This window comes from Monodon monoceros, unplaced genomic scaffold (assembly GCF_005190385.1).
Source record: "Monodon monoceros isolate NGI ecotype Baffin Bay Population unplaced genomic scaffold, NGI_Narwhal_1 Super_Scaffold_7, whole genome shotgun sequence".
In the NCBI taxonomy this organism is placed as follows: Eukaryota; Metazoa; Chordata; class Mammalia; order Artiodactyla; family Monodontidae; genus Monodon; species Monodon monoceros.
The window spans coordinates 97,639,541-97,767,397 of NW_021703784.1; the positions used below are offsets into that span (position 1 = coordinate 97,639,541).

General features: G+C 56.0%; 4 protein-coding genes across 12 annotated transcripts in view; 3 read left to right on the top strand and 1 right to left on the bottom strand.

The window, feature by feature from the left end:
• Positions 1 to 9,394, top strand: part of SDHAF2 (succinate dehydrogenase complex assembly factor 2) — a 13,968-nt gene extending 4,574 nt beyond the window's left edge. Inside the window, exons 2-4 of one of the 2 annotated variants that reach the window (XM_029206844.1) lie at positions 181 to 404; positions 485 to 594; positions 8,648 to 9,394. In XM_029206844.1, coding sequence (XP_029062677.1) covers positions 181 to 404; positions 485 to 594; positions 8,648 to 8,778 — 465 coding nt within the window. In that variant the 3' untranslated portion in view covers positions 8,779 to 9,394. Of the gene's footprint in view, positions 405 to 484; positions 595 to 8,647 lie in introns of both variants that reach the window. The other variant, XM_029206843.1, reaches the window with a different exon arrangement.
• Positions 9,395 to 28,216: 18,822 nt separating this feature from the next.
• On the top strand, positions 28,217 to 35,628 carry PPP1R32 (protein phosphatase 1 regulatory subunit 32). The gene is made up of 13 exons (XM_029209022.1): positions 28,217 to 28,571; positions 28,739 to 28,856; positions 29,119 to 29,272; positions 30,288 to 30,416; positions 31,010 to 31,073; positions 31,503 to 31,615; positions 32,020 to 32,079; positions 32,191 to 32,277; positions 32,623 to 32,736; positions 32,821 to 32,915; positions 34,556 to 34,720; positions 35,232 to 35,323; positions 35,531 to 35,628. The coding sequence occupies exons 1-12, from the start codon at positions 28,463 to 28,465 to the stop codon at positions 35,308 to 35,310; spliced, it is 1,287 nt and encodes a 428-aa protein (XP_029064855.1). The 5' UTR covers positions 28,217 to 28,462; the 3' UTR covers positions 35,311 to 35,323; positions 35,531 to 35,628.
• A 15,646-nt stretch (positions 35,629 to 51,274) lies between these two features.
• LRRC10B (leucine rich repeat containing 10B) lies at positions 51,275 to 53,426 on the top strand. The gene has a single exon (XM_029208512.1). It carries the CDS (start codon positions 51,388 to 51,390, stop codon positions 52,264 to 52,266), a length of 879 nt encoding a protein of 292 aa, XP_029064345.1. The 5' UTR covers positions 51,275 to 51,387; the 3' UTR covers positions 52,267 to 53,426.
• A 6,794-nt stretch (positions 53,427 to 60,220) lies between these two features.
• On the bottom strand, positions 60,221 to 119,003 carry SYT7 (synaptotagmin 7). 8 transcript variants are annotated; one of them, XM_029207251.1, is made up of 13 exons: positions 118,722 to 118,893; positions 95,176 to 95,279; positions 90,908 to 90,987; positions 86,763 to 86,894; positions 85,653 to 85,877; positions 81,868 to 82,236; positions 77,551 to 77,673; positions 72,603 to 72,738; positions 68,085 to 68,355; positions 64,477 to 64,646; positions 63,966 to 64,080; positions 63,272 to 63,471; positions 60,221 to 61,071 (listed from the first exon to the last, which is right to left on the bottom strand). In XM_029207251.1, the coding sequence occupies exons 1-13, from the start codon at positions 118,750 to 118,752 to the stop codon at positions 60,967 to 60,969; spliced, it is 2,061 nt and encodes a 686-aa protein (XP_029063084.1). In that variant the 5' UTR covers positions 118,753 to 118,893; the 3' UTR covers positions 60,221 to 60,966. The 8 variants fall into 8 exon arrangements, with proteins under 8 accessions (XP_029063084.1, XP_029063087.1, XP_029063086.1 ...); XM_029207254.1 differs by lacking the exon at positions 86,763 to 86,894; XM_029207253.1 differs by lacking the exon at positions 77,551 to 77,673.
• Between the last annotated feature and the right edge of the window lie 8,854 nt (positions 119,004 to 127,857).

Below are 127,857 nucleotides of genomic sequence, written 5' to 3' on the forward strand. Positions count from 1 at the left end.
AGGATGGTCGTCCTTGTTAAAAAGATGTTCGTGGGGACTTCCCTGGTGGTCCGGTGGTTAAGATTCCGCACTTCCACTGCAGGGGGCGCAGGTTCGATCCCTGGTCGGGGAACTAAGCTCCCGCATGTCGAGGCCAAAAAAAAAAAAAAAACTGTGATATTTGTGGCTTATTTGTTTCAGGTGCTTGCTCTGTCAAGACGCCACCTAGTGTCTCCTTCACTCAGAGTGACATCATTCAGACGCTGCTACAGAGGTGACAGCCCGACAGATTCCCAGAAGGACATGATTGAAATCCCTTTGCCTCCGTGGCAGGAGCGAACTGATGAATCCATAGAAACCAAAAGGGCCCGGCTGCTCTATGAGAGCAGGAAGAGGGGGACGCTGGAAAACTGCATCCTTCTTAGGTAAGGGGATAGGAGTCGGGACGGCACTTCTCTTTGACCGGAGACAGGCTTTTCAACTTCTTTTTCTTTCTTGTTTCTAGCCTCTTCGCCAAGGCACATCTGCACCACATGACAGAGAAACAACTGAACCTCTACGATCGCCTGATTAATGAACCCAGTAATGACTGGGATATTTACTACTGGGCTACAGGTATGGGGCATGATAAGCAACAGAAGGTGAAAGATAGGCTGACTTGGGCTGATTTGAGTCTGGAATGGTATCCCGGGCATTTTTTTCTTTTTTTTCTTTTATCATGTAGTAGACACTCAACCCAAACACTCTTCAGATTTTTCCAAAGCGTGCAACATTTGTTTTATGAGGTAAGGTTCTTTGTTTGCAAGCAAAAGAAACCTATTCTATCTAACTTAAGCAAAAAAGGGAATTTAGTGGAATTGTCTGGGAAGCTCCATATAAAAATTATCAAAGGGAAGGTTGAAGAAAACCAGGCCCGGAATGGAGTGGAATGAGACAGCTCAGGCTGCATAGCACGAGGTCTTCAGGAGCCTCACTCTGGCACCACCTTTGTGAGGAATGAATTCTCATTGTGTATAGTTAGGATTAGCTTTGGCTGTGAGTAAAAATACCCCAAACAATAATGGCTTAAAGAAGACAGAACTGTGTTTGTCTTTCTCATAACAGAAGTTCAGAGGTAGATCTCCAGAATGCACAGAGGGGTTTCAGAGTCACGAAGGCCAGATTCCTCTTGACTTGCTTTTCCTTCACCCTCCGCCTGTGTAGGGCTACCTCATGACCCAACATGGCTGCTGAGGCTCTATCTGTCATGTCCATATTTCAGCCAGGGAAAAAGAGTAGGAGAGTGCACCCCATTTTTTATGGATCCTTCTCAAGAAATTATACACCATAATTCCACTTATTTTCCACCTGCCACACTTTAGTCATATGGCTACACCTCGCCATAAGGAAGAAATAATGTAGCCTATTCCATGTGCCCAGCTAAATTGGGGATCCTATTATCAAGGAAAAATGGGAGAATAGATATTAGGAGACATCTCATCCATTTCTGTCACTCTGCATCTCCTGTTTTTGTGTTTCCACTCACTATTTCTACCTTAAAATAGAAGCTATTCTATAGGTTCCAAGTGTGAAGTGTGACAATACAGGGTCTAGAGCCTTATATAACCATTAGAAAGCCCACAGAGTGTAAAATATTTACTATCTGGCCCTTTATAGAAAATATTTGTCCCTGACTTAGCATAGTGCATTTGACATTCATCCATGCTGTTGTATCAGTAGTTCATTCTTTTTTTTGGCTGCGTTGGGTCTTCATTGCTGCGCTCAGGGTTTCTCTAGTTGTGGCGAGCGGGGGCTCCTCTTTGTTGCAGTGCATGGGCTTCTTACTGCAGTGGCTTCTTCTGTCGTGGAGCACGGGCTCCAGGCACGTGGGCTTTAGTAGTTGTGGCTCGCAGGCTCAGTAATTGCGGCATGTAGACTCTGGAGCGCAGGCTCAGTAGTTGTGGCGCACGGGCTTAGTTGCTCTGTGGCATGTGGGATCTTCCCGGACCAGGGATCGAACTTGTGTTCCCTGCATTGGCAGGCGGATTCTTAACCACTGCACCACCAGGGAAGTCCCAATAGTTCATTCTTTTGTATTGAGTGGAATTGCAATGTGTGGATGTACCACAGTTTATCTGCTGACCAGTTGAAGGACATTAGGATATGTCCGGTTTTAGGCAACTATGAATAAAGCCTAAACTGTAAATCTTTGCATACAGGTTTTTGTGAATGTAGGTTTTAGTTTCTCTTGGGTAAATGCCCAGGAAAAGGGTTTCGGGGTCATATGGTAAATGTATGTTTAACATTATAGCAAACTTATTGATGGACATTAAAATTTGAATTTCGTATAATTTTCATGTGTCATGAAATATTCTTTTGAGTCTTTTCCCTCAACCAGTTAAAAATCATTCTTAGGGCTTCCCTGGTGGCCCAGTGGTTAAGAGTCCGCCTGCCGATGTGGGGGACACGGGTTCGTGCCCCAGTCCAGGAAGATCCCACATGCTGCGGAGCGGCTGGGCCCGTGAGCCGTGGCCGCTGAGCCTGCGCGTCCGGAGCCTGGGCTCCGCAGCGGGAGAGGCCACGACAGTGAGAGGCCCGCGTACCGCAAAAAAAAAAAAAAAAAAAATCATTCTTAGCTCACAGGCCATACAGAAATGGGCAGTATGCCATTGTTTGTCAACTCCTATGCCAAGTTAAAAGAGGCCAGACTCAAAGACTCTACACTGTATGATTTCCATCTATATCGTATTCTGGAGAAGGCAAAACCACATGGCAGAAAACAGACCAGTGATTGCCCAGGACGGAGTGAGAGGGGAGAAGGAGATGTTCCACATCTTTACCAACACTTGGTATTGTCAGGGTTTAATTTGTTTTTGTTTTTAGCCATTCTAAGAGGCGTGTAGTGATGTGTCGCTGTAGTTTTAGTTGGCACAACCCCAATGACTAAGGATATTGGGGGTCTTCTCTTTTCTTTTCTTTTAATATTTATTTGTTTATTCGGCTGTACCAGGTCTTAGTTGCTGCATGCCGGATCTTCGATGCGGCACGCGGAATCTTTTAGTTGTGGCATGTGGGATCTAGTTCCCTGACCAGGGATCAAACCTGGGCCCCTTGCACTGGGAGCGTGGAGTCTTACCCACTGGACCAACAGGGAAGTCCCAAGGGTCTTTTCAAGTCATTTGCCATTCATACCTCTTTGGTGTTGTGTCCCTAAATCTTCCTCCTGCCTTTTTTTTTAATTGGGTTTTTTGTTTTCTGTTTCACTACCAGCATTTGATGCTATAAATTTCCAAGCCCTGCTTTAGCCTTATGATACAAATTTGGGTGTGTTGTGTTTTCATTTTCATTCAACTCAAAATAGTTTCTAATTTCCCTTGTGACTTCCTCTTTGACCTGTGAGTTATTTAAAAGTATGTTTAATTTTCAAATATTTCCAGATTTTCCAGGTATTTTTCTGTTATTGATTCCGTTGTTGCCACAGAATGTATGCTATATAATTTCAGTTCTTTTAAATTTCTTGAAATTTGTTTTATGGCCTGAAATGTGTATATCTTTTTTTTTTTTTTTAATATATTTATTTATCTTTGGCTGTGTTGGGTCCTCGTTGCTACGCACAGGCTTTCTCTAGTTGTGACGAGCGGGGGCTACACTTCAATGCGGTGCGCGGGCTTCTCATTGCCGTGGCTTCTCTTGTTGCGGAGCACAGGGTCTAGGCGCGCAGGCTTCAGTAGTTGTGGCATGTGGGCTCCAGTAGTTGTGTATCGCAGGCTCTAGAACGCAGGCTCAGTAGTTGTGACGCACGGGCTTAGTTGCTCCACAGCATGTGGGATCTTCCCGGACCAGGGCTCGAACCCGTGTCCCCTGCACTGGCAGGTGGATTCTCAGCCACTGCGCCACCTGGGAAGCCTGAAATGTGTATATCTTAATAAATGTTCCATGTGCATTTATTTGAACACAACATGTTGTTCTGCACTTGCTGATGAAGTTTTCTGTAAATGTCAACAAGGTCAAGTTGGCTGATCCCGTTCTTCATGTCTTGTATATTCTGGTTGATTTTGTCTGTACTCTTATCAATTAATAAGGAGTGTTGAAATCCCCAACTATAATTGTGGATTTGTCTATTACTCCTTTCAGTTCTCACAGTTTTTGCTTCATATATTTTATAGCTCTGTGATTATGTGAAGGCATATTTAGGATTGTTCGATTTTCTTGATGAATTGAGTCCTTTATCATTATATGATGTCTGTCTTTATTGCTGGTAGTTCCAAAGTGTTTGATAGTAGACACTCCATCTTTCTCTTGATTAGTGTTTGCATGGTATTATTTTTCCATTTATATTAGTTTTCTATTGTTACCACAAACTTTAGTGACTTTAAGCAACAACCATTTATTAGCGCACAGTCCTGTAGGTCAGAAGCTGTGCCGAGATCTCACAGCCTGAAATCAACGTCATCTCTTCTACATTCCTGCCCGGAAGCTCATTCAGGTTTCAGGGAGCATTCATTCCCTAAGGCGTAGGACTGAGATCCTGGTTGTCTTGCTTGCTATTAATGTCTTTCAACTTCTAGAAGCTGCTCTCAGGTTCCTGCCACATGGCCCCTCTGTCTCAGCATTGGAGATCCTCCCTCACGTGGAATCCCTCTCATGCTTCAAATCTCTCTGACATCCCCTTCTGCCACCAGCTGGGGAAGATTCTGCTTTTAAAGAGCTCACGTGATTAGGTCAGAACGACCTGGATAATATTCCTGTCCTGACTGTGCCATATAACATAACCCAGTCATGGGTGTGAAGACCATCATATTCACAGTCCTGGGGATTATACAGGGCTTGTACACAGGGGAGTGGGAGATACTGAGGGCCAGCCTAGAAGGCTGCTTACCACACCATTCTCTTAATTTATCTTTGTCTTTAAGTTGAGCTTCTTATAGATAGCATATATAATCATTCTTTTTTATCCAATCTTATAGTCTTTATCTTTTCATTGGTGTGTTTTGGCCATTTACACATAATTAATTACCAGTGTGGTTGAACTAAAATCTACCATCTTTTTTTTTTTTGTTTCCTATTTCTGCTGTCTGTTCTTTGTTCTCTTCCCCCTCTGTTACCATGGATTATTTTTTTTTTTTGGTTTTTTAAAATTTTTTTTTTTTTTTTCTTTTTTTTTTTTCTTTTCCTTTTTTTTTTTTTTTTTTTTTTTGGCTGCACTGTGTGGCATGTGGGGGGATCAGACCCGTGCCCCCTGCATTGGGAGCATGGAATCTTAACCACTGGACCGCCAGGGAAGCCCCTCCACTATTGGTTTATCATTTATATCTCTCTATAATTTTTTTTAGTGATTGCCCTAGGATTTACAGTATACATCTTTAATTAATCATAGTCTACCTTCAAGAATAGTATACTAAAAAAAAAACAAATACTGCCTCATGTATAATGTAAGAACTTTCAGTAGTACACTGCAATTTCTCTCTCCCATGTTTTGTGCTTTTGTTGTCACACTTTTTACTTTTACTTACGTTGTACGTCTACACTACATTTCTGTTGTTTTACTTTAGACAGTTATCTTTAGAGCAATTTAAAATAAGGGAGAAAATACATTGTATTTTGTATTTTATAAATATGTAAATTATAACACATTATATATAAATATGTATGTAACATATAACACATATTATGTATAAGGTACATTATATTTACCTTCATTTTAATCATCTCTGGAGATCTTCATTTCTTTATGTAGATCCATGTTTCTCTGGTATCATATTCCTTCTGCTTGAAGAACTTCATTTAATATTTCTTGTAGTGTAGGTTGGCTATTATGAATTCTCTCAGCTTTTGTTTGTCGTTTGCAAAAGGTATTTTCAGTGGATATAGAATTACGGGTTCGCAATTATTTCTTTTATTTAAAAAGATTATTTATTTTATTTACTTGGCTGTGCTGGGTCTCACTTGTGGCAGGTGGGCTCCTTAGTTGCGGCTCACCGGCTCCTTTGTTGTGGCATGCGAACTCTTAGTTGTGGCATGCATGTGGGATCTAGTTCCCTGACCAGGGATTGAACCCAAGCCCCCTGCAGTGGGAGCTCGGAGTCTTAACCACTGTGCCACCAGGGAAGTCCCCACAATTATTTCTTTCAGCACTTTACATGGGCACTCTTCTTTTGTGAGGCTGTTAGTATGCAGGATCGAGTCAGTCTGGTTAGGAATTGAGCTGGCTTTGGATCTGTGTTTCCTACCTTATGTTATTGTTGGAAATTTTTCATCCATTATCTCTTCATATGTTTCTTCTGCCTCATTTTCTTCCTCTTTTCCTTCTGGGATTCCAGTTATACTTGGTTTAGACTGATATTGTCCCACAGCTTTTGGATTCTGTGTTTTGTGTCTTTTACTCTTATTTTTCTTTTCATGTGTTAGTTTGAGTAATTTGTACTGGATAATATTTATTGACCTTTCTTCCACTTCACTCATTCTTTCCTTGACCATTAAATATTATGATGAGTCCATTCTGCTTATGGGCTACTATATTTCTATTTTTATTTTTAACATTTCCATTTGACTTTCACAGTTTCCACCTCTGCTGGAGCTCCTTATCAGTTCATGCATTTTTCCTACTTTTTCCACTAGCACCTTTAACATAATAGTCATAGTTGCTTTATTTAAATCCCCTAATAGTTCTAACATCCACGTCATCCCTGAGTCTGTTTCTGTTGATTGCTTTGTCCTTTCACAGTGTGTTGTTTTTCACTTTTCTTTTGTGTGTGTGTTAGACACATTTGATTAAATGTTAGACCTCATGAGTGAGACAGTAAAAACTGAGGGAAATGGTCTTTATGCTTAGAAATGGGCATGATCCTTCCGTGGGGCAGTCGGAATGGGAATCGAGTCAGTCTAGTTAGGAGTTAAGCTTACTTTGGATTTTGTGATTGCTTTGGTTCCCTTCAGTTCACCACCAGCCTCTATTGTTACCATGTGCATCCTTCTGTATTTCTGTGCTTCAAGGAAATCTCTCTCCATGCCGCTCTTGCCCTCTCCCAGCTGTAGATACCTATTGATTTCCACTTGGTTCTTGTTGCTTTGGGGAAGGGAGGGTATTCTCTATTATCCTGGTCCATTGTTCCCTGTGGCCATGGGTCTTGGGGGTGAGCTTTCTCAGTGATCCTGCTGGTCCCATCAGGGTAGAGGATTTTTTTTCTTTTACCCTTCCACCAGCCCAAATGTGTCCTCACACGTGCCCTGTAGGAGACAGGATTCGCTGATCCACTCCCAGCCCCTGGAGGCTTTTGTTCTTCGGAGAAGGAAGGGCCAGGCTGGGCGTTATGCTTTTGTGGGTGGGCGGGCAGCATTGGCCGCTCCCCTCCTCCTGGCCCGTATCACTGAGGGAGGCTTTCTCCAGCTTCCTGCTCTGGACACGGTCTTTGTCATGCGCATGCTCAGTGGGGGGTTGTTGAGAAGAGCCTGCACACTGGGGCAAGCTCCCCTCGTGCCCGTGGCTCCCGGAGGTTTGTGTACCCCTCGCGCTAGCCTGCCTGGCTCTCAGCAGCTGATGTACAGCTTTAGCTAAATTCTTCTTACCTGTTTGTATGTGCCCAGTGCCTCGTCTTCCTGTGCCCTCTCTCAGGTGAGCACGTGTTCATACCCACCTTCTCCTTTGAGGGGTCTCTCTTCGCTTAGATGTTACTCTCTTGGGCGCCCTGTGACCTCAGCTCTCTGATGACTTCAGGAAGCTGTGATGGTTCTACTTGATCTGACTTTTTCTTGTTGCGATGAGTATAATGTTCGTTCCAACTTTCAGCATCCTGGGGGGCGCCTAAACCTCCTTGATCTTATTCTGGTCGTCACACACAAAAAAACAGATGCCAGGCTCTGTGCCAAGTGAGGGGAAAATCAAGCTTTGGGGGAATTCCCTCTCCTAGCATTGTACTTAGTCTTGCTAGGAGGGTAATTCCAAAGCATATTACCTAAGGTTTCCCAGTGGGAGGCTTTGCTTGTAATTTGAACCTTAAGTGAGCATCTCACCGTTGGAAAGAAAGATCCAGAGGTGAGCAGCATCCTGCCAGACTCTCTTCCGCTGGCCTGAGGCTGGCATTCTCATCTCTCCGCTCTCGGTGCCTTTGTTGCCTCTCCGTGCAAATCTGGTTCTCCAGGTTCATGTTAATTTGGGGAGCCTCTATTAGCTTTCCAGTAAATTCTTTCATACTTAAGTTTACTAGAGTTATCAGTCGTTGTCACTTACATCCAGTGATTTTTGCCTCAGGAAATATATAGGCTAGAAGGGGAAACACAGTACTCAGAAAACAACTGAAGCACCAAATACAGAGCAAAACAGTACGGCCAAGATTGGACAGGCCAGGGGTCAGCAGAATTGCTCATGGAAGACCAGGTGGTAAACGTCATCGTCTTGCAGTCTTATGGTCTCTGTGGCAACTACTCAGCTCTGCCATCGTAGCACAGAAGCAGCCACGGACAGTATGTAAACAAGTGAGAGCAGCTATCCCAGTAAAGCTCTTTACAAATACTGGCTGCTATAGGTTGCCAACCCGCGGTACAGGCTGCCGTGTACATTCAGAGGAAGAATGGAGCTGCTCTGTGTATCCACTGTGGGTTTTGGCCAAGGCCAGAGTTTCAAGTTTCAAGATCCTTATACCTGGCATCTGACTGACCAACGTAATTCTTTTTGCCCATCCTTCTCTTGCAGAGGCAAAGCCAGCCCCAGAAATATTTGAAAACGAAGTCATGGCCCTGCTGAGAGACTTTGCTAAGAACAAAAACAGAGAGCAGCGACTGCGGGCCCCAGATCTCGAATACCTCTTTGAACAGCCACACTGAGCTGAGCGCCACTGCCTGCCCGGCCTCGGTCTGCGGATGCTCACTGCTTATGATGGGTATTGGCCTTGATGTCCTGCTTCTCCTTAGACGCTCAGCCCACCCAGACCATTGGTCCTGCCTCCAGTGATGGACCCGCCTCTCTCCTGAGGACATGTAAATGTTCAGTGTATCTCATTCTAAGACCTTGTGTTTCCGTTCCAAGCCTCAAAGCGGTTTGTCTAAGTTACTGGTGTTCGGGCCCGACTTTTCTCTGGCTCCACAGGAGGGCACTGTAGGGGAAGCGATTGTGCCAGCTCGTTGCTTCAGCCAGAAGTGAGCTCAGTGCAGAGGGGCAGCCAGCTCTTCGTGCTGTGTGGAAAGCTCCCCGGGTGACCCAGGGCTTTGTTCCAGTGAAATTCCCCCTTCCAACCTGGGATGGTTCTTTCTGCCAAGGAAAGCTGATCCAAGCCCCCTGAGCAGAATCCTTCAGAGGCCCAGCAGGCAGAATGAGGGCAGTGGGCAGGAATGGTGTGGGCACGCTCCTTAAGAGGCAGCATCCTCATCACATTTTCTCTAAAATGCTCACTTTGTAAATTGAACGGTAATTGAATATTAAAGAGTATTTTAAAAAGGAAAATCACAACTCCCCAGCCCTCACACAATTATTTTAATTTTGTCTCTTCTCATGTAATCCACAGGCATACGTTTATAGAGCTTTACAAGGTCACAATCGTAGGTTTTAGCTTCGTGCAGCCCTATAGCAAACATTTTCTATATTTCTACAGTCTCCACGATCGTTTTAGTTGACAAACAATGCATAAGAAATAATATGTTAGGATGAATTAGCTGAAAGTGTTTAGCTCTAGGACTAGAAGATTTCGACATTGCCAGGAGGGTAGTCTCACTGGAGGAATTTTCCCCTAGGAGCTGTAATCCAATCAGAACGGCCATCACCCAGACTGGGCCAGGACCATCAAAGGTGCGATCGGAGGAAGGCAGGCCTGAATCGCTAGGCAGGCGGTTGGTGAGCACAAGAGCTGTGCGCAGGCAGGAAGCACACGTTTCCAGCATCATTGAGCTTCGGGGTCCCCACGGAGCGTCCTCATGGTCCTGCCTGCCCCTCAGTGTCCCTGGCTGAGGAGAGAAGAGGAGAGAACCAGCCTTTATTTACTTACACAATCTCAGTAGAGCTTCACAGCTCTCCTGCAGACAAGTGGTGTCACACCTATTTTGTAGATGAGAAAGTGGGCTCAGGGAGAGTGATTTGTCCAAGATTAAGTCACTACTCAGTCAGAAAGCCAGAATCTTGCTTAGTTCAGTCTGTCTCCGAAGCTCATGAACTTTCTGCCAGAACATGCTACCTTACTGGTGGAAACTGTGTAGAAATCTATGCTTTGAGAAGTTATAGCAAAGAAACTTGACGGTTCTGAGCCATGACTTGTGTGTCACATAGGGCAGGGGTCCCCAACCCCTGGGCCATGGACTGGTACTGGTCCACGGCCTGTTAGGGACTGGACCGCACAGCAGCAGGTGAGCGGCGGGCGAGTGAGCAAAGCTTCACCTGCCGCTGCCCATCGCTCGCACTACCGCCTGAACCATGCCCCCCCCCCCACCATCTGTGGAAAAATTGTCTTCCATGAAACTGGTCCCTGGTGCCATAAAGGTTGGGGACCACTGACATAGGGAACAGGAAGCTGCCAGGTGCCTCCCAAAGTAAGCACTCGGTCACCCACGGTAGCTCTCGTAAAGTGAGGGTAGGAACTGGTTACAAGTCAGATCCTGACTCTGCTGCTTACTGTCTGGATAAATGAATTGGCTTGAGCCTCGATTTCCTCATCTATAAAATGGGGATGATGATGCTCCCTGTCTATTTGTGAAGATCAGACGTGAAGAGATAAAGCACACGGAGCTCTTCCGTGGTCCCCAGCACGCAGTAAGCGCTCGGTAGATATTAGGTGTCAGCGTTAGGTCATGGCCTTAGCCTGAGATTTAGGAGCTGTCTCCTAACACAAATGGCCTGCCATGTCAGCGAGGTCACCAGAGCTTCATGCAAGGCAGAGTCCTGCAGGTAGAAAAGCCAGACCTGTTAAGGAACCATGGGATGTCTTACCAGCCAGTAAAGACTGGAGAGAAAACAGACCCTGGTGTCAAGGACTTCGATGGAAAAATCTGTAGCACTGTCACCTAAGCAAGGAATGGGAGTGAGAAATGGCGGGCAGAAGCAGACATCGATCACCCTGGGAGCTCAGCATAGGCTCTGGCCAATCTCTCGGGCCTCACTTGATGTACTGTGTGGAGAATGTTAAACAGAGTTTATGTAGAGAGATGTCTGGACTGTCAGAAGTGCACATGCGTTGGGCAGTGACTTACGCATCTATCCTGGACTCTTGTGCAACAAATCCCAGCAGCCAAGTATGCGGCCTGGGCTTTATCCCCTGGGGTTTGATCTCTCCTAACCCTGATTTTGTCTTTTTTAACATAACGTTAAGCTGCTGCCACTGTGACCTGGGAATGGCATGCTTCTAAAGGAGATGTTTTCTTCCCAGGCTGCTGTCTTGTGTCATCTCTGAAAGTGAAGGCTCTTGCTTAACTTCAGCTGCTCAGTGTCAGACCAGGGGTGCTATGTAAACAGTTTTTCCCTTTATTAGGCATTAAGTAAAACTAGGCCAGCCACAGGACATTTTTAAAAAATTAATAAACATATTGCAAGGGCCAGCAGCCCCACAAGATCTGTGATGAACAAAGCCGGACTTATTCCTCTCCCTGTGACACATCACTGCTCACTGACCTCATTCAGAGCCTCTGTGGGGCACCCAGGCGTCTGGCCCTGCCCTGTCCCATCTGAAGTGGTCTCACGAGACCCGTCGCACAAGCTCCCACATCAGACGTCAAACTGGGGCAGTAAAAGCTGTCCTCTCCCCATCATTTCCTCTCTTAATCATTTTAAGTCTTCAGAATCCATAAGCCAAATCCCTTTTGCCCGACCCTGAGCCTTAGATGGGGCATATCTGTCGGGGTCATCGCAGAGGCACCTCTGACTGGTGTTGGCCGTCGTCTGGAGGTCATCTGCTCAGTGAGGGTGGCACTGACCCAAACCTTGTTCATATTTTTAAACATCCCCAGGGAAAGATTCCACTGGGGGAGTAGAGAGTCTTTTATCTTTCCATCCATCTGCTATCGTGGCTAGACAGGAAGTTTCCATGATGGGGAAGTTCACGCAGCCTTAAATGGCAAGCAGGGCTGGGAGACCTGCGCTGACAGCGTCTTATTGGTACAGCCCGTCGTATCTGAGGATGGAGGACTTGCCATCCTGCAGCTGACAAGCTGAGGGTGCTGATCAGCTCCCAGTTAAGCCACCTTGTTCGGTTTCCCAGTGAACCCTCTGGCATTGAGGACCAGCGTTAGGCTCTTCCCTAGTCAGGTGACCTGAGGCAAGGAGTGGAGCGCTCCTTTGCCTTTAAGAAACAAATGTCTGTCAGCAGTCGGACATTTCAGGGCAGATGGTGGAAAAGTTGAAGCCATCCAAGATACCATCAGGCGTCCAAGGAGAAGACGTGCAGAGGAGAAATCTACCTCCTCGTAACCTGAGAGGTAGTCTTTTGCTAGGTCCCAGGTCTCGCCTGAATCCAGATATTCCCGCCAAGGAGGAGAACGTTCTCTTTAAAAGGACAATGTGAACGCATTTTACGTAACTACACATCACATGTAGAGTTAAAAAAGCAAATTGTGATGTTAAGATGTACATTGTGTTTCGCAGTGGATTTCAGTTAGTATGTGGTGAAATGTTCACGTTTGGTGATGCCCTGGGCCACGTGTTGGAGAAATAGAGCAGAACAGTTCAGGGCAGCTGCTTGGGGGTCAGGCCTAAGGTAGAGTCCTGGCTCTCCCATTGGTCAGTTGGGTTGGTCACGTTGTTTAACCCCTCCACGCTTCTGTGTCTCATCTGTAGAAAGTCAAAGAACCACCTCACGTGTGGGTGTAAGGACTAAATAAGTCACCTGTGTGAAGTGCTCAGCACAGCATCTGGCACCTGAATGACACTCGTAATCACGGCTAGTGGTGGTGTTGGCCGAAGGCACGCCCGGCACCGCTAAGAGCGTTCCTCGAATGACGTCACTCAGGCCTCACAACAGGGATATGAGACAGGCACAACTATCATTCCCTGGGCCAGGTGAGGAACGTGAGGCCCGGTGAGATGAAGCTGCTTGCCGGAAGCCACAGGCGGGAAGCGTGGGAGCTGGAATTGGAAGCCAGGCAGTGGGCCTCCAGGGCCTGTGCACCGAGGCGCCGTCTGCTACCTCGAAACACGGAACTGTCGTCGTTACTCTTCTGCTCCTGACTCCTCACCTGCATCTTGCCTTGGTCCATGGAGGACTGCTGTGCAGAGTCCTTCGCGGAGACCCCCTCTCGGTTCCCTATAGGCTCCCCCCTCCCCCTCGGGCCCCGACTCTTGTAGAGATGATATCACAGCCTCAGCAGTCCCAGCCTGAACACCTGAGCCCTCCAAGCAGGACAGGTGCAACCTAGCTCTCCAAGTGACGGTCTGGAGTTCAGAGAGACTGCCTTTGGGTTTTCGGGGGGCCAGGGGCAGGGCTCGATCTCTGCCCTGCTTCAAGGCTTTCATCCTTACCTTGAGCAGCAGAGGTGAGGATGGAAGCTTTCTGGGTCTTGCTGTCACTCTCCGTCTTTTCCTTCCAAGCCACAGGCTGTCTCAGACCTGGATGTGGCTGGTCGGAAAGACTATGTGGACCCCATTTCAGGGCCCCCAGCTGAGTTGTCCAACCTGTATTGCGCCCACTGGCTCCAGCACTTTTGCTGACAAGCCACTGCTGGTTGCCCCTAAGAGCACAGGCTCTCCCCTGCTCCCCTGTCTCTCTTTGCTCCCACCCCTAAGCAGAGTCATGCAGAGTGAGAAGGTTTTAGTAGATGTTATACTAGATGCTGTGTTTCCTGCGCAAATAGAAACAGCAGTGGGCTTGGTCCAAACAGGAAGAGTGATGCTCAGAAATCTAATTAGAAAGTTACGCTATAATGGTCTTCACTAGATGCTGGGGATCAGAGAAGGATTTTTTTTTTTTGGCCACGCTATAAAGCGTGCGGGATCTTAGTTCCCTGACCAGGGATCGAACCCATGTCCCCTGCAGTGGAAGCACGGACTTTTAACCACCGGACTGCCAGGGAAGTCCCTATAATTTCACTCTTTATTTCACCGATTCACAAGCAGAGGTTGTCAGCCCTAGCACCATGTGCTAGGCCTAGTGCCAGGCCCAGGAGACAGAGGTGAATGAGATACAGCCCGTGCTCTGGAGGACCTTTGAAGGAGGGGTAAGCGAACAGAAGAGAAGTGAGGATTGGTCCGTGTGTCTCAGGCACTGACTCAACTGGGCACAGGCCGTGGGACATCCAGCCTTATGTGACAGGCGCACCTCCACACCAGGCCGTGGAGCTCTGAGACACCTACTTTTTATATCCTAGAAATAGCTTCCCTTGTTCTGAATTCACTCTCACCGATCAATTTTATGAGGGTCTGGCAGACTCTTAGCCCTTGTAGCCACTCCCTTTGCTGTGATTTTGCAGGGCCCTCCCCTCTGACCCTGGGGTCAGCCAGGGCCTTGCTTGGCCAACGGGATGTAGGTTATCATGAAGTAAGCAGGGCCTTGAAAAGCACTGGCACAACTGGGCTTGCTGGAGCTCTTGCACCTCTTCTGCCACCACCTGAAAGCCTGCCCAGCTTAGCTTTCCGGAGGATGAGAGTCATGTGTCCAAGTCATCCCTTTCCCCTTAGCCAAAGTCAGCTGGTAGGTAAGTGAGACTAGTCAAGACCAGAAGAATTACCCAGCCAAGCCCAGTGCAAATTGCAAACGCAAAGACCCTTAAGCTAAGTAAATTCTTATTTTAAACCACCAAGTTTGGGGGTGATTTGTTATGCAGCATTATAGCTGCATACAGTCACCAACAGTACTATAGCTGTTGGTAACTGATAACAGATGGTAATTGGTCTTCCAGTGTAGATTTGCTTATAGAGAAAAAACAAAAATCACCGACTGACCAGCATGAGTGAGTATCCTGTCCCCTGCGCATGAGTGAGTATCCTGTCCCCTGGGCAGGTGAACTTTTCACTATAATACTTTTTTTTTTTTTTTTCGGTACGCGGGCCTCTCACTGTCGTGGCCTCTCCCGTTGCGGAGCACAGGCTCCGGACGCGCAGGCTCAGCGGCCATGGCTCACGGGCCCAGCCGCCCCGCGGCATGTGGGATCCTCCCGGACCGGGGCACGAACCCGTGTCCCCTGCATCCGCAGGCGGACCCTCAACCACTGCGCCACCAGGGAAGCCCAAGGGATGCCCACATCTTAAACGTCATCTTGGTCCCACTCTCAGTTTCTGTGCTCCAGCTCCTCCTAGGCTCCTTCAGCCTCTCATCCTCTCCACGACCTCTCCCACCACAGGGCCTTTGCACGGTTCCCTCTGCCCAGAGAGCTCTTTCCTCCCTTTCCTTCTTCACTCCTATCCTCTTTCAGATCTCTGCTCAGGTGCCACTTCCTCAGAGAAGACCTCCCTAACATCTCAATTTTAAATCCATCACTCTCTGATCAATGCCTGTCTCCCCATCGGACTTCAAGTTCCATGAGGACAGGACTAGATCTATTTTTGTTCACCTGAGATCCGTAGTACCTGGCACATCACTTGGCATGTAGAAGGCATTCCCAATTATTTAAGAAATGAGTAAAAAAAAAAAAAAAATTGATGTGTCAATCTGATTGCAGAGCTCAAAGCAAACCTTCCCAACAGCAAGAGCTGTGGGTCTGCAGGGGTCAGAGGCCTCTTGGGTCTCCTGCTGTCCTGAGATTTTTTTTCCCCTTCCCTAGTTCCAGTGGTTCAGTGTGCTTGAAGGATTGGTCCCCTTCTTTCCAGGTGGCTGGATGCCCTCGGACTGGGGAGAAGGGTTTTAAAGAATAAGATCTGTCTTTCTCACTGTGGAAAGTGGAGAGAGTTCTTGGTTCTCTGCCCAGGCGTCTGGAGGACCTGAGATGCTAAAAGAAGCGAACTCTCAAAGCCAAGCATGCTTCAGGAAATAGATGCACCAGAGGGCCCTGGAGCCAGGGCTGCTGGGGTCCATCCTCTACTGTGGCCTCCCAAGCCAGGCTTTCCCTGGGTCGTCTCACAACAAGCCTCCTTTCAGAGGAGATCGCATTATCCCATTTCTACACGAGGAAACTGAAACTCAGAGAGGCTTGCCGTCGGCCACACGGCTGGCAAGCAGCAAAACGGTGTAAATCAAGGTTGCCCCAGAACTTGTGTACTTCCCAGCACCCCACTTGTCCCAGACTTACCCTGTTCGCTCATTGCCATCGTGAGCTCTGCTGTATCCATGCACCATCTATACTAATATTCACTTGCTATCTTTCTTAAGTTGAGCCCCTTTTTATTTAAACAAATTAATTTTATTTCATCTTTCTTAACACTTTTTTTTTTTTTTTTCTTTTGGTCACGCCACGCAGCTTGCGGGATCTTAGTTCCCCGACTAGCGATTGAACCTGGGCCCTGGCTGTGAAATCGCTAAGTCCTAACCACTGGACCACCAGGGAATTCCCTAGACAAATTAATTTTAAAAGGAAACTTTACGTCATCACTGTAAATGGAAAAAGTCATATCAGTAGTGTCACTTGCCAAAATTAAAAAGGTAACTATAAAAATAAGTACGTAAAATGTTATTGAATTTTTCTAAATTATAAAAAATTTCAAACATACAGCAATGTTGAACGAGTTTTACGGTAAGCACCCGTATATCCAGCACTTAGAAAACCATTCACTTTTCACTCTACTTGATTCGCTGCATATCTGTCCATCTTTCCATCCATCTTTCCACCCATTCATCCATCTACTTTTGGATGCATTTCAAAGAAAATTACAGACATCAGAACACTTCCCCTAAATACTTCAGAATGCGTATCATTAACTCGACTTTGATATTTTGTAATTAAAGTTTTTTTCTCTTTTGCTGTAAAATGTACATACAGTGAAATGCACAAATCTTAACTCTACATTTGCTGAGTTTTGACAAATGCTTGCATCAACCTCCTGTCAAGATACAGAAATTCCCATCACCCCAGAAATTTCCCTCGTGCTCCATCCCAGTCGGTCCTCACAGCACGCCTCCCCACAGCCCAAGCAACCGTATCTCTGATTTTTTCTCTGCCATAGATTAGTTCTGTCTGTTGTAGAATTTCATATAGATGGAATCATACAGTGTGGACTCTTGCATGTGCCTGCTTTCATTCAGCTCAGTGTTTCTGAGGTTCATCCATGTCATCGCACACATCAGTATTTGTCCATGTTTAAATACTGAGCAGGCGTATTCCGTTGTCTGACTCAGCCACAGTTAGTCCATCCATTCGCCTATGGATGGACACCTGAGCTGTCTCCAGTATTGGGCTATTATGAATGAAGACACTGCAAACAAGTCCTGTGAACACATGTTCTTATTTCTCTTGGTGGACATCTAGAAATAGAATCGCCGGGTCATAGGAAGGTATATGACTGGTTTAAGAGTGACTGTCAGGGGCTTCCCTGGTGGCGCAGTGGTTGAGAGTCCACCTGCCGATGCAGGGGACACGGGTTCGTGCCCCGGTCCGGGAAGATCCCACATGCCGCGGAGCGGCTGGGCCTGCGCGTCCGGAGCCTGTGCTCCGCAACGGGAGAGAGGCCACAACAGTGAGAGGCCCGCGTAATGCAAAAAAAAAAAAAAAAAAAAGAAAGGTAGAGGCACTCTGACCATCCCACTTTAACTGGGAAACGGGTGCAAAAAAGTCATGCCACTGGCTAGTCAGCTGGTGAGTGGGGAGGTGGGACAGGATGCCGGCAGTCTGGTTCCAGCCAGCCCTCCTCACCCGTGGTATCGCCTTTTCCTAAGAAAGGGCTTTCTTTGGTGTGCTGCTTATGTGTGCTGTTCCCATGACTCAGCAATTTAAGGATATAAGTTGTTAAAAACCTGTTTGTCTACATCCCGCCTAAAACCTCAGGGAGGGTGCCTGCTATGGGAACCTTACTGCTCTTTGGGGCCTGCTCCCTGCTTCCTCCCAGTCACTACCTTGCCTCTCGAGGCCTCTGCCAGGGGCGCAGCAGCCCAGCACTCTCACCTCATCCTCTCCCACTCTCTGCATCCCCCCGCCTGCTCCCGGAAACTAACCCCAGCCCCACGTTATCCGCCTTGCTCTCCAGTTGTGGTAGCACACGAGATTCCACTTAATAAAATGGCCTTCATCTATGAAAACAAGCCCTCTGATTCAGCTTGAAAGTGATTTCCTCGAGGCCTTTCCTCTAAGAACTATCAGAGAGCTATAAGCAGAGAAGTAACTTACTTAGATCTGTGCTTTAGAGAGAGCGTGGGAACAGGGAAAAGGCTTTCCAGGCAGAGGAGGTGAGACAGTGCATGGCATGTTTGCAGAGTCTTGAAGTGATCCCACTTGTGAGGCTAGAGCAGAGGGCAGCTGGTGGGAGGGGTTAGAAATGAGGCTTGGGGGCTTCCCTGGTGGCGCAGCGGTTGAGGGTCCGCCTGCCGATGCAGGGAATGCGGGTTCGTGCCCCGGTCCGGGAAGATCCCACATGCCGCGGAGCGGCTGGGCCCGTGAGCCATGGCCGCTGGGCCTGCGCGTCTGGAGCCTGTGCTCCGCAACGGGAGAGGCCACAGCAGTGAGAGGCCCGCGTAATGCAAAAAAAAAAAAAAAAAAAGAAAAGAAAAGAAATGAGGCTTGGAAGGGAGGATGGCAGATTTTCTATGCCATGCTAAAACCTTTGGGCTTCTTTCTGAAATAATATAATACAATAATGTTTTAAAATTATAATGCTTGGGAATTCCCTGGCGGTCCAGTAGTTAGGACTCAGTGCTTTCACTGCTGTGGCCCGGGTTCAGTTCCTGGTTGGGGAACTAAGATCCCACAAGCCATGTGGCATGGGCAAAAGAAAAAAAATTATACGTTAGGGTGGGTTAGTTTGCAGGCTTTGGAGTCAGCCAGGCCTGGGGCAAGTGCATGAGTGTGTGTGCGCGCGCGCGTGTGTGTGTGTGTGTGTGTCTGTAGCATTTGCCACCCGCCAGGCAGGCAGTGTTCTAAGCAAGCACGTTACATGGAATTACATGGAATCAACTGGGATGAGAACCCAGCCAGGTCAACCTCCAATACCCGTGCTCATACTGCTACCCTCCACGGCCTCTGGAGGGCATGGAGAGATTGCTTATTGTTTATGTGAACCCTCGCCTGCTACAAATTCCCTGGAGGAAGGGACCATATATTACACTCCATTCTATCTCCTTTTTTAGCACAATGCCTGGCACATCATTGGTGCTCATTAAATGCTCACCGAGTGACTAATTGATCGGATAAATGAAGGTGGAGGCTCTTTGTGGAGCTGTCTCTACTGGATGCCAGACTATTCAAGTGTGTGGCCAATGGAGCTTGTTCAGGAGACCCAGCAAGTTAATGGAGAATGTTTGAGTATTTTATGAGGTTCCCTTAATGTCCTAAACTTACCACACTCTCCAGGCATTTCCTCTCCCTCCTATGCATGCTCTAGCATCTTTCTAATAGAAAGGTGTACTGGTCAGGTTAGGCTAGACTATGATAGGAAATAAACCCCTCAAATCTCACTGGCTTAACAAAGCAAGGTTTACTCCTCACTTGTGCCAAGTCCAATGTGAACTGGGCATCTCTTCAGCACAGCTCCTTCACGTGGTGACCCAGCCATCCAGGCTCTGCCATCTCAGAGTGTGGTCTCCACAGCTGCCACCAAAGAGGCCGAGAGAGAGGCGAGGACTCCCATCCTCTCAATCCGGAAGCGACACATGTCACTTCTCACAGCCCGTGGGCCGGAGCTCGTCACGTGGCCCTGCTGTCTGCAAGGAGCCTGGAAAGGGTCGTTCTCCCAGGGATCTGGGAAGAGAAGAGAATCAGACCTGGCTGAGCCCTAGAAGTCTCTATCCCGGTGTGCCCTTCTGATCTCCAAATACTGCATTTGATTCACTCTTTTTTCTACACACAACACACAGGAATACCCCCTTTCCAAGAAGAAAAACCCAGCCCCTGCCTCCAGCCCAGGGTCCCTTGGATGCCCTGAGGTCTCTTTATGGGTCTAGATGTGGCCCTTCTTGATCCAGAGACGTATGAATTTATTTTTATTTTTTTGCGGTACGCGGGCCTCTCCCTGTTGTGGCCTCTCCCGTTGTGGAGCACAGGCTCCGGACGTGCAGGCTCAGTGGCCATGGCTCACGGGCTCAGCCACTCCGCGGCATGTGGGATCTTCCCGGACCGGGGCACAAACTCGCATCCCCTGCATCGGCAGGCGGACTCTCAACCACTGCACCACCAGGGAAGCCCCAGAGACGTATGAATTTAAGAGACAAGTTATCTCCTCTCCCCACATGCTCAGTATACAAACACAGAGCAGGGGCAGGATAAGCACAGTAAAGATGCCGTTGGTGAGGGGAGAATGGGAGGCACCAGTAGCCATGGTCTGGAAGCCTGCTGGGCAGACACCGTGCAAGTCTCTCCTCCAGGGCAGGGGAGACCCCGTGGCTGCTCTCCTACAAGGAACTCCCTTCACCGGCTTTCTGGGGCACTTGGCTTACAATCGTTGGAGACTCTTCCTTTCCCATTATCCTCCCTTATTGCATCTGAAGCAGGGGTTGTGGGCTCTGCCCTCTTTGAGGGTTGTACAGATTTCTCAGCCTGCTTCCTGCCCATAGAAGTGTCAAGTCTTAAATAGTCGCTGGCTTTTTTTGGTTAGATTTTAATTTTAAAATTTTATTGTTTTTCTTTTTCTAGCCTTACCGAGATATAATTGACATAGAACATGTGTAAGTTTAAAGTGCACAACATCATGGGGCTTCCCTGGTGGCGCAGTGGTTAAGAATCCGCCTGCCAGTACAGGGGACATGGGTTTGAGCCCTGGCCCAGGAAGATCCCACGTGCCGCGAAGCAACTAAGCCCATGCACCACAACTACCGAGCCTGTGCTCTAGAGCTTGCTTGCCACAACTACTGAGCCCGTGTGCCACAGCTACTGAAGCTTGCGCGCCTAAAGCCCATGCTCCGCAACAAGAAAAGCCCACTGGAATGAGAAGCCTGCGCACCACAACAAAGAGTAGCCCCCGCTCGCTGCAACCAGAGAAAGCCCGTGCATAGCAACAAAGACCCAACGCCGCCAAAAAGAAAAAAAAATTTTTTTAATAAATTTTAAAAATAAATAAAAATAAAGTGTACAAAATCATGATTTGATATATGCATATATTGTAAAATGAGTACCATGATAAGGTTAATTAATACATCCATCATCTTACAGTTACCTTTTGTGTGTACATGGCAAGAACTTTTAAGATCTGCTTTCTTAGCCACTTTCAAGTGCACAAAACAGTACTGTTAACTGTAGTCATCATGCTGTACATTAGATCCCCAGAAGCTATTCATCTTTTTTTTTAATTTTTTTTATTTTTTAAATTTTATTTTATTTATTTTTTGGCTGCGTTGGGTCTTCGTTGATGTGCGTGGGCTTCCTCTAGTTGCAGCAAGCAGAGGCTACTCTTCGTTGCGTTGCCCAGGCTTCTCATTGCGGTGGCTTCTCTTGTTGCAGAGCACGGGCTCTAGGCACACGGGCTTCAGTAGTTGTGGCACTCGGGCTCAGTAGCTGTGGCTCGCGGGCTCTAGAGCGCAGGCTCGGTAGTTGTGGCACACGGGCTTAGTTGCTCCGCAGCATGTGGGATCTTCCCGGACCAGGGCTCGAACCTGTGTCCCCTGCATTGGCAGGCGGATTCTCAACCACTGCGCCACCAGGGAAGCCCTGTTACTCATCTTATAACTGGAAGTTTGTGCCCTTGGACCATCTTCACTCACTTCCTCCCCACCGCCAGCTCCCACGCCCTGCCTCTGGCAACCACCAATTTACACTCTCTTTCTATGAGTTTTTTTCTTTTCTTTCTTTCTTTCTTTTTTTTTGGCTGCGCTGTGTGGCATGTGGGATCCTAGTTCCCTGACCAGGGATTGAACCCGGGCCCTTGGCAGTGACAACTTGGAGTCCTAACCACTGGACCGCCAGGGAATTCTCGAGTTAGTTTGTTTTTCTTAGATTGCATATAAGTGAGACCATACAGTATTTGCCTTTCTCCGTCTGCCTTATTTTGCTTAGCATCATGCCCTCAGTGTCCACGCATGTTCTTGCAAATGGTAGGACTTCCTTCTTTTTTATGGCTGAATAATATTCCACTATATATACACACTTAGGAACACTTGTACATCCCATTGGCTCTGTTGCCCTGGAGAACCCTGACTAATACACAGAATCACATCTGAACTTATTTCCCAAAAGTCCTCAGATCTTCAGTTCTTTGCTTATGCTGCAGTAGCAAACAAAATCCCAGACCTCCGGGGCTTGAAGCTGCAAGGTTTCTCTCTCTATCACATCCCCGTCTGCTGAGGGAAAGCCCGCTCTCTGGGGCAGCTGACCTCCAGGAGGTGACTCAGTGATCCAGGCTGCCTCCATCTGTTGGTTCTTCCATCCTGACATTCCTGTCTCCACCCACAGAGAGTAGAAAACTCACGGCCTCTGATAACTGCCTCAGACTGAGAGCGGCATTCCTCAATTCCTCATGCGGCACATTGGCCAGAACTGGCCACATGGTCCTTATCTAACTGCAAGGGAGGCTGGGAAATGTAAAATAATCATAAGCACGTATTGAGTGCCTTCTCTATGCCAGGCTATGTGCTAAGCACTTAAATATTATCTTTCCGGAGACCTCAGCCTGTGTGAGTTCTACCGTGACTTCATCATATAGGTAAGGAAACAGGCTTAGAGGAGTTGAGTCCCAGAGCACAGATGCCAGAAAAACAGGGCTGGAGAGTCAAACCCAGATCTCTGTGCATCCAGAAGCCACCCTCTTGACCCCTGTCCTCGGTTTCTTGCTGTTCACTGATGAGAATATCTCTATCCCACTGGAAAACTGAGATTGTGTTCTTATTTTCTGCTCCATCTCATTCCATCTTCCCCGGGAGTCATGAATTTTTAAACCTTGTGCGAGATCAACCAGTTCACCCAGAGGAGACAGTAAAAGAACAGAACAGGCAGAAACAGAACAGCCATCAAATATGCTCGGCAGAGTTCTTCCAGGAAACATCTACAGATGGGAGTGGAAATGAACTACAGGAAGTTATGCTAGCTTGGTGGGAGGTGGGGGGAGAGAGCGCTCAAACCAGCAAGGAAATCATTTCCTTTTAGGAAAGACAGAGACGGAGAGGGATTGGACTTAGGCTGTTAGACTCGGGCTATTTCAGTTCCTGGTGGCAACAGATCAGTGAGCAGAGCCTCCAGGGCACGTTTTAAAGGCGAGGGTTTTAGGGCCCCAGTCCCGGGCACCTCTCCTGCCTCATTAAGGCAGCAGCCGTCCTAGAGGCCCGAGTCACAGTGCAGAGATGCTGCAAATGGGCAAAATCGATAGTGAAAACTGAAGTCATCCTGGCCCGGCTGCTGGCCTGCTCCCTGGACCCAACGTTTACACCCCTAATAATCACAGCCCCCATCACTCACCAGTCCCACTGTGCAGGTGTCACACTGAGCCCCTATCTTACAGTTCTCATTTCATTCTCACAACAGCCCAGGGAGCAGGTGGCATCCTGCTGTCACAGGGAGGAAAGCAAGGCCTGGGACACTGTCCTAGATGGAGCCAGGATCTAAACGCAGGTCGGTGAGGCCCCGAAGCCAGGGCTCCTATCCTAACACCACACCGTTCAGACCCAGGAGCCTCCGGATCCACTTCTCCCAAACCAGTCACCTCAGCCTCAGAACCGCTGAGCCCTTCAGCGGGGCAGCGCCACCACCCAGGGCTGAACCAAGAGGTGGCTGTGCGAATCCAGGCCACCCTGCTACCCCCATGCCACGGACAAGAGGGGCCCATGGGCTTGGCGTTGCTCCAACCAGCCCTTCCTATCATGACCCCCTTGATGCCACGTTCCAGTTTCAAGTTGCTCCATCCTGGATCACAGAGTGGGGGCACCTGGCCTGGATGAGGATTGTCAGGTGGGCTTAGAAGAATCTGGGTTCAGAAACAGTGTTCCTGTGGGCAGAATGTAGGGTTCGATGAGCTCTGTTCCTCAAACTCTGTGCCCTCCATAGACACACCTCAGGGTCTGGGCTGGAGACACTGCCAGTGCTGGCCCAGCCGGCCCCAGAGGGTGAGGCTGAGTGTGGGCTAGGGTGAGGCAGACTCCCCTCCACACTCTCCTGTAACAAGGGGAGGGACCTGGAAAGAGGGTGGGCTGGGGTCCTGCTGTCTCACAGATGAGGGGGGTGAGGGAGACACAGAGCCAGTCACCATTTTAATATCTGTTTGAAGAAAGAGTTCCAAGACCTTGAGGCCAAATAAACAACACATCTCAAACTAAAAACAAACAAGCCAAACCTCCAGTTCTGGCCTAGTTCCTTCTTTCACAGGCAGCAGGACCAGAGAGTGTGGTTAATTAAGGAAAGTCACACAGCACTATTTGTGCCAGAGGCAGACCTCAAACTCAAGTTCCAGAAGCGGCTCAGAAAGGAGTAGAGATGTGACCTCGGCTCACCCAAGACACTGGCATCCCTGCCTCTTCCTCTTTCACCTAAATGGACTCAGACCAGGCCTTTCCTGGGGGCAACACCTGATTCCATTCTCCTCCCCGAGCAACCCCCTTGCCTCGGGGCCCACCTGAAGCCAGGGAACATTACCCTTTGTGCCTTCCCCAGCCTCCAGCACACAGACTTCAGAAGTATGAGTGTAGTAAGTTCTAGCAATTCCACTTCTGGTTGTGCACCCCTCAAAAATTGAAAGCAGGGACTCAACAAGATACTTATACACCCATGTTAGCAGTATTACTCACAATAACCAAAAGATAGACACAACTCAAGTGTCCAGCTACAGATGAGAGGATAAACAGCGTGTGGTATATACATATGAGGGACTATATTCAGTTTTAAAACAGAAGGAAATTCCAACACCTGCTACAGTATGGATGAACCTTAAGGACATTATGTTAAGTGAAATAAACCAGACACAAAAGGACAAATATTGTACGATTCCTCTTACATGAGGTGCCTAGAGCAGTTAAATTCATAGAGATAGAAAGTCACCTGTGGGTGCCAAGGGCTGGGGGGAGGGGGGAATGGGGAGTTAGAGAAACTGAGGCCCAGAGGTGAGAGGTCCAAAAGTCACACAGTGATGGGGTCAGCACTGGGTCCAGCACCAGGTGAGCAGCCCCTAGGCTCCTGCTTCTTGTGAGCTCCGGGCCCTTGGCCTCCCGAACACTCCTTGCCCAGGCTGTTCTGGAGAACCTGGTGGCCGGTGGCTGGGCGATCTAGTAGCTGCGCCTTCTCCTCGCTTCCCTCCAGGAGCCCCCCAGCTTTATGAGGGCAGCACCTGCAGTTCTGAGTGATGGCCGCTGGGTGTCGCCACACAGCAAAAAACCACAGGCCACCAGGAGGATCACCGTCGCCTCCCAGAATTCCTCCCCGTCTCTCGTGGGCTCCGACCCAGGGGTCCCCAGCAACGCAAGAGCTCCCGTCACAACGTTATGGGACAGTTTCAAGCCTTTCACAGCCCCGTTTGCCCCTCATCAACTGCGAAAAGGAAAGCCTGGCCACAGCCTCCCTCGAAGCTGCCTCCGCCAGCTGAGCTAGCCCCTCCCCTTCACCCACTGCTCCAGCCGCAAGGGACCAAGTAGTCTCACCTTTGTTCTCACCGGGCCTTCCACGTGGAGTGCCCTCCCTCATCTTCGCCTGGTGCAGGCCTACTGCCTGCTAGACGCGGTGCAAAGTGTATTTCAAATCCACCAGCAGCCCTGCGACGTAGGGGTTGGAGGTGAATCCCGGAAGCCGGGAGTTGCGCAGCCAGCGAGTGGCAGAAGCGAGTTCTGATCTCAGCACTCTCAGGGTCCTGAATTGAGCTCTCGCTGGCTACATCACATTGGCAGTGACTGAGACCCCTGTAGACTGTGGGCTCCCCGAGGGCAGGGCCATGTGGAATTCCTGTTGTTAACCCTTGAGCCCAATCCTTTGCCAAGACCTTTCCCTAATTCTTAGATGGCACTTACCACCTCAGTGTGCCAGCTCAGTGTGCCAGCTACAGCCCCACTGGTAGGTACCATTATCACCCCCACTTTCCAGAAGGGGGAAACCGAGGCGCATGTAACATGCACCAAGTCTTTTACTTATTAAGTGTCAGAGCCAGGGCCGTGCCATTTGGCTTCAGAGTCTGAGTCCTTGCTTGTAACCCTTCCCTGCGATGCAGACACTTCAAGGAGGGCCTCTCTCTCCCTCCGCCTTGGGTGAGCCCCACCCATTCTTCCCTATCTTGTGTTTCTTGAGTGGAGCTCATGGGAACCTGCGTCATTACACTTGGAGCTCTTGGCTGGAGGGCCGGGCTGTGTCTCTTCAATTCTGTCCCTGCAGCTTCTGACCCCCGAACAGATTCGTTCCTCCGGAGGGTGGGTGCCTGCCACACCTCTGCTGGGTCCCGGCCACCTCTGAGTCCAGGGCCTCTCTGTGGGGGTCAGGGGCAGACACAAGCTCCCTCATGAGCAGGCCGGTCACCTCCAGGTGAGTGTGGCAAGGGCGTCTCCTGGGTGAGGGCAGCCCCCTTTCCCTCGGCCTCCCCTTCATTCACACCTCATTCTCCCCTCATTCTCCCCGAAGAGCAGGGGCGCACTGGCTCCTGAGAGCTGAAGGTGAAACTTCCAGGAAATATGCCAGCTGATTGTTGAACGCAGCTGCTGTTAACACTCCAATGACATAAACTTACATATTACTAAATTATATTTAAAAAGAAGTTAATAAATACTTCAAAGTCATCACCTCCTCATTACATTCCCATATTTTCCTGCCATTTATGCTCTTGGGGTTACTTCCAACTACTGAATCCCTATGGTGGAAGTACTATAATCGTGGTGGGCTGATGACCTTGTCTACCCAATTCCCTTTTCAGTAACATTGCGTTGGTAGTTTGAAAGCAGCCGTGATGGGCGTGTTTATACCATAGAAATTGACAAATGCTGCAAATCAGGACACTCGCCCCCCCCCCCAACACACCCACAACCGCTCAGTCCCCAGAGATCCAACTGTTAGACATTCACAAGCCTTAGAGCCGATGTGAGGCAAATGAGCCCTCACAGAAGGAGCATGACCTGTGGATCTGGCTCACGCCAGTTTAATCCAGACTCTTCTTCCGCCAGCTGTGAGGCCTGGGCCTCACCTTTCCCATTGCAAAATAAAGCTAAGAAGAGCTTTTAAAAACCGAGCATCAACCACCTGCCAGGTGCTGCATCCACTCTTTCATCAAATGTTCCAACAGCCCTAGGAGACAGGTCCAGTGACAACCCTCGATGAAGATGAGGAAATGGGGGCGACAGATCAGGTTTGAACCACACTCTTCACTGCTGTGGTTTATTGGACCTAGAATAACAGTAGCCAGTTCACAGGGTGGTTTGGGGGATTATGCGAGGTAATGTGTGTAAAAGAGCTTGGTACAGATTTGGCTCTAGCAGTACATAGTCCACATTAATTTACCCAGAGGCTTAAGAGTGGAATCTGGACCCACCCACATTTGAATCTCAACTTTGCTGTTTTCTGATTGTGAGATCTCCGGCCAGCCAAGTCACTTTGCTTGTCTAACCCTCCTTTTCCCTGTGTGAGAAGAGGGATAATAATAGCTACCTGGAAGAGCTATTCAGAACACTGGAGATAAAAGATGTAAAGTGTCTGATGAAGTGGGTACTCAATAAATTGGAGTGATTGTTCAGGATTATCTTTTATTTCATGTCACTCAGACAGCAATTCTGCCCGGCTCTGGTGAGGGACACCACAATCGGGGCTGGAGCCATAGAGGCAGTACCTTGCCTGGGCAGCTCCTGGCCTCCCCTCCTGGCCAGGTCATCCCCTCAGTGGGCCCTGGCTTCAGAAGGGCTTCCAAGGCGTGGGGACACTGTTGCTAGGCACCTGTTGCTAGGCAACGCACTGTTTCTTCTGGCCTGGCCACTTGCCCGAGGGCTCAGGCTTCTGTGGAGGAGCGCCTGCCTCCTGCAGCCTCTAGCCCTACCTCAGAGCCCCTGCGGAGGGCAGGTAAGGGTGGGGCCAGCTGGGTGGTTGGGCCCCACGAGAGCTGAGCCAACTTCTAGTGGGAGGTGGGCAAGGCCGAGGGACCCTAGGGAGAGACAAGGAGCCTGGGGTTGGGAGTGAGCTTCCCAGCTGGGGTGGCCAAGAGTTCTCAGGGTGGGCGATTGTCGGGCTATTCCGTTCCCAGAAGAGGGCACATGGGGGCAAAGATCAGGGGCTGAGGGGTCGGATACCCTGGGTCTGAATCCCGGTTCTACTACCTGTGATGAGCTAATCCTTCACCACTTGGAACCTCAGTTTCCCAGCTGTAAAATGGGGGAGGGGGGTTGGTGATAAGGTGTGAGGAAGGGGAGATGAGACACAGGGTACACAAGTGTTGATGACTACTAGTCCTTTCTTCAGTTTGGGGCGTGGGTGTCGGTGGAAAGGCACAGACCTGGGGGAAGGGCCGCTGTGTGGGCTTCCATCACCTCCTCTGTAGCCTCTGCAGCCTGGGCCTGGGGCAGGCTCGGGGCCCTGGGGCTGCCAGACCTCTGGGGCTCCTTGTTCTTCCTTCCTAGGCCCCCTGGGGGCCCTGCCCCACAGCTTCATGATGGGGAAACTCCCCCTGGGGGTTGTATCCCCTTATGTGAAGATGAGTTCGGGGGGCTGCACGGACCCCCTGGAATTCTACGCCACCAGCTACTGCACAGCCTACGGTGAGGGCACCTTTGTGTAGGAGGCACGTCCAGGGCACGGGGCAAGAGTGGGGACGCCCTCCTAGACCCCTGGTGCGGGCGGATGCTGGTCCTGCCTGGGGAGCCCTGGTCACTGCTCTGCCGCTCTGCTGACCCTGAGTCCTGTCTGCCTGCTTCCCCTCTGGCAGGTCGGGAGGATTTCAAGCCCCGCATGGGCAGTCACCAAGGCACAGGCTACAGATCAAATTACCGGCCCGTGGTCTCATGCCAACCCAATCTCGGTGCCCTGGACAACCCGGCCGTGGGGTACAGTCGGTCCAACCCCTGCTCACCCCCTGCCCTCCCGGGCCTTAGCCCTCAGGGCCATCGGACCTCATCAGACCAACTCCAGACTCCGCGCATGGGGTCCGGGATCCTGGGGGACTCAGGGCCTGGTCCTCAGCATGGACCCCAAAGGCAAGCAGACTCCCGAGGCTGCTGTGGGAGGTCTAAGGGAGGTGGAAGCCTCCAGGGGACAAGGGGAGGTGGCCCTGGTGGTAATAGCTCCCCGCTCCTGCCCCGCCCTCAGGGAACAAGTCTGCAACAATTTCCAGACAGTGACCAGTCAGAGCTCCCGTCCCCTGGAGGTGCCTGATGGCAAATACCCACTGCCCTGGAACATGCACCAGACCCACCCTGGCTCCTCTCGGGAGAAGGCCTGGGCAGCCACCCCCACCAGGGAGGTCAGTGCTGGGCCAGGACCAGGACGGAGGGGGACCCTAGCCTGGGGCGGAGGAAGGGCTAGAGGGTGGACAGGGTGGGGACCCCTCCAGAGGGTGGGGCTGCACTGCCAAGTGTTGGTCAAGGCTGAGATGACTGGGCCTGGGGGAGCCACAGTGTGGGCTGGGGTCCCCTCACCTTTATCACCTTTGACCTCGCCCCCATCCCCCATCCCCTCCCCCTCCATATCCATCCCCATTCCTGTCACCATCATCATCTCTACCATCCCCACCTCCAGTCCTGTTCCCTCCGCACCCCAACCCCATCCCCTTCCCCATGATCTCCCCCATCCCATCCACATGTCCACGCCCACATCACCATCCCCACTGTGGCTGTCACTTTCACTTTTGTCGTTATCATCCCCGTCTTCATTTCTATTATTGTGTGACCATCATCCTTATCACCACCACCACCAGAATGGATGCTGCCATTCATTCATTCAGGCAACCAATACGTTCTAAACACCTCTTCGATTTCTGAAGGTGATAAGTGCTGGGAAAAAAAATACAACAGGGAAGAGGCAAGGACTGAAGCAGAAGTGAAGGAACTGGACCTGCAAGTCAGGAGGGTCAGAAAAGAGCTTACTATGGAGACATTAGACAAAAACTTGAGGGACGTCAGTATTCCTCCAGATGCAGCAAAGTAAGGGAAGAGCATTCCAGGCAATGCAGACAGCAAGTGCAAAGGCCCTGAGGTGGGAGCACCTGATGGGAGGAGGGACAGCAAGGAGGCAGGTGGCTGGAGCAGAGTGAGGAGCTTAGGTCCTTGTGGGCCGCCGTCAGGACGTGGGATCCTACCCGGAGTGCAATGGGAATACTGCAGGGCTTTGAGCAGAGGAGGGATATGGCCCAGCTTCATCGTAAAGGGACCCCTCAGGCTGCTGTGCAGATACTCTGTAGGGGTCAAGGGCAGAATCAGAGTCAAGAAGTGATTGCCATCCCCTCACCTGGAGGGTAATTGGCTGCTCCGTCCTCCCAGGTCAGGAAGGTCCATTTTGACACCCAGGACTACGGGCCCCAGGCCATCAAGGGGCTGGAGCCCAAGGAAGTGCCCTTGCTCCACCGACAGCAGAACAAGGGCTCGCTGGAGTGGGAGGATGCCCGACACGTGAGTGGGTGGCCCCGATGAGGGCCTTGGGCCGGGCAGAAGGGCCGGACCCACCTCCTCCGGCTTCCTCGAGACAGGTTCTGTGCTGACTCACCCAAGCAGCCAGCTCAATGTGGGCTCAGGGCACACACACTCAAAGAGACTGGGGCGAGGCAAGGATTTGATATTTGGTATTTCCAAGGCAGCAGCAAAGTGGTCCTCACGGGCTTCCTTACATGTATCTTGGGATTTAATACCTGAGCCCCCTTCTCTCCCGATCCCATCCAGCGCCCCAGTGCAGTGTGAGCACCCATTCCCTTCCACCCGCCTCTCTCCTCTCTTTGGGCCCCTCCTGCTCTGGGTCGCAGGGGCTCTGGGTCCCGTTTTTCATTACTGGAGTCCAGCGTGGGGTATGACTTAGTTTTCATTGTCACGGAGGAACTGTGCTCTGCTGGTGGAATTTCTGGCGCTGTGATGCCTGATGAGAGAGAGGTTTGTGTGGGAGCATGCAGGTTTACTCAAAGCACAGAGAACCGGAGAGCCAGCACTGCCCCCACTGCCTTTGGGCCCTGGTCTACCTTGCGTCCCCCATCGCTCCACTCTTTGTGCTCCAGGGCCCCCGCTTCATGACTTCCGAGTATAATCCCAAGTATCTCAAGGAGCCTTCAAACCAGCCAGGTAGGCAGGAGTGAGTCTAAGCTCAGGCCTCCCACTACACCTCCCTATTCCCGACCCTTGGGAGAGACCCCCGGGGACCCCAGAGCTGGCACAGGGCTAAGGAGGCACCAGCGGAAGACAGAAGGACATATCGGCAGCTTGGGGAAACCATCTTCCCTGGGCTGACCTCTGTGCTTTAGGTCTGCTGATCTCCAAAGGACGACTCTCTTGCTTAGGAGGGCTGTTCGAGGTTTGCCCTTCCTTTTGCTCTCCTCTCTTGCTCTCTGCCCTGGACTCTGGAGTTCCCCTGTTGCCCATGATCCTGGCTGCTCCGGCCTCCAGATCCTTGGAGCCAGCTCCCCCCACACCTACTGGGACACCGAGCCACTGGTGGTCACATTGGTGGGGCCTGCTTGTCCCAGGCCAGCACAGAGGGGCTGTCTTTTGCAGATCTCTTGCAGAAGAAATCAACTGGGGCCAAGGAGGAGACTGGCTTAACCGAAGCTTCCAACAAGAACCCCATCATCTTCCAGCCGCCCTCCCAGGTCCTCCCTGGGGACCCGGTAAGTCAGGCTGGGCCCCACTAGAATTTCAAGGTGATTGAAGCTCTCCAGTCTGGGGGTTTCTAGCTTTAAAAATGTATATATATGAGCTGCAGAAACCTTTGCCGAAACACAAGATGAAAGAGCTTGGGCGAAAACCACTACTTTGGTCCAACTCCCCCATTTTCTGGATGAGAAGACTGAGGTCCAAAGAGGAAAAGCAGCATAGCCAAGGTCACTGAGAGTTCAGACAAGAACCCTGGACTGCTGGTTCCCATTCAGCATCACGCCCTCCCCTCCCTTCTTCCCAAACCCTCCCCTTTCCTTTGTAAGTCCAACTACACCCCTTTGTGCTGAGCCCTTCTCTGTGCTCCGGACAAAGGAGCAGTTGAGCAGCCTGATTCTCCTCTGTGGCCTCTTTCCAGGTCCTCCTCCCCAGCCGGAGTGTCACCAAGTCAGACTTTCTCCCCATGACCCATCCTCATGTAAGCTGAGCCAGGGTTGGAGGGGAATGTCTGTGCCACAGCCTGAGGTCCTCCTGTGGGGCAGTTGGGATGGTGCCGGAAGCCGTGCCAGGGGCTGCTTTGCTGCCTTAGGGGGATGAGTTCCTGCCGGTGCTGGCCAGAGGCTCCGAGCGGGAGACCGGCTTCAGCCGAGTGAATGAGAAGATTCTGAACCCCAGAGTGAGTGGCCTCGGGGGGCTCCCCTGTGTGTTCTGAGAAGGGAACACTCAGAGAGGAGGAGCCAGGGAGGTTTCTTGGACCCGGTGGCATTCGATCCAGGCAGTGCAATATGGGAAGAATCAGGATATTTGGAGTTGCAGAGGAAGGACCCCTGGGTGGAGGGGGAAAGGCCCAGGGGCTGGAAAGTGAGGGGTGTGTTCAAAGCCGTGACTTCAGTGGGGCTGGAGGGGGACGCATCCTGGGGCTGGGGCGGTTGAGGCTGCGTGGGCCTCTGCCTGCCTTCCCTCCATCCTGCCGCCTCACCCTGGCCACCCGGCCACCCTTCTTGTGACTCTGTCCCTGCAGGTGCCGCCTTCCGGCCCAGAGCCCAGCAACATGAACCACTGGCAATTCCAGCCCCCGCAGCGGATGCAACAGACAAATGTTGCCCTGCTTGGCCGGGAGACCGTGGGGAAAAAGGTAAGGCCTGGGGTGCCCAGCCCCTACCCCTAATCCCCACCCCCTCCTGACCTGAGAAGTCCCCTCTCTATCCCTCTGGTGCAGGAGCCCCCAGGGTTCAGCCTTAACAACCCCAGCTATGTCCGGAGCCCCTATGACCCTGACCTGGATAATCGCTACCTGACCACCTACAACCAAGGGTGAGCCCCTCTTCCCTACCCACATCTGGGTCTGTGAAGCTGACCCATTTTACAGACAGGGAGACTGAGACTGCGAAAAGTAATGAGCTCACAGTAATGAGTGAAGAAGGCCAACACTTGATTAATGTGGGTTCCCCCAGAAGCAGACTCCAAGCCAAGGAGTTGGGTGTGAACCCTTTATTAAGGGTGTCAGGGATGGGGGTAATGGGGTGGGGAAGGGATGGCAGCCAAGAGCAGTGTATTATTAAACCAGGCATCCCATGGGGAGATGCTAGAAAACAGTGCAAAACACACAACTCAGAATCATCCCAGCCAAGGAATGAGAGAGCTGGGGTATTCATACCCCACACCCATTGATCCTTGGTTAAGGGCTGTCCCCAGGGGTGATATTAAATCCCAGGTACCTCCTTGCTCCAGTAACCCAAGGGCAGCTTTCCCAGAGGTGCAGTGCAGGCCACTGGTGGGCAGGGGAGGAATGAGGGAGTACAATGGGGTCTATGTGGAGCAACAGGGCATCTGCTAAGAGACCACAACCAGTCCATGGCAGGTGGGCTCCATGCATTCTCAGAAGGTAAGCTCTGTGCTGTGTGAGCCCTGGGCAAGGAGTGAGTGTCCTGGGCATCAGGGAAGGCTTCCAGGAGGAAGTGGCCCTAGAGTCATGGGGGAGGCTACCCAGGCCAGGACTGGGTGGGGAGGGCATCACAGGAGTGGGATAATGGAGGTGTAATTCTTAGGCAAAAGCCTCCCCTCCTGGCCTCTGTCATCTGTGTGTCAGCCTGTGTCATCCGCGTCCACACTGCTCCCCCCCCAGCTCCTCCATCTCCCAGGAGGACTGGAGCGAAATGCTCCCTCTTTTGAATGGGGACGCTGAGGCTCAGAGGGTGGAAGTGTTGCCTGAGCCTCACAGCAGATCCGTGATGCACGTGGCTGCTCCAGTTCCCGTGGAGGGCAAGGGGGAGGGGCGGAGCCTCACTCTGGGAGTTGGGGGACAACTGTGTTCCTGCCCCTCCCCAGGCTCCCGCAGACCCTCAGGCCCAGCCACCTCTCCTTCCCCCGCCTGCCTGCCTGGGTTTCTGAGTGCTCAGCAGGTGTCAGGCGCACCCTCCTTCCTCATGGGCCCAGAGCCCCAGGGGTTGTAGTCACTGATTTTCTCATGTATCTCTCCGCACCCCCTTTGTAAACTCAAGGGCTGGGCCCACATCTTGCTCATTTTGGCACCTTCAGAACCCGGCCCAGTGCTCAGTGAAAACTGGCAAAATGGAAGAAAAAGTCAAACGCCTAGAGAGAAATGGAGGCGACGGGGTCCCCAACCCCCATCCTCTCCCATCCCCCGAGACATTCACAAGGCCAGGGAGGGAGGCATGGCATCTCTTAAAAGTCTTTTACACTCCAGAGTGCTGTCTCAGCCTCAGGGGTGGCACCGAGGAGGGGCGCCCAGCTCAGGGGCAGCGTGAGGGCAGGCTTCCAGAGTAAGAGGTGAGTGAGCTCCTGGCAGAGTGAACAGCGTGGGCAAAGGCAAGGAGGTTGGAGGACCTGCAGCAGTCTGTGCTCCTCTGGAGCCAAGATTCCTGCTGGAGAAGCGCAGAGAGGCTGCCGAGGACAGAGACCAGCTTCCCGCCAGCTACTCTTCTGTGTCGTAGGTACTTCGAGAACATCCCCAAGGGTCTAGACAGTGAAGGCTGGACTCGAGGTGGCTTCCAGCCCCAGAAGCCCGGAGGCTATGCCCTCAACCAGCCGGTCACCCGCCTGCAGGCCACCCCCAACCCCACGGAGAGCCTGCGGCGCCTGCATCCCCATGTGGGCAGGTAGCACGCCCCCCTCCTGCTCTGTCCTTTGCTGCATCTAGGCCTTTCCCCGGCCTCTCCTCCCTCCTTTGTCTGTCTTCCATCTGAGAGGCCCATTTCCTCTCTCTGGTTTGTTCATTGCCTCTTCTGCCCAGCGGGGCTGCTGCCCTCCTCTGCCCAGCGACCCCTCCCTCTGCACGGCTGCCCCCTCCCCTGCCGCCCCAGTCCCCGGGGCGCTCGTGTTTCCTTGCATTTGGCCATCGCCCACCTGCTCCCTGCCAGCTGTGGGGTGGGGTGTGTGGGGACAAAGCGGAATGACTGTGGCTCTGCCTCTCTCTGACTCCTTTCTGCTCAGTCCAATTCCTCAGAAATCCCGTTTGTACCAATAATGGCCCAGAGCTGGCCGGCAAAGACTCTCTGTGGCTTGGCCGTCCCGGCTGAGCCCTGGCCCCGTGCAGAGGTGGGGGCGAAAGAGAAGGTCCGGGCTCGCTGCCCCTACCCCTCCCTCCCCTGCATCCCCTCCTTCCTGCAGGACCCTGGTCTCGGCTGACCCCTTCTACCGAGCCACGCCTCCCGGCAGCCACGGCAGCGGCTTCGCGGTGCCCCTCTGAGCCTGAGGCCTGGGTAAGGGGCCGGGGGACCTCCACCCACAGCTGCTCCCGGGGCAGGGGTGGCCATCGTGGACCAGCCCCCCGTCCTAAGCCCTGGGTCAGGCCAACCCTGCCCGGGGACCCCAGCCCCAGAGTGGGGGGTGGGAGATCAGGGGCATCTCGAGGTGGGGAGTGTGCACGGACCACCGGAGCCCCTCAGGCCTCATCTCTGTCTGCACAGGTTTGCCGACCCCAGGGGACAGGAACTGGCTACTGTCCCTATTCCCACATTCCCCGGGGGGCTCCCCGGCTACTTTGCTAATGAAATAAAGAGCAGTGCGGCAGAGCAGGGTCAGCGCGGTCAGAGGGGGCTGGGAAAGGAGGGGTGAGGGTGGGGAGTGGGTGCAGGGCTGGAGGGGCCAGGTCTGGAGTCACGGAGGCCTGGTGGGACTCACTGTCATGCTCTGGACAAGGCACCTTGCTCTTGAGACTCAGTTTCCTCTCCCATGTAGGGGTCTCCGAGGACCTGTGCTAAGCGGTCCATCAAGTGTGGAAGGGAGGAAGTCCCAGGGAGGGACAGGCGGGCCAGAGAGGGGGAGGCGGAGGCGGGCGGGAGGTAGGTCTACAGCACGGGGCAGGGGATCAAAGCAGGACAGCCGGGGGCCTTCTGGGTTTAAAGGAGGGGGGGGAAGACTCCCCTGGCCGTCTGGTGGTTAGGTCTCCGCGCTGCCCATCTTCCAACACAGGGGGGCGCGGTTTGATCCCTGGCTGGGGAACTAGGATCCCACATGCCGCGCGGCACAGCCAAGAAGTTAAATAAATACATACATACATATACACCCACACACGCATACACACATACACACACATACATGCACACACACACGCATACATATACACACGTGCATATATACACATACATACACACGCGCATATATACACACGCACACATACACACCCACCCACGCATACATACATACACACATGCATACATATACACACATGCATATATACACATACATACCCACATACCCACCCACCCACGCATACATACACACATACATACATGCATACACACACATATACACATACATACATACACTCATATACACGTAAATAAAGGAGAGGGGAGGACAGCCGGGCAGAAAGAGTCGCAGAGATCTCTCTCCAGAGATGGATGGAGGAGGGTCCGCAGTGGATGGAGCCCCCGGACACCGACACTGGGAGGGATGGCGGCTGGTCCCAAAGGCTGGTGCCCCAGTGCCTTTGTGAGAATTAGTACAAGGCTACCTCTAGGCAGACGCCCCCATGTGAGCACAGGACCTAAAGAGCAAAAGTCTTAACGGAAAGAGAAAAACCTCTCTTTCTCCAGCCAGGTGTTGCAGCCTGAGACAGGGCCCTCAGCCTGCAAGGCAGAATCTGGGCTGCCTCTCAGAGCCTTCCGTCACCTCTGCCAGGTGCTTTTGTGCAGTACACAACTGTACAACTGTACGCTGTGGCCCTGCTAGCACCAGCCCCTTATTTTATAAATGAAGAACCTGGACCCAGAGAGGAGGGTGCATGAGCTGCTTGAAGTCGCACAGGACAGAAAGGCAGCAGCCGCCCCTGGCCGGGGATGTCCCCTGCACCTTGCAGCCCAGCCCCGCATGCAGGAGGGCAGACTCAGTGGTCCAGCAGCTGGTCCCCACCCTCCACCTCTACCCCTGCCCCTTAGTGGGAGTCTGTGGAACAGCTCTGCTGGCCCTGGGGCCTGGCTGTGCCCAGCAGTCTTGAGCAGCAGGTCTAGGGGCTGTCCAGGGCCTGGCTGGGGCTCCATGTGGGATGTGGGTGGCTCCAGCTGGCTCCAGCATTGGAGGAGGGGCGGAGGGGACACAGAGTGTCTCGACTACGAACCCAGCCAGACTCAGGACCCACCGACAGCCCCACAGACTGTGGGTGCAGCCCGCTGGTCCATGGCCCCAACATCAAGGGTAAGTGACCAAACCAGAGACTTGCCAGCAGGGCTGGGCCACAGTAGTGGTCTGGTCATAGTGAAGTTGGGGGAGAGGGAGGGGGTCCACCAGCGGCTCCTGCCCACAAGCTCACACACACAAAAGCACACTCAAACGCAAGACACACACAGACCTCTGAAGACACGCACACACAAACACATACAGACGCATAAACGCCAACAGGCAACTACACGTAGATTCACTAACACAATCACACACAGAAACATATGGAAACACAAAACAGACACGTACACAAACACACCTTCACATAAACACCCAAGGTGCTTGCGCATGCAGACCCATAAACACACACAGGCAGACCTACAGACACTTCATAGACCCAGACATGCAGACACACAAAAACAGATGTATAGAGACCTCCAGGACAGACGTGAGCGTGCACACACAAACACGCCGCAGCCCGCTCCGTTTCACCTCTCCATGTCCTTCCCCACCAGTGTCTTGCTGCAGCTCGTGTTTCCTGCTCACCCTACCTCTACCGGCTCAACGAGGGATATGGTGTCAGGGACACTGGTGCCAGATGACACCATCTCTCCCCCACCCTCCCCCATCATCCTGCACCCAATTTCCAGGCCAGGTGACCTGGGGCCACCCTGGGTTGTTTCCTGAGCTGGAGCTGTGGACCCCACCCCTGAGCTCCCCTTAGCCCCTGCCTTCTCCCCCTGCAGCTTCTCTCCCAGGCAGACCATCCTGGCCTCCCTGTTTGGGTCCTGGGCTCCAGCCCAAGGGGTCGTTTGAAGACAGGGTGACCCAGGGCGTGGGGTGGCAGGAAGGGGGTCCAGGAGGGACCAAGGTCAAACCTAGGTGGTTCTAGAGCCCCTGCCTGGTGCAGGACACAGATTTCCTCATCTCTAGGAGAGGAGGCTGACACAGAGGTAGAGTGACTCGCCCCAGGTCACACAGCCAGTAAGGAAGTCTCCTGGTGGGGGCGTGAGTGGACTCCAAGTCATTCCGGGCTTCCTGACTTTTGCTGTTCCCACCGAGTCACTCAGGGCAGGACCCCTCGGTGAGGGAACTCAAATAGGCAGAGTGGCCAGAAGTGGGCACCGAAGGAGGCAAGGCTGGGGGCAAGGACCCCGTGGAGGGGCCAGCCCAAGGCTCTGCCACGGGGGTGGGAGGAAGTGAGGCTGAGAGGCGGGCATCCCCGTGGAGGAGGCAGGTTGGGCAGGTTCCAGGGGCCTCGCTGACCTTATTACGGGGCCCTTCTCTGTCCCCCTCCTCCGTTATGAGGCTCCGAAAGGGCACAGACTTGTCTGTCTTGTTCACACTGGACTTCTAAAGCCCAGGGTGGTGCTGGCACCTTTGCAGGTGCTCAGTAAATATTAAATAATGGAATGAATGAACGAACACATGAACGAATGATCTCTGCCTGCCAGTGGGGGCACCAGATGTGGGTTCTAGGTGCCACCTGCGCTGTGCCAGGATGTCAGTCACCCAGGCTCCCTGCATCAGTGCAGCCCAGCGGCTGAGACCCTGTTGTGGCCCCAACCCCTCGCCCGGATGCCGTGGCTGTGGCCCTCGGGACCCCTGTGCTTTGCCCTCCAGGCCGCCCCTTCTCCCTCTGCATGTTCCCTGTTGCCCTCCCCTCCGGCCCAGCCTCTGACCAAGCCCAACCACGCTTCCCTGCTGTGGCCTGAGGGCCCTGCATTCCAACCTTGACCCCCGGCAGGTCCCACGACCACGGCCGGATCAGTGCCAAGCAATCCTCTGTGCGTCACCAGGGCAGGAGCGGTGGGCACGTCTCACCCTGTGGCCACTTGTGTTACTGAAACCCCGTGGGAGGGACTGGCCTTTGCCACATCACTCTCCTTTGTGCTGTCAGGTGGAAAGCGGGAGATGTGGCTTCATTTTCAGGGGCCCGTCCGCTCACGCCTCTGAGACTTGAGCTTCCAGTCTGGCCCCGACCAGCATCAGCCTGGCCCCCTTTCCTTGCCTGGGCCCAGGCTGTCTGCAGCGGGTAGCTGTCCAGGCCCGAGCTCCGGAGTCAGGCTGCTTGGGTCCAAATCCCGGCTCCCCACACCCTGCGGCTGCCTCCTGCCTCCAGCTGACCATCTGAGCTACAGCTAGGAGTTGTGCCCGCCCTGTGGGCTAGAAGAGCTGCTGCAGTGATGCTGGAGCAGAGGAAACCCGAGTCCCAGATAGGAGTGGGGACTTGAATTTGTCACAGGGTCTGGCCTTTGTCCCTTCCTGCTTGGCCCTGGACAGGCCCCTGAGGACCCTTCTCTGGGAGCAGGCCTCCACTTGTCTGGGAGAGTTTGGGTGGGCGATCCACCTGTACAGCCTTACAGCCTAACCTGGAGGCCCCGTGAGGAGGCCCTGTCTCTCTCTCTCTCTTTTTTTTTTTTTAATATTTATTTATTTGGCTGCGCCGCCCCTTTAGTTGCGGCACGTGGGATCTAGTTCCCTGACCAGGGATTGAACCTGGGCCCCCTGCGTTGGGAGCGCCCTAACGGCTGGACCACCAGGGAAGTCCCGCGGGGGCCCTGTCTCTGAGGCCAATTCTCCCAGGCCCTCCTGGAAGCTGTTCCACTCAGCCGTAACCAGGCGAGTCTCTCCTTTCAGCGGGTGCCTGTTGAATCTGTTCCCAAAGCTTCCTGCCTGCCCCGCCCCCCGATATTTTAGAAGCAGCTGTGAGGTGCGCAGTGACGGTGATTACCCTTTATTAAGCCCTTGCAGCCTGCCGGGGGCTGGGAGCATTCCGTGGGCATCCGTCGTTTCAGCAGGAACGCAGGAGGGCCTCCCTCTGGGGGAAGTCTGGGGACACAGGTGGGTGCTGCGCTGACGGCATTGGGGTGGGGTGCGGAGCCCAGAGGGCTGATGGGACGGCAGGATGGGGACAGATGCTGGGTGCCCACTTGGGGCGCACGCGGATGTGTGTGAGGCTGAGGCCTGTCGTGGCGCTGTGACAGCTGATGCTGACGGGCACCATCTGGCCTGAGTCACGTGGCGACCTGAAGATCCACCAGCTCATGGGCGTGACAACTGGTCCGCTGGGAAGAGGCATCTGTTCATGGGAACGGGAGGCCTGGGGGGTGGAGGGAGGCCCTGAGTGGGGAGGCTGCAGGACAGCGGGTCTGTTACCCACAGACAGATGGAGGGCCTGAAAGTCAGAACCCCATCCCCAGTTTCCTCTCTGACCATCTGGAGGGCCACCCATTCCCACGGAAATGTTCCCTGAACGGCAAATATTTTAGAAGAGGGATCAGACCCAGGAAATCCCCACCTGGGGCCTCTATTCAAGGTCAGAGGAGGGCCTGCTGGGGTCTTCGAGGCGCCCTGACACTCCTTGCTTCTCAAGATGCTGCTACAGACAGGGTTTGCCAAGAAAGTTCTTTGAGTCATAAAACTTCACCCCTGGAAGGACCTTTGTAAAAACCAGGTCAGCCTGAGCCAGAGAGATGTGGCCGGTTCCCAAAGGCTCACGGCTTAGCGAGAGCACGCTTGGGTCTCTGTTTGGAACACAAGGCCTTTCCCATCACATCACTGCACTGGGGGTCTCAAGTGTGCAGCTGGTGAAAAGCATGGGGCTTTATTTTCATTTGCTGAAGAAGAGGGGTGTGTGTGTGTGTGTGTGTGTGTCAGAGGTCCCCAGTTAAAGAGACAGGCCGGAAAGGTATCTGAGAAAGGCATCCTAAGACAGAGATTGGGCGAGATCCTGAAAAAGCTGTGCTCAGGAAAGACTTTGGGAGGCTCTGGGCCTAGTGGAGTGTGGCCCCTCTGGTCCCCTCGAGTCCCTGTGGTAGGACAGTCTTGCTGCAGGGGCACTGGATGCTGGTCCTCCCGCAGCCGCCGTCCTCACCTGTCCTCAGAGGGGATTCTACACAGTCCCTTCTGCTCTGCTCTCATTTCCAATTCAAAACCTGGGGTGGGTGCTTCTGCTCCCAGGTCACACGCCTGCTTCCAACCTGAAAGGAAGCTGGGAATTCCCAGAGTTTTCAGCTTCCATAATAGGACGTGTGGGTTCTGCCTTGTAAAGCAGTTGGGGTTCTCCAACCTAGGAGAATGCTGGGAGGCCCAAAGAATTCAAATGTCCTTCACATGTGGGTTACCATCAAGAAGAAGGAAATAAGAATTTGTGGAGTGCCTCCTGTGAGCCAGATGCCTCACACACCTGGCAGGGATGCTGCTGGCCCTTAAGGACTTTTCGTGAGACATGGGAAAACAGACCCTTCCTCTCTTGCCCTAGTGGTATACCAATCTATGAGGTTCCTGATGCAAACGGAGCCCCTTGGACCTGGTTCCCGCGTGCAGGGCACCACCTGTTCAGCTGTGTGCACAGCAGGTGTGGATTTCACAGGCATATACTCAGGAGCTCAGAAATGTACCTTGGTCTCTCTGTAACTGGTATCCATCTCTTTGCTTCCAGTTCAACTTAGTCCTCTTTGAATTTAAACTGTCAACTGAAAAAAAAATTCACAGTGTGAGAGTTGTGTGAGTTAAGTTTTATTTGGGGCTAAATGAGGACTACAGCCCAAGAGGCAGCATTACGGATAGCTCTGAGCAACTGCTCCGAAGAGGTGGCGGGGGGGAGTCAGTATATATGTGATTTTGGTGAAGGGGGAGTACATGCCATCGAGTACATGCTATTTTTTGCAGAAGGTTGCTGAGTGTCTTGTGAAGGTTACTGCTTGTCACGAGGAGCAGACATCACCATGAAGGATTTTAGTGCTTTTCTAGATACAAGGAGATGCAAGAAGTGGGCTCATAAAATCTTCTCCTGAAAATATCTATCTGAACACCTGTCCTGCCAGTTTCTCCCAGAGCACAGAGCGCCGCATTCCTGATCTCCACCCCGAACTCTTTCAGGGGGTGTTGAAGGTCAGCAGCTGCAGTGACTCATAATTTAATCCTTGTAGAGGAAGATGGCAAGTGCCAATTGGTAGCTGACAAAACTGTCCATTCAGGACTCAAATCCAATCAGGTCAGGATCTGCCCCCTCCCTTTCATCTCCTTCTCCGGGAGGGTGTATACATGGAGCTTGCTGCCGGGGGAGAAGCATCCATCCATGTTGATTCCCCCTGAGATGTGGAAACTCAGTGGGCTTTGGTCATCCACACCTGTCCTCCCCGTACCTGACAGGGACAGAGTAAATGGACAAAGTAGGTAATTAAATAGTTAATCCTACTAGGGGATTGTAAATAAAGAAAAAAGTATGGGAGACCCCTGTAAGTTAATGATCACTCAAGAAAGCAGGTTTGCTTAACCACAAAACCAAGCAGGCTTGCTTAGCAACGAAACCGTGCAACAGAGGCATGAGACACTCCCCCAAACACTAAACCAATTATGGCATGAGACCCACTTCCTGCCCAGTGAGCTCAGTAAGTTAATGATTCCTAGGACATGCTCCTCTGGGCGCATTAAAAACAAAAATAAAAAAAAATATATATATATAAGGAAACCTGAAATGCCATTTTTAGCATATGTTACCACCTTTTTGCTCATTTCCATTGTGCCATGACATTCCTGGCTTGACCATGTAGGGATGAGAAAACTCCCCCAGCTGACATGGAGGAGCAGCTATGATGGAAGCGTGACGTCTACTCGAGAGTGGGGAAGAAGGTGGTCTTTTCCCCCTCGCCACTTTTCCTTTGATTATAAAACTGTAGCCCACTAAGTCCTTGGGACGAGGCATCGTCTCACCTGCCCACTCGTGAGCCTCACAAGCGTCCTATTCTAATAAATCACTTCTTAGCTATCACTTTGCCTCTCGCTGAGTTCTTTCTGCACTGAGACGTAAAGAACCGGAGCTCCTCAGAGCCCCCCAAAACTCCACCTAGCGGTTTCACACCTGCCCAGAAGCAACTGTGACGCTCTGATCTCTGGTTGCCAGGGTCACGCAATCAATCCTTCAGCTGCCTTACCTGGACCACATACGCATCTCCTCCAGGTCCGTCGGCTTGCTCTCAGACACACCAGGTCCGCACTGGAGGTGCATAAACTTCTGGATACTCCCCCTCATGATACAGGGGTGTATAGAGGATTCTGGGGAGGGGCCAGTTCTCCTCCATTTCTACTGAGGCTTCTCCACACCGTGGAGGGGGGCAGGGCATTGTGGGAGGACTGTTGCATCCTCAGGACATACCTGGTAAAGGAAGTGTAGTTCCCCTCTGCCCTGGTGTCCCCCAAATGTACTTGGGACCCTTTCATGGCACCCTCAAGCTCAGCCCAGAGCAGGTGGCCACGGACCCCTTTGAGGGCCAGCATCCAGGTTTAGGAGTACTGCTCTGCCCCTTCTCTCCCACCTGCCTGTTGAAACTTTATCTCCTTTCGGGTGGAATCTTGGCTTCTGTGACGGCACATGCTTCCCCACTCCAGGGCTTACAGCATCAGTTCCCTGCTCTCCAAGTTCAAAGCCAAGTTTCTTGACTTCCAAAAAATATTTCTCTCTTAAAACGGGCTCTGTGTTTCAAAGCCTCTTTTGCAACTCAAAGCCGAGGAATTGACTCTCTGTTCTGAGTTTCCTTTGGAGAGCAGAATATAAGAAGCTAATTTAGCGTCTGAATGGAGGGGAAGGGATATAAGGAAACTGCCTCTGGAGGAGCAGCAGTTAATATCTCAAAATGATAATTCCCAGCTCCCGTGTTATCTCACTGACACGAGAATCCTTCGAGGAGAGCGTGATTGCAAACCATTCCAGGGCTGGGACTAGGATGAGGTGAGTGAGGCATTTCCCTGGGCACAAAATTTAAAGAAGTGCCCCCAAACTGAGGAATGTAGATCAATAGTAGTTCAATGCAGGCATTTGTGGTTTTTTTTGTTTGTTTGTTTTGTTTTTTACGTTTTTTGTTTTGGCTGCACTGTGCAGCCTGCGGGATCTTAGTTCTCTGACCAGGGATGGAACCTGTGCCCCCTGCAGTGGAAACGAGGAGTCTTAACCACTGGACCGCCAGGGAAGTCCTGAATGCAATAATTTAAAAAATCAAAATTAATGCAAAAAACTCACGATGAACAAAATATCAAAATTTAGAATAAAGACAGGATTCGTACTACTGATCTTTCCTTTTGCTGCAGGCTCCAATATGGATCACAGCACTGGTACCAATCCTGCCTATATTGCATTCACCTATTATTTCTCTTGATTACTACGGAGCTTTTTGGTACCTCCTTAAATTCTGTGCCCGGGGCAAGTGCCTCACTCACCTCACCCTAGCCGCCCTCCGCATCCCCCACCCCCGCTTCCCCCCCAACCCCAGCCCCACTCCACCACTATTTGGGACTTTTTCCAGATTTGAGAATTGAGGTTCTGAGAGAGTGAGTAGCTCAAGTGGGACAGATGGCCCCAGGGAACCTGTGGGAGAGAGACTTCCCATTCATTCATTCAACACATATTCCTTGAGTAGGTACAAAGCAGCAAGCACAGGGCTGAGTACCACGGAACATCAGTGAACAAGGTCCCTACCGTTGCCGAAATCTTGGCTTCTCTGTGTACTGATGCCAAACGGAAATACGGAAACAGAGATTTTGGAGGAAGAGAGAGATGGCTTTATTTTTCTGCCAGGCAGAAGGGAAGACACAGCAGGCTAGCCCCTCAAGAACTGTGCCCCCCCCCTCAGGGAATCAGAGATTTTATATGTGGGGCTTGCAGTCTGGGTTATATGACAAAGATCAAAGTAGTGAAGGTCTTGCATTCTTCTTCTTCCTGCATTATTTCAAAACAGTCACAGCTGGCGTCAGGCAGCCTGGTAATTGGGTCCGTCTGTCTCTGGGTTATCGCCTGCGACCTTCTATGTGACATGCAAATACAACAAGGGGTGATTTGCTACAAGGGAGTGCAGGATGTAATTCACATAGTGTTAAAGAGTGATAGGTTCGCTTTGTGAAGTACAAATCTAGTTACAAGACACTACAGATTAGTAACAGTTAAAATAAAACTAGGATTGACTCACTCTTTCAGGCCAGGTTATGTTTCTTCTCTAGCCTGTTCACTGTTCCCTTTATCTTCCTTGTTCTCATGGAGATTCTATCTTGGTACAGAGGAAACAGACTTCAACTAATTCATGGTTAATTATTTATTTAATTATAGTTGGAATAAGTGATTTGAAGAAGAAATGTGGGAATTCAAGAATCTGTAACACAGGGGCTTGACTCCCATGTGCTCTGGGGGATCTGGAAGGATTCTCCGAGAGAGGAAGTTTGTGAGCCAAGTAGAATGGGAAAAAGCGGGACAAGCATGTGCAAAGGTCCTGGGGTAGAAAGAAGCTGGTGCATTTGAGAAACTGAGAGAAAGTGTGTTAGACCAGGCCAATTCTGTAACAAACAGCCCTTAAGTCTAAATGGTTAAACATATTAAACATTTATTTCTCATTTGCTTCACAGTCTAATGTGGGTCAGATAGCTCATCTCCAAGTGGTGACTCAGGGATCCAGTTCCTTTCCACCTTTAACACTGCAGAAAATAAAAGAGAGTGGAGGATTGTGTGGGATGTGGCATGCGTCACTTCTGCTCACATCCATTGGCCCAGTGCTCATTCCAGGGCCCCACCCCATCAGCCTGAGAGCTCAGGAAGAAGTGGTGGTGGGGGGACAGAAGCTGGTGACCCTCAGCAGCCCCTGCCACAGGGAGGGGGAGGAGGCCAGGCAAGTCCTTGGTGGTCATGATTGGGACCTGTGTCTGTAGTCTTGGAGCAAGACTGGACTGGCACTCGGCCACAGATCTAGGAAGGTATTAACATATGGGCAGCTGCCAGCCGTGACCACCATGGCCTCTTCCAGAAGGAAGGAGCCATCACGCTCAGAAGCTATTCTGGAATGTGGAACCTACCAGAACCATTAAGATGGTCAGGTTCCCATGCACAGCGTGGAGGCGTGGCCCAGGCCATCGAGTCAGCCTCACTCCCTTGGCCTTGTTGCTCCAGCTCCGGTGTCCTTGGAAGAGATGAAGGGGGTTGGCGGGGGGTGGGGGGGACTGAATGGAAAATAACACTCTCAGCTTTCAACAGACCAAGCAGGTCAGTCTCAGAGCTCTGGTTTCAGGGGAGAGTGATCCCCAAGGTACGTCTAGGCTCCAGTTTCTAGGGAGTCTGGGGAGCAGATGCACAGAGGCTGGGTTAGCCTTGTGAGTTTGGCTGTCTAATGAAGGGCTCTAGGCCAACGGGGGGCCAGAGACTGCCTGGGATTTGCTAACAGGAAACCCCTGAGCCCAGATCACAGCCCCTAGGGGCCTCTTTGCTCTGCCCTCTCCAGCCTGTTTTGGGGTTCCTAGGCTTGCCTTGTGGGTTCTAGGACACCCCCAGTTGGGCAAACGCTGAACCCCAGGGCCTGGGATCAAGATCTCCAAGTAGGGCCGTCCTGGAAATCTTTGTGCTGTTTGCAGGATGGGGGCAAGCATTTCGGCATCCTAGGTGGTTTCTCTGATTTTCCCTAGCTGAGGGGCAAGGAGACACAGTAGGAAGAGGCCTGGCTCTTCAATAAGATGGACTGGGTTGGAATCCTGCCTTTGCCCCTGACCAGCTGTGTGACCTTGATCAAGTTACTTAACTTCTCTGAATCTGTTTCCTCACCTGTAGGGCAGGGCGATTTAGTACCTGCCTGGCAAAGCTGTGGAGAAAGGTAAATTAGATAACCAGTAGGTGCTCAGTAAATGATAAACATCATCACCTTTTGGAAGAGAACCAAGATGGGAGGGGTGGGAGCTGCACAAACCCCGAGACACACACAGACACACGCACACACACACACGCACGCACACATCTTTCTTGCAGCTGCAGCCAAAGGGATCCTGTTAAAATGTGTGTCAAATCATGTCACTCCTTTGCCCAAAGTCCCCCAGTGATCTCTCACCCAAAGTCAAAGCCAAAGCCCTCACAGAGGCCACAGGCCTTCTGTCTTCTCTCTCTGGCCTTGTCTGCTGCCAAGCTCCCCTTTCTCCCCGGGCTTTCTGTGGCTCCAGAACACCCAGGCACACTCCTGCCCTGGGGTCTCGGTATTGCCATCCCCTCTGCCTGGAATGCATTTTCCCCAGATGTCTGTCTGCTTGGTTTGCTCCCTCTTCTTCCCGTCTTTGCTCAGATGCCATCCTGCTGGTGAGGCCTCCCTGGCCACTCTGTTTTAAACGGGGTCCTCATTCCTCCTCGTCTCTTCCTTGCTTTATCTCCTCATAGCCTGATCATTGCCTGACACACCGAAATGCGTTTTCTTGATTATCTCCACTCACAGGAATGCAAGTTGCACAAAGGCAGGGTTGTTTGTCTATGATGTTCACATTCATAGCCATCCCCAGTGCCTGGGCATACAAGTAGGGGCTTAACGTTTGTTGAATGAATACCTGAATGATGGTGAGGACTGAAGTTCTGGCTGGTGCAGGTAAGGGGAGTGGGCCATGGCACGAAGGATATTGTCCCTTTCCTTTTTGGCCAAATGAGGGAGTTGGACTAGATCCTCAGGAGATCACGAACCATGGGAATTGTGCGCATCACTGAGCGAGTTCCAGCCTCCATGCACTTTTCTGGGATTAGGGTCACCGGCTTCTTACAGACATTTAACAGAGCCTGTGATCTCCCAGAGGAGCTAAGCACCCTCCCAGCTCTGACATTTCCTTGTTGGCTCTGATACTTGCAAATCCTTGCTTTCTAAGAACCTACGAGGCCAGCATTCCATGATCTTATTCAAGTCTCAGCAGCCACAGTGGCTCCAAAGATCAGTAGGGGGGCATGGGTGGGGGTGGGGAACCAGAGGGGCCTTGGCAGGGTCAGTGGGTCAGGCGGCTGGGGTGCTTGTGGGGGCACGGGAGGGGCGACAAAGGAGACTTCTACATTACACGTGCTGTTTTCTTCTTTTTATTTAAAAGAAAATAGATTTAAAGCAAGTATGACGAAATGTGTGCAATTGTCAGCACTGGCTTCTGGGCACAGGGGTGTTTATCACAGAGAGCTTTGTACTTTTTCTATATTTCAAAAATTTATTTTAAAAATACAGATTTGGAGGTGGGCAGGACAGTTATAGCTCGTGATCAGGAACGGAGAGGCCGTTTTGGGGGGCCGAGGGACCTGTTCTTTGGACATTTTTTCCAGTGCATGTGGGCAGAGGGGCTGGCCAGGATCTGGGCCCATTCCTGGAGCTGTCAGAGCCCCTCCCTGCTCCCAGGTTTCAGTTTCCTGCCTTCCTGGGGAGTGGGGAAAGGCTGAGAGGCCCCGTGCTGGGGGTGAAGCTAATTCATTAGTGACGCCTTGTCAAGGACTGGGCGCCCGCAGTGACAGTGTGATTCATCAACACGATTGCCCCACTGCCAGCCTGCGTGGGCCCGGAGCGGCAGTACATTTTACCTTTACTCACTGAGCAGGGCCTGGTGGGAGGCGAAGGTACAGCATCTACCCAGAGCAAGAAAAAGACTCGGAGAAAGAAGAGAGCTGGTACCCTGTACCCTTGAACCCAGGAAGCTCCACCAAGCCTGGTGCTGGCGTTGCAGGGGCTCATGCAGTTCCTGCCCATGCTGGCAGAGCCCAAGAGGGCTGCCTGGTGCTGGAGCGCCAGCTCCGAGCATGTGGTGAAGGGGGCTGGCTGGGCTTCCTCCTCCACAGCAAATGTTCCCTTGGGGAAACTGCTGGGGGGAAGGTGGGCAGGAGGGTGGGGGGGAGGTGCTCATTCTTATCCCGGCTGCCTGGCTGGGTTTTCCTCAGCTTTCTGGTGTCTGAGGTGACACCTTTTCCCAGTTCTCCCAAATGAGTAGAAGGGAGAAAGTTGGATTGGGGCTTAGGTGGGGTCTGGAAGGAGCTTGAAGTCCCTCTGGCTGGGGCTCAGGATTCTCCTACATCCCAGATCTGGTGTCTGGGCCCCACTTACTCTCTGCCCCGGGGGCTTCTACCTCAGCTTGCACCTTATCAGTCTTCGTTCCAGGACAGGGGTCCAAGGCTAGTTCCTGGCTCAGAGCAGTACCCGTCTCTGTGTTCACCCCATGACACCCCTTGCCTGATTACAACTACTACGGCTCTGCTCTTTCGTTTATTTATCCAACACATAGATATCGAGTATCTGAGAAAAAGCTGCCAGGAGCATAAAAAGGTACACACTGAATAATTCCATTTATATGAAATTCAAGAGCAGGCAAAACTGATCCGTGATGATAGAGGTCAAGATTATGGTTGCCTCTGGGACTGACTGGAAGAGGCAGGGGTGAGGGAACTCTGAGTGACGGAAATATTACACGGGTGTTTACATTAGTCAAAACTCACCAGACTGAAAAAACAAAAACAAACAAACAAACAGAAACTCACCAGACTGTATACTTATGATGTATGGATTTCACTCTATGTACAGTTTGCCTCCATCTTTTAAAATGTTGATAATTTTCATGGAACGACTGACTACTGTGTGCAGACCCTGTGCCAGCAGGGAAGGCGACAAGCTTACCTGCCCCAGGCAGCTTACGTTTCAGGGGTTGTAGTTTTCATCCTCTCCTTGCACTGGCCCCTGCTGCCTGCCCTTGGGCTGGCCTCCTTCCCAGATTGTAGTGGAGATGGGAGTGGGGGTGGGTCAGAGGGCAAGATGCTGTCTAGAGGGCTGTCCCTGCAGCCAATTACATGGTCACACCCACCAAGGTGGGAAGGCAGGATGGAGGAGGCCTGGAGCCTGCAGACTTGACTTCCTGGCTGTACACTCTACTCACTGTGTGATCTTCAGCAAGTTGCCTGCCTAATCCCTCTGGGGCCACTTTCCTCATCTTTCTTATGGGATTAATAATGCCTTTTTGTCATAAGAGTTAGACTGAGGCTCTGCTGTGAGAATATTCGTGGACAGAGGTGGAGTCATTGTTTCCATTTATTGGAGTGGTACTTGGTTAGGAGCAAAAGTTGGAGAGTCAGACTGCCTGGTTTCGTATCCCAGCCACCAGCCAGCAGGGTGACCTTGGGCAAGTCACCTACCTCACATCGAACCTCTCAGAGCCTCAGTTTCTCCATCTTTAAAATTGGGGCAACAAGGGTACCTACCTCATAGACTGTGGCAAGGACTCAGCGCAATGCTTCTAGCATAGTGCTGGGCACGTGGCAGGCTGGCAATAAACCAGAGGGAGTGTTTCTGCTGGTAGCTCTGGCAGGAGGGATCGGAGCAGGAGGGGAGAAGTCATGGGCAAAAAGCTGTTGGTGGGAGCGTGTGCAAGAGGAACAGTTCCAGAACGAGCGTGGTCATCACTGGTGGTGCTCAAAGGCGCTCGAGTGCGCCAGTCCTCCGTCCACCGCAGCCACGCACCGAACGTGAGCATAGCTGGAGGGACTCGGCAGGAGAGGGGGGCGTGAGTGCACGAACCAGGAACCTGCTGTGCACTGCGGGTGCACTGGGCGGGGAGGGGGGCGGAGCCAAGCTTGGGTCCCCGCAGATCCTCAGCTGTGACCCAGTCTGAAAAAGCCCAGAAAGGAACAATGGTCTGAGTTACTATCTTAACGTGACCCCAGCGGGAAGACTGGGCGCACGCCGCTGTACATGAACGGCCGGCAATGACCGCGCCCCTCGGTCCCTCCTCGAGAGCCACTTGTCCAGAGTCCTGGGTCGCGCGCCGGCGTTTCCTCGGTCCTTGGTTCCTTCTTCTTGGACTTGCAGCTCTGGACGCACACAACCGCACACCAAACGGCTCGCTGTGGCTGGAAGCGTAGACAGCGTCTGTCGTCGGGTCTGTGCTGGCACGGTGCCAGGCTTGCGGACAGCGGATCTTGGGTTCCCTCGGCGAGCGCTGGCTCCGGGGCTGGTCGGGTAGGAACGCGGGGCGCGAGCCCCGGCGCCGGGACCCCGCTCTGGTGGCACCTTGGCCCCGCCCCTCCCTCCCTCCGCCTGATTGGCAGCCGCACGCGCGTCGGGGGTTGCCAGGGCAACGGGTCTCAGAGTTGCGAGTCAGCGCTAACCTGAGCCAGTCGGCCTCCGGCGGAGGGAGCAGGGGAGGCCGGAGGGCGGACGGCGGAGCGCGGCCCGTGGCGCGCGGCGTCTGGGCCCCAGGAGGGCGCCTCCTCCCGGCCAGGCACGGCCCCCCTCCCGGCGCAGGGGCAGGCCGGGGCGGGGGGCCCCGGAGCCGGCGCGGCCTTGGCCCCGTCGAGGAGGCCGGGGGTTCGCGAGGGCGGGGCGATGCCGGGCGGCGGAGGCGGCCCCGGCCGGGGCCCGTGACCATGGGCATAGCCGAGTCCACGCCGGACGAGCTGCCATCGGACGCGGAGGAGCAGCTGCGCAATGGCGAGGAGCAGTTGGAGCTGAGCGGGAGGCGGCTGCGGCGGCTGCCCAGCGCCGTGTGCGCTCTGAGCCGCCTGCAGAAGCTGTACGTGAGCGGCACGGGGCTGCGCGAGCTGCCCGAGGAGATCGAGGAGCTGCGCGAGCTGCGCATCCTGGCTCTCGACTTCAACAAACTCGAGCGCCTGCCCGACGGTCTGTGTCGCCTGCCGCGCCTCACGCGCCTCTACCTGGGCAGCAACCGGCTGCCGGCACTGCCCAACGACTTCGCGCAGCTGCAGAGCCTGCGCTGCCTCTGGATCGAGGGCAACTTCCTGCGGCGTTTCCCGCGGCCGCTGCTGCGCTTGGTGGCGCTGCAGTCGCTGCAGATGGGCGACAACCGGTTGCGTGCGCTGCCCGCGGAGCTGCCGCGCATGACGGGCCTGCGCGGCCTCTGGCTCTACGGCAACCGTTTCGAGGAGTTCCCGCCCGCATTGCTGCGCATGGGCCGCCTGCACATCCTCGACCTAGACCGCAACCGCCTGGGCGGCTTCCCCGACCTGCACCCGCTGCGCGCCCTGCGCGTCTTCTCCTACGACCACAACCCGGTCACTGGGCCCCCCCGCGTCGCCGACACGGTCTTCCTTGTGGGCGAGGGCGCCGTCGAGCGCATGGCCGAGCGCGACGAACCCACGCCCCGGCCGCCGCCCAGGCGCCCAGCGCGGGTCTTTGAGGATGAGGAGGAAGAAGACCTGCTCATAGGGGGCGGGAGCTCCCGGGATCTGGGGCCCCCCGTGGACAGCCTCTGCGCCCTGGAAGCAGCTCCAGGACTGGGCACCTGAGCCTGTGCTCTAGGTGTTTGGGCCTCGGCCACTCTGGGAGGAGGGCCTCTGGGAAGGTTTGTGGGAACGGTGGGTCCCTACTTGAGGCAGGGAAGGGGTCTCTTTGGGCAAGCTGCCGGGGACAGGCAGGCCTGGGGGTCATCTTCAGACATTCCAGGGTAGTGAAAAGACTGCCTACTGGCTGGTCTCTGGGCGGTCTTCAGGCCAAGAAGTCCCGGTTCCGTCCAGTTCTTATAGCTCCGTCTGGTCCCTGATAGAGTCACTGACAACACAGTAGTAAAGGCACCAGCTTCTTCCTGGAACCAGGGTCACACTGACCATGGAATCATCCCCTTGGCTGAGTCTGGAGGCTCAGGGCACCCAGCAACCTCCCTCCTCCTGGAGTCTGGGTCTTCTAGGTCCACCCTTTCTGGCGCAGGAGCCGCTACCTCTGGTGTGGACCACACGCCTGCTTGAGGAAGAACTGCCCCCAGAAGAAGGCCCGGCCCAGGGGCAGGGGCTTGGAGTTGGGGCTGGTGCCCAGGACAGACAGGTGTGGGAAACCGGGATTGGGGCCCTAACACCATAGCTGCCCTTGTTCCTCCACCGGGGATCATGGTACATACCTCCCTCCCCAGGTCCCCTAAATTTTGTGGGGGGGAAGGGGGGACTCAGAAGGCAAGGTCTCTGCCCTTGCCTTTTACTCTGTTCTCTTCTTCCAGCCTGTGCCTGGAATCTTGCTGGGAAAGAGAACATTCCCTCCCTTCCCCACAGCCTGAGCCTTCCAGCTGTCAAGTTTGAAAAGAAGCCACTGTGCCTCTAGGGCCTCCTGCACTGGAGAGAGAGGCTCTCTACTCTGGGCGGCTGCTCCAGTGTAGCCGCTGCCTGTACTCTCCATTCCCTTAAATGGGCACCATCGGGGTGGCTGGCATGGCGTGGGGCATGGGACGAGCACTGTGTGCCTCCACTCCGTCACCAGGACAGCCTCCGGGGGTGAGGAGTGAGGCCTCGCTCTGCAATTCCCAGGGCCAGATCTTTCCCATCCAAGCAATAATGGGAGGAGGGCCCAGGGCCAGGGCCGCTCAGGGACACTGTTGGGGGCAGGGCCCCCTCCATGGTAGCGTTTTCTTTAGGAAGAAAAAAAAAAAACTGGCTGTAAACATAAATTATATTTCTCGGAGAAAGAATGTGCGTTTCCCACATGCCTGTTTATTTATAAGCCCTGGGAGCACTGGGTCCCGTTGCTGTGGGGACCGTGGGCTCCCTCTGGCACTGCCCTCTGTCCATGTGCTCCAGCTCTGTGTCACAGTGGCCCTGGCCAACTGTTGTGTCCTGTCTGGGGAACAAGAGCTTGTCTTCAGTCACAAATGGCTTTGGCTGCGCTCTCATCTGGCTGTATCGTACTCTCTGCCACCTGGCCACCGCCCCTCACCCCCAGTCCCCCTTCCTTGGTCTTCTCCAGCTTAATTCTCAAATTCCTGACTCTTAGTATGTTTCTGAATCTCAAGCTTGGCTGACCTTCCTCTGTTCTTTCACTGGCACTGACCCCCATCCTCCCTGTCTGACTCTATTCTTCCCTCCTTCCATCTCCCTGGCTCCATTTTCCTCTCTCTGTCTCTCCCTCTTAGTCTTTTTTTTTTTTACTCAGTCATTACTTTCTCCCCTCATTGTTCAGAAAAAAAAGAAAGTATAAATATTTAAAGAAAGAGAGAAAATTGTAAAACCTCAAGCCTAGAGGCCCATCTCCCTTGAGAAGATGCTGCCAGGCCACCATCACCATGGCAACAGGGATGATGTCATTCAAGGCCCAAAGGTCAGGCCTAGCCCAGCAGCTCTGCTGGCCACTGGGCTGGACCTGGGGGTTAGGAGGAGGCTGGGGATAGATCTGAAGGAGGCAGCTTGGGAGAGTGAAGGCCTCCAATGGACAGAAAGTGCTCTTAGGGTGGGAAAGATTGGAAGCTGCCTCCTTCTCAAGGAGGAAGAGGAGTGCGGGGGTTGGCTGCAGACCTTGTCCCTCCCAGGGCTCCTCAGGTGCCCATGCTCCCCCTGTTGAGGCTCCATCAGGGCCAGTGGTCCCTCCTGGGGTCTTGGAACTTGCAGGAAGGAACTTGAGTTCTCAGTCACTCAGGTGGGGTAGGAGTGTCAGCCATCCAGACTGTCCTCTTGCCCCGTGATTCCTATGATGGCATATTCCCCTGGACCTAGAATCAGAAGGCATGGATTTCAGTCCTGGGACTTCCCTTGTGGCACAGTGGTTAGGAATCTTCCTGCCAGTGCAGGGGACATGGGTTCGATTCCTGGTCCGGGAAGATCCCACATGCCGCAGAGTAACTAAGCCCGTGCGCCACAAGAACCACAACTACTGAGCCTGCGAGCCACAACTACTGAAGCCCGCGCACCTAGATCCCGTGCTGCGCAATAAGAGAAACCACCGCAATGAGAAGCCCTTGCTTTCCGCAACTAGAGAAAGTCTGTGCGCAGAAACGAAGACCCAACACAGCCAAAAATAAATAAACAAAAATTAATTTAAAAAAAAAAGAAAGCATGGATTTCAGTCCTAGTTCTACTATTGACCGAGAGATCTTAAGCAAGTCATGCCCCTCCCTGCCCCCCAGGCCTCAGTTTCTCCATCTGCACACAAGGAGCTGCGTTTATTTAGAGCTGGTGCTGCAGCTCAGCACTCCATACAACCTGGTGCTTTTCCGCCTTCCCTTTATGCAAATCTTAGAGGTAGGGGATGGGGGTGCAGGGGAGCCACAGTTATCCTGAAATCACTACCAGCCCAGGTTCCCTTCCTCTCTCTGGTCTGTTTCCCTGCGCCTCTTCCCCCGTTGCACTCCCCCGAGGACTCGACTCTAGGTCCGGGCAAAGGCCCTGTGATAAGTCCCCCTGGGCCCTCCCGAGGCACACAGGGCTGTGTCTTTTTGCATTGTCAAGGACGGCACCCTTAGCCACAGCCGCTCGCCAGCCAAGCAGGGCTGCTGAGGCTGAGTTTCTCCGCAGGGAAAGAGGAGAGAAATGTGTTACGGGCCCGGGAACCAGCTCTGCTGCTTGCTTGCTCTTCACATCAGGAACCGCTTTCTCTTGAGAAGTTAGAGAGTTGGGTTTGGGCGCTGATGCCTGGTTCGAGAGCGCTCTTGAGGGTCTCTGTCTCTATTTCAGTCTAAGAGACTGGGGGGAGACTAGGATAGGAAAGGAGCTGTTGCCAGGGAAGCTGGGCGTCACAGCTCTCCTTGGTGATGAAGAGAGCACTGCCTGTTGGGGAGCTCTCACTTGGCCTTGGGGCAGCAGGGAGAAAGGAAGATGACTTTTGTAGGGGCTCTTGTTAACAGTGGCCACATCGACAGTTCCGCACGCTGTTGGGGGGACGGTCAGGGGTGGGTGGGCCATGGGGGAGCAGGACAGAGGCCAAGGGAGTTGGCAGATCAGACCAGGAAGGCAGGCTGTGAGGACTGTGATGAGACCAGAGCAGAGGCAGCGATGGGGCAGCGGACAGGCCTGGGGAGCTAAGTGACTTGCCCATAAATGGGTGTTAGGCCTCCTAACCCAATGCTCAATCCGCGCCACGGGAGGTCCTCTCTGGACCTCCATGGCTGGTGGTCAGGTCTGGGTGTGGAATACGTGGGAATCGTAGCCTGTCTTCCTCCCGGGGCCTCCCAACAGCCAGACCTGCTGGCTGGCGGAGCAGCAGAGACTGGATCCTTTCCTGGCTTCATTACCGCCATCCCCCTCTTCCCACCCACACTCAGGGGCTTCGGAAAGCAGGAGGACAAGGTGCTCGGGACCTGGGGGCCCTGCCCAGAAGCCCCTCCCTCGCATCCAATGCCACCACATTGGCTTGCTCAGCCATCGCCCCAGAGCTTCCTTAAGACACCTGGGCACTCCCGTTCTGAGGATGGACGTTTATTAGCACACCCGAGTGTGCTGCACAGGACATGTATTCAGACAGGGGTCCCTGCCCAGGGGGGCTCACAATCTAAAGGTGACACCACACATACACACAGGACACAGACACAGAGAGCGGGGCAAGGGACAGATGGTTGGGGAGACGCGGGCTGGGGCATATGGGGCGCGTTCAAGTGTTGTCCTTCTTGTTGTCTTTGTCGGGGAGGGAGAGGAGAGCAGGACGCGGCCTGAGAGGGCCTTCCAGAAAGCAGCGGAATCCGGGAGGGACTTGCAGGAGAAAGAACACCAGAGGCCCCTGGCCCCAGGCACAGGGAGGGATGGGGCGTCTCTGCAGGCATGGATGAAGAGAGACCCCACGAAGTGAAGGCAGTAGATTTTAAAAGGCCAGGAGGAGGCCTGGAGCCCGTGGCATGGGGCTACCACCTCTGCCAGGCCGAGCTGTCCTGCTTTCAAACCTAGATTTTCCAGAGCGAGCCTGAACAGAAGTCCTGGCAAAGAGTGCTCGTGAGGTTACCTCCCAGACCCTAGGGCTCCCTCCAATCTCTGAGCCAGAGATCAGAACCTTTTAACGGGACATTTAAACCAGGCTGTCGGAAATTCATGGGGCAGAAGGGGAGAGGGCGGGCAGCTTCAGGTGGGGGTACTTAGTGCAGGAGGCACCGTGGCCCCTTCACTCGGAGTGGGCAGGGGACACACGACAACAGAGGGCACTCATTTCTTGTGTGCCTGCAACAGATGTAGCACCTTCCTTCTGAAGCACCCCGAGAGCTGCCAGGCCTCGGCTTCTCCTGGGCTGTGTGTGGGAGGGAAGGGGAAAGGGCTGGGATGATTATTGCTCTTCTGTGGACGGAGTGAACTGACACCAGGAGGAAGGAACTAGCTTGCCCGGGGCCACTGTGTCTGGAGAAGGAAGACACTGGGGCCCAGCTTCCCAGGTCCTCAGGTTAGGACCGGCCTTGGGTGTTTTTGAGTTGGAGGGACTTTTACAATCCTAAAGGATGAAACCAGAAGAGGATGGAGAGAAGCCACAGGTCCAGCCAACAGACCCAGAGCTTCGCAGGGAACAGAAGGAGGAGGACGTGCTGGCCTGAAACCACAGTGGCCCAGCCAGAGTTCAGGTGGTGGTGGGGAAGGTGGAGGGTCTCCCTTTGATTTGTCTGACCTGCCTTGGAGGGTGGTTCCCCTGGGAACTGAGGAAGGGGATGTCGGGCTGGGTGAGCTAGAGGGGCCCCCCCTCAGGCCCCGAGGAGACTCCACTCCCAATAAGCCTTGCTTTAGGCCTGATCCAGGGGGTATGGCTGCTCCTCTGATTTCTGGGTAGCTGGTGGGCTCATATGCTCAACCTGAGGATGGGCTGGAAGGGCCTCATCACCCGTGAAGCCAAATCTCAAAGGTGACAGGTGAGGGGAGATGCAGCCCCAGGCTCCCCATCCCCTCACCCTACTGCTTCTTCCCCTGGAAGGAGAGGGAGGGCTAGGACCCACGGAGGAAACAGCCAAGGCCCTACTTTTTCACGATCCTTTATTAATCAGAACAGGCCTTGCCACAAAAAGCAGGGCCCATTCCCACAAAAATATGATTTTGCAAAGAGGAAATCTTGCTGGCTTAGAGGGTGCGTGTGGTGGAAAATTTTTGTATGATTCTTTTTTTCCTTTTTTTTCTTCAGTTTTCCTTCATTTCTCTTCGTTGCACATTTTTTTGTGATAGTGGGTTTTTGTTGTTGTTGTTGTTTTTATAAAACGCTTGCACTCAAGGACTCAAACACAGTACAAACAGCGACCACCAATCCCCACCCCTGGGACCCCAGAGGGGCTGGGGACTCTGGGGCTTCCCTTGGCTTTTTTTGTGGCTGTTTTCCTTGTCCCTTCCCTGGCGTCTGGCGCCGGTGGGCAGGTGCGGGGCCCTGGAGTAGGTGGAATTTGTACAGCAGTTACGTGGGGAGATGGTCACAAGAAAGGATACCTGAATAAGATAACGACTAAGTCTAGAGCGCCCACAAAGATGGCAGATGACCGCTCATGAAGGGACCGGGGACACAGTGGAGAAGGGATAGATGGCCCAGGCAGGCCTCAGCTATCCCTGGAGGCTCTGTGGGGGGAGGGGAAGGCGGGCCTTGACTTCAGGCTACGGTAATAATACTTTACTCACGGGTAGCACCTTCAGAATCCTCCTGCCTCCACCCCCAGGTCAGGTGACAGCGGCCTTACAACCTCCCCTATGAGGTAGGTGAAGTATTATTACCATCATTTTACAGATGGGGAAACTGAGGCCCCGGAAGTGTGGGTGATCTGTCCAAGGTCCTAGGATGGTGACAGGGCACGAGGGCCCTCCCCCCACCCTCAAGTTCCCCCTTTCCTTGTTCTTCTATAGCCTTAGACCGCCCCCGCCCTCACCCCATACCACCCGCTGCTTCCCTTGCTAGCCCACGCTGCCCTTGGCCCACCACTTGCCACCCCTCCTCCGCGTCCCAGAGCTCAGGGTGCCCGTCGCGGTTGGAGAACCCCAGGCCCGGTTCATCGACGTGCCTGGGTGGGGTCAGATTTGGAAGAGGCACGGCCTGGAGACGCTCTCTGTGTGTGATTGGCTAAGAGCTTCGGGGACCGGGCTCGGAAAACGGGGATGCAGTTGCCCCGCCCACTCAATGCAAGTTGGTTCAATCCCCGAGCGAGCGCTCTGTAGCAGACACCGGGACCTGGGACTAGGCTCGCTCTCCCACCGGCCTCCGGCGTGGAGAGGCACAGGATTCCAGCGAGGGATGGAGGATGGCAGATCCCCTCCGCTTCTCAAAGCTTCCAACAACACCCTTTCTTCGCTTCCACTGTCTCCGGGGTCGCTGCCCTCCCTTCCCCGCTGGGGGCTGGTTCCCCAGCCTGTCCGATAAGGACCGTGCCGTCGGGGCAGACCCCCATTTTAAGCAAAGCTACAATATGGAAAAATTGGGATTTACAAGGAATGTGGGTGACTATTTGCTTTACGTTAGCACTCTTCACTCTACAAAACGATTCACCTACTTCGATTGATATTCCTCTAGATCCTTGCGGTTAGGGAGTAGGGGCGGGGCGGGGGGCGTGAGATTCTAGGCAAGAAACTTTTGATACGGGCAAAAACGTGAGCGTCTACTGCACAGAGCAGAACGCTCAGCTCAAAGGGAAGTCTACTTAAGGAAGATGGTTCCCGACTGCCTATGCTTTTGCCGTGCTAAGTGGGGGACCCTTTCCAGAGTCTCCTTCCTGGGGTGTCAGACCCATCTGGGGTTGAACTATGCTCCCAGACCTCGTCCACAGACTGTAGTGTCAGGGCGCCACCTCGCGGTATGTTCCAGGAATGTCAGGCCCAGGCTCGCGGACCCCTGGATTTGAGGCTGTCACCGGCTGTCTTGCATCAATACCGGGACCGGCGTGGGGGTGAGTGGGCTTAAGCAGGGATCATCCCGAAATCTGCTGCCTCCAAGGGGATGCCAGTTCTCGTCTCTGCAGGAGCTGAGGCAGAGGAACCACAGCTTCTTTGTGTGGGGGCAACCCCAGAACTCACAGAATCCTGGAATGTTCCCTGCTCCCTCTGCCTGAACTGAGTGGGGCAGAAGGAGCTGCTCTGAGGGACCAGGATCGGTGGGGAAGGTGAAAGGAAAGCCCTGGAGAAGGTCAGGTGATGGCAGATCAGAGACCACGACGGAATGAAAGGGAAGGTCTATGAGCACAGGGGATGGAGGGGTGGAGGCGCGTGGCTGGGGAGGTCTGCACAGAGACGAGGAAAGGGAAGGAAGCTGGAAGGCGTGGCAAACGTTGCCCGCGTGGCTGGGCTACAACATCTGGGAAGGCTGAGGGTGCCTTTGGATATGGTGTTAGGGAAGAGAGCTAGTGGGGGCTTGGGACCCCTGAGACAGAAGGGAGCAGGGGAGTCCTGGTGGAATGTGATACACACAGTGGGTGCCTAATGTTCAAGAGATGAAATTGCTGGGGAAGGAGCTAGTGGAGTTTTGGGGAGGCGGGGGTGGGGGAGAAGGAGGCAGCCCAGCTCTCAGCCCAGCTCCTGTCTGCCCCCTCTTCCCCCCCCTTCCTCCATCCCTGCCTCTCCTCCCCCCACCCCCGCACCCCCGGCTCTGTGCATTGACTTCTCAGCCTCCAGCCCTACCTCACTTCACGAAACCCTCTCTGCATCGTCTTCAGCACTGTGGGCCCCAGGGAAACAGGGAGCGAGTTCCCCCACCCACACACACGCACGCACGCACGCACGCACACGTACACACACACGGTGGACACAACACAAGTACACAGGGCTGCAGCTCCAGGACCCCGGAGCGGGCTATATACTATCCTCGGTAATCAGGGCCCAGCCGGCACCTGAAACTGCCCTGGAACACGCCTCTCTTGGTCGGGCCGGGGCCAAACGCCTCGACCTCCCCTCTCCTGGGCCCACGTTGCGGCCTGGGGAGGGGGTGGCCTTTCTCCACTCCAGGCACTGCCTTAAAGAAAACGGGGGACCGTGCCCACCTGGCGGGCCTCTGGAGGGATCTGCTCGTCTGCCCGTCTGGCTCTCGTGCTCCGCCCCCCACTTCTTTAGTATCGGCAAGTCAGGAAGGAAAGGGGCAAAGCAGGAAAATGGCTCCCAGAGCCCCTCCACCAGAGCTGGACCGGTGGGGAATGGGGCTGGTTCTCCCGAGAAATGGGGCTGGATTCCTGGGACCCCTCCCTGGCCCAGCCCTCAGGATCCTTCCCTCACCCATGGCAGGGGGGCCAGGCCAGGCATTGTGCATAAAGTGGTGAGGGCATGATGGGGACCCAGGCCCTTGGCCCCCTGGGCCTCCCGTGGCCCCATTCAGGCCTTCAGCTGGTGCCACTGAGCCACAGGCTGCCGGGGACGCGCAATCATGTCCTTCCAGTGTTTCACCTCCCCGGGCCCACTCTTCCAGGACAGGTAGATCTGGGGAGAAAGGGAAGAGGACGGCATTAGTGGCACTCTCTGAGGCGTCGCCCCTGCGTCATTGTGGAAACGGAGTGTCAATGGTGGTGGCACTCCATTTCCACAATGGCCTGTGATCATGGGGACCAAGGGGCTTCTGCCTGCAGTGACAACCTACCCCACAGAGGCCCCCCTCTTTTCCTTGTTGTGCCTCCCCTCGGGAGCCTGGGCATGCCTGGCCCTTCCGAATTGGACTCCCAGACTCTTCTGTGGTTTGAGATTGATGGGGATGGAGGCAGTTCTCTCCCACACCCTTCCCTCCCCCACCTGTTGGGCACGGCCTATCTCTCCTTACTGACAATCACTCCCACCTCCTGGGCACTTACTACACACCAGACACTGAGCTAGGGACTTTATATACATAGATCATCAAATCCTTACCTGCGAGGCAGGTATGTTATTATCCCCATTTTACAGATGGAGAAACTAAGGTACAGAGAGTTAAGAGACTGACCCATAGTCACAGGATTTATGAGTGGTGCAGAGGGATTTAAATCTAGGTCTTTTGGGCTCTATACTATCGGCCCAAGCCTACCTGCCTCTGTGTTAGGGGCCTCACAGCTTCGGAGGGCTGTGTGCATGATCCCCGGGCTGACACCAGCATTGTGACTGACGATTAGCTAAGAGCTAATAGGGCTCTCTAAGCTACCCAGACCAAAGTGAGAACAAACCCACCCTCACCTTGGTTCAGACAACAGAAGGTAGGACTGTTTCAAAGGGAGCTATAAGTGGTATCCAAAGAATACGCAACTCCAAAAGGCTAAGCTTCAGAAGAGCTTAGAAATAGGTATGGTTACTTGGCCTGAGCTCGTCAAGGAAGGGCTCAGCAGGTCCTGCTAAGAACACATAGTCCCACTGGGGTGTAGGTGATGCTGTCCTGGGGACCTGTCCCACTTGTGACCACAGGTCGGCAAGTCATACTCCCTGGGCCTTGCTAGATGGCAAGCAGGGCCAGCTCTCCTCTTTGGGGCCAGCTGCTTCTCTTCCACCCCCAGTAGCTAGGTTCTCCATTCCTATCTGTCTGAGAGGTGTCTCCACCTCGGCCCCCTTCCCTGTGGGCACCCAGGTCACCCCTTCCCATTTCCCTCACACAGGGCTGTGCCCTGGGTGATCCATGGTCTCCCCTCACTTGCTCCTGACATCTACCCCTCCCCTCCGCCTGCCCTGATCACTGGCTTCCTGCACTGTTCCTGGTCAAACTTCCAAGCCTAAATGGACACACATGCCCTTACTAAGAACTTTTCAAAAACAACTTTCATTATAATAGTAGCTAACATATACGTTCCAAGTTCTGTGCTAAGCCTCTCACCTGTGTTATTCAATCCTCCCAGCATACTGTGAGGTTAGGATCGTCTTACTCTCATTTCAAGAGGAGGAAATGAGGCTCATAAAGGTTATGACTGTTAAGAGGTGGAACTGGCACCTGGATCCAGGCAGTATGACTATCAAGAGCGTACTCTCAACACTAAGCCATAAACAAACACAGGAATAGACATTTCAAAGTAGAAAAGTGGATGCGTTTATGTCACAGAATCGTATCCTGCAAAAACTCAAGGCCAGGCATGGATTTGGGGTTAAAATAGGACGAGGAGAGGTCACTTTCCACAAGGAGAATGTCCACGTGTCTCAGGCAATTCTTATGCCACCCTGTGAGGTGCTGTAGGGTTGGTATTAGTAGCTCCATTTACAAATGAGAACGCTGGAGCTCACAGAGGCAAGTGACTTGCCCAAGGTCACTTGGGCAACTGACCTTGGGGAACCAAGATGAGGTGGGAACCAAAGCCAGGTCTTTGGAGCCTGACTACAGCTCTCAATACTTGCCTTACGCAGCTCACCCTCTACAGACGGGACGCTGGGTGACATTGCTCCGATGTCCTTACCCTGTCAGAGGGTCCTGTCCAGAAAACCCTCTTCTGGGGATCCAGGGCACTTTTTCCTACCACCTCCTTCTTTCCCTGCTCTTCCAGTGGTCTGTCCTGAAGTGGTGGACCCACAGTAGGACACTTAGGGAGAATCTCGTCCAATCCTCTCATTCTGAGATGAAACGGAGGCCCTGACAGGGGAAGGGACTGACGCTCTCTCTCCTGCTGTCCAGCCCTGTGCTCATCCACTACCCCGGCTGCTTCTTTGGAGAACAGACCCTTGCTGGGTGCCCCCCTACCTTGCCAATGACGTCGTTGCGGCTGAGCTTGTCCTTGTCCATGACAGTGATGATGATGGTTGTCTCCCTCAGCTTCTCCGTAGGGATGTCGAAGGCAAAGGACTCGTTGAAGATGGGGTTCAGGTTCCTCTTCATTGTCACCGTCTTCTTCTTCTCCACCCGCTTGTCCTTGTACATTAGCCACACCTTCACGTAAGGGTCTGGGGGACAGGTGGGGGAAGGGTCAGAGGAGCAGCGGGGGGAAGCTGGGGCTGCGTGTTTCCCCAGAGGGTGAGGAAAGCCCTAAGGAAGGAGGAGGGGGGATCTGGGGGGTCAGCAGATGGAGGGGCCGCAAGGGGCCTCAGCCATCACCTAGCGCCCTTCCGTGAACACGAAGGAGAAGACTGAGAGGCCAGGTCTCACCCGAGGTCACGGACAAGTAGTGTCGGACCTGGGACTAGAACCCAGGCCTCCCCACCATCGTGTTCGCTTTCTTCCTGATTCTGGGAAGGACAGTATCCAAGATGATGCTGACCCTGAGGGTGCTCCAGAGACAGCACCAGGGCTCTAGGGTAAAGGAGTTGGGACTGGAGGTGGGGCACGGGGGACAAGGGTGAGGGCCACAGCCAGGACCCTGATGTCCACATGCAGTGAGACTCCCGTGCGCCAGAAGCTCCCTGGCCCGTCTGCCCTCTGCTGCGAGAAGCGCCAGCACCTGACGTGCCCCCGATGTCCATGGCTTTGAGGTTCCGGGCTTTGATGATGTTCACGATGATGGAGTTGGCAGAGGGGTTGTAGCAGAGAGACAGGAGCAGCTCCCCTCGGCTCCCCTGGGAGGGACAAGTGGAGGGGTGAGGCTGGGCCACTCCTCTCAGCTCCCCTGGGAGGGAGAACAAGAGGGCTGTGGGGACAAGGGGAGCCCGCCCCCCCCGCCCCCCACCCCGCCCCAGGACCCCTCCACTTGGACCTGGGTGCTTACCCGCCCCCTCTGTCTGTCACGGATGCAAACCTGGTCTCCCCTCATCTGGCAGGTCTGGGCCCTGCTCCCCAGGTTCTTTATCACAGCCCAGCCTCCCCTGAGATTGTGGGTGGGAACTGCTCTGTCAGGCCCGCCCACCTGCCCTGCCCCACCCATAACCTTCCCAATTCCCTGAGCTTGCGGAGGGGACTAGGACCGGGCCAGGATCTGCCAGCCTCCCAGCCAGGACCCGCAGGTGGGGCCTTACACTCCCATCGCTGCATGGCTTCAGATCCTTCCAGAAGGTCTGCATCTGGGTCAGGTCCACCTTGTTGAGGGGGATGGACACCTCCCCGATGGGGTCATTGCGGCTGAAGCGGTCGTAGTCCAGGACCTGGAGGTAGAGGACCCTCTGCACCACCTTCTCGTAGGGGAAACCTGGGAGACAGACAGCACAGGGGAAGAGCAGGACAGAGTGGCCACACGGGGCCGGGGCAGGGCAACGCTCCTGGGCAGGAAGGCCCCGGGAGGAAGGGGAGGGCTGGCCCTGTGTCTTCCTGCTGCCACCCCACCTGGGTGCAGCCGGCAACACCCACGTTCAGACCCTCCTGAAATGTTAGCAAGGACTGTCATGGTCTCATCTGTCTCCCTCGACAGTTCCGCGAGGCGGACGGTATCTTGTCCATTTTACGGAGGAGGAGACTGAGGCTCCGATGGCTTAACTTACCTGCCCAAAGTCCCACAGCTAATCAGGAGCAGACTGGGACAATTCATTCACTGGTTCATCACGGGTCCATCTCGGCGACTGGGCAGTGGCCCCCTTGCTCTCTGGGCAGCCCTGCCACTGCCAATCATTCTGAGACAAGTCTGGGCAAGTGGCCCTGCCTGAGATGGCCACAGCTGGCAGAAAGCAAGCCCCAGGAGGACTCAGGGCAGAGGGAAATGGCAAAGGCAAAGAAAAAGCAGTAGACGCCTGTCCTAGGACTCCGCGCTTCCCCTTCCTCCTCCTGCCGATGGACAGTCCTCCTGTCCTTCCTCATCAGACCGGCAGCTGTCCCTGTCTCCACGGCCACCTCCCCGTCCAAGCCGCCGGTACCTCTTGCCTAGATAGTTGCAAGAGTTTCCAAACAGCCCTCCCCGCTTGTGTACTTTCTCTTACAGCCCCTTTTCAACACGGCAGCCAGAGTGATCTTTTAAAAATAGAAATCACATTATGACACTCTCCTGCCGAAAGCCTTTCAGAGGCTCCCAGTGCACTTAGAATAAAAGCCGTGCGCCTTGCCTTGGCTTCAGGTCCTTCCACAACTTGGCCCGCTGTCCTCTCCTTGCTCATCTTGTGACCGCTCTTCACTCAATGACTGAGCTCCAGCCACCCTGGCTTTTCCTGCCCCAGCCCCACCATGCCCCGTCCTGGCCTATCCTCTTCCATCAGGTCTCAGCTTTCTTTCCTGACGTGCCAGATGGGGTCAGATCCCCTGTTTTATACACTAGCACTTTCCTTTCGCAGCACTTATCACAGGCTGTACTAGAGATTTATGTTTCCTTGAGTCTGACTCTCCCACTGGGCCAGCATTTCCAGGAAGGCATCTCTGTCCTCAACCACCGGATCCCAGCATCTAACACTGTTTCTGGCACACAGTAGGCACTCGATTAAATATTTGTTAAGTGAATCAATAATTGAACAAATGAATAAATGCCCATGAAAGGGCATGGAGTGTGCTGGGCTGGAGCAGGAGATGAGGCCAGAGCGGAGAGCCAGGGGAAGGAGCTTGGATGGGATGGTAGATACAAGGGAGCCAGGGAAGGTCTGAAGCTGGAGTCACAGCCTTGGGAAGCTTAGTCAGAGGAGGGGCCGGCCTGGGGGGGCAGTGGGTGCAGGCCAGCCTGGAGGCCCGAGGTGCTGTGATCCTGAACCAGGGTGTGCGCAGGAAGAAGAGAGGATACTTACTACCTTAGCTCAACTGGTGGAGAAGATGAAGGGAGAGGAAGGGTTCTGGAGGATTCTCGCACCTTTTGCCAAAGACGCTAGAAGCACAGAGTTACCTCTCACCAGGGCAGGTGCACTGGAAGAGGAAATCCTATGTTCCTTCAGCCCCCAGACTCTGAATTCCTTCAGGGCCTCTTCCTTATATTGAGGGGGACTATGGGCCATGTCTTGCTCACCTTGGAGTACCCCAGGGACCTGTCCAGGTGACTTTTCTTTTTTTTTTTGCCACGCTGCATGGCTTGTGGGATCTTAGTTCCCTGACCAGGGATTGAACCCGGGTCCTTGGCAGTAAAAGCACGGAGTCGTAACCACTGGACTGCCAGGGAATTCCCCAGGTGACCTTTGGCATCCATTCAGGTAAAATGCATGAGGACAAGTGTTCTGGAAAGGTTGAAGGCTCCAAGGGGTCCCTGTGCCTGAGTCAGCTCTCTTCAACACCAGAGGAGGCAGTCTCCTATCTGGCAAACTCCTATTCATCCATCAGAACCCATCATGAATGGCCTCTCTTCTGGGAAATGTTTTTCAGCGCCACCAAGGGGAGTTTATATTGGGTTCTCGCAGCATCTGTCATGCAATATATGGCTTAATTATCTACACATCTGTGTCCTCCAAGGAATGCCTTGAGGGTCACAATGGTGCCTCATTCTTTTCTGTACCCCAAGTACCCAGGACAGTGCCCAGCCCATACTAGATGCTGGGTAAATGTTTGCAGAAGGGATCAGTGGATTGGGGCTCTGCCCATAAATTTCACCCCACCAGCTGGCTACATACACCTGCAGACAGACAGCCAAGCCTCTCACTGGTTGTGCCATCTCTAAACCTGTTCCCATGCAGAACTGAGGAGGGAAGAAACGAGCAAGCACTCACTAGCTCACCCTCAATGATTTATTTAGTGGGTGAGCTGGCTGTCACTGTGCCAGCTGAAGGGGTGAGATATCAAGTGGCTGGTACACCAGATGGGGAAGATTCCTGATTCCCTGGGGCACACACTGTAGGCTCTGAAGAGCCAGGGCACCAGGCAGTTGGTGTTGTAGGGATTTATTCTCACTGGTTGAACACAGCTGTCAAGAAAGGTTAATGGTTTCTCTAAGTGGGGTCCAGGCACCCAAAGGGCCAGGGACAGAAATCACTCCCTGATCACACACCCAGTTTCCTGGTTACCTTGACTCCTCAGAGACAAGAGATAAAGATGGGCCTGCAGGAGAGAGGAAGGATATTTGCCTCTAGGACCCTGGGGCATGGTTCAGAGCTCTTGTTCCTGTGCATCTGGAGGGGTCTGTCCCGAATAGGGGGAGGGGTCAGAGAAGGGGAGCCGATGGAGTGTGTTTAACAAACTGGTATAAAGTGTTTTCTGGGTGTTGTAAGTGCTTTTACAATTCACTGAGTTGTTTAACCCTCACTAGTATCTTTATTTTACAGATGGGGAAACCATGGCACAGAGAGGTTCAGGAACTTGTCTCTGGTCACACAGCTAGTAAGTGGCAGAGCTGAGATGCAAACTCAGGCAGCCTGGGCCATGGTAAGAGCCTGGGCTCTTACCCACTACACTACGGTCACTGCAGGTGCCCCACCTCTGGATCCTGTGGCTGCCTTCCTTCCTTCCTGCACGCCTGAGGATGGGTCCTGTGTCCAGGCAGTGGCCCAGCTTTCCTCCTCGGCCTCTGGCTGTGATGCTGGCTCCACTCAGCCCTGTAACCTCATCCCAGCTGGACACGGTACGCAGCAGGTTAACCGGGCCGAGTTACTCGCCTGTGTGTGTCGGTACGCGCGTGTGCGCACGCTGGTACGTGTGCGTTTGTGCATGTGGTCACGTGGAGGGGGGAGGGTTGGGCGGGGGGGTGGAGGAGGGGAAGAGCGGGACTCTGGGGGCAGGGGCAGCGCAGCCTCACCTTCAAAGAGGAAGGTCTCGTTCCAGTGGGGATTCAGGTTCTTCCGCTTCACCTTGGTCTCCAGCTTGTGCTTCTTGTCTGGCAGCAGGTAGATCTTGACGAAGGGGTCGCTGGTGCCGCTGAAGTCCTTGGCCGGCAGCTCCTGGGCCTTCATGATCTTCACGGTGAGCGTGGACTCCTGGAAGTTGTAGCCGACACTGAACTGGATCCGGCCCAGGTTCTCTCGGCTGCAGCCCTCGTGGACCTCGTCCTCCTCAGAGCCTGGGGAGAGCTGGGGGCGGGGGAGAGGCAGGCAGCGCTGGGGAGGATTCTGCTTCCCTGAAGCCCCCTCTGCAGCCCAGCAGGGTTGGGAGGCCTCGCTGTGCCCAAGGCCAGTCCAGCCGCCTCCTCCCCATGGTCACCACGCGGGGCTGGTGGTGGCACATCCCACATTCAGATCTGGGTGAGGTTGCTGAGGCGGAGGGCAGGTGCCCTGACCAGGGTCACACAGGGAGGGAGGGGCAGAGCCGGGACAGCCCCTGAACCCCAGAGCAGCGTGCACCCCACTTCCCAGCCTCTCGGAGCCCCGGGTCTGCTTCGCCTCCCCTGGTGCACCCTGGGACCCGCCCCCCACCCAGCCCCCTCCTCCATCTTTCCACTCTTCCAACAGCCCTGCGGGGTCCCCTGCGAAATACACCGACACAAAAACCTGGGCTACAAAACAGATGAGGGAGATTGTTCTCATCTCAAAAGAGTTTACCACGGTATTTCTTTAGAAAGTGACTCTGGGGTTCTGAGGATGATGTGATTTACAAAATGAGAGAGGCGAGTTTTCAAAAGCAACGTCTGTTTGTGTAAGGTAGGGACACTAAAAGTACAGATTCCCAGGCCCCATCCCTGGGGAGCCTCATTTGATGGGGCTGGGGTGGCCCTGGGCAGCAGAATTGTGCAATAGGAGCCTCAGATGACAGTACTGCAAACCAAGGCTGAGGACCACTGGAAGGAAGGCTACACCTGCATTCAGCCCTCATCCCCGGGGGGTGCCACTTGAGCAGACCCAGCAACCGACAGACATGTGGGGGGTGGCATGGTGTCCCATTCCCAGGAGGATGTTGAAAAAATAGGAAGTAATTGGGGGGAGGGTCTCCCAGCCAAGTGTTTCCAGCTGTGGTTGCTCATTGGGGACACCTGGTTAGGTTTTAGAATCTTGCCCATCCCCCAGCCACCTGGTGGTTAATAGATAACTAATAAGGACCTACCGTATAGCACAGGGAACTCTACTCAGTACTCTGTAATGACCTATATGGGAAAAGAAGCTAAAAAAGAGTGGAGACATGTATACGTACAACTGATTCACTTTGCTATACACCTGAAACTAACACAACACTGTAAATCAACTACACTCCAGTAAAAAACCAAAAAACGCTCCTGAGGTGATTGGGTAAGAGCCAGGGTAGGACTCAGGGTACCATATTTATGACAAAACTGCTGGTAATGGTTTGCTTTCTCTCCTTCCCCTGCAGGAGACTTCTCTGTGCCCTCCCCCTTCATCCTGGAGAGGTGACCCCAGGCTCTGAAATACTAACTAATACAGATGATAAGAATGTGTATAGTGTGTACCAACCGCGGCGGAAGACTCTTACATCACCTCTTCTTACTGAATCCTGACAACAGCAGGGAGAGGCAGTTATCACCGCTCTCTAGCTGAGGAGACTGGCTCAGAGAGGTTAAGTCACATGTCCAAGATTGCACAGCAGTATGGACTCTCTCTGACTTGAAAGTTCACTCTTTCCACCAAAACAGGCCCACATCCCAAGACATTTTGAGACTTCTTCCTGCAAGCCAGTGAGGACTCAGCTGCCCTAGGCGAGGAGTATGCAAATCACACTAACGATAGTAACTACCCTGCTCCTTGTACTGTATGCTTTGCCCTCCTCTACTCCCTACAACATCCTGATGAGGCAGGCACTACCATGCTCCAACTTGGTTGGGGGCACAGAGAGATTACTGCCTCAATTCGCCTGTGACTAAGAGATGAGCCCGGAGTTCGAACCCAAGTCAGCGCCCAGCCACCATGAGTGCCCTTCCAGCTGCCCTCACTGTCACACTCAGATCCGGGGCTTCACTAGCCACACCCCTGGTCCTGCCTGGAGGTGGAAGGGGGGCTGAGCTGCCTCCCTTGCTCTTCTCACAGTGGAAGCGGGTCCCTCAAGCCCTGCCCCTTGGCGGGACCCAGGCAGCCCTGCAAGCTCCACTCAGGCCCGCTGAGAATCTGGCTTCCCGACCCAGATCCAGTTTTCCCCTGGCGCTCCTTCCTTCTCCTCCTACCAGCCCCACTCCCTTTTAACCTCAGTTTTTGCATCTGTAGAATGGGACCATGAGACACACCTATGTTACGGGGTTCCAGGGAAGGTTAAGGGGGGGTTTACATCACTTTCGTGGTCCTGCTCTGTGGCCTGGCGCCTGCCACTGCTGGCCATGGACTGAGAGCCTGGGCATGCAGTCCCTGCCATGACCACTTGCCCCTCCACATTCCTTCTAAAGTTGGGGTGGAGACCCTGGTGACTGGAGCCCAGGTGGCCCCAGCCTCACGTGAGGCTGGTCACTTGGATCTTGGTTCCCAAACAAGGTAGTCTTGGATGAGAGGCCCAAGCTGGGCCAGTGGACTTCACCTCAGAAGTGGGCAGTGGCTCTGTGCCCACCCCCAGCCTTCCCAAACCACAGCCCTGAGCCTTAATTAACCAGCTGGGGCGGGGCCTCGATCTGTTTCCATGGCAACCAGGCTAGCCACCCCCACCAAGGGCTGGAGGAGGTGCTGCCTGAGCCCCAGCTCTGGCAGAAGTAAGCAGGGCAGGAGTAACTCAGATGGGGATGCGGCCCAGCCCCCTCTCTGACCCTGTCCCCTTGGTCCCTTTGTCTGTAAGGCTTCGGGTGCCCGACTCCTGTTTCTCCACGCCTGGGGCAGGGAGTTCAGCCGATCGTTTACTTCTGCCCTGTCCATCTTCATCATCACTATTAATGCCAGTGACCCAGCTTTGGCCTAGGGCTCGGCAATTAGACCCTGCCTGCCCACCTCTGAGCATCTGCTGAGCACGTGAGAGGGCGCTGGGGCCTGCACTTCCTCCTTCTGCCTGCGGCTCTTCCCCCCCCCCCCCCCGCCCCCAACCGGGGGGCAGCAAGGGGTAGGCAAGCTGGCTGGGAAAGGGCCGTCCCTTCTGGGAACCTGGCTACCGGGAAGCTGTAGCCAATTAAGAGGCTGCACAGAGAGGCAGGATGGACTGTGGCGATGGCCCGTCCAGAGGAGAGGATGGCTGGGCTGATCTACATGGATGGGGGAAGACAGAGAGGAGGTGGTGCAGGACCAGGCACTCAGGGCCCAGGGGGCAGGGAGAGGGGAGAGGTGGGGAGGCCCAAGGGAGACCAGATCTGGAACGTGGAAAATCTGATGCTCTAATCTGCACCCGAGAGAAACGCAGATTTGGGCCGTAGCGGGCCTGCTGACTGGGAATCTGCATTTTAACAGATCCCCCAGTGATTCGCGTGCCTATCACAACTTGAGAGGCGCTGGGCTAGAAAAGAAGAGTGTGGATGGATGGTTAGAGCCGGCCGAGCCCTGAATGGCAGGAGGGTGGGGCCTGGGGGCTCCGGGGGCCCCGGGGAGGCTGGGGGCTGCGGTGTCAGAGCAGTGGGCGAGGGTCCTCTGAACTGAATGACGTCAGGTCTGGCAAGGGCCTGAGAGCCCACCGAGCCCCCTTCCCTCCCTCTTTGGGAGGAAGGGGGGAGACAGGGAGGAGGGAAGGGGGAAGAGGAAGCGGGGCCCAGGTCCCAGTAGGAACCTAGCAGGCACCGGGTTCCCACCCTCACGTCCTCGCCGAGCCTTCCTGGAAACTCTGGGCTGCCAAGCCTGTGACTGACTTCCGCCTGAAATCTCCAGCTGCCAAACCACAGTGTGCTCTATCGCCCTGGGGCCTTGGTCCCTCCAGGAGCTCTTTGGAAAGTACAGATGAGGCAAATGGCTGTGACTCACTGCTGCCACCAGGGGGCGCCATGTGAAGCCACAACCTCTCCCGTGGTGAAAACACCCCAGATCCCTAAGACAGGGATCCCGGGAGGCTGGGGTGTGGACAGGAGAACCCCAGCACAGCTGTTCCCTCATAGGAACTAGGACCAGAGGGGTTCTGCTCTCCTGTTCTCTTTGGGCCTCAGCTGGCTCCCCAGCCATGGGGATTGGGGATGGTCCCTGGGAAGGGGATATGAGACCCGCTCCACTGGGAGCGCCACCCGAGACCGCTACTCAGTGGGATGCCACCCCAAGAGAGGGGACACCTTCCGCCTCCAAGCCCTCGCTCCACTAGCCTTTCCTTCTAGGATCACATAGCAGGTTTCTTGGGCCCCTGCTCAATCCAGAGACTGGAGGAGGATGGGAATTCTTAGTCTCTCTTGACAGATGACCATGCTGGTTCCCCTGCGTGACTCCCACGCTGTCACCAATCTCCACACCTGCCCCTCCCCCTGCCCCGGGCCTCCTGCCCTTCTCACCATGAGCATCTCACTGGTGAGGGAGTTGACGAGATCTGAGACGGAGGAGTGAGGCTCGGTCCGGCGGTCAGACTCATCGTGGGGCGTCTGGCCCGGCACTGGGGCTGTGTTCACTGCCTTCCCTCCGGTAGGCAACCTGGGGGTGGGAGGAATCCGAATGAGCATGGACCTAGAGGTGGGCTGGGCTGGGCGCCACGGGTCTGGGTGGCAGCAGAACCTTCCGAGACCCAAGGAGCTGCCACCTCCTGCGGGCCAGCAGGAACTACGCTTTTGTCCATGGGGGCAGGGCCGTCCCCCTCGCCTCTGCCCCAGCGTGATCCGGCTTTGACTTCCCCTGGCAGGTGCCTTTTCGGCCAGTGTTCCCACTCCTGCTGTTTCCCAGAAAATCCCCTACCCTTCAGCCCCTGCTTGCATGGTGGTCTCTGAGCATCCTCCCTCCCCAGAGGCTCCATCCATCCCTGCTTGCCCCAGCCTGGGAGGCCGGCGGGGAGGCTCCCAAGACGGCGTGTCCTCTCTCCGCGTCATTACCCTAGGCAAACACGCCCAGAGCACCTGTCTCCTGGAGGCCCCACCTGTTTGCTCAGGCTCAGCGGGAACACAGGTGCCCTTTAGACACGAGACTGACCAGGTGAGCTCAGGACCACTGTCCGCACAGCTCTGTCCAGTAGAACTTTCTATGTCCACCCATGGTTATTGAGCATTTGAAATGTGGCCAGTATGACTGAGAACTGAATTTTCACGGTTGTTTGACTTAAACTAACTTAGATTTAAATAGTCACCTATTGGACAGGGCAAATCTACACCCCTTGCCCAAACCCGACCCTTCTCCCACTCTGAGGACTACGCATTTGATAAGGCTCTCGCCCAGGGTCAGAGAAAGACGGGGTCCCACCGAAAACCCCCGGATCTGACAGCTCCACTTCAGGCCTTGTGTGCACCCCGGCTCCACACTGCCCCCGGCAAGCTGGGCTCTCTGGCCCGGAGGCTGGGTGGTCAGCCCAGTCTCCGTCTAGCTGGGGTTCAGGAAGGGGGCATTAAAAGCCTGCCCAGGGACCAGGCTGGAACACCCCATGAGGAGGAGAGATGGGGGCAGGCAGCGAGGAAGACGGGGTGATGGGAGCACAGGGCTCGGGATGGGCTACAATAGAACAGCTTCGAGAGTACCAGAGCCACAGACTCAGAGACACACACAGGCTGGACACAAGCCGTGGCCCTCGGAATGGACCAGCCGCCAGCACACGGTTGACTATGACAGGCAGACAGACATGCACAGGATATGCCAGGCCCTGGAGGAGAGACACTAGGACCCAACAGCAGGGTGTGCACACGCTCACACACACACACACACACACACACACACACACACACACACGAGTGCACACAAGCCTGACAGACACCCAGGGCAACACAGAGAGAATGGCAGGGGCAACCAGGCAGGTCAACCAGAGCAGCAAGATGACAGACATACAGCGATGTGCACACTTAGATCCTGAGAGGACACACATTCAGGGAGGCCCCGGCATGCCAAGGTGCGCGTGTGAATTGGGAAACGCTGAAACAAAAAAGCAGGGAGCAGTTTCAGGGACAGACGCTCTGAGAATTAGAGGCACGGCGCACCTGCTGTGAGGGCCTGGCCTTGCCCGGACGACACGGAAACGCCCCACCCCACCCGGGAGGCGCGGGGCGCCCTCCCAGAGGTGCGGCCAGAGCAGAGCACGCGCACATATACACACACGGACACGTGCTCACACAGACAGGCACGGGGAGGAGGAGACTGAAATAGCTGGAGAGGTAAAGTCAGGTTAAAAATAGAGTGGGTGAGGAGGAGAGAGCCGAGATTGACTGCTGAAGGTATGAGAAAGTCGGAGTTATTTTGGCCACACCACAGCGTCAGCACAGCTGCAAAGCAGCCTGGGAAGAGATGGTCAGCGCCACTGAAGCTATCGGAGGTCACAGGACAGAAGGAGACAGAGAGACAGGAGCACAGAGGCAGAGGGAGAGGCGGAGGGCCCGTCACTGGCCCAGGGACATCCCTGTGAGGAGCAGATGGGAGGAAGGAGACGGGGAGGGAGGGAGAGAGAGAGAGGCCGAGAAAGGTTAGTCGGAGGCGAGTGAAGAGGCTGCGGGGCGGACGAGGGGACAAGGAGGAGAGTAGAGGCAGAGAGGAGGCGGGGGACACACACCGGGACAGAAGAAACATGGTGGCTTCGGAGCGAGGGCAGCGTGGGGGTGGCCAGGTCCCGCCCGGCCCCGCCTCCGACTCCGGTGGGGGTGGGGCCACGGGGGAAACCATTCGGATCCCAAGGAGCAAGGGTGAGAGGGTGGCTGAGAGCATGAGGTGCGCATGGGTGCAGGGCAGCATGGGCGAGGTGGAACGGGCACAGCAGGGCGTGGGAGCCAGGGGCGGCCTTGGCCTCCTTCCCTCCCTCCTGGGCCCAGCAGCATTCCGAAGTTTTTGGGGCCCCGGCGCTGAGGCCCAGGGGCTTGGGGGATCCCGGATGCGGGGCTTCAGGGCCACCAAGGACCCTGGGAGTGGGGTCAGCGACTTGCTAGATGCACCCCACCTTGCTTGGGACCTGGAGTGGCCACTCCTCCTCCCAGGGCCCTCCTGTCTCCCAGGAGCCTGCTGCTAACAGACCTCGGGGGCAGAATGTCCTCCCCAACAACAGCCAAGGGCCACCCACCCGTTACCCCGGTGACATCCGGCCAAGGGGTCAGCTGGGTGGAGAAGGGGGCACTGGGGCCGAAGGGCAGACCCTCGGTCTGGAGGCAGAAGCTGAGGAGGAAGGGACAGCTGGCCCAAGCCCACCATTCCAAGATTCATGCAGCCAGGAACCCAGAGGGGTGGAGCCCTAAAGCGCCTTGTGGGTGGTGCTAACGTCAAGCTTGGGGATGGGAGAGTGCCGGGCAGGAAGCACCCTTGCAGCGGCCGATCACCTGGGAAACCCCCCAAGAGCCTCGAGAAATGAGCTTCCAGGATGGGGTGGGCGTGACCGGGTGGGAATGGCCTGTGTCCACTGGGAAAGTCGGGCTGGGTTGGGGCGTGGGCCCAGGGCCTCCAGCTCCACACGCACCTTTCCCAGGGAGGCAGGGGACGACTGATGTAATGATCAGAAGGGGTGAGTGTGTTATATGGAGTGAGACCTAAGTGGCAAGGAGGTAAAAATAGGCTGTAGGTGAAAATGGAGCCAGTTCATTAACACATGGGTGACATGAAATCTCGTTTCCAGCCTGCATCTGCTCCCTCACGCTTCACACCCTTCTCGACAAGGGGGTCCTTAGCAGGTTTTCAGAGGGCTGCAGCCCTGCTCCTGCAGCCTCTGGCCCATGGCCCCTGGCCCTCTCCCCGTGGCCCTCTGGCCCGCCTGCAGCCCAGCTCTGAGCCCTGAGCTCAGGAAGCCAGGACCCCGGTGGCTCCAGTGGGTTGGAGGTGGCAGACTCCGTTCCTCCCGCACCCCAGGACTTGGGCTCAGGGTGTGACACCATCTGTACCACTGAGTGAAAGAGCTGGTCCCACTCTCCCCTCCCACTCTCTGGGGACTTCTGGCTTTGTCCACCATGGACAAGCAACTGTGAACTCGGGATGGGAAGAAAATAAGAGAGTTGGTTTCCAGAAGCCACCAGACGGACAGGCAAGTCAGCTAACTCGGCCTGTCCTCCCCTAACACACAGGCCCCTGGCAGCAGCCCGGGACAGTCCCTTCCTGCACCTTCAGGCCTCTTAATAAGCAAGCGTCAGGGTCTCCGCCTGGCTGACAGGCTCTGACAAGTGCCCCAGTCCGAGGGTCTGCTCCCTCATTAGAGGCTTAGCATGTCCGAGCTCGAAGGGGTCACCCTGTCCAATCCTTCATTGGACAGGTGAGGAAGCAGAGGCCCAGAGAAGGGCTGTGACTTGCCCAAGGTTGCAGAACGAGGCTCTGGTAGCAGAGCTACAAGGAGGCAACCTGGCTGCCAGGCCACACTCTCCTGTAGGCCTTTTCTGATGAAAAGCACACCTGACCAAGGTGATGAGCCCTCCTCCCACGATCACAGGTGTGTGGCTGGCCCAGCCCAAGGCCAGGTGCAGGATCATCCCACCTTAGTGATGCTGCCTGAACCCTGGGACCTCTGATCTTTCCCCGTCCCCTTCTCCGTGAGAGCGCTTCTAATGGGGGCATCCGAAGATGCCTCCCTGCATTCCTGGTGGCCAGGGCCACGGATGGTTGAATGCCCAGGCCTCGGCTCAGCCTGTGCTGTGGCCACACAGGCTACTCCTGAGGGCCAGCAGCAGGGTTCCCGGTGACAGAGGGCCTGACCAGCACCTGCCGGCTGCTCTCACCCCCCACCCCCCACCCCCTATCCCATTTCCTCCTCCTGGTACCTCGGGCTAAGGGGCTGCCTTTCTGGTCACCAGGCCTCTCCCAGGCCCCAGACCCTTCCCACCAGGGGCTCCTCTTCCATCAGCCGAGAGCAGGCATATCACATCTCTGCAGGGGTGTGTGTGTGTGTGTGACCATCACCCCAGCGGGACCTCCAGGCAAGAGGGAGGTTGAGGTGGCGGGGATGAGGGAGAACAGGCTGGCACCCCTTCCCTAACATCCCCGCCGCCCACCAACCACCGGAGAAACTGGGATTTCTGGGTCGGGGTGGGGCAGAGATGAAAGATGAGGGTGCAGCAGGAGCCAAGCGGGAAGATGGGGCAGAAAGGCTGGCTTGCTCCGGGCGAGGGCAGGCATGCCCGGGGAGCAGGCTTGATCCAGAATGGCCCCAGGACAGCCACACGGGCCTCAGACCCGAGGGACACCACCAGGGTGGCCTGTGTGAGGGCACCGGCTGGGGAGGGGGCTGTCCTGCTCCAGCATCCGCTGAAGGCGCCGCCGCCTCGTCCAGCGACCGGCGGTCGAGGCTGGTGGCCTCTCCACGCCTCCTTCTCTGCTGCCGCCGCCGCAGGCCCTCGCCTGTGCTCGTACCTCTTGTCCCCCTGAGCGTTCTGGTTCTGCTGGGTTCCTGGGTTTTGCAGGTCAGGGATATTGGCAAAGTCATCCTGTTCCGAAAGCCCTAAGACCAAGGATAGCACCACCATCCGGCCTTCCCTGCCAGGGGTGGGCAGCCCACCAGCCAGGGTGAAAGGAGGAGGCCCCAGGGGCCGAGGCGGGGAGGGGAAGGAGAGAGAGACAGAGACAGAGACAGAGACAAAGAGAGAGAAGAAACAAGTGTAAGAAACTGGCCCTGCAGAAGAGAAACCAAACTTCAGCACTGTCAACAGTTGTAGAGCAGAACAGGAGGCGGCAGGGGTGAGGGGAGGTGTCCACGGCCTGAGATCCAGCTAGCCACGGGGAAGGGGCTGGGCAGAGGCCTGCGAGGTGGCCCGCGACTGGGACGTCCCCAGGAAACACACGGGGAAGGCTGCGGGGAGTGGGGCCCAGGCCCTGGGACATGGTCCCTTTCCAAGGTTGGTTCACCTCTGGCTGAACAAAGGCCAGGGGCTACTCGCTCAGACCATCTGGGCCCCTGGGAGAAGAGGGAGGGCTGTGCTGTCATCTTGGGGACCGTGCGGGTAGGTTTGGGCTCCCAGGCGGGAGGTTCTCAGAAGGTTTGGAAATCCAATGGGCACTGCACCCAGTTAAGCCCCTCATAAAGACATCTCTGGGTCCTTTGGTCAGCCAGGTGTGCTTGATGCCAGGAGGGAGGTCTCAGGAGCTCCCTCCCCCAGGTCCCTGGACACACGGCCCGTTGGAGGATAAGGCGAGTCTCTTCCGGCGTATGGTGTGCTGGCTGTCGCGGGCCTTCTCCTGCGTCCCCCTTCCTGGAGATCCGGGGAGTAACCACCGAGGCTTTTGGGGCCAGTTCAGGGGCCTCTCCTTAGAGAAGCAGTCCAGAAGTCATCAAAAGGCAAAGGCGGGGGCTTCCCTGGTGGCGCAGTGGTTGAGAGTCCGCCTGCCGATGCAGGGGACACGGGTTCGTGCCCCGGTCTGGGAAGATCCCACATGCCGCGGAGCAGCTGGGTCCGTGAGCCATGGCCGCTGAGCCTGCGCGTCCGGAGCCTGTGCTCCGCAACGGAAGAGGCCACAGCAGTGAGAGGCCCGCGAACCGCAAAAAAAAAAAAAAAGGCAAAGGCGGAGAGAGAGAAAGCTGGCAAGATCTGGAGCCGTCCCGGGAGGACTCGAGGTAGCCTGTGTCTGCGGTGAGGACAGTCTGGAGGAGGCTAGAGGGATCCTGCTCTGAGGGAGGCTCAGTCCAGGTGGACGTGGAGTCGCCATGTGGGCAGCAGTGTGCGGCCAGAGGTCACGGTGAGACGTCTCTAGTGTGAGGCTCTGTCGGAGAACCGCTGGGCAACTGCAGGGCTGCCTGCACTTTCCGGGGGTGAAAAGTGACCCTCTGCCTCTCAAAACAATCTGAGTTGGTGGGTGTTTTCTGGGTGCTTTGCTGAGCTCCTCCAGTGTTGAGCTCTCATCTGAACAAGGGGAGAGGGGATTCTTGGATGGGGCAGACATGAAAGCATGTCTCAGGAAGGGCCAAGGGAAAGATGGTAAGCCTGATGGAAGGTTCTGGAAGGTGGGAGATCCTGGGTTAGGAAGTCTACGACTTCAACCACCATCCAAGAGGGTGAGGTTCAGAGAGGAACCGCTAGCTATGGCTGTTTTCCAGAGAAGTTGTCAAAAAGGGAACTCTACCAGTGAGAAGTGACAAGCGAGGGGAGGGGCGGAGGTCCGGGGGTCTTGGAAAATGGGAGATGGCCGTGGGGGCCGAGGAGGCGCCGAAGCTAGATGGACGCTGCCTCGTCTTCGCATCTTTCTCCTGGGCACGGTTGCTCCAGGCTGACACTTGCAGCCACATCTAACTTTGGGGAAACAACTCCCCCCTTCCCTCAGGACGAATCCTCATTTTCTTTGTTCCCTGCCCACCGGTACTGTTTCAGAGTTGGTAAAATTCCATCTGGCTCCTCGGGAGCTGGTTGTGCTGGGGGAAGGCAAACCCGACGGAAACAGCAGGTTTTCCCCTGGTTAATTCATTTTCTGGATATTCCTTGTGCTCTTCTTAAAAACAAAACGGCTCCTCTGCATAAGTCCCCGATTTGTCGTTCTCCGTGGCATCACGGGGCGCAGGGCCAAGAATGAAGGGCAAGAGGTGGAGATTTGGGGGAGAAGCTAGTGGTGTTGGGAGGAGCCACATCCACGAAGCAGGAGGAATGCCTTCTCCCTGCAAAGGGGGGTGGGATCCCGGGGGCGCCTGGTTAGCCTTCTCACCCCGACTCTGTACCTGGGCCACCAGCATTTGGGGCAAGAGAAGGGCGTCAGAAGCACGCCAGCGAAGCTGTAAGGCAGGGGTCGGGGGCCGGCCAACTACAGCTGGTGCCCTGTTTTTATACAGCCCACAGGCTAAGAATGGTTTGTACATTTTTAAAGGATTGTTTAAAAAAAAAATGTGATCGAGACCACATGTGTCCCTCAGAGCCTAAATTGTTTATAATCTGGTCCTTTACAGAAAAAGTTTGCTGACCCCTGCTGTGAGGGACTACAAGTGGAAGAGGCGGGGGGGTGAGGAGAGCTCTGGGGGTGGCCAGCAGGTGAGGGGCATGAAAGCTGCGGTGGGCAGAAGAAGCGCAGACCAAGGTGCTGGTGCTGAGTGCTGCTCATCAAATCTTCGCCGGCTAGAGAGGCGGGGAGAGTGGGTTCCCTGGGGGCTTCCTGCCGCTGGTTCTCTTCCCAGAGCCCGGGCATAGCCCGTGCCCCCATGTGATGGCTGCTAGAATGCAAGGCAGGGGGACGGCTGTGCAGAGAGCAGCCTGCAGTCAGGAGGAGAGGGTTGCAGGCTTCTGGCTGGTTCTCGGCTCTGTTCAATTCCCACCACTCTCCTAATCCACGCTGGTGCCACGGCATCCGTCCCAGGGCAAACCGCCTCCTGGAGGCCAGGAGGCTCTGCTGGGCATCTTGTCTCATGCAGGCATCCAGCTGGATTCCCAAGGGTCCTTGGGTGGGGGGAAGCCCCAACAGATGCGCTGCCCGGTCTTGCCAAGTAGAGTCACAGGCAGCATGTCCTGCCTGGCCAGGGCCATAGGCCACTTGCATGGGAAGCTGGCATGGTGGGGTGTCTTCCATTGGGGTGCTCCTTCCAGGGGCAGCACTCGCGACCGCCCTTTCGGGCTGGGATCTCAGCCAGAGAGGCAGGATGCTCTGAGGACTTGTTCGCCTTCAGAATCCCCACATCTTGCCAATGAGCTGGGCCTTCACCTTGGCCTTCCCCTTCCTCCTCCCTTTCTCCTCTCCCAGGCTTAGTGCGCTGGTCTCCTGCTCCATGAAAAGTGCTCCCAGGAAAGACCTGGGTGATGAGAATAATCCCCAGAGCCTGGAAGGAAGGTCACGTTAGGCCAGAGGAAGGAGGTGATGTCAGGGACTGAAGCCCAGGCCTGCCCTGGGCTCTGAGAGCGAGTGTAGATGCTCAGAGGGACACGAGGAAATGGGCACTCTGGGCAGGGCTCTACCAGTGAGGGCGAGGCAAGGGGGGCACACGGTGGGGGGCTGGGGGGACACACACAGCAGAGGGGAACGGCTAAGGCCAGACACCGATGGTGTCTTGTTACTTCTCTGACTTGTACACGTGAAAGAGGGCTCTGATTCAGAAACATTTTCTAAAGCTTCGGGGGAACATCGGAGGTTTGTCCTCAGGGAATGGGTCATGGTGGGAGCCAGGGAGAGAGCTGGAGGGCAGGTGGCTACAGAAGGTCAGAGAGGCAGAGGACAGGGCCCACAGCAGGGACAGGGGAAGTGGGAGGGAGGGAGGGAGGGAGGAAGTGGCAGCAAGAAGGTGAGCAGAGTTGGGTTACAGGGCAGAAGGAAACTGGAGGGGAGGAGGCGAGTCCTGACCCATGGAGTGAAGGAGGCCAGGTTTGGGAGGGGAGGAGAGAGGTCACAGGAGAGCAGGGAGGGGAGGGAGGCCAGGAGAGCCTGGGACTGGCTGGGAAGGGGAGAGACAGATGCGGGGACCTCAGCAACATCCCCTAGTGTCTCCACTGACTTTCAGGGAGGAACTTCTCCAAGCCCTGGGGGCACCGAGCGGGGCTGGAGTCCTCAGAGGGGTGGCTCAGATACAAGTCCTTCCACAGGGGGCTTTAGGCACGAGCCGCAAGCCACAGGAGGTGGGGGAGGGGGCAGCGGACTCTGCTGGGCACCCTGCCTCGTAGACGGAGGGCTAAGATCATTCTGGGCCAGCCACTCCCAAGGAGACAGGGAGGAAAGAGGCTGGGTCGGGGAGGGGGGCGGGCCGGACCACTCAAGGGGGGGACTTACAGGAAGGATTTCATGTCCAAGCCTCGGTTTCGAATCTGCCCCACCACGTGGTCCCAGCTGCCTGGGTTGGAGCGGCTGCGGCCGCCGGCCGGCCGGTACTTGGAGCCGGCCGAGGAGCCCTGCCGAGCCTGGCCCCGGCCGTAGGCCCGAGAGTTGGGGCCCGGCACGGAGGCCGCGTGGGCCTGCAGCTGGCCCAGGCTCTGGCTGGTGGTGGGCTGGCTGGCCTGCCGGCCCCGCTGGTGCTGGCTCAGCGGCTGTTGCAGGCTCTGTTGCCGCATCAGAGTGCAGGGTCGCTGGCATTTCGGCTCTCCCGTGGAGCTGGGGATAGACTCAAGGGTAGTGGTCGTGGACAGGGTGGAGTCCTCGAAACTTGGGGCGGGTGGAGGAGAGGAGAGAAAGGAGAAGCAGGTGAAGGGATCACAGTGGAGGAGAAAGAAGCCTAGGGCCAGGACGAGGAGGCCCCAGTAAGGGGCGCGCTCTGCCGGCCCTCGCCGGGCCTCCATCGGAGTTGTCGCCACTGCCGTCGTCGCTGCCACCCCCTCAGCCAGGCGGCCGCTGAGCCCCGCGCCCACCCTGAGGCCCCCAGGCCGGCCCCGCCCAGCAGCCCCCCCCCCCCCCGCCCTGGCCCTGGCTCAGCTAGTGCCCAATACCTCCTGTCTGACGGTCTGGGTGGGGCCGCGGGAGCTGCGGAGGCTGCGTGGTGAAGGCAGGTCCCAGGGCCCTGTGGCTGCCTGTCATGTTGGCCTGGGACAGGGTGGAGGGAGCTGGGCCACCCCCTCCCGTCGTCTCACTGGGGGACCCCGGGAAAGTCTGCCTCTGCGTTCTAAGTACTACTGGCGTTTGGAGACGCGAGGAAATCCAGGCCAGCGCAGAGCTGGCCTAGTAATGCGTGGTGAGTCAGCGGAAGCCAAGGATTCTCATGCTTTGTCCTCAGACGCTGGGGCGCGTCCTCGGGCTCCCGGACCTCTGCCCTGTGGCTGGCGCTGACTCAGGGTTCAGGCTCTGGGGCAGATCTTTGCCCTCCTTCTGGGGTTCCTTGTTTCTGAGGCTTAGGGTCAATTCCCGGGATCTTGGGAATGACTCCCAGTCAGAGGATGGGACGCAGGAATCCACTTGGCTGGCCACTTTACCACAGTTCTGACAAAGAACAGGGTAATTATCCTGTCCTCTGTGCACCTGTAAGATGGCACCTGCCTCATGGGCCACCAGCATCTCTGAAACACGCTGGGAACAGGGCAAGGACAGACAGGAGACAGGACACGGCTCATCAGAGGTGGTCTGGGGTCAGAGAGACCCAGGGTTCAAAGCCCATCTCTGCTGCTTCTTAACTGTGGGACTTTGGAAAAGGGAGTCCACCTCTCAGTTTCCTCTTCTGTAAAACGGGGTAAAAATTCCTGAGTTGCCTCCATCACACGGTTGCCATGGGGACCAATGAGGTCAGGCCCAGGGAAGCATGCTCCCTTGACAGTGGAAGCTGCAGATGTCTTAGGAGGTGGAGACAGGAGTCAGAGACCCCTGGCCTCCCCAGGCAACCTGCCTGCTTTGTCTCCTGGCCAGAGATTTCAGCACATTCAGGGCCACAGCCTCAGAGGGCCCAACCTCCATTTCTTCTGTTCCTTCCCTCCATCTTCCATTCCAGTTGTCTAGGGCAGGGGTTGGCAAGCTATGGCCTGTGGGCCAAATCTGGCCCGCCACTTGTTTTTGTAAATAAAGTTTTACCGGAATACAGCCATTGTCATTAATTTACATTCTGTCTGTGGCTGCTTTGGGGCTACAAGGCTGGGGTTGAGTAGTCATAAAAGAGAGTATGTGACTTGCAAAGCCTCTTCCCTATCAGGCCTTTTATAGAGATAGCTTGCCACCTCCTGGTCTAGGGCCACAGGATAGCCGTGGTACCCCCGAGCTGCCCGAGGGAGGCCCCAGGGCCCTTGGAGCCACTTTCACCACTACAACCAGACCTCAGCCTGGCTCACCCCCTGAGCCTATCCTGGGAATCAAAAGGACAACAGTTAGGCTGCCCCTGTGCGCTGAGAGAGAGAAAGAGACGAGAAGAGTGAGAGCAAAAGAGGGAGAGAAAGTCAGAGAATAGTAAAGAGAAAAAGAAAGAAAGAAAGGAAGGAAGGAAGGAAGGAAGGAAGGAAGAAAGAAGGAAAGAAAGAAAGAAGGAAAGAAAAGAAAAGAAGGAAAGAAAAGAAAAGAAGGAAAGAAGGAAGGAAGGAAGAAAGAGAGAAAAGCAAAACAGGGCTTTAGCTGGGGCCTTGGAAGGAGCAGCAGCCTTGCCTGGCTCAGGCCTGGAATCAGGGCGACCACCAGAGGCAGGTGCAGGCCTGGCTGGCCAGGGAGGCCCACAGCTCCCGGGGGGCAGGCCGAGGAAGCGGGTGGACGGCACCCGGGCAGCCGCCTCGTCCTCCGTGTTTGACCTCATTTTGGTTTTCTGTCACATCCCAAATTAGTCCAACTTACAGCCTCTCAGCCACAGGAAAGTAAAATCGGTTCCTCCAGGCCTGGAGCCAGTGGATGGCACGGAGGCCTCAGCCAGCCTGGAGTCTGTGGCCAAAGCAACCTGGCGTGGGTGGGGCACTGGGCCTGGCTCTCTGAGGGGGTGTGGGGCTTCCCTCTGGGGTTCTCCGGAGGCTCAGTGTCGGGGAGCAATCCGCTCGTGCTCCCTCAGGCCAACAAGCAAATGGGGTCTCAGCATGGTGGCCCTCGGTGGTCCCAATGGCGGGAACCACAGGCTTTCTAAAGAGAACCAGCCCAGCCGCTGAAAAGGGGTCAGGGCTGTTGGCCTTCTAAGTGAGAGGCTGCTCCATTAGCTGGGAACGAGGCAGTTCTAAAAGCTGAAAATGGAACCTATATCCCAATGGGTGAGAACGGTCATAGTTCAAAGGATTTAGAGCCCGGAAGGCTCAGCTATGGGGAAGTGGAAGGTTCTAAGAGCCAAGATGAGAATAAGGCTGCCCCATGGTGGGAGGGGAGAGCATACTGTCTGCTGCTCCCAGGGAGGGACTGACTGGCCAGCTCAGACAGTTATCAAAAAGGAAACAGCTCTTCTGTCTGATGTCCAGACCACCTTCGTCAGAAAAGAGAAGTTAGCTAGGGCTCAACAACCCAACCCCCAAGAACACACAATCCCAACAGCTGAGAGCGGGACCGCGCACTGACCAAGACTGGGACAGCCAATGGGGATGGCCGAGATGAGGACGAGCCAGTGGGGACATCCCGGCTGCTCGGGGCTGGCCTGTGGAACAGATGGTGTCACGGTGCAAGCAAGGCTGGGACAAGCCAATGGAGTCGCCTGAGAGTCAAAATGAATGGCTTAACCCCTGGGTCTAGAGCCATCTGCTGGCTGCAAGAGGGAAAGCCCGGTGGCAGATGCGTGGCAGAAAACAGGCTGAGAGTGGGCCAGCTCCCCAGGGATGGATGGTCCAATGGCTAACAGCTGCAGCCTGATGCCCATGGAGGCTGAGATGGAGCGGCCAATCAAAGAGGATGGGATGACCCAAGGACTGAAATGAAGCTGCCCCGGGGGCAGAAAATGGAATGACCTGGTCACCGGCAAAGAAAGCAACCGATGGGGCAGCCGGAGGCTGAGATGCACAGTGCATGGCTGTGTTAGTCGTGCCCGATGGCAAGGATGATGGGAGTCTCGTGAAGGGATGGGATGAGCCAGGGGCCGAGCACGGCACCTCTGGGGGCAGCAGTGGGCATGCCAGGGGTCCTGCTGTCCACACTGGCGGGGGCAGGCCTGAGCTCACGGCTCCGGCGGCCGTGGGGCCATCACTCACTTGGACAAGTTGAGCTTCCCGGCGGCCAGGTGGCTCTGCACCGTCCGCCAGCGGCCTCTCCCCGCCTTGCCGCCGCTGCCCGGCTCGCTGGGGGCAGCGCCGCCGCTTCTCAAGGCGTCCTCTCCGGGTGGCGGCACCAGCGCCGGCTTCTCCCCCAGCCGGCCTTCCCGCTCCACTGCCAGCCCCGCAGCGGCGGCCACTTTGGCGCCAGCCAGGAGGGTGCCACTGGAGGCACCACGAGGCAGCCGGTCCAGAGGGGCACCGGGGGTGGCGGTGGGGGGACAGAGGGCAGGCCACACGTGGGGGTGGGGATGGGGTGGTAAGAGGGGGAAAAACAACGACAGATAAAAGGAAGAAAGAGACAGTGAGAGAGGAGGAGGAGAGAGACAGACGGACAAGAGACGACAGAGAGAGAGGAGAGAGAGAGAGAGAGAGAGAGACATCAGCACTGCAGATGGGTCACCAGCGGAGCCTGCAGAGAGGAGAGAGGGGGCCGGGCGGGCTGGGGTCGGAGAACAACGCACCACGACAGTGGAGGGGGGCCCCTCCCCACCGCCTGGGGCTGGGGCGGCGGGGGTGGGGGGAGGACAGCCACCTCCAAGTCTATCCCACAGGACAACGAAGGGTTAACGACGGAGGAAGAGCGGGCTGTCCAGGCCAGGAGGCCCCAAGGCAGGGAGAGAGAGAAAGCCGTGTTAGTCAGAGTTCATCAGCACCACCACCATCACCGCCACCACCGCCACGACCACCGACCACCGACCACCGCCAGAGCAGCCAGGGCAGTGGCACACAGCAGGGAGGAGGAAGCGAGCCACACCGAGAGGGAGGGACCAAAAACGGGCAACCCCATCCTGACTGCACAGAGGGGGCCGGGGGCCACGGGGACCAGCTGGGGGCTAGCCCTGGGGGAGGGGACAGGGGAGGGGCAGGCAGGCCAGGGGGGTCAGGAGGGGTTGCTCGTCTCCATGGTCAGCCTGCCCATGGGGTGCGCGGGTGGGGAGGGGGGCAGGAGCAGGAGAAGTGAGGGGCCGGGTGGGATGGGGGGAAGGAGGGCGTGCGCGGATACTCGGATACTCGGTACATATGATCAAACCAGGTAAAGTCACTCACTTGAGGGACAGTCGTGGGTCGCCATAAGGGGCGTAGGGTGAAATGTTTAGAATAAACTCCTTGGGAGGGTAGGAGCTCCATTTCTGCTGCACTGTGCTCTCATTGTTATTCCAAAAGTCTCTGTCTAGATCACTGGAGGGGCAGAGAGAGAGGGGAGAAAACAGGGAGATACAAGAAGAAACAAGAACTGCAAGTCCTGTGCGGCGGGCAGAGGGGGAGGGTGGGGCGGGCCGGGGTCGGCTCCTGTGAGGGGAAGAGAGGCGGGTGGCACACGCACGGGCGCACGCGCACACACACACCCGCACACGCTCCAGGGCGGGAGAAGCTGCGTGCAAGGAGGCGAGCCGCAGGCGGGCAGACTGGAGCCTCGCACCCGGGAAGCTGGTGGAAGAGAGAAAGATGGTGAGAGAGGAGGGGAGGGGGAGGGGGGGGGGAGGGAGGGGGGGGGGAAGGGGGAGGGGGGGCCAGGGACACGGCCTGGGCTGGGATGGCGATGGCGTGGGGAGTGGGTGGAGGACAGGGTGCTGGCTTCTGGCTGGAGATTGCTGAAAGGTAGATCAAACCCTGCTGCCCACATGCTGGGCCTCAGTCTCCCTGCCTGTCGAACCCTAAGGCTGGCTGTAACCGCTGAGCCATCCGCTCTCCCATGCCGGGGTTGAGGCCCCAGTTCTGGAAGACCGGAAGTTCTCCCCCCTCCCAGCTACCTAACGGAGCCACTCTTGGGACAGGCCCAGCTCCCTGCCAGTCTCTCCTCCTCCCACTGGCCTGAGGTCCCCCTGGCCTCCTCTGTTCTCTCCCGGCCTCGGGAAAGCCTGGGATGCAGCCTTCACAGGAGACCGGCCAGATCTCAGCTGAACGGAAGGCATTCTCTGCTCATTGCAAAAGTGGTGGCTGGGTCACCCCAGCAAAGGGAAGCGTCTCCAGGCCTCTGACATGGTGGTTGTCTGCAGGTCACGGGGGGGCCCTTCACGTGGAGGCCTGGGCCTGTGCAGAGGAAGCCTGCCCTTCTATGGGGGGACTGATGGGCAGACTCAGCCTCCAGCCCTTGGCATGTACCTGGCCTGCCCCTGTCCTTTTCCAAACTGGAGCTCCTGGGTCTGGAAGGGAACGTGTACCCCAGTCTCCCCACCCCCTCCTGTTCTGTGACATGTCCTACCGAAGAAGCAGATATGCTAGAAGCACAGAGAAGGCAGGGGCCTCCCCTGGAGGAGGGCAACAGAGGCCTCAGCAGAAGGCATGGCCTGGAAACCCCAGGAGGACCAGGGGCTTCACCAGCTCGTCAGGCTCCTGGGATCCCGAAGAGCAGAACTGGGAGCACAGGGAAAGGAGGGCAACTCCCAGGCCGAGGGAACATTCCGGAAAGGAGCCACGGCTGAGCCCTCAGGAATGTGTCCACAGGAAGGGGCTCGGGGAGGAGAGTCGGGGTGGGCCTGGCGTGTGCTGAGGCCACGCCACTGCTCAAGGCCGAGGTGAGAGCCCTGCTGCGGGGAGGGCACTGTCGGGAGGCACACCCCCTGAGGATGGAGGAAACGTGTTCTTGGGGGACCTGCTTCTCCCCCACACCACCCCCAGAGTTTGACCTCAACCTTTGTTCTCAACCTTAGACTCGGGAACAAAGGAGAGAAAGAGGGAGAGAAGCTGAGCTGTCCCCACAGGCCAGGAGGAGACAGTGGCCCTGGGCTGAGGGTGGGCAGGGCCCCCTTGGGCCTCCCTGGTGTGGTCAGTCTCTGCCAGTCCAGAGAACACCTTGGAAACATCTCACAGGAGACTCTGTGCATGGGGTCCAAGGCCAAAGCCCTGAGCCAGCTCACAGGGGCAGCGGGTGCCGGAGGTGGGAGAGGCAGAACGGTCCGCTGGGATGGAACCCGACCGGCGGCGGGGGGTCTCCCTGGGGAGGCTCCCTCCACAGAAGAGCCTATTCCCTGTTCCCACCAGAGACATCCTTTGGCCCCCTCCCCTAGTGTAACAGAGAGATGGAGCAGTTGGAAGGCCTCTCTCCCCCTGCCCCCTCCAGATCTCCAAAATCGAGGGCCATCCAACCCTAGGTCCTGGAGAGAAAGATCCACCCGGGGTCATCACTGCCAGGCTGGTCTCCCACCCTGTGCTCCAAGGAGCTCCAGGGCCCCTTGGGTTGTATGCTGTGGTACCAGAAAAGAGGATCTTTAATTAAAGAAGTTTATGAAACACTGATTCCTGTACTGCAGGACTTCTCAGAGCCTTTAATGTGCCAATGAATATCAGTGTTTCCCAAACTTAGTTGGTCATGGAACCCTTGATTCATGGGATCACTATTAATCTTTTATGGGGCACAAGCGCTCTGAGGAACACAGTTTGAGAAACAGTATTAAAGAATGCAGCTTCCCGGAATCCTTGATAACACGATCCTTTTGGAGGATGTCCTAAGCCCAGGGGGAAATTGTGCAGCAGGTAAACCCTGCTTCCTGCCACTCGACTGGCTTTGGGCCCAGGGAAGAGGTAAAGGCCTAGGAACCTGGGGGCATGTAGACAAGAAAGGTGGCTTCCTCCCCCTGGGGCAGAGGGTCTGAGAGCTCAGCCGGGTGGGAGGGGGCAGGGACTGCAGGGCCACAGAGAGGCAGGGGACGACCCACTGTTGCCCTCACTTTGCCTTAGAGAGCCCGCAGAGCCTGCTCCCCCGCCCCACTGCCCCCTCTCTGCTTCTCTTGTGGGCCCTTTTTAGGACCATCTAGTACACACACAGCCTTACCCAGGAAGCTGATGGTCAGCTGGCAGAGACAAGCTCTCTGGCCCAGACCGTGGCTGCAAACTCGGTTAGAGGCCTGGCCTGGAGGTGGCAGGTGCCGGGCTGGCCCCGTGCTCCCGCCATGTGGTCCCTCCCCTCTTCAGAAAGCCTGGGGCCTGGGCTCTGCCAGCTCTCGGCTTTGAAGACTGGAGAGCATGCAACCAAACCCAGCTTCAAAGGCTCCCCGCAGCCTCCTCCCAAGCCCAGCCTCGGCCTGGCCCACCCCTTCACTTACCCGCCCCCCAACAGACACACACCCACAGCTTCTGCGAAGGCCCCAAACAGGGTCAGAGCAAGAGATGCAAAAAGAGGAGCGGGGGCCGACGAGGGGCAGGGAGGGAGCCCTCAGGAGAAGGGGAGAGGAAGGAGGGAAGTAGGAAGACAGGAAGATATACCAGGGGAAGGGCAGGAGGGAAGGCATGGGCAGGCGCGGCTGGGGCCTTGAGTTGAAGGAGGCAGGGTGGGGCAGGAAGGGCTGGGGGAGGCCCCGCTTCCAGGCGGAGCCCTTGGCTGGCAGGCTAAGATGGAGGGGCATCCCGCAGCCTCCCCGTGAAGGCCTAGGCCAAGAAGCAGAGAGGAAAGGGCCAGGCATTGGCCAAAGGGTACAGAGCCCTCTAGGGAGAGCCCCTACTGCCCTGTTCCCAGAGCCCCCAACCAGGTGAGAACCTTCTCCCAGCGTCTCCCAGTGACCCTCAGCAGGGGTCTGCAGATGGTCTGCAGTGCACGGCAGACCTGCCGACTTGAAGACGGATCTCAGAGCCAAATGCGGAAACTGGGGTGAGCCAGAGGCAGCAAGATGTGCGGTGGGGACCGGGCGTGACGGGGGAGGGGAGAGTCTCTCCCCATCGCTCTGCTTTCCCTGAGCAGACCAACACTGGGTCCTGCTGGGGTCACCAGGGTTTTTGTCCGTCCTTCTTCCAGGTTACCCTCAGAACATTGGTGGGGTCTAAGGAAAGAGTCTGAGCCGCCACCACCCACCCCCAGAGAGGGGCTCCCCAGCCCCAGGGCTGGGGGAGGAGCTTGGAGGTGCAGGGGAGTTAGGCAGGGCTTGGGGACAGCGTGTGTGTGTGACGTGAGGGTTGGAAGGAGGAAGCAGCACCCGGGGTTGAGGGAAGAGGCGGACAGTGCTGGGAGGGAGACCAGCCAGAACACGGGGCTGGGGGCCCTGGAACACTGTGAGGGTCTGGGAGGCACAGGCAGGAAAGGCGGAGCCCCGGGCCACCCTGAGGTGCTGGGAGTGGGTGTATGGGACTGGGCTGGGGAGAGAGCAAGGCACCAGGTTGTGAGGGGGAAACTGAATGTGTGTGCGGCCAGATCTGGGGGGGTGGTCCTCCCACTTGGGCTGCCTGCGTGCTCCACCCCAAACTCGAAGCCTGGCACCTACCTGATGGCCTTCTTCTCACTGCGCCCACGCCCTGAGTCTGGCGTGCCCACCGTCTCCAAGGAGTTCTTGTAGCGTTTGCCCTGTGGAGACAGCACCAGGGTCCCTCCTGGGAGACAGGGCTGGACTCTCCCTGCCTCCCCAGAACAGGGCCCTGGGGGGAGGGGAGTACACTGGAGCCCAGCCTTGGCAACAAGGTCTGGGGCCAACGTGTGAGGGTGTCACCACCTTGGGGTGCCAGCCCTACCAATCCCTGATCCCTGGTGGGCAACTCCTGGGCCCCATCGGGCTCTAGGACTTGGCCCGCCCCCTTGACCTGCACCCCATCCCTGACCTCTAGGGATGAGGTCCCTCCCATCTGCCTGTCTCCTGGGGCTCTGGCTCGGCTCCCAGAAGCATATCTCCCTCTGCTGTGGACAGACGGCTCTCAGGCGCCTGGCCATGTCCCACTGGCCACGTCACTGCCCCCAGATGGTGGGGTGGCATCCTGCAGGGCAAGGTTGGCAGTGGCCAGTGTCGTGAGTGGCAGGGGCAGGGAGAGGGCCCATGCCCAGTCCTGCCGGGGCCATGTCCGTCACTGTCTGGGGGCTCCCTGGGGGTCCCTCCTGCCCCGGGCCCGTGAGGCAGTGCAGGGCCTGAGTACCCTCCTTCACAGGAAGGCAGCCTTGGGAAGCGAGGCTGCCCACTGACGCTGGGGCCGGGGGCAGCCTGGCTCTTCCTCAGCCAGCACGGGTGGAGGGAGGGGCAGGGCAGGATGACGGGGTGGGCGTGCCAGGTCCCCTGGCTAGAGGAAGGGCTGCAGCGGTGACAGGGCCTGCTGCCAGGAAGGTGAGCACCGTTCACCTCTTTGGTTTGGGTTTCTAAATTTAGCTCACACAGAGCCCGGCACCATTAACATTCCTGGCTGCCACCAAATGTCCTCACGCACACCCAGGGGCCACGGGCCTGGGCGGGGGAGGGGGGCTGTGCAGGGGCCGGAGCTGTCTCCCACTGGGCACTGGCCTGCCCCTGCCCAACAGAGTGGGGTCGGGGACACACACACACGCACACGCAGGCACACACGGAGGCACACACGCAGGCACACATTCCTCCAACATTCCGTCATGTGAGCCAAGACCACAGCCACATCAGTCAATTACTGCATCCTCCCTGAAGCAAAATAAAAGCCACACGGCCGCGTCCCCCGACGCTCCCGCCAGCTGCAGCCCCTTCCGGGGACTGGAGCCGCCTGCTTCGGGAGAACAACAGCGGAGCTCCCAGGAAGGGGGTGGAGGTGGGGGGAAGGCCCTCATGCCACCTCCAGTACGCCTATGCCTCAGGGGTGCCAGGGTCCTGTCCCAGCAGTGCCCCACATTCTCCATGTCACCCTGCTCACGTCCCGTGCCCTCTCCAGCCCCCCTTTCCCCTCCTGTCTGAAATGGTGTGATGTCACTGGATCAGCCCTGGGTCCCTCACCCTTCAAGCTTCTCATCACAGATATTATTATTATTATTATTACTCTGTTTACCTACTTCAGCTCCCACCCCTGGGAACATAGTCCCCAGTGGCAGGGGCTGTATGGGCTCTGGTACTTGGTGTGGAACCTGGTACCCGGCAGTTCCCCAAATCCATTAACTGGAAGCCCCACCCACCCAGGGGTCCAAGCCTCAGGCCGTTGCCTCTGAGCCAGAACTTTAAGAGTTAAAAAACAGAGCTGCTGGATCCCCTGGGTCCACAAAAGCTGCCCTCTCTCAGCTCAACTCCAGTCCCTCCCATCATTACCCAGAAGTTCAAATCCCAAACAATTCCTAGTTCCAACTGGGCAGATCAGGAGCCTGAAGCCCCTCCCTGGTGGCCAAGGGCCCTTCTTGGGCAGGACCCTCAGGCAGGAGTCCCGCCCCCCCCGTCCTCCAGCAGGTGCAGCAGCGTGGGGCAGGCAGCACCCTGCCGAGAGCCCCCCCTGTCCCACCCCTCACCCCTTCTCCTCTTTCTTCCTAGTCTTCAGGGAACTTGCTCTGGTCAGCACCCTCTTCGAAGGCTGGTCCGTTGCCCCTTCCCCAAGGCCAGGCACCTGGTTCACCCAAGGCATTCTGGGAGCTTCTGCCTGTCCCTCTTCCTTCCACAGCTCAGAGAGGCTTCCCCTCCAGCTGCAAGGACCCTTTTGCAGAGGAGCTGGGGCACATGGGGGACAGAAACCAGGGCAGAACTTGCCTTGGGGGTCAGGGGAAGTTAATGGGGCAACGATAGGAACCTCAGGTGGGGTCCAGGAGACATAAAACAGCTCCAAAGGAGCCCAATCCCCCAAGCCTGCTTATCAGGGAGGGGGTTGGCCAGGCTGATCCGGAAAAAGCCAGTTGGAGATTAAGGAAGTTATTAATGTTTGGAAATGGGATCTGGGCTGTCAGGTATCACGTCACTGCTGCTGAGGGGACAGGCAGGCAAGGAGAGCCCAGCAACTGTGCAGGGGGAGCATTTTAAAGCCCCTTCCATGGAGCATAGAGACAGCCTGGACAAAAAGCTCCCTGGCTTATGAGACCAGGGGTTGGAAGGGGGTGGCAGGATTGGGGGGTCCTAGGCGAAGGAACATTCTATCAGCAGCTCAGAGGGACAAGTCAAGAGGGACACACTGCGGTCCGGACCCCTGAGACCCCTGAGAAAGCTCTGGCTGGAGGCTGGGAGGAGGGGCTGGGCCAGGGAAGGTTCCGCAGCTCTCAGCTTCCCAAGGCACTTACTGCACTGACAGGCCCCCACCTGCTACAAAAGCTGTCATCTCTGAACTCCTGTCTCCAGGTGAGTGGGGGTAGGGCTCTCAACGAACACAGAGAAACACACACACACACACACGCACACACACGCACACTGCAGCACTTACGTGGGGATCTGATGAGATGATCCACATCCCACCATACAGGGCCAAACAGACACACACACACACACACACACACTGTACCAATGCCCTCAAAGTCGACACCCTTAGCACAAAAGACCCCCACTCAAGGTCACCAGCAGCGCCTGTTCATACAACCCTCCCCTGCCTTCAAATACAGACAGACAGACAGCCGAACGGGCCCTGCAGCGAGGCGCACAGGGCTGCAGTGCATGCTCAGCCACTCCCAAGCCTCTGAGGACATTCGCACACACGAGCACGTGGCCAAGCCCCTCCTCCACCTCCCCTGAAATTCTGAGACAGACAGAGAGACAGGAAGTCCAGGAACAATGCAGGGCAGCCAGTCTGGCACCTGCATGCAAGGAGTGGGCCCGAGTCACACACACACTCGCACACACTCACACGTGGGGCAGGGCTGGCCTTCTCCCTGGCTCCTCTCCAGGGAAAGGAGCTGCCTGAAGCTGAACATCCTGGGATGAAGAATCACGCTCCCATTTCCCGGGTTTGCCTTTCCTGAAGGAAGCACGTTGGGTTATGGGCCTCTTGGGCCCTCCCCAGGAGCATCTGCCCCTTCTCTTCTTCAGGACTAAGGCATTGAGCCCCCGCCTACACAGCACCCATGGCCACAGCCCTTCCCCCCACCGTGCCCCACGCCCCTCTGTGGCGGGCAGGGAGAGAATGGGGCTCCCAGATGCGGCACCCTGCCCTCACTCCCACCGTTCTCAATCTGGGGCATGGAAGGTGCCTGCCAGGGACCCTTCTTCACCTAAGCCCGGAAAGGCCCCACACCTGGGACACCTCTGGGCCCACCTTCGGGGGTCCCCCTGCAGTCCCCAAAGTCCCCATCGCACTTCTAAGCTGGGGCAGCAGGACGGGGGATGAGTAGGGTTCTCGAGGCTCAGCCCCACTCCGAGAGCTGCCAGGGCGCAGGGAGGGTGGCTCAGCCCGGCTCCTCCTCCTCACGGCGCCCTCCGGTGATGAATGTCCCTCCTGATGGTCTCGTTACTTACTGATGGCCTAATCCTGCTCGTTAATTTCCCAGCCCTCGTTAAAAATGAAAAGAAGCCATTTGTGCTTGTACAAACCCCCAGAACCAGGATGGATGTGCGGGCGCCCGGGGCGGGGGGGGGGGGGGGGGGGGGGGCCGGGTCAGGCGGAGCCTCCTCATTGGACAGGAGGCCCAGCTCGGCCACGCCCAGCCCTGCGCTGGGGGCCGTGGGCGGAGGGCACAGGGCGCTCAGAGCTGTGTGGGAGGGGGCCTCGATTCTCAGTTTGCGCGTGCGTGCGTGTGGTGTGAGTTTCCACGGAAGTATGCCTATGTGGGCAAGTGGGTCATCGGCACGCGCCCTTGAGAGCATTCACGAGCCTGTAATTGAGTGGGGGTGGGGACCCTTGGGAGCCTCACCAGTTTGCGCTGACACCAGTGGCAGAGGCCGCAGAGGACGACAGTGGCGCTAAGGCTGACGGTGACGATGGCAGAGACCAGCAGGACATCGCGGGTGGGCGCCCCTGGAGAGGACACACACAGGTCAGACCCTCACTGGCCAGGGCCAGCTACCCTCCCTCAGCCCAGAGCCCCCTGGAACAACCACCCTAGCCACACTGGGAGCTCTGCGCCCCAAGTTCTACTCCCAGCTCTGCCTTGCTGGCTGACCTTGGGAAGTCTCTTCCTCTCTCTGCATCTCACTTTCCTCATCTGTAAAATGGGAGTCTCCGGGCAGGTCTCTCCCAGTCCCTCACTGCACGAGCCCTGCGTGGGGTCCGCACCAACCCCCAAACTTCGCACCCTCGAAGGGAGAGGCCAAGTGTGCCCTTGGCCTAGCCAGGCCTCACCCACCGGGCTTTCAAATGCCTCTAAAAGAGCCACCGCTTCTGTGTGGCATGATTCCATCCCCGCCCGCCCCGCTCTACATACACGGAGCCACAACTCCAGCCGAATTTGCCCAAAGCGTTAGTTCCCGTAGTCCCTCTGACGACATCTGCCCCACAGGCACTGACAGACCCTCTTAAGTGTTGCCCAAGACTCCACAGCTACATGTATAGTCAAAGAGGGAATCTCTGGAACGCTCTGACCCGTCCTCACCCCCTTTGGCTCAGCTTTTTTTGGGCTGCAAGTCTACCCAGCTGGCCTCTGCACACCCTGTCCTCCCATGCCCTAGCCCCTGAGCTCGCCTCCAGTCCTCCCACCCCATCGGCTCAGCCCCCCCTTTGTTGGCTGGCAATGTCCTAAATGTTCCCCAGGGGCTGCCCCACAGCTTCCATTCTAACAGCTCAGGGGTCCTATGCTTTCAGAGTGGAAACCTTGATGGACTTGCCCTGGGAGCAAAACCCCGGGTTTCTGTGTAAATCCCACCACTTGCTAGCTGTGTGGCTTTAGTCACCTAACAGCTCAGTTTTCTCCCCCCCGGAAATGCGGGTTAAACCTCCTCCCTCCCTCCTCACAGGTGGCTGTAAACACGAGCCCAAAGCAAACGTAAGGAAGGCAAAACTTGACCAGAAATCGTCATGTGGGGGAGTGAGTCGACAGAGACCAGCATAGATCACTTGTGCTCTGTAAATATGTGTACGGCGGGGACGCGTCTTAAAGTCAAGGGGATGCTGTTTATTTACAGAGGAGCCTGCTTAGGCTTTTCGGTTTCAGCGATGGTGGTAATTAAGAGTTGACAAGATCTGTCTGGTCCTGGTTCCTTCGGTTTTAGCTTCTGGCGTCCAGTGTCTCATGCTTTGCTGCGGGGCCTTATGAAGGAGGGCCAGGCGGTCATCCCCTGTTCTCAGGGCCCTCGGGCCGCCTCCCACCACCACTCCAGTGCCCTGGGCAGCCAGTCTGCTGCCCGCTCTCCCCAGAATCCTGATTGGGCCCCACCCCTCCCTCTCCAACCTCCGGAGCTGCCGAGATGTGGGAAAAAGCCACCCTTGCTGGGCGCCTCCTGTCCACCTGCCAGGCCAACTAAGCTTCCTCCCATCCCAGGTCCACAGCCTCGGTCCCCAAGAAGCCACTGCACCAGTTCACCGTCAACCTCAAGGCCCACAGCACCAGGGAGCTCTGATCCGGACAGTCCACAGACACCAAGGAACTGGTCCTGCCTTTCCCTCCCTCGGGTGGAGGAGCGCAGCTCTGCAAGGCTGAAGGGGCCACATTTGTCACAGTTCTCAGGCCAAATGGGAGGCCTCCATCTTTAACCTCCAGGCTTCTGGGGATGGGGGGGTGCATAACACCACAGGGCACACCACCAGGGCCCCCAGACCCAGGCCTGTGGTAAAGAGGTGTGCGAACACACCTTCCGAGAATGGGGCCGGCGCTTTTTCTAACTCTCTTCATGGAAGCTGCCCCTGCCCCACGGGGAGGGTCTGGGGGGCGGGGCGCTATCAATCCCTGGTCCGGGAAGATCCCACATGCCACGGAGCACCTAAACCTGTGCGCCACAACTACTGAGACTGCGCTGTAGAGCCCGAGAGCCACAACTACTGAAGCCCGCATGCCTAGAGCCTGTGCTCCGCAACAAGAGAAGCCACCGCAGTGAGAAGCCCGCGCACTGCAACAAAGAGTAGACCCCCACCCCCGACCCCCCACTCGCCGCAGCTAGAGGAAGCCCCCACGCAGCAACAGAGACTCAACGCAGCCAAAAATAAATAAATAAAATATACATAAATTTATAAAAAACAAACCCTACATTAAAAGAAATAAAATGAAGATAATAATGGCACCCACCCCGTGGTAGTACTCAGTAGATACGGATTATTATTAAGGTTGTTGGGTTAGTTCCCACTCAGGTGTACAGAGAGCTCTGGAAACACAGACGAAGAAGTGGTTGCTGGACTAGGGAGCTATCTGGGAAGGCTTTCCTGAGGAGGCGGTATTTGGTGTGGTCTGGGAGAGGGATGTGAGGTGAGGGTAGGACAATCTGGGCAGAGGGAACGGCGAGAGCAAAGGCATGAGAGGGGAAGAAGGGTCAGGCGTGTTGCTTGAGGAGCTGGACTAGGTTATGGGGAGTGAAGTGGCGAACCAGGCTGGGAATGAGAGTAGGGCCCGATGGCGAGGGGCTTTGTCTTCCAGGCCGAGGGGCTTCCTGTGTTAGTAGGCCATAGGAGCCATGGAAGGTTTTTGAGCAGGGGAGGGGCAGGATCAGAGGGCGAGTCAGCGAGCTCACGAGCTGGGAGCTGTGGCAGGAGGTCAGAGTCCAGGTGATTCCTCTGCCCCCGTGCCCTTTCTGCATGCACCCTCCCCCACATATCTCTGGCCATGGGGCAATTCTCCAAGGGATTACCTCCCTGGAGCCTCTTCCTCTCTTTGCCAAACAAGGTCCTTATCAAAAACGGCTCTTCAACCCCTGCTCTAGGCTGGAGAGCCCCTGAGGACAGAGGCTGTCAATCCCAAAAGCCAGTGGTCCTCAGAGACCCAGGGAATGCCCATCTTAAGCAATTAGTATTCTGTGGGCATGGAGGATTAGCACTGGGCTTGGAGTCTAGGACAATGAGGCTGAGGCCTTATTCTGGCCACTAACCAGCTGTGTGGCCACGAGCAAGGTGCTCGACCTCTTGGAATCGGTGCCTTCATGTGTGGAGAGCTGATCCTTCCTCACTCTGATGAGAAGCAGGGGTTCTAGGTGTTCCACATGCAGCAACAAATTCGTCTTCACAACAATAACCGAGGTGAGCATTAAGATTGTCCCCATCTTACAGATGGGGAAACTGAGGTACGGAGGGGCCTACCAAGTACTTTGCCCAAGGTCATTCAGCTAGTAGGCGGTGGAGCCAGGGTTCGAACCCAGGCAGTCTGACTCACAGTCTACATTCTTTGTCTTGACATCACACCCACTACAGAGGCGAGTGGCCAGTGGTTTTCCAGGTGTGTTCTTTGGAACACCTAGGGTTCCCAGGAATTTCTCAGGGGCCACAGAGATGGATGCTGAGTAGATGGGGCTGTGTCCCCTCAAGCCCTGTTCAACGAAAGCAGCATGGTTTCCCTGTTTCACATCTTGGGCTTCCACAGAAAGTTCCATTTGAGGAAAGGGATGTGTTACTAAGGAAAGTCGAACCCTCCTGGATCAGTGACCCTAGGAACCCCTGCAGCATGAACGGATGCTGTCTTCTTCCAGGCAGCTGACCCCTCCCCCAAAGATTCCCTGCCCCCCACCCCAAGCAACCCTTGGACAGCCCTTGAATCCACGGTAAAACAAATCCTTGCCAGTGCAAATTGCATCGATGCTGTGAACAAAAGTGACACGATGTCCTCAGCCTGCACGCGATATTGCCATCAAGGGAGGCAAGCCTGTTCTTGCCTGCCAGCCAGGGTGAAACCATTCCCAGAACACGGAGTCACTATGTCTCGGGCTGCAAGGGACCTTGGAAGTCAGGCCTCATCAATGAACGAACGCCCTGGGCAGCCCTGTCAGGGGCAGGAAGCTGCTTCTGCAGGATGCAGACCCTCCACAAATGGGCGTTGGTAGCTAGGGCTGCTGTGTCTTGAGCTGAGCTCAATCTGTCTCCCTGGAACTTCCCCCCAAGGTCCTAAGCTTGTCCTCTGGAGCTGCCGGGAACAAACCAGCTCCCGCTGCCACATGACAGGCCTCCAAATCCTTGCTGACAGCTCTCATGTCCCCTTCCAGTCTTCTCCAGGCAAAGCTGCCCCAGCCCTTCTAACCCTTCCTCCGATGACATACATGGTTTCAAGTCCCCTTAGCGTCAGCATATTAACATTTGGGGAAGGAAAATATTGCAGCCCTAGTCAGCCTTTTGACAGAGCTGAGTTCCACGACCTATCCTTGGGCAGAGGAGACATCTGGGTCCCAGGGATGAGACACAGACAAGGGCTGACAGATGACATCGGGAGACTTGGGAGGCTGGGTGAGCCAGGAACAAGGAGAGCTAGGCCTCTGGGGTCCAGTCCCAAGGGTGCCAGGACGTGAGATGTAAACTCAGGCATGTCCCTGACCCTCTGCCCAGGCCTTTGGCGGCCATGTCAACCAATTAGAGCCCAGGATTAATGACAATCCAGTAGAGTCCTGTAGGCTTTGCCAGGTGCTGTCCGCATAGCCCATGGTTCTGACCATGCCACCCCACCGGGAGCTCTCAGGGTAAATAAAACCTGTGTGCTTGAGGAGGTGGACCCCTTTTGAAGGTGGACAAGATGCCCCCACACAGCCTTCCCTTCTAGAACATCAACTCCATGAGGGCAGTGCTCAGTCTCGTGTTCACCGCTGTCTTCCCGGCACCAAGGACAGAGCCAGGCATATAGTAGGTGCCCAATAAATGCTTGTTGAATGAATGAGGAGGAATCCCAAGCCTTTAGGAATGATAGTAATAGAGGCTACCATTTATTAAGTGCCTACTGCGTACCAGACTATGAAGGTAGGGGCTGTATCTGCTTTGTTCATTCTGATAACCTCTGTGACAGGCAAACCCACAGGAGGTGCTCAGTAAATATTTGTTGAATGCCCAGTGCTTGCATACGTTATCTCACTTGTCACCCAAACAAGACGGGATAGAAGAGATGGGACGGGCTGCAGTGACAGAGTTTGAGAGCCTCTCTCTTTTAAACACAAACACACACACACACACACACACACACACACACACACACACCCCAGGATCCCTTCTGGTCTTCCCCCATGCCCATCTTTGACTGACAAGTCCTGATTTTTCTAGACCCAGATGAAAAGCACCTCCTCCAGGAAGCCTTCCATAATCTCCCCAGTGGGAATTAATTTCACAGAGCTCCCATCACACTGTGCCTGCACCCTTCTTTTAAGGTGCAGTGACTAAGAGCCAGGGCTCTGGAGCCAGACTGTCAGGCAATTCGGATTCTTATTCTTCCGAGCTGTGTGACCTCATCTCTGTGTGCCTTGGTTTCCCCATCTGTAAACAGGGATAGTACAGGCCCTGTAGCACTACTGTGAGGTTTAAAGGAATTAGCACAAAGAATGCACTTAGCACAGTGCCTGACACGGAATAAGTAGGCAGTAAATGCTAGCTATTATCGTAGCATTACCACGTCGAACCCTGCATTAGAGACATCTGCGGCATGGAGTTGGCCCTCAATGTGTTGTATGAAATACTGAATACACATTCAGTTTTCCCCACAGGATAGCGGAAGCCAGGGGCCACGTCTTATTCGATCTTGTGCACCCCTGATCCCTGCCCCAGGACCTGGCCCAGGGCTTAACGGAGAGCAAGCACCAGTGAACACCTATGGCAAGGAATGGGGAGGGCTGAGGCATGGGGCTGGGGGGTGAGGGTGGGCAACAGTTGGAAGCCAGGCTGGGCTTCAGGTGTGAACTGCAGAAATGACCCCGTCCCTTGCCAGGGCTCTGCTCCCACTCCCAACTCCTTCTCATCTCCTCAGCAAGCCATGATTTATAGATGAACAGAATCAAACAGGGCCACTGGCTGCTGAGAGGCCCTGAGGAGCTGCCAGAGAGGGAATGGATTTCTGAGGGCAAGCTCACCAGCTGCCCAGGGTGGAACAGGAGGGGAGGGGGGAGCAGGTGCACACCTACAGGCCAGAGATGTGGACACCCATGGCTCACATACACGAGCCACGGAGACTCATCCTTGGCACAGACGCCTATGCCCGCCTCCCGCGTATAAACACACGCACGTGCGCGCACACACACACACACACACACACACACAAGCCATGCTGACTCACCCCTTGAATGGACACCCAATGCTCACACTCACACACAAACATGCACACACACCCACGGTCACGGTCATGGTCACGGTCACGAACAGATGCCTAGACCACTCTGCTGTCCACGAGGTCTAAATGTTCATGCACTTCCTCTGGCCTGGAATTCTCCCCCCATGCACATCTGTCCTCTGGAGCAGAGCAGTGAGACAGGCAGTAGACTTGAAATGACTTGGGTTCAAGTCCCACCTCTGCTCCCAGCCAGTGACCCAGGGCGAGTCCCATTCTGGGCCTCAGTGTTTTACCTTCAAATGATGATAAGAACCCCTGACCTGCCCTGTTGGGGTGTTGTCAGGATCAAATAATAGCTAACATTCATTGAGCACGTGCCTTTTGTGGTAGACACCGTGCCAGGAAGTCTATAGGCACCATCTCATGTGCTCTCTGCAACCTTTAAAATTATTATTCCCATTTCGCAGAGGAAAAAACAGGTGTGGGGAATTAAGGCAACTTGAACTTGTCCTTGACCCTGCTGTGGCTGTTCCCCTCTGAGGTGAAGCACGTGACAGCACTCTGTAACATGCTACACTGTGTGATCCAGCCACACCCCACTTCCCTCCTTCCTTCAAGAAGGCCAACCTCTTTCACACTTGAGACTTCACATAAGCTCTTCCCTCTGCCTGGAATGCCCTCCCTTCTATTCTCTTCTTTCTATTCTCAAGATCCCTAGACAAAGATGGTCTTCATTCCCTCACACATTCCTTTCTGTTGCCCCCGTAACTATGACAATTCATCACTGTGGATTAATAATTAGCATTTTGTATGTCTTTCCCCCACTGGGAACACTTGGAGGGCTGAGACCCCCCAGATCACTCATCTCTGTAGCCCAAGGTCTGGTACATAGGAGAGGCTGGATAAATATGTGCTAAACAAATGCATGAAATTATTCAAGGTCCACGTGAGCCTTCCTCCTCCAGGAAGCCCTCCCTGATGACAAGCGTTCACAGCAGTCTCCAAACTTGAATGAACTGCCTTCTGTCCAGCCTCCTTTTCTTGGGAGTAGGCCTGTCCTCCAAGCAGGGCTAAGAGGTTCTCCTCATTGCTCGGTGTCTCCGACAGCCCATAGTCCAGGACACGATATAGAGGAGCCATTGGACATGCTGGAGATCTGGGCACATAGGCTCTTTTCCCCAGAATTCACTTGCTCTGACACTCTCAGATGGTGACACACACACTCCCCACATCTAGCCAGTCCAAAGTTGTCCCATCACCCCCACACCCTCCTAACGTCCTGGAGTCATCCTCAGATCCCAGGCCCTTGCTTTCCTCACCAAGTGCCTTTAGCCATAGTAACTAATGTATGCTCAGCACTGAATCATGTTCACAGTCCTTAGCACCCTCTGAAGGTAAATCCTCTTATCCTCATTTTACAAAGAAGGAAACTGAGGCTCAGAAGGGGTCAGCACTTGCCCACACAGCAGAAGAGAGACAAAGCCAGGATTGAGCCTGGAGTCTGGAAGACCTCAACTCTGTGCCCCACGGGCACTAAGCCTTACAACAAGTTGCTCCGAGTATAGACTGAAGGGAAGAAAGAAATGGAGTGAACACAAAACAAAGAGCAGCCGGGGAAAGGGCTTCCACTTCCCCACGAGCTCCCCCAAGCTCTTCAACGACCCCTCTTACCCACACACCTTTGCCACGGCTCCTTCCCACCTCCACTGCCCCAGCCCTTGGCCTCAGTAAAGCAGCCTCATTAGACAGATGCTCAGATGTTCTCAAAGTCTCAGAACGGGTTGGGGGTTGGGTGCCTGGGGCCGGGCAGGAGCAGGAAGAAGAGGCTGGTGGGGTACCTGGGGACTTTCCCAGGGCCGTGTCTCTGGTACGGACTAGGGTGCAACCACTATTCCAGAGATAAAGCAGTGATGCTGCGGATCACATTCCATCCTGGTCCTGCCTCCTCCCACTTGATTCTGCATGACAGTGCATCATGCCCCAGCGCCTCCCCCCACCATCCTTCGGTGGCTGCAGGGTGACGTTCGAGGTGGAAAACAGCGAAAGCTGGAGTCACAGGTTTCCAAAGGAAGCACCCCTCCACGTGCACGGACAGCAGATGGAAATGGGGGAAGGTGGGAGGGCAAGGGCAGAGCCTACCAGCCCCAGGGCTATTTGGGCACGGGAAGGGAACATTTCTGGTGCCTATCCCACCTCCCTTCCTCTTCTCAACCCGACACACACAAGAAAGCCAGAAAAAGGCAGAGTGTGGGAGAAAGCAACAGAAAACCGATGAGCTAAACTCTGAACCCCAGACAGCTAGGCAAAGCTCCAGGCCTCGAAAGCAATGTCGGCCTCACCTGGGGCGGGAACAAGGCTGGCAAAAGAGGAGGCCTTTTTCGGGGAACTGTTTCGGAAAGTTACAAGTAGCTGAAAATAGGGGCTTAGTGAGAGCAAGCCTCCTCAACCTTGACTGTAATAAAAACAGATAGTGTGTGAGTGAGCTAAGGAGAGTGTGCTGGCAGGGGCCGCAGAGGCCGCCTGGATGCAGACGGTTTAGAATTCAGAGGAGATGCCAAGTGAGTAAACAGCGAATGAAGGATTATCCGGATGGGCCAGGAGCCGTTCCAGCAAGAAATTGGACGGGGACATGTCAGGATCCACAAGCACTCCGACTTCTCATCAGGGAGCAGGGCCTGGTGAGCTACGAGGGCCTCATCCACACCTTCTCTACCTCTGCTCCCTCTTCCAGCAGAGAGTGTGGCCTTGGTAATAATGGCTCAGGCTTGTTCAGTGCACAACAGTTTACAAAGTACTCCAGAGTCTACCGAGGGTTTTAAATCCATCGTCATATTTAATGGAGGTGGTGGGGGTATCTTCTGCCCGGTGAGCCCCTCCTCTCACCACAGCCACCCCCCCAAAAAAACTCCCACAACTCCTGGCTTAGGAAAGCCTGGTGCATCTGGCTTCAGTCTTCAGCCTCAAAAGAGGGGGTGCGGGGTAATAGGCCATCTGTAGACCCCAGAGAGCTGCTGAGTGTGGAAGTCATCAGGGTCAAAGCCATTCAGGACAGACAGGACCAGGTGCCAGCTCTAAGCAGGGAGCCCAGACTGAAGGGTGTTCAGCCAGAAGTTAGCCCGGAACATGCCACCCACCCTGATCCCAAAGTTGATGAGCTGCCTGGGCAGCCATGAAAATGATCATGTCCATCAGGGCAGCAGGACCCCAGGAAAAGGAGGAGCTCAGTTGGAGGGTCTCTCCACCAGGACTGTGGAGCGGCGGCAGGATCAGGGACATGTGATGATTAAGCGCAGGCCTTGACCACTAGTTACTCTTATGAATAATGCATTGTTGTGCCTTGGTCTAAATCAGCATCTTACTGTTATTAATAATACACGGCTGCAAAGAAGCTGGGGTTGGAACGGTGTGCTGCATTTTATCTGAGGACCTCAGAGCACTTAAGAGTTCCTCATGCTGAAGACTCAACACTACCTCCCCAAGTCATAGGCTTCCTCACAGGACAGGGTACCTGTCCTGCCCTGACGCCCTCCCATCTGAAGCTTGGAGCCATGAAAGCCACAGGGTCTAGGAATCTTCTATCCTGGGATTCAGATTCTTGAGCTTTTGGTGGTGGTGGTGGTGGGGGTCCACTTAATCTTCACCAGCTCAAGGGCTCTCGGGGACACAACATAATGTGAAGCTGCTCTCAGAGCTGGTCAGGAAGGAGGGATATAACCAGTGGGAATCCAGGTGTGGGAGAGGTGGATCGAGAGAGACCACTGTGGATCTGAACCCAGTTCTGCCACCCACTGTCACTGTGGCTGTGTGACCTTAGTCAGCTAACTCAACTGCCTGGCCCCAAGTCTCCTCCTTAGAATATAAGGTGTCTGAGACTCCCTCTTGGAGGTGCCATTCTTCCATATTCTGGGGGTATTGTTTGCACCACAAATATTTGGATGGATCCACAGAGCCCGCTGCTCTGAACTCTGTCCACGGTGCTGAAACAACGATCGGCCCACGGCCTCTGTCCTTGGTTCTGAAACAGAAACTCAGTCCCGAGACTGCCCCCTCCTCCAGGCCACCCCGTGCATTGCCCCGGGCGAGCGGAATTCAGGAAACCAGAAGCTTTTTCAGGACTGCAGCGTAGCGGTCCTACCTTACTCTGCTAATCACTCCGTGATAAGTCCGAAGTTGAAGCCACAGCAGTGAGCAGCCCGACCTCAAGAACCCCCTCTCCTGGATGAGGTCCGCAGATACCAAGAACTCCAGTCAGCAGCCCTACTCCAGACAAAAAGAATTTCCCCGCTAATGTAAATGCCGCATCCCATTCCCTCAGGGGACCCCGCCGCACTGCCTCCTGGCGGCTGGCGCGGGTACTGCGCTCAGATCAGGAACACAGAAGGTCCCCAGCGGTGGCGCTGGGCGTGTGGGGAAGGAGCGGCAGACCGCCGGGCCCTCGCCGCCCCCTCCCCCCTCCCGGGGCAATCTGGAGCTCTGAGCTTGCAGTGCTGCCCAACACCCAAAAGCTCCAGGCTGTCTGACTGTTTTCCAGCCACCCTGGGGTGCCATGCTGCCCCATTCACAGCAAAGACTCAACCCACATTGCTGGACCCTACCAGGTGGAACTTCCTGTTCCCTCCTCCAAGGTGGGTGGGGTAGACCTGTTTAAACAAACACAACCTTTTCTCCCGCTGCTGGGCCAGTCCTAACGAGATGAACACACAGCCCTGTAATACCCCTCCACCAGGGCAGAGGCTCTCTACCTCACACCCGCCCACATAAAAAACTTGCCCACGGCTCTTGCCTAGGAAGAAGTGTGCGTTGGGGGAGAAGCCCACAGCTGCAGCCCACTCCTCTCCTCGCACCCCACAGGTAGGGGCACTTTGAGAAGATCTGCTTGGTTAGCCTCACTGGGTGTAGAAATTCCCCTCTTCCAAAAACAAACAGCAAAACAAAACCACCTGAAGACAACACCCCAAATCAGCTTCTCTGGATCCAGGCATGGAGTAAAGATAATATCCTTTAATTACAGTAGATATAGCTAATATCAAATGCTGAGCACGTACTGTAGGCCAAGCACTGCGCTAAGAGCTCTGCGAACATTGTCACATTTAGCCTTACCAAACCTCCCTCTCCCAGGAAAGCATCAGGATCCTACAGATCAGGAAAGTGGAGCTCAGAGAGGTGAGGTGACCACTCAGGGTGGCGCAAGTATTGAGACTGGCATGGGAAACCACATCCGTCTGCCCTTAACCTTGCAGCTCAGCTGGGTCTACCTCACCATCCTTCCATGTCCTTCGGGAAACCTCAGTGCCACTTATGTGTTTCCAGGGCTACCCCACCACTCCACGATCCTCACGTCTCAGCTGAGAGCCACATGGAGGAAGACAGTAGCACCTCACACTCCCACAGCACTTTGCAGCCTGCAAATTGCTTTCACAGCCACCGTCCAAATCAGCCCTCATGGCACGGAGGCCCTCCTTTGATTTTACAGGAGAGAAAAAAACTAAGGCTCAAAGGAATAAGTTTTGTCCCAAGTCACACGATGAGCAGTGGAGCCACAAGTCAGATGAAGATGGTGGGACTCCCAGCCCAGAGCTCTCTCTCGCCACTTCCTCAAGGCTGAGGTCCTGCAGGCAAGCCGGAAGTGGGTCTTAAGGGCTTTCGCCTCCGGTCAGGCTTCCTGAGGCCCTGACCTGAGCCGCTTCCCTTCTCCCGCTCCCTAGGGGAGCATCCGTTGGCTCAGCTCTAACTTGGAGTCTCCAAGTCTCATTCTAAATGAAATTTTTTCCCAGGCAATTACTTCCTGCTAATTAGGAGGCAAGATTGACAGTCCCTGGGCCCTGGGCTGACCCCTTTACTCAACTCACAGGGGTGGGGGGTTCCTGAGGTACTAGGTAGCAGCAGCAGCCACAGGAACTGCCTGGATCGGCCCCATCATTTGAAGGAGGCCAGGAAACTTTTGAGGGCAGGGGGACTGGTGGTGGAGTAAGAGGTTCCAAGGAATGGGAAGAAGGGAGGTGGGGATGCTGAGGGGGGAGGGACTCTGAAGTGGAAGAGAGCCAGGGGACAAGAAGCTGGAAGGAGCCTGGATGTGCCATGCAGAGTAAGAGAGAGACCTAGGCTCAGGAGCAGCAGGGGGAGCCGGGAGGATCCAGAGAAACGGGGACACGTCATAGGGAGGAAAAAGGAGGCATCTCAGGAAGCAGGAAGACAGAAGAGGAGGGAGAGATCTCCCTTCTGCAGAGGGAGGAAAGAAGGCACCCCGGAAAATGGTCAAGATTACAGAAGTGGAATAGGTAGAGGCGGGGAGATACTGGGAGACTCCAGAAAGGGGAGGGAGACAGGAAGGAGGAATTGCTAAAGGAAATCCCTGGGGAGAAGGGGAGGGGGGGGAGGACAGCTGGAGTGGCAGCTCCCAGGGCCCCAAGAAGGGCTCTCTCTACATCATTGTCCTTGAGCCTCCCCCAATGTCAGTGCCCAGCCAGTCGGGCCTGCACGCCCTCCTACGCAGCCACAGGTGTGGGCGGGCATGATGGCAGGCCACCAGCCGGCTCAGGCCCCAGATGCTCCACTCACCCAAGGCAGCCAGCCGACTTTCCTTCCTGCCAACCTGCCACCCCCTCCAGCAGGCTAAGCCAGGACCCTCCTGGGTGTCACAAAACAACATGACCAAGGGGCTCTGGGGCTGTGTGGTCTAGCCCCTCCACTTTACAGAGGCAGGATCAAGGTCCAGAGAGGAAAGACTGCTTGTCCAAGGTCACAGAGCAAGTGAGTGGTAAGGCCAGGTGAAAAGGGATCAGGGGCTAAGTTGCAGTGGTGGGTCCTGTTCCCTCCTAGGCAAAGCCAGTAACAGGAGACAACACAGGTCTTGGTCGCCAGCAAGTCAGCCCCTGATCAGTCTAAGCTCTGTGGAGTGTGGGGTGGCAGGCAGAAGGGAGTGAGGGTTGCCAGGGGCTGGAAGGGAAGCAAAGGAAGTCACCATTTATAGAGCACTGGGTGGGAGGGTTCTGCAAGGGTTACAACTGCAGCTAACATTATTGCACTTACTAGGTACAGTGTTCCCACCACTTAAGACATTACATGCAGATCTCATGTAATCCCCACGATAACCCTATAGAGTATGTATTACTGTGATTCTGTTATAGGGAAGAAACTGAGACCCAGGAGGGTTGAGTAATTGGCAAAGTCCGCAGACTAACCAGTGGCCTGGTTCTAACTCAGGCGGCTGGCCACTGCTTTGAGGACCTCTCTACCCCAGCGCTATCTGAAGATGCTCAGATCCCAGAGCTCCCAAGATCCCAGCCCCGCCCTGGCAGAATCTAGGCCCCAAATGCCAATGGGGTTACAGTTCTGTGTTGTGGAGGCTTCTTGTGGCCCAAAGGAGGTCTCAGACTTGAACAAGCCCTGTCTTAAGGTGCTGCAGTCTGGGTTCTAGTCCTGGCTCTGCCACTAACATACTGTGTGACCTTGGGCATGTCATTTGCCCTCTCTGTCCTGGCGCTCCCACCTATACCATCGAAGGGTAGGACCAGATAACAAGAGCTAGTACGCATTGTGCTAACTCTGTGACAGGCACGGCTCCAGGCAACGTATGGACATTAACTCAGCGAGCCTCCCAGCAGCCCTCTGAAGTAGGAGCTATTATTGTCTCCATTTTACAGACGGGGAAATGAGGCAACACAAGGTTAAGTAACTTGCCCAAGGCCGCAAAGCTAATCAATACGTGGCCGATCTGGGATTCGCACCCCATTGCTTTTGACACAGAGCCCCTGCTCTGGCTGCTACTCTGCACTGTTTCCCTAATGACTCTCTCAGCCCCCTGCTTGGTGCCCCAGAGAGATCTGCCTATGTCCCTCTGCACAGGCACACATGCCATCATATTTCCACATGGGAAGCGCACACACTATCACGTGTCTGCATGACACGACATGCGTTTGCTCATGCTTCCACGCCCGCTCCTGTGCTTCCACCCAGTTTCTGTCTGGAATAGCCACACACGGCCATCCGTGTCCACAAGAACAGGCCAGCTCCGGCAGGCCCACATGCACGCATACACACGGACGGCCCCCTTTTCTGGGCTGACTCGTGGAAGCCGTGTGCCAGGCTGCAGCATATGGCCACGTGGTAGTGATGTGGGCCGCCACGCCCCTTCTCCTCTGCCCCCCTCCGGTGCCTGGGTGGCTCGCACGTCACATCCCGCACCTGCCGGCACCCCCATCCACGATGCCTTCCTCACACCTCTCCCCTAACAGAAGCGGGCACCTTCTCCAGGAAGGAAGCAGGCACACGCCCAGCCTGGCTCCCACAGCCCAAAGATGCCAGCCAACCTGGGGGTGGAGAGGGAGAAAGAGGCATCGATTGGAGGCTCTGGGGGCCCGAGGTTCACGGTTCCTGTCTGAGACTAAGCCCTCCCTTAGGTCTGAGTGACAGAGCTGAGCTCTCAAGACCCTAGAGATGCCAGCTCCCCTCTGCATTGCCAGATATGGAGCCAGACGGGGGACCAGGGGACAGTGGCTCTGCCCATTGCTCCCGAGCAGGACTGTGGTGCCGAGAGGGCTTCTCTGCCCAAGTTACCACTGCACCCCCTACAACCCCATCCCTGGTCCCTGCTCTCTCCTCTCTCTGCCCAAGCATCTCAGAGTTCTGGGTATTTTTAGGCCTCAGCTGACAGGCTGTGAAATCGCTCCCTTCACACCTCCCTAACCAGGCGGGGGCTGGAGAGGGAGGAATGGGGTTCTGTGTGCGGGGGGTACACACCCAGCCGATTCATCAGGCTCCTCCAGGGCTGGCAGGTGCCAAGCAGGGAGTAAGGGGTGCCTCCCCTTGAGTGAGAGGATCCTTCCATGGGGCCTGGAGAGAGGGAGAGGAGACAGGATGGGAAGGAGGCTCCGCCCCACTCCAGGGACCTGAGAACAAAGCTTTAGGGGACACGGAGCGCTAAAGCAGGCGCTGGGGCCAATACTGATTCCCAGCCCTCCCTTCCGAGTGATGGGCCGAGAGACAGGCTGGCTCAGGTCCTAGTGGGATAAGGGAGGCACTGTCGCCCAGTGGTTAAGACCTAGGTTTGGGAGTGAGGCTGACTTGCAATCTCATCCCTGCTCTACTGAGTGACGTGGTGAGACACTCCACCTCTCTGGGCCTCAGTTTCCTTATCTGTACAACAGTGGTAATGAGATCTCCCTGAGGGACTGCTGTGAAGATTAAATGGAAGATGTAGGTGAAGAACAAGACGGTCTGTGGACCCACCAGGCACTGCTAAGAGAGTCTCCTTCGCTGCTTTCCCTTACCGGCAAATCTTCCTAACTGTCTCTTCTCTGGGCTGCCTCCTTACCGTGATCCCTGAGGCGGGAGCCCATAGTTCAGCCTGGCTCTTTGGCGCCTGCTGGACCCTCTCCCGCAGGGGAATAAATCCCCAGCTAAGGTGGTTAGAAAACGTAGACCATCCCCACCCCGCCGTGTCCTGCTGCGGGGCACACATACACATCACGTGTACACACGGACCCAAACGCCAACATGCTTGCACGCTGCCAGTGCCTGGGTGTGAGAGCGTTTGCTCTGGGGTGGCCCCCTTGGGAAGTGGGAAGATGTACCCAGGCCCTGCTGTGAATGGGCCCCTGTGCCAGGGGCCGTGGGCACGGGGAGCGGGGTGGCCTGCCTAGTTGCTGTGGAGACAGGTTGGCTCTGGCGGGGCTCTGGAGCTCAGGCCTGGCAGCTGGAACTTGAGCTGTGCGGCTCCTCCAGGGCTGGACCCTGATGCCCACGGTGGGGGCAGCAGGTGCAGAGCGATTCTCTGGAACCTTAACCGCGTTCGCTGGGCCTTGGGCCTGTCCACCTTGGCTCTACATTTCTCTCTGGGAGGCTTCCTCTGATACCCCAGCCCCCTAGGTAAGCCCCCGGTGGGGAGGGGAAATCTGTGCCCACCTGCGCCAGGCTGTCCCCTTGACTGCCCATTACCCACCACAAGCTTTCGAAGGCCAGGGTCCCAGACCACCTGGTATGGGTGCTTGGGACACAGCCCTGTGCAGGTGAGGGACTGAGGAGGGTCTGGGCAGAGATGGGAACAGATATGTTAATGGCTGGGCCTCCAGCTCCAGATATGGGCCTGTCTCCAGGCTCCCACCCTCCACACTGCCACCGAGTTAAAGTTCTTTATAGAGATATGCTTGAAAGCCATCCACGGCCCACCATTGCCCTAATTAAAAAAAAGAAATAAAGCCCAGCTTTCCTATTTCAGAATGCCAGGACCTTCATAATCTGGCCCAGCCCACCCTTCCCAACCCTCAACTCCTGCTATTGCCCCCCAAAGGACTCCCTTCCAGCCCCCCACGCTCAGACACTCATTGCTGCCTCCACTGGCCAAGACCCGTCACACCTCCGGGCCATTGCATGTGCTGTCCCCACCACGCAGAATGCCTCCTCCCTGCCTGCTCACATGGCAAGCTCTTATTCTTCCTCCAACACCCAAAGCCCCGGACCCAACGCTCATGCTCCTGGGTCTGGTGGTGTGGCTGGAATCCCAAATCAACTTCTACCCGCAAGTGCCCCCGTCCCAGGGTGGTCTGAGGATGGACGAGCTAACGTACGTCGTGGCACCTATGGAACGCGCCACACACCTTTGCTGTTTTGATGGTAACTGACAGACTCTGCCTCGGTGAAGCCCTCCCCAGGCCTCCTCCACCAGGGCTGAGGCAGGCCTATCCTCCTCGGAGCTTCCGGAACCCTCGTCCCACACATCAATCGCTCGGTGCAGGGCGATGTTGATAACAGCTGCCGTTGACTGAGGGTTTACTATGTGCAGGGCTTTCTGCTAAAGATGTTTTCTGCCTTATCTCATCCTCCAACCCCATGGGAGGTAAGAACCATCATCGTACCCATTTAACAGAGGAGGAAACTGAGGCCAGGGTGGTGAGTAACTTGCTTCAGGGACACAGCCGCAAATGTCTCTGCCAGAGGCTCTTTGACCCCAGAGACCTAGCTTAAGTAAGTCCCCTGCTTCGCGGATGTAAAGTGCACAGCACATACTGCGTGCTCCACAAATAGGGACTTGCTATTATTGTCCTATTGTTATTATCGGGGAGGGAACAGGGTATGCTGGGTGACCTAAGAGGGGCTTCCTTAGGCCGAACCCCCTATAAAGCAGGGGACTCCCGTTTTCCTGGAGAAAGAAAGTGAGGGCTCAGAGGGACCCTCGGGCTGCCAGGGACTGGGGTTGGGATGGCAAGGATTTGTACAGGGAGCCCCGATATCTGGACGCGGTGGACCTGAGGAACCTGAGGGAGGCTGGAGTGAGCGAGTGCGCGAGGGGTTCACAGCAGGCCCAGGTTGGGCAGAGCAGGAGAGGGCCTGCCGTGCCACTGGTTGATCTGGACACCACTCTCTGGCCCCACTGACACCACCCCGTGGTAATGAGACGGATCCAATTTGTACCCAGGGCCCCGCCGGGAGCATCTGCCACGGCAGGGTTTGAAGTAATTTAATTGGACACATTAGCCACACAGCTCTGTCCTCTGCTCCCCTCGTGGAGGGCCTCAAGCAGCCACCCCTCGGGGCCTCCCACACCCACCACCCCGCCTGGCTGGAAGCAAGGTGCTCGCTTCGCCAGCTAGCACTGTGAGACGGACCTGCTAGGACGGACCCCTTGGCACCCTCACCTCTCTCATTTTGGGGGCTTCCTGAGGGCTCTAGAACCACAGGGCTGGGGTTTTGGGGTTCTCTAGGCCCAAAGTTCTCCCCTTTCTCTGATGCAACCAGCAACTCCCAGCTGGGGCTCAGACCTCTCCCGCCTGCCTCCTCCGATGGGCAGAAAGAGTCACCCCTTTTTTCCCCAGCCAGCTGGAGAACTCCAACTTCCTGCACTCCAGGAAGGGCATCGAAGAAGGAGGGCCACTACCAAGATTGGGGTTGGGTGGGCAGTTCTCTTAGGGCTCTGGGAAGGGGTGCACACACACACACACACACACACACACACTGAATCAGACACATTCATGCCCAGTTACACACACACACGGACAGACCCACACGCTATTGTGGACATGCCTGTATCTGTACAGGCCAAAGCTCCACCACCCCCCCACCACCCCCCATCCATGCCCGTGCACGCCACACAGCCAGGTGAGGCCCTGCTCCCAGCAGATGGAGCCCTCAGAGGTGGCCAAGCTGGCAGGTGGGAGGGTGTGGCAGGGGGCAGGCAGGGCTCCTGGAGGGCACAGGCCCCGCCTGGCTGGGTACAGGGCCAGGGGAGCTGCCCTCCCCCAACGCTTTCCGTCACAGCTCCCTGGGCACCTCGACGCACCTCGCTACAAATCCACTCATTAGATGCTGTTTGCAGCGGGCACGGAGCTCAGACGAGCACAGCGAGTACGGCCGTCCAGCTGCCACCTGTGCGCACACACAGGTACACACGCAGCGCAGCGCTTCTGTGCACCGGTCCCGCCCTCCTGCTCCCTGGGTGCTGCGGCCCCACACACTCAATCCCTCGGACATGTCAACTCCCCAGATGTCCCAGCTCACCATAGCAGTCGGCTCCCAGCCCAGCCTCACAGGCGACACACCTCTTCCAAGGGGCTCCTCCAGGCAGAAGCTGCAGAGCCCCCCAGGGCAGGCCCGACGTGCCAGCCCACTTTCTGACCAACTGGGCCCAGAGTCCCAGGCACAGGCTCTGGGCGCCATCCAGCCCCTTCCACAGGTCCCATGCTGCCTGCCAACTCCATTCCAACCCCTGGGGAATTCTGCTGGGTGAGACTGAAGTCCTGCCCTCCAGACACAAGTTGGACAGGGCCCAGCAAGCCTGCCCCTGCTGCCCGGAAGGTCAGGGACATCCACGTCCGTGGAACTGGCAAGGTCTACCTGGCACCACTGGCTGGGGTCCCCTGGCAAGGCAGGTGGGCACCCGGGCTGGCCTGGCAGAGGCTGGCTCTGGCACCTGGCCAGACCAGTGACAGCCCCAACAGAGAGCGCTGACCTTACTGGCGGCATGAGCCACCTGCCCGGCACTGCCCAGGGGACAGGGCGCCGGCTCCACGCAGGGCTGCCTGCGCCTACCTGAGATGCCTCCGTGCCTCCGAGGAGCCTGTCCAGCCAAGAGTCCTCTGCTCAGGACTCTGCCTCCCGCATGCCCCCCCCGACCCCGAGCCCCCACACACACCACGAGGCCCCCCTTACCACTCCTCTCCCTGCTGTTCCCAGCCTCACTCCCCTGCGGGAAGCAGTTATTGAGAACGGTCCATCAGATTCAATAAAGATTCAAAGCCCCTGAGAGAATGGGGGTGGGTGGGCAGGGAGTGCGGGTGGGGAAAGGAGGAGCGGGAAGGGCGGGGGGCCCACACGCTCCTCCTCTGTCTGTCCCTCAGGCAGGGCTGGAGGGGGTAAGAAGGGGACAGTCCTCCACTGTCACTCGATGTTACCTGCAGTGCCCCTTGGGCCTGAGCTTGGGGTCAGCCAGGGGCAGGGCCCAGCTGTCCGGGGCCTGTCTTTGTTCGCCTGACACCCACCTGTTCCTCTGCCTTCCAGCTGTCCCTCACCTGTCACCTGCTGGCCTGTGGGTTCCCACCCCAGTCCAGCCTGCTCTAGCCCCTCTTCCCCAACCAGGAGGTGCTTTGAGGCTCTCTCCCTCTCCACCATCCCCCAGTCCTGAGCACCCAGCCTATCGGTCAAGCTGTCCCCACAAGGCCACTGAACAGCATGATCGGAGGCCGAGGGGCAGGGGGCAGTCCTGTCTCCCTGGAAATGCTACAGCTTGGGGGCACTGGCTACCCTGACCCAAACCCAGCAGAAGTCATACGTCCAGCCCTGCATTTGGACCTATTCTGTCCCGAGTCCCCCTCACAGCCATGGCCCGCTGGGAGGTCACTTGATCTTCAGTCCCAGCCTGTGAGCCAAGCCCAGGAGGCAGGCCAGGGAGGTCTGGGCCCGCGCAGATGGGGGAGCTGGGGGTGGGGGCAGGGTTTGTCAGTGAAATGGTCAGTCAGGTCTCCTTGGACAGTCCCACACCCCAGCCCCTGTCCCTAAACTTGACGGCCCTCACAGTGTACACCGCTGATCTGCCCTTTCAGCCCCGATTCCTGCTCCACACGCCACGCAACAGCCCCTCTGTCCCTAACCTGTGCCCAGTGGGTGGAGGGTTGGCCTGGACAATCGTGTGGATCCTCCTGCCTTGAGAGAGAAGACCCTATGTGCCAAGGCCCCCTGGCCCATGCAGAGGGTCCCCCACACTCCCTAGGAATGACCTGCCTGGAAGAGTTGCTGTAGGAGGCAGAGCCCACTAACAGGTGGGACAGACAGAGAAGACTTCAAGCACTGCTATCCCCAAGGACAAGTTCATAGAGGGCTGGGGGCAGGGCTGGCAGTCCTCAGGACCTGAACCCTCTCCCAGAGCCACTGCACCAGCCCAGACTTTGCCTCTCTGGCCTTGCTCACCCGCAAGGTCACCTCTCCCTCCCTCTCTCCCTGCTGCCGTCCCGCCTGCCCACTGCAACACTGACCCCTGCGGGCCTACCGAGGTCCTGCCCTGCCGGGGGACAGGGACACAGGGAGGCCTGCCCAGGCCAGCTTTGGGATGGACAGAGGATGGAGGCTGAGGGCCAGGAGAGGGCCGCATGTCTATTGGAGGGGACAGAGGGGAGATTGCAGGCATGGCTGGGGGGAGGCGAGGCAGAGTTTGGAGCAGAAGCGAAGGGGGGGGGGCTGGTCTTCGTTCTTCACTGGGCTGTGGCTTTTCCCCACAGTCCCTTGCTTCAGCCACAAAAGATCAGGAAGAGAACTGCCTGGAGGCTAGGGGCCCACAAGGGGAGGGAACTGCTCCTGTCCCGTCAGGATAAGGGTCTTAGCAGCAGACTGAGCCCTGTGGGGACTTGCAGAGCGCCTGGGCTGAAGGAGGGGGTACACAGGGACCTTCTGGAACCATCCTGGGACAAGAGGACAGGAGATTAAGATTTTTTTTAAAGGATTGGGCCACAGGTGTTCCAGGCAGTGGGATGAGGGGATGAGGATGTAAATGGTACTGGCCTTTGGGGGACCAGATGGATGGGCCTGAATCACACAGGAATTAATTTGCATATCTTACTCCCACCTGGTGCCTGCCTTGGGGGACACATACCCTGCCTGGGGGAGCAGGGTCTGGGGAGCCTGGGGTGAGCTGGGGTGGAGGGGTGGTGGTGGGAAGTCTGGCTTGGAGCTGTAGGGATTATAGGAGGTGGGCAGGGATGCCAGGGGGCACAGAGGCCAGATTGAGGCTCCCAACCCCCCGGCCCCTCTGAGATCCCCAGGGGACTAGGATTAAAAGCAAATTCTGCCCTCTCCAGCCTATGTCTGACCCCATCCAGCCCACTGTCCACATCAGAGAGAAGTAAACGTAAGGCTGGTCTGTTTCCCGGTCAGAATTGCCCCTGCCACAGGACTAGTGGGTCCTGCAACCAGAGTGGGCAAGACAGGTCTCCAGCCCAGACAGCAAGGCCCATTCAAGGGGGAGAGGGAAAAGTCTGGGGGCCGCCAGCACACCAGGGGCAGCACTGGGTTCCAGGCCCTTTGCCCAGAAGATGCCAAGCACATCAAGTTGGCCTCCATGGAGAGGGCAGAGGTGCTTGGAGGAGTGGTGATGTCATGGTGCCCAGGCGTGGGAGGAAAACAGAGGGAGGGAGAGGGGACGAGGGCAGGGCCCCAGGTCCCTGGCCTAACAACAGGAAAGGGGAGGCTGCCAGCCTGGCAGGGCAGGGGAGGGGAGCGTCCTCACTGCATCCCCCCTTCCATCTCCATACCCTGGAGCTGGTCTCTGAACTAATTCTGAGAGGGTGATCCAAGCAAGAGAACACCTCTGTCTTTGGTCCAAGTGCTGGAAGCTGGCAGTCTCTTGGGGAAAGATGCCAGGGTAGGTGACCTGGGTCCAGAGAGATGAAGGGAGGGGTCTCCAAAGGCAATGTCCCTTCTGCCATTACCTAGAGGACATTCATAGATGGGCATGAGGTTCCAGAGAGGGAGACTGAGTCTCTTTCACCCATATACGCAAGCGCTGAATGAGTGCAATGCCTGGCACCCAGGAGGTCCTCCTCAGTGGGCTCGGGCTGCCATGCCTTGATGAGGGTAAGAATGGAGGCAGGGACAGGCTGAGGCTGTCCCTAGAGGGAAAGAGCAGATGTGGGGCTGGGGCAAGAGTGGACAAAGCCGGCGCCCACTGGACTGCCCTCAAAAGCCTTGGGGCCCTAGGCCCCTTCTGTGGAGGGCCTTAGAGCTACCCCTTCCCCCAGGACGCCCAACCAACCCCCAGAGGTTAGCAGGAGTAAGCCTAGAGGCTCTTCGTCCGGGAGCAAGTCCTCAGGCTGAGGTGTCGTGCTTTCAGCATCAGACAGAAACCCAGAAGCGGAGACCCTGCTGCCAGTACTGGCAGACTGTGGGTGCTGGGTCAGGGGTGGGGCACCCCAGGTGGGAGCTGAGCCTGAGACTGGGCAGGAGCTGCAGAGGACCTGCCTACAGGTGGGCGCTGTGTGAGGAGGCGTCCGGAGCCAAGGAGGAAATGGCAGAGCAATTTCCCGAGGAAGGTGGAAAGATTCCTTGGCTTGGCTTCCAGGATACCAGGCAGACGTGGGCTCCCAGGCCACTCCCCGGCTTGGGCTCAGGAGAAATGCAAAGGAGCACGGCCCCTCCCCCTGCCAACCCTGACAGGACTGGAGTGAGTTTGGGGTTCTTTGCTTCCCCCCTCCCCAAGCCCAGGAAAACATTCCCCTGGTACCCCTATTCTCACCAATCTGTGCTCTCTTTCCCTTCAGGTACCCCTACCTCCCTCCTCAACGCTCCTGTGGCTCACCACTCCCTAGAAGCCCCCCTCCCCTGCTGCTGCACCAGATTCCCACTTGCCCCCTGGCACCCTCTCAATTCACAGTTGGCACCGCCGATGTCACTCTGCTTCCCGGTGCCCACAACCTTGGCTGAAAGCTGCCCGGGATCCTTGTTCTGGGGTCCCCTAGCACTGGCACCCGGGAGGCACTGGGGCTGGGGACCCGGGGGTGCCTCTGAGGGCACTGCGGGGGCAGCGGCTCCTCGCTCCGCCACACACGTTGTCCTTGGGCTGCTGGGGGTGGGGGGGGGAGGTCCTTGTGGGGACACTGCAAAGCCGGCGCCCGGCATCAAGCTTGGCAGTGCCCGAACTGCGGGGGGCCGGGGTCCGAGCTGCGGCCGCTCAAGCCCGCGCCCCCGGTGTGGGATGACCCTGGGTGGGGGGAGTCCGTGCGGCTCCGGCGGACAGTAGCCCCGGGCTGGGGCTCCGAGACGGCTCCCGGCGCTGCCGCCGTCCTGCCCGCCGGTTCGGGGCGCCCCAGCCCGCGCGGGGCCGCGCTTACCTGGGCTGGCCGCCTCCGGGTCCCGGTACATGGTCCCCTCGTCGCCGGCTCCCTCCGGGCTCTTCAGAGCCGCCCGTGGCCGCGCGCTGCTCCGCCGCCGCTGCAGGGCATGGGGCCGGGCGACCCCCGGGGGCGGGTCCGAGGGCGGGGGCCGCGCGGGCTGCACCGAGCCGCCGAGCCGGGTAGCGGGGGCCGCCCGCCAGCCCTCCCGCCCGCCCGCCGAGCACGCTGCAGCCGCCGCCGAGCCGCGCCGAGCCTCCTCCCTCCGGCCTGCGCGCCGCGTGTGCGCGCCGGAGCGTGTGTGAGTGTGTACGAGGCCGTGTGTATGTGTGTGTGAGCTCGTGTGTGAGCGCGCCCTGGGCACCGCCGGCGCCGCCCGCCCGCTGTCGAGCGCCTCAGCCACCGCCTGCTGCCCGCTGCTGGCCGCGCGCCGCACTGCAGCCTGCGCCCGCCGCCGCCCCGAGGGCACCACCGCCGCCCCACGCCCCGCCCGCAGCCCCCGCAGGGAGGGCACGGAGCCCGCCGGCTGGGCTCTTTGGGCCTGCGGGTCCCGCCGCACTGATCGACCCACCCCGCCGGTGCGCCCCTGATGGCAGCGGCTTCGAACCCCGCAGGGCGGCGGAGCCGGCCACCTCCTCCGAGGTGCCCTTTGACTCCGTTCCAAAAGGCGTGGAAATCCACTCCGGGTTTTCCTCTCGGTGGCGGCTGCAGGGCGTCAGCTCCGGACTCGACAGCGCGGCGTCCCGGGAAGGGGAGCTGGCGTGTGTAAAAACCAGGAGTGGAATTTTGCCAGCGCTGAGCCTGGGTCCACCACCCTGGCCATCCCCAGAGCTTGCGCACAGCTGGAGTCTAGGAGCTCCACCCTCTATGAGGGACTAGGCCTAGTGACCCTCCCCACTTAACCCAGCCGCACAATAGAAGAAAACAGACCTTTCAGCCTCTGCCCCTGCTTCTCGCGCTCCACTCCTCCAGTGCCCCCCTCCTTTTCCTTGACCTCAGAACTTCAGGGGGTAAGAAAGAAAGGCCTCCTTCCCCTTCCAACCCTGGGGCTCACTTGGCCCTCTCTGTCCCTCTGTCAGCTCAGCACAGTCCAAATCAGGTGAACCCTAATTCTCCTTTCTCTACAGAATTGGAACTGTTTGATTCTGGGGCAGGGAGGAGAAGGGGTCCATATCCCAGGGCTTTTAAAAGCCTGGAACCGAACCATTGGTGGTTTCAGGTACACCCCCTCCTCACACACACACACACACACACACACACACACACGTACACGAATAAACCTCCTACACAACGAGATATGGACACTGAAGCCTCACACAATACAGGGCATGCCCCTACCCTGAACTGAAGGGAATAAGCAGGGGGGCAAAAGCCCTGGGCCTGCCACAGCATCCTCCCCTCCCCTCCACTGAGAATGCAGTTCACAGGTGAACCAGGCTTTCCAGAGTCAAGGATTCCTACTGTCCCCTCGAGAAGCAGACTCTATACTGCTCAGCTCACACCCAGCCACACCTCCACCTTCCCACAGCATCCACAGGGACAAGCCTCCATCTCAAGTCTCCCTCAACACACTGACACACACAAACCATCGCCTTGAACTCACATGGAGCCTCTTACACACACACACACACACACACACACACACATTCACCTCCACCCACAGCTTTTCTGGTTGAGAAACAGACAAGGAAATTCCCCCAAGCAAACCTCCATGAAGACTGTTCCGGTGGAGGACAGATTTCCTTGGATTGAATGTTCTAATTAAATAGGGAAGGAAAAAAGTCAACTGTAGGTTCTAGCCCATAATTCCTCGGTGGCCAGAAATCTCAGCTCCTCATCCCCTGGTCAAGGGCCATTATGTTTCACACACCCTGCAGCCAGTCTCATCCACGTGTAGCCGAGAATTCAGGCACTATCCACACACCCCTTTTTGGCGAACCCCAGAAAGCCAAGCCAACAGGCTGGGACTCCAGGGTCCCCAGGCCTGCCTTGCTCTTGCTTGCACCCCCAGCTGCCTCTCTCCCTGCCCTAGTGAAGAGCAGCTAGTTCATCCCTCCCCCGCACCAAGTTCTGTACTTGGAGCACAGAACTTATTCTTGATCGATTTTGAATGCCATTTACTGTCATTACTTTATCCTTAACAGGGACACTCCCCATTCCCATGTTTCGCCTGTCAGGGAAGTTCTTCTAGATGTTTAACCTTGAACCATTCTCTTGAATTTGAAGGCTATTCTCTCCTGCTGGAGCATCATTGACAGTCAAGCCAACTGTGAGTTCCTGTTTTCTGAGCACTCACAAAGGGCTGGGCACAGCAGGAAATGAAGCCCGGGGGAGTGAGCAGGTCCCTCTGAGAAAGGAGATCAGAGCATGTGAATCACCCCTGTTCTGCCCGGTCCCTCCCAGATGAGGGCCTGGGGATTTGGCCTCTCTCCTTCCCATCCCACTCTCATTCTCTGACGCTGCTGGCCCCTGTGTCCTGGGTTCCATGTCGTGGCAGGAAGTGCTGGCAGCACCTGGTTCTCCAAGGACTGTCACAGTGCTTGCTGTGGACCCCTCAGACCTGCTTCTGATCTGGTGCTGTCTTCAGGGTCCAGGTGTCCTGGGTCTGCTTTGGGAGGGGTGCGAAGCAGGGAGGGACGTTCTGTCCCACAGAAGCAGATGCCAGGCCTACACTCTCCTAAACAGGGCCCCTGAGGCCACCTGGCTCTGTTGCTAGGTCACGGCAGGAGGCAGGGCTCCTGGGTTCCCCTCTGGCCTCCATCTGCCATGGTCTCCAGTGCTCCTATCTCCCCACAGCTCCTGTCCCCCCTACCCCGCTTCCTTGGCCATGGGCTGAATTATTAATAAAATGCTGAAGAAGCTGATCGCGCAGCTCACGTGACAGAACAAACACACCTCTCTCCTCGCCACCATGCATGTAGCAAGAGACTCAGGCTCAGCATCCTCTTGATGTAGGAGGGGCAGGCTCAGAGACGGGCCAGTAGGCAGCCGTGCAGGGCAACAGCAGAGCCTGCGGATGGGCCAGGCCAGGAGCAACCTGTTCTGCCACCCTGCCCCCAACCCCGCAGCTACCCCCGCTCCAGGCTTCCCCTTCCTCATCGACAGAGGACAAGAGTCTGGACAAGGTAAAAGCACATTAGCCGACGTTATCTCCCCAGAAAGGACGCGACGGCAAACCCCTAGAAGGCAGCTGCAGCCCTCTCTCTGCCCACCTCCTCACAGTGGAGACCCAGTAACCCGCGAATCTCAGAGGTCTACCAGGGGCCCACACTTCTGCTGGGTCCTGCTTTGGAGGCCTGATACTAAAGAGGCAGGGTCTGGCCCACAGCATCCAGGGAAGAATCCTAGACTTAAATTCTGGTCCTGCCTCTGCCACTACCTAGCTGTTTGGCCTCGGCCAGTTACTTGACACCTTTGGGCCTCACTTTTCTCATCCATAAAATAGGGCTAATAGTTGCACCATGTAGGTCTGTGAGAATACACTGGGGAGATGGCAAGGCAAGGGCTAGGTGTTTTTCTTAGTTCCCTGGGGGGTGCCCCAGGGACCAAAGACCCTGCTCCAAACTGACCTCTCATAGCCCTAGGTCCCCATTCCACATCCTCGGGTCATGTTGCAGGGCCTGAAACATTCTCTTGCCAGAAACACCTTCCCCACTCCCAACCCCATCCACATCCTTTCTCCCTGTAACCTCCTCCCCTTCCAGATTCTGGCTCTGAGTCTCTCTCTCTCTCCATGGTCACCCTGACACCCTTGAGGGCTTGGCTCAGCAGCTCAAACCCCCATCATCCCAAAAGATGAAAGCTATTGCCTTTTCTCCTTGCCAGTCCCTGCTGGTCACAGCCCTGCCCTCAGTCAGAATCTTGGCCTTAGGCCTCTGTTTTGAGACACCCCTACCTTAGTTTCAGGCAACTCTGGGCCCCTGAGACAGACAGAGATATGGGGGCTAGTGAGATGCCCTTATCAGGGTGCATTGTGGAATCACCTTGGCTTGCCGATTACAAGCTGAGTGACCTGAGGTAAGTGATTCCATCCTTCCAAGCCTCAGTTTACCAGTACTGTACAACAAGGATGTTGATTTTTAGTCTTAATTTAGCCTTGGACTCCTCTGGGAATCTAATGAACCCCAGGGACCTCTGTTCCCTAGAAAAACACGTATTCAAATACAGACACAACATTCTGTCCATAATTGGGTGAGAGAGAGTCCTACAGGTTCCAGATAAAAATCCAAGACCCAGAACTTCCCTGGCAGTCCAGTGGTTAAGACTCTGCCCCCACTGCAGGGGGCACGGATTGGGTCCCACGTCTGGGAACTAAGATCCCACGTGCAGCGCAACTTGGCAAAAAAAAAAACCCCAAACAAACAAACAAAAAACCCTGACCCAGAGATTTACAAGGTCTCTTCCAGCTCTGAGAGTCTGAGCCCAGTTCTCTGCCCTACTCACCCTCCCCACAGTGATTCCTGGGTCATGGTGGGGCAGGGCTGGTGGTCTATCCCCACCATTTCTCCCTCCTGCCTCAGCGGCCCCCTCCCCCAGCACTCGCTGTGGCTGGAGCCAGCTTGCCGGCAGCTCAGACTAATATTTCAGTACCTCCTGGAGCCTACTGAACAGGCTTCACCTGCCTTTCAAGGTATTTAAAGGTTTTTTTGACCAAATGCTTTTTGATCCTCCGCTGATGGGAACCAAGGAGAGGCTCTTTCACCAACGGCCCCCCTCCCCACCATAGATTAGTGACTAAGAGCTCTTTTGATATTGCAGAAACCTTCTGTGGTTTGTTCAAAGCCCTGGCCCTTGGGGCCACCTCCCCCAGAGACCCAAGCCTGTCAGCTCCAGCCGCCACCGCCCACCCCCAGCAGTGGCCTAGTTAATGGGGGCTACCCAGCGTTAGACGGCTCTGCCTGCAGTGGTGGGACCCCAGACCCGAGCCCCGCTGGTAGAGGGGCCAGTTCAGTCAACCCCCGCCCCTCCCAGGGAGCCCCCACCCGGTCCAGATAAGGCTGGGGTCGGAGTAAGTATCCCCCAGACTCCGGCGGAACACGCCTCTTCTCCCCTCCCTACTGAGGCTGCGTAGACGGGCACGCGGCCCAAGGGATCGATTAACCTGTTTCCAGGGTCCAGTAAAAGATCCCTTAGCCTGAAGCTGAGAAGGGGAAAATGAGGCTTTGAAAAGTCTCAGGTACAGGTCTCGGTGCGTGAGGGGACAAGAGCCGGCACCCACCGACTCAAGACCTTCGCCCGCTCTGCAAGCCCCCAGCACAGCCAGCGCCACTCGCCCCTCCGCGCTCCGGTTCCTGCAGGGCTGCGCAGAAGGCGCGCTTGGGGTGGGCCCCGGCTGCGGAATCCGTGGGGGGCGGGGGACGAGGCATCAGGATCAGGGCCATCAGCCCCCGCGACGGGCGCCCCCAGCGCGGCTGTCCTTCTCGTCAACTTGGACGGACCCACCCGGAGCGCCCGGAGCTGAGTCTCGGGCCGGGCGGGGGCCGAGGCGGGGATGCGCGTGCGCGGAGGGGGCGCCGCGGTGCCCGCGTGAGCTGGTGGATTACCGCGTACGGGAGAGGAGGCGTCCGCCGTCCGCGTCCGCCCCGAAGGAGGAGGCGCCGGAGACGCGGGTGCACCGAGCTGGGGACACGATACGCCCGCCCGGGGTCTGAGGCCCCCAACCCCGCGCCCCATCTGGAGTTGAAGACTGCAGTGGGTGTGGGGTCCCCTTTCTCAGCAGGTGAAAGGGTTATCCGCGCCCAGAGAGCTGTGACTGCCCCAGTTCCACGATGCCCGGCTCTGCGCTTGGGAGGGTAACGGAAGGGGCCTCAGCACTCCGGGAGCTGGGAGAGTTAACGTTGCCAGGCTCCCTTCCTCGCTAAAGGCTCCGGGGGCTGCTGGGCTCCTTGGCCCGGCCAGACCGAGCGCCAGAATCCAATCCCGGCCCTGTAATAATCATAATAGCAGCAGCACCATTTATTGAGCTCTGAGGGCCTGCCAGGCCCAAGTGCCAAGTGCATAACATGCATTATCCCACTTAATAGTCACGGCAGCCCGATGAAGAAGTCCTGTTGTGATCCCCTCGGGAAGGCGAAGAGGCTGAGGAACAGAGGGGGTGTGGCGCACGTCTGAGGTCACACAGCCAGGAAGGGTGAGGGAGGGGGCATTCCCCCCTCCCCCACCTCCCTGGCTCCGACCAGTTCTAGAGCCCAAGTACTCCAATCGCTGGCTTCACTGCCTTTCACCTTGGAGCCTTCCGGAGGCTGGGCAGGCACCAGGGTCCCTCTGGCCCCGCTCTTGAGAGGTGAGGGGGGAGCAGAGGTGGGGCAGCCCTGGAAAAGAGGGAGAAGATGGGGGAACCACCCCCATCTCTCTGGCGGCTCTGTTTCCTCCTGGCTCCCTTCTCTTCCTGCTGCTGTCCTCCCACAACTGTGAGAGTCCTCCAAGGCTCTGTTCTCAGCCCCATTTTCTTTCTCCCTCCACACTCTCTCCTGCATGAGCTCATCCACTCCCAGGGCCTCGGCTTTTGCTTCAGCCCGACTCCCAGCTCTGTCTCTGGGGCCCTGACCTCCCTCCCAAGCTGGCATCGGCCTTCCTAATGAAGGATCTCCACCCAGGTGGAGTGAACTCATTACCTCCTCGGGAAGCAGCCCCTCCCTGGGATCACACCATGCCTGTTAAGGTCCCATCACTCTCCCAAACTCCAGATCAGTTTCCCAGAGCCTCACCTGCCCTGCCCTCACATCTAATGGGCTTCCAGATCCTTCAGACCCTTTCTCTGTGGAGCCTCTCACACCCTCATTGCAAACTTGGTGGCTGCCTGCCTAAGTCAGACACTCATCCCCTCACCCCCCGCCTCAGCAGTGGCTCCTGACCCGTTGACTGCCTCCTCCATTCCAGTCCAGGGTCCTCCTCACTGATTTTCTGGTCATCTGATCATGCTGACCTCTGACCCCGAGGACTTCAATGGCTCCCCACTGCCTGCGGAGTCAGATACGAGCAACTTTGCCTGACACAGAGTAGCCCCTGTCTGAGGACCTTGCCGTCCTTGTCTTGCCCAGTGCCCTGCCTTCAGCTAAAAACTGTTCCTGAGTTTCTGCCCTGTGTTTCCACCCTTCAAGGCCCATCTCAAATTCCACTTCCTCCAGGGAGCCATCCCTGATTCTTCCAGGTGATTCTCCTCCTCTGTAGGCCCACGGTACTTCTTCATCTCTACTCTGCTGGAATTGTCTACTTTATTAGTGTTTGTACACCTCTCCAGTCCTGCTGTCTACCCACCTTCCCCACCCATGGAACAGATGCGGCAAGGATAGCCCATCCCTATCCATCTTCATCTTCCTTCTTTCATTTTTTAATTGATCCGTTCAGCCGACATTATGCTATTGTATGCTAGGTTCTGCATATTCACAACCCCTATCTGGGCTCATCCCCTGGGTAACTGGCATTCAGTGGGACAAGTACACTAATGGAGAGATGCTTCGGGCAAGCATGCCCTGGGCAAGAATGTCTCCAGGCTCCCGAATGCCAGGCCCTGGCCTAGACACTATGGGAGAAAGCAAGCTTGAATAAGACCAAGCCCGCCCTCCAGGACTGTTGATCTATAGAAAGACGATGACATGTGCACAGATGCACGTTTGAACAAAGTGCTCTGAGACCACAGAAAACAGAGCAATGACTTTGGCCCTGGGGAAATCCAGAAGCTTCTCAAATGCCCAGTCCTTGCACCAAGTGGGGGGCCTCTTAAATCTTTGCTGAATTAAATTGGATCGGAGAAGAAAGGAAATAATAGAGGCTGAAGAAGAAAAGGAAGGCTATGGAGGGGAGGGCGATGACGGAGCATTTTCGCAACATCTACGCGGAGTGGCCCTGCGACCCGTCCCAGTGGGATGTCTTGCGGACAAATGAGATCACAGATATGCCCCACTCTGAACGCTCGGGAAGAAATGAGTTATATATATGTCGATATTATTAGTCTATCCCCATCAGAGCAGTAAGTCCTTCTCTCCAGGAAGCCTCAGTTTCCCCCTGGGAAAACCAGATGTACCCTACAACAACTCGCTTCTCCCTCTGGGCCTCAGTTTCCCCATCTGCAACGTGAGGATGTGAGATGAGGTGCTTTTGAATATCTGGCTCCTCCAAGGAGATGCTCTGTCGGACAGCTGTGTCTGACGAGGAGATGCCCTCTGTCCTCTGCTATCCTCCACACCCTGGGCTGAGAGCTCAAGGGTCCCTGTGATGTCACAAAGGCCACTGCCTGTCCTATTTGTCTTTCTGCTCAAACAAGGCCAGGCAGAAAGTGAGGTAAGTGTGGACTTTCTGGCCGGACATTCTCCTGTAAATTTAGGGGCACAGGCTTCAGGCCTGTGTTCTGAAAAAGCCCCCTTTGTGGGGCCCTCCCTGCCATCCCAGGTCCAAGGTCTGGATTCCTCTGGGGAAACCCCATCCGTCTCCAAATCCCCATGGCCTGCCCCCTTGATGGCCAGAAGTGTTGGGGTACAAGATGCCCCAGTGAAACGGCATGGAGGCTGGAGCTGGGGGAGAGAGAAGCTTGTTCTATGAACCTCCTTCCCCCTGCGAAGTGTGATCCCTGCCCATTCCCTGTGCTTGGCCAGCTCGTCACCCCATCCAGCCCTGTAGATCAGACACCTCGGCTGTGTTCCTATCACCCCGAATTGGTGGCAAGGCCTGGTCTTTCCCTGCCCCTGGCTACCTCTCCAGTCCTCCTTGGCCTCCCCCCCGTCCCTCCTCCACTGCCAGCGGGTCCTCTCGCCTCTCACCAGCTTCCTCCCTGGGTCCCCTCCTCTGCCTCCAGCTGGTTCCCCTCCCACCCACCATCTATGGGCATCAAAGCCCATATGTGACCATGAAGCTCAAATCCCTTCCATGAATTCCCATTGCTTTTGGGGAAAAGCTCACTCCCTGCCTGACAGGCAGGGCCCTTCCTGACCTAACACGAGATAAAGTGCTCTTTGGGAGGGTTCTGAGTAATGGATAGTGTCTCGGTGTGTGTGTGTGTGTGCGTGTGTGGATGGGTGCAGGGGAGGGTACATTTCAGAGAAAGCGAACAAGTGCAAAGGTGGGAGATGTGATGGAGCCCGGTGGGGGAGAAGTCCCAAACCCTCCTGGGGTGGGTGTCCAGGGGGTATCAGGCACTCCT

Coding starts and splice junctions, on each gene's coding strand:
- PPP1R32 (XM_029209022.1), top strand. CDS start 28,463: ATGATGGGGAAACTCCCCCTGGGGGTTGTATCCCCTTATGTGAAGATG. Junction 28,572..28,738: donor CAGCTACTGCACAGCCTACG/GTGAGGGCACCT, acceptor CCCCTCTGGCAG/GTCGGGAGGATTTCAAGCCC. Junction 32,737..32,820: donor GGGAGACCGTGGGGAAAAAG/GTAAGGCCTGGG, acceptor CCTCTGGTGCAG/GAGCCCCCAGGGTTCAGCCT.
- LRRC10B (XM_029208512.1), top strand. CDS start 51,388: ATGGGCATAGCCGAGTCCACGCCGGACGAGCTGCCATCGGACGCGGAG.
- SYT7 (XM_029207251.1), bottom strand. CDS start 118,752: ATGTACCGGGACCCGGAGGCGGCCAGCCCAG. Junction 82,237..85,652: donor GGGAAGCTCAACTTGTCCAA/GTGAGTGATGGC, acceptor ACCCGCCCCAAG/TTTCGAGGACTCCACCCTGT. Junction 63,472..63,965: donor GGACATCGGGGGCACGTCAG/GTGCTGGCGCTT, acceptor CCTGTCCCCCAG/ACCCTTACGTGAAGGTGTGG.